This window comes from Protomyctophum parallelum (genome assembly GCF_964188405.1).
Source record: "Protomyctophum parallelum genome assembly, chromosome: 16".
Classification (NCBI taxonomy): domain Eukaryota; kingdom Metazoa; phylum Chordata; class Actinopteri; order Myctophiformes; family Myctophidae; genus Protomyctophum; species Protomyctophum parallelum.
The window spans coordinates 7,214,951-7,359,129 of record NC_139711.1 but is presented as its reverse complement, the minus strand read 5'-3'; the positions used below and the strand labels follow the sequence as shown (position 1 = coordinate 7,359,129).

At 40.7% G+C, this 144,179-nt stretch overlaps 9 protein-coding genes across 11 annotated transcripts in view; 5 read left to right on the top strand and 4 right to left on the bottom strand.

The window, feature by feature from the left end:
• efemp2a (EGF containing fibulin extracellular matrix protein 2a) overlaps positions 1-14,481 on the bottom strand; it is a 15,106-nt gene extending 625 nt beyond the window's left edge. Inside the window, exons 1-11 of the mRNA XM_083785299.1 lie at positions 14,277-14,481; positions 9,171-9,438; positions 8,408-8,456; positions 7,356-7,559; positions 6,229-6,351; positions 5,232-5,348; positions 4,724-4,843; positions 3,865-3,984; positions 3,482-3,608; positions 1,868-2,063; positions 1-1,174 (exon numbers count right to left, since the gene is read on the bottom strand). The exon at positions 1-1,174 is cut by the window's left edge and continues 625 nt beyond it. Coding sequence (XP_083641425.1) covers positions 1,010-1,174; positions 1,868-2,063; positions 3,482-3,608; positions 3,865-3,984; positions 4,724-4,843; positions 5,232-5,348; positions 6,229-6,351; positions 7,356-7,559; positions 8,408-8,456; positions 9,171-9,272 — 1,323 coding nt within the window. The 5' untranslated portion in view covers positions 9,273-9,438; positions 14,277-14,481 and the 3' untranslated portion in view covers positions 1-1,009. The remainder of the gene's footprint in view (positions 1,175-1,867; positions 2,064-3,481; positions 3,609-3,864; positions 3,985-4,723; positions 4,844-5,231; positions 5,349-6,228; positions 6,352-7,355; positions 7,560-8,407; positions 8,457-9,170; positions 9,439-14,276) is intronic.
• Positions 14,482-17,412: 2,931 nt separating this feature from the next.
• fibpa (fibroblast growth factor (acidic) intracellular binding protein a) lies at positions 17,413-26,529 on the bottom strand. The gene is made up of 11 exons (XM_083785999.1): positions 26,430-26,529; positions 25,950-26,034; positions 23,601-23,799; positions 23,191-23,317; positions 22,315-22,415; positions 21,883-22,016; positions 20,975-21,083; positions 20,714-20,777; positions 18,724-18,810; positions 18,467-18,564; positions 17,413-17,623 (listed from the first exon to the last, which is right to left on the bottom strand). Exons 2-11 carry the CDS (start codon positions 26,032-26,034, stop codon positions 17,554-17,556), a joined length of 1,074 nt encoding a protein of 357 aa, XP_083642125.1. The 5' UTR covers positions 26,430-26,529; the 3' UTR covers positions 17,413-17,553.
• A 7,989-nt stretch (positions 26,530-34,518) lies between these two features.
• On the top strand, positions 34,519-37,564 carry ccdc85b (coiled-coil domain containing 85B). The gene has a single exon (XM_083785981.1). The coding sequence runs from the start codon at positions 35,655-35,657 to the stop codon at positions 36,255-36,257; it is 603 nt and encodes a 200-aa protein (XP_083642107.1). The 5' UTR covers positions 34,519-35,654; the 3' UTR covers positions 36,258-37,564.
• A 1,808-nt stretch (positions 37,565-39,372) lies between these two features.
• On the bottom strand, positions 39,373-43,100 carry fosl1a (FOS like 1, AP-1 transcription factor subunit a). The gene is made up of 4 exons (XM_083785181.1): positions 42,688-43,100; positions 41,968-42,222; positions 40,406-40,513; positions 39,373-40,290 (listed from the first exon to the last, which is right to left on the bottom strand). The coding sequence occupies exons 1-4, from the start codon at positions 42,823-42,825 to the stop codon at positions 39,730-39,732; spliced, it is 1,062 nt and encodes a 353-aa protein (XP_083641307.1). The 5' UTR covers positions 42,826-43,100; the 3' UTR covers positions 39,373-39,729.
• A 2,925-nt stretch (positions 43,101-46,025) lies between these two features.
• yif1a (Yip1 interacting factor homolog A) lies at positions 46,026-55,064 on the top strand. 2 transcript variants are annotated; one of them, XM_083786188.1, is made up of 9 exons: positions 46,026-46,081; positions 46,536-46,592; positions 46,954-47,198; positions 48,910-49,014; positions 51,205-51,283; positions 51,375-51,432; positions 52,594-52,749; positions 53,637-53,730; positions 54,022-55,064. In XM_083786188.1, the coding sequence occupies exons 2-9, from the start codon at positions 46,562-46,564 to the stop codon at positions 54,178-54,180; spliced, it is 927 nt and encodes a 308-aa protein (XP_083642314.1). In that variant the 5' UTR covers positions 46,026-46,081; positions 46,536-46,561; the 3' UTR covers positions 54,181-55,064. The 2 variants fall into 2 exon arrangements, with proteins under 2 accessions (XP_083642314.1, XP_083642315.1); XM_083786189.1 differs by having other exon boundaries at positions 46,034-46,076.
• A 1,208-nt stretch (positions 55,065-56,272) lies between these two features.
• LOC310873509 (uncharacterized protein) lies at positions 56,273-61,470 on the top strand. Its single transcript, XM_083785928.1, has 5 exons — positions 56,273-56,480; positions 58,337-58,982; positions 59,173-59,294; positions 59,640-59,695; positions 60,160-61,470. Exons 2-5 carry the CDS (start codon positions 58,374-58,376, stop codon positions 60,507-60,509), a joined length of 1,137 nt encoding a protein of 378 aa, XP_083642054.1. The 5' UTR covers positions 56,273-56,480; positions 58,337-58,373; the 3' UTR covers positions 60,510-61,470.
• A 272-nt stretch (positions 61,471-61,742) lies between these two features.
• Positions 61,743-79,367, top strand: LOC310873514 (atlastin-3-like). Of its 2 annotated transcripts, none has more exons than XM_083785937.1 (14): positions 61,743-61,879; positions 63,756-63,977; positions 64,468-64,602; positions 67,885-67,989; positions 68,803-68,853; positions 69,505-69,561; positions 70,274-70,366; positions 72,886-73,024; positions 73,665-73,792; positions 74,083-74,139; positions 74,238-74,309; positions 75,785-75,976; positions 76,131-76,370; positions 77,938-79,367. In XM_083785937.1, the coding sequence occupies exons 2-14, from the start codon at positions 63,774-63,776 to the stop codon at positions 78,001-78,003; spliced, it is 1,539 nt and encodes a 512-aa protein (XP_083642063.1). In that variant the 5' UTR covers positions 61,743-61,879; positions 63,756-63,773; the 3' UTR covers positions 78,004-79,367. The 2 variants fall into 2 exon arrangements, with proteins under 2 accessions (XP_083642063.1, XP_083642062.1); XM_083785936.1 differs by lacking the exon at positions 61,743-61,879 and adding an exon at positions 61,933-62,176.
• Positions 79,368-81,444: 2,077 nt separating this feature from the next.
• cfl1 (cofilin 1) lies at positions 81,445-89,580 on the top strand. The gene is made up of 4 exons (XM_083786589.1): positions 81,445-81,579; positions 86,095-86,405; positions 87,054-87,130; positions 88,562-89,580. Exons 1-4 carry the CDS (start codon positions 81,577-81,579, stop codon positions 88,678-88,680), a joined length of 510 nt encoding a protein of 169 aa, XP_083642715.1. The 5' UTR covers positions 81,445-81,576; the 3' UTR covers positions 88,681-89,580.
• Positions 89,581-90,313: 733 nt separating this feature from the next.
• prss23 (serine protease 23) lies at positions 90,314-97,400 on the bottom strand. Its single transcript, XM_083785309.1, has 2 exons — positions 97,089-97,400; positions 90,314-93,203 (listed from the first exon to the last, which is right to left on the bottom strand). The coding sequence occupies exon 2, from the start codon at positions 93,184-93,186 to the stop codon at positions 92,047-92,049; it is 1,140 nt and encodes a 379-aa protein (XP_083641435.1). The 5' UTR covers positions 93,187-93,203; positions 97,089-97,400; the 3' UTR covers positions 90,314-92,046.
• Positions 97,401-144,179: the final 46,779 nt, after the last annotated feature.

Below are 144,179 nucleotides of genomic sequence, written 5' to 3'. Positions count from 1 at the left end.
TATTGGGTGAGAAAAGCAGTGAAGTGAATAAAGTTCTTCAGCATAGAAACCATTAGAAATGTATATCTTTAAAAAAAGTATAGCATATTGACCACAGAACAATGTTGTCACACAGATATACAGTAAACCATAATCTCAACCGTGAGCAGTTTAGAACGGAATCATAAGAAATGGGGAAGACAGCAGAGGGACAGGTTAAAAACACACTGCTAGTTATCAGTGAATCGCTTAAAACCCCAATTAGTTATCAGTGAATCACTGAAGACAGTTATTTATCAGTGAATCACTGAAGACAGTTAGTTATCAGTGAATCACTGAAGACAGTTAGTTATCAGTGAATCACTGAAGACAGTTAGTTATCAGTGAATCACTGAAGACAGTTAGTTATCAGTGAATCACTGAAGACTGTGAATCACTGAAGACAGTTAGTTATCAGTGAATCACTGAAGACAGTTAGTTATCAGTGAATCACTGAAGACAGTTAGTTATCAGTGAATCACTGAAGACAGTTAGTTATCAGTGAATCACTGAAGACTGTGAATCACTGAAGACAGTTAGTTATCAGTGAATCACTGAAGACAGTTAGTTATCAGTGAATCACTGAAGACAGTTAGTTATCAGTAAATCACTGAAGACTGTGAGTTATTAGTGAATCTTTTAAGACTGCAAGTCATCAGGGAATCACTTAAGACTGTTAGTTACTTAAGAGTCACTTAAGACTGCCTATTATAAGTGAGTCAGTACTGGCATGCTTCCCGACCTATGCTGTGTTGCGTAATCGCTGTATGCTCTTAACAACTCATAAATGGCCATCTGACAAATACGTAGGAGAAACCAGCAAAGATGCAACATCCGGTGAACTGGTGATAATGCATGGGTGAACTGCTTTGACCTCTTTGGATTTTGTACACTGGTTTACATCTTGTGTCATCTCTTTTTTTGATGTCTGTGTTTCTCTCCATCTCTCTCTCTCTCTCTCTCTCTCTCTCTCTGTAAGCCCAGGGACGTTCTAGAAGGCGTAGGGGCCGATGTAGATGGAGAGCCTGAGGGCGGAGCTTGTCTGGTAGCCTATCAGCAGGGGGTTGATGGACACCATCTCCAGATCCAGTGTGTACTCCCTAGGTCCTGTCACAGCACGGGCCAAAACCAGCATCGCGCTGACGTTGTTGATTTGCTGTAAGGAGGTGAGACGACAACAAGGAATGTAAATAATAATAATGATGTACCGTGTTTTACTGGTTTTCACTCCCAATTGCTTCTATGGAATTACAGTACATCTCCCAGATCTACTGTAATTAGTAATTAATTTACTGTAATTAACATTTTAGTTATCGTCACATCAGTGTTGTTTTCGTCGACTAAAACTAAGACGAAAAATGTTCGTCGACTACCTTTTTTTCACTGACTAAAACTAAATAAAAACTAAATAAAGACGAATCTATGATGACTAAAACTAGGACTAATATACTGACAATTTCGTCAACAAATAAAAACTAGACAAACCAGATCCAGTTTTATGCTGGGTTGCATGCTGAAAATAGCAGATATACAATCTCACAACACGTTGCAGCGCGACGCGTTGTGAGATTGTATATCTGCTATTTTCAGCATGCAACCAAAGTGTAAAATATGTCATTGCAACGACATCAAGGCCTGTCAAAACACATTTTAGTCGACTAAATCAACCGTAGATTTAGTCGACTAAAATCGTATGACATTTAGTCGACTAAAACTAGACTAAACACTAGAACATTCCAGGTGACTAAAATGTGACTAAAACTAAGTGAAAACTATTCAAAGAGACTATGACTAAAACTAAAATAGAAATTTGCTGCCAAAAACAACACGTCACATCCTTCGCCCTCACCCTGATGTAGAAGTCTCCACTGTCGTCTCCAGAGCGGATGCGGAAGGTGTTGTAGGCGCCCGGGGACACGCTGGTGGCCTGGATCTGGAAGATGTCCGAGGGGACGGAGCGCTCGGAGGTAATGCTCATGTAGCGATGGACGATGGAGAACGGCAGGTCTCGACACTCGGGCTTGTTCACGGGACACACACAGCGGCTAGACACATGCCGGCGGGGGGACAAGATCGAGAGATTGCAGATCAAAGGCATTGTGATTTTAGTAAAGGGACTAAATAAATCCTTTCAACTACACTACAATATAATAGGACCTTTTCATTGAAAAAGCTGCAGAGTACTATACGGTTAGTCAAGCAAAAACATGAAAGGTGCTGTAAGTGATCTTTTGGTTAACTTAAAACAAACAAAAAAATTGCTTAAAGAAAAAATGTTAAAGCTCTATATTGTATCTAGTGTATGTTCAGTAACAACAGAACCTGTCCCTCCAGCTCTCTGATAAACAGAACATGTCCACTAGTAACAACAGAACCTGTCCCTCCAGCTCTCTGATAAACAGAACATGTCCACTTTGGTTGCTTTCCTGTATGTAGTAAATAAGAGCGAATTAAATCACTGCTTCTGGAAGCAATACTGGAGATGATCGATGATCAGTGTCATGCGTGAGCTTGTAGATCTGCTTTTTTTATGTCTGACAATGTAATTCAGAATTTGTACTTTTGAATATTCCACATGAACGCAAAGTCAAAATCACTTTTGGTTTTTCAACAATATAGTTGAAAGACCCTTTTCTAGGGAACACTGGGTCAATCTATATGAACCACTTTTATCCTAAATACCTGTAAAATAAATGTCAAGATGGCCAACATGGTCAAGACGAGCCTTCAGTGATTAGTACATTCCAGTAGTTCATAATTCAGCCAACAGGGGGTGCAGTGTGATGTAAAGGGGAAGTACAACTGTCCTAAAAAGCTAAACTAAAATGATATTTGAACAGTAGCCATTTTCCCATCTGTTTTTCTAAAACACATTTATACCACAAAAGCAGCTTTGAAGTATTAACAACTCCCCCCCACACCTGCTACCAATCAACACTTGTTTCACCATCCTAATAGTTTTCTAATTGTACTGGAACACGTTCAACAGAGAAGGTCATGGAGTTGGACAGATATATGGAAAAAGTAATGGGAGTAATCTAGCGATGTGAGCCATGCTCCATACAGGGCCATTATATTTTGAGATGAGAGCCAGCACATATTTTTGTAATGGCTTAAAGGTGTTTGAGTGTGTGTGTATGTTTGGGGGACTGGGGTTTGGGAGGGTGGATGGAGGGGGAAAAAAAAGAAAGCATGGCTATGTTCAGACTGGCAGCCCAAATTCGGATTTTTGGCCTATCCAAATTGGTTTTTATCAAGTCAGAACAGCAAAAACGCATGGAAAGCAGATTTGAACCACATTCCTATAGGTGGTTTGAAATGCAATACAAATCTGATTTCTGAAGATGTGTCTGGGACACTGAAGCCTCACGTATGGACGATGGAAAATAGCCGATCTACAAGCCCACCACTCTCTGCAGTCTGAACAAAGCATAAGTAGCTTAAGCACGTTGTAATGACTCACTTATCAGACACTTGCACGTATGGGTCCTGACAGCGGTTGGTTTCCACACACTGATAGCGTCCATGGATATTCACACAGGTCTGAGACTCTGTGCACTGATGCTCTCCTGTTTCACACTCATTTATATCTGGAAAAGGAACGGAGAGGGGAGGAGAGGCGAGTTGAGTTGAGGTGAGGTGAGGTGATGTGCTGTAAACGTGTCAATCAGTTGTAGCATATAGTGCATGGCTGTTTTAAGTTAAGCATGACTCAAGGAAGGTTCTACAAGTACTTTCATTACCAGGTGCACAGCTTGGAAGAATTTATTCAAAACAGAGGAATCACCAGCACTCGGAGAATAGAGTCATGGTTGTTTAAGTCCAGACTGAATACGTTGTTCTTACCTTGGCACAGTCTGGTGCCCAACAGTTGATATCCCTCCGGACACATACAGGAAAACCTCCCTGGTTCATTCACACACTGGTACTGGCAGAGATAACTGGAATAGCTGCACTCATCGATGTCTGTGGAGACATGGGAGAACCCCGCGTTACTCGCAAACACAGCAGTGCACACACGCACCGTCGCACGCACATACCCAAATGCAGTAATTTGGCACAGTAAAATCCCCAATGTTAATTTATCTCTGAGGTTGTCAAATGGACCCAAGTAAGGGTCCATTTGGGTATATATTCCATTTGAAGCAGTAATGGAAATATGTTTTTTACTACTATTACTTCCAGTGTGCAGAAGACCTTCATTCATATTTACAGTATTTACCTAGGTATAGCGTCTGTCTGTCTGTCTGTCTGTCTGTCTGTCTGTCTGTCTGTCTGTCTGTTTATTTCTGTCTTTCTGTTTTATTACATTATGTTTACATTTTTAGCAGAATGTTTCATCCACAGCCACTTACAACAGGTGCAACCACAGAAGAGGCTTCAATTCATGGACTGCTTTGCTTGCATTTACAAGCAACTAATATTTTAAAAGTCTAAGGTCGAAGTCCATAAAGCTCAGAAAATGTTGCCATCTATTGAGGATCAGACCATGAGAACTTGGCAGACAACTACAGAAAAAAGATGGATGTTTGTGTTTGTTTGCTACTATGGCAAGTTTGAATATGCAGCATGATGCTTAGTCTGGTGATAACACAGAGGCACATTTCTACTTTAATGTGTTTTGTCTTTTTTTTCCATTATAAAGTTTAGTTTTGTTGTTTTTTTGACAGTGATGGATTATTACATTGATACATTGAAGTCCTACCGTTGCAGGCGAAGCCGTCTGGCCCCAGCTCATAGCCCTGGTCACATCGACAGAGGAAGGTGCCATATGTGTTGTAACAACGCTGAGAACAGGGTGCTCCCATCTCACATTCATTTACATCTGAAAAATGGAGGGGAAGATTAGATTTACAGTATATTTGTAAATTTGCTGTGTGTGTGTGTGTGTGTGTGTGTGTGTGTGTGTGTGTGTGTGTGTGTGTGTGTGTGTGTGTGTGTGTGTGTGTGTGTGTGTGTGTGTGTGTGTGTGTGTGTGTGTGTGTGTGTGTGTGTGTGTGTGTGTGTGTGTGTGTGTGTGTGTGTGTGTGTGTGTGTGTGTGTGTGTGTGTGTTGCGTGCGTGCGTGCGCGTTTGCGTGTATAGAAAGAGAAACCAAGAAAATCACTACATTTCCTTGGATGTGGATATACGATTCATATTCGAATTATTTTCCAAGTACGCAAGGTGTGGGGTTATGTTGTTCTGTTCAACAGCGAGGATGGTGGAACTCACCAATGCAGGAGCGGTTATTTCCTGCCAGCTGGAAGCCGGGCTCACACTGGCAGGAGAAGGAACCGGGAACGTTGACACAGCGATGCTGACAGTACCGATACCGACACTCGTCAATGTCTTTGAGAGAGACAAAAGACAGAAAGACAGACGGAGACACACACACAAAGAGCCAGGCAGAAGTCAGCATCGCCCTTCGTTCATTACGCTTGCATTTCATGACTCAGCTCCATCTGGCGTCTCATAGTTACGGCATGCGTCTTTCATAGATATACCATGAGTCAGCCAAACCAGAGTAGACCATACGAGTGTTACTAGATGCCATTGTCTACTGTCAACGTTGGCCACAGAGTTTATAAAAACCTAACCTTTTACCCCAAATTGCTTTATTTTTTTAGATATCACGTTACGGAATGCACCTGAATGGTTTTCGTCATTCGCTAAAATAAAGTAATCTTCAAGCTAAAAATTTGAGTTCTAGAAGCAGCACTTGTAAGGAACTACTTCAGTGGTATTCAAATCCAGCTCATGAACTGTATCGGAGCAATAAAGTAATTTTAGATAAAATAAATGGCATCGTGGTTTTCAAAAGAATGTATGACCTATACCTACAGTAGCAACATTTTCCACAGTTTCAACATGATTGGCAGTGAATGACATTTAGAAATGTACAATCTACTAAACAAGTCTAAACTCCATACCCTTAAGTAATATGTACACATTTGTTGAAGATAAAATCAACCCCTGTCATTGGTGAAAATACCCAAATCAGTTAATATAACATCGAAACCAGTTTAGCCTGTTTAACATTAACAACCCAAATCTCGTATGGGTACTGTACAAAGTCCCTGGCAGAAAATATTTTCAGATGGGGGGGGGGGGGGGGGGTTCCATGGTAAAAATACATATTCATTTGGGGGGGGGGGGGGGGGGTCCTTGAAATGAAAAGTTTGAGAACCACTGCTTTGAGTAGAAGGCAGATGAAAGGAGCTGAACGTACCGATGCACTCGGTGCCGACCTTGCGGTAACCGTGGGGACACTGGCAGGTGAAGGCTCCGGGTGTGTTGATGCACTGCTGGCTGGGCTGGCAGTCGTGGTCATCTCTTTCACACTCGTCCACATCTGCGCGACACCAACGGCCACAGCACACACACAGACAGATTGCAATTAAGACAGATTGCAATTAGCGCGACATAATCACAGCCGAGACCAGAGCACTAAACGCTACACATGCCCTTTGATTTGTGGTCGGCAGCTGAGAACGTCCCATAAATGTTGAGTCATTCTCGCTGTGTCACGCGTTCCAAATCAACACCTCCCAGCACAAGTAGCTCTTGGCCAGCACGAGTAGCCAGGCCAGCTGATAAAGCACAACGGCGGGTGAAATCTCTGAATTCCAACAGTGTGTCTGTCTGCAGACGCGCACATACACCCACACAGCTCACACCAGCAGCCGGCCCACACAGGCCAAACACCTGCTGTGGCCACCTGTCCCTTAAAATCTATGCTAGCTTCTGCAATACACGCACGCACACGCACACACACACACACACACACACACACTGCCCACTCATCCTGGCTGTGGCCACCTGTTCACCTCCAGCCCACTCCATCCCTCACCTCTAACACAGACACCCACCCAGTGGTGGAAAGTAACATTTACAGCGATATTTAAGTATTTTTGATTTATGAGGAGGTACTTTTTATTGTTACTAACATTAAATGCCATTCACAATGAATGGCCAGTTTTGAGTGTTTGTGCAAACACTAACATTGAATGTCATTGACAATGAATGGCCAGTCTTGAGTGTTTGTGTTTCTTCATGACCAAAATAGGGGTGCCAAGATTAGCCATTAGCAATTTTGGTGTTGGCATTATGTTATGCTTTAGCTATTGAAAAATAGCAGATCTACGAGCTCATAGAGCGCCACCGAGCGGCGCGCTACGAGCTTGTAGGTCTGCTATTTTTTTTAACTCGAAGAACGACTGACATAGAAACATAGCCTTTTCAGAAAACTGTCAGGATGTAGAAGACATTTATAGAATCTGATCTCGGGTCAAAATGGGTTAAGTGTACATTTGGCCTAAACAGCCTCCTCCACTTCTCCACCTGACAGGTACCCACCCACGCAGCTGTCTCCCTGGGGCTCGTAGCCCACAGGACAAGGGTTGAAGGGCTCGTGGTGGTGGTCGGCGGTCGGGGTGCTGGGAGACTCCGGAGCAGGGATGACGGAGGCGGACCGTGGGAGGCAGAGGTAACCTCCATAGTGGTTGAAACACTTCATCTCCCCTTTGCAGGCGTCTGGGATGGTCTCGCACTCATTTATGTCTGGCAGGAAAGACAGGAAAGTAGCCATTATTGTCTGCCATCATTATTATAATTCTGTGAGACGTTGGGTTCGTGCAAAAGGTTGAAATTGACCTTAAGGGAGGAGGAGTGAGATTCAGTACTAAGCTATTGTACAGTAAGTAAGGTATTATTTTACTCTGAAATGTAACACGACTGAGAGTCTAAAAGGGCACCAGTAGCAGCCCCTAGAGGCTCTGTGGCTACTTACACCCAACAGGACCAAAGTGGTTGGTTTCATTGAGCATAGAAAGAATAAAAGGAAAAATATAAGAATTATTCATCATGGCAGAAATTGATGGAGGACGGGGACGGGGGTCATATATTGTATACTTACTGAAGGAAGCATTATATGAAAGGTCATGGGGTCCCTCAAATGGTTAGCGTTCATCTATTCTATCACGTGCAACAAGTGCACTCAGCAAGTTTCGTGGCAATCATCTGACTATTTACATTTTGATATATCATGACTTATACTGGCCTAAGGGTGGCGCTACAGCAGGGGTTTTCAACTGATTGTAAACAAGGGACCATCACCCTGACTTAGAATCAACCCGGGGAGCACTGTTGTGTCGAGTGGGGAAGTGGGAAGTGGCTAAGATTTGTGCTTTTGTAACACTTGCTGCTATGCATCCCATTTGTATACATCAACCAATGGTCCATTGACCACTAATGATTTCCTAATGATAATGACTCAACCAGACATTCCGGTGCTGTGCACTTTCTTCCCCCTCTTGAGATTATAACTCTTGAATTCCTTGACCTCCAACTGTCAGTAAATGACTACATGGACGGTCATCATAGCATCATTAATAGGGTTTTCTGCGCACCTTTACAATGCTGAGTGTGGGAATCCCATTGATACCCATCTGTACATTCCTACAGAGGGAGAGAAATAGAGAGAGGGAGATTCATTTAGGAAGAGTGTTATAGTTACATAATCGTATCATCGCTGTCGAGTGGAAACTTTATGTCCAAACCGTTCCTTTATTACCGTTATTATAAAAAAACAAACTAAAAAAAGTTTTAAAATAGTGAAAATAGCTGATCTGTAATCTCAAAACAACACGTCACATCACAGCACCTTTTGAGCTTGTAGATCTGCTATTTTCACTACTTGTTTTGTGCGACTCTTGATTGATGAAGCAGGCTGTTAATGTAGACTACAAAAAAAGTTGAACAATACAATACAAGGTTTCTGCCCGACAGCGGCAATATGTATTCAATATGCATACACTTTTCATATGGTTGGAAATATATATCTAACTCTGGTCTAACTGTTTTATTCTAGAGTAGAATAAAACAGTTGTCAGAACAGTAATAAATTACGCAGATATACTAGAAATCTGCACTAACCCCCCCCCAAAAAATAGCTCCCACCAAAAACAGAGACAGATGTGAGACTATCTGCTACAACCACTATAAGATATTACCATGGTAACCACAGAACACAAGAGAAGATAAGAGAGCAGAGGTTCAGATTTGGAGAGAGGCCTACTAGAAAACATTGATATCAGCGAACAGAGGATGCAGAGGAACATCGAGAGTCAGATAGAGAGAGAGAGAGAGAGAGAGACCTTCATCCATCCTTACCGTGTAAGTGTCACTTTCAGTGGGCGGCTGTGAAATAACACTGCGGAGAAGCACGGACACACACACGCACACACACACGACTGACAGACTAATGCCCTGCATGCTCAGGCACTGGCTGGCGGGAGAAGGTGCAGGTAAACACACACACTGTCAAGCGCTCACACACACACACACACACACACACACACACAAACACACACAGACAACCGGGCCGACACAGGTAATGGATGGGGATGAGAGGGAGGAGGTTGGCTTCAAAGTGGAATACCTGAGAGAGAGAGAGACAGAGAGACAGAGATGGAGAGAGAGAGAATCAGGCGTTAGAAGTTTGGGGAATCAAAAATATTTAAAGTCATTCTTAACATACGCAAGTGCTCTTCAGGGTGTACACACACCCTGTGTGTGTGTGTGTGTGTGTGTGTGTGTGTGTGTGTGTGTGTGTGTGTGTGTGTGTGTGTGTGTGTGTGTGTGTGTGTGTGTGTGTGTGTGTGTGGGCGTGCGTGCGTGTGTTGTTCCTTTAACTGAAGTGGATGAATCAACTACAGTCGGGTTCTACAGTCAGAACACATACAGTAGCTATTTGTCAGCTAAAACAACTTCTCCCTTAATGCAGGGCAAAAATGAACGCATGAATTGTCCCCGCAGGTGAAAATGTAAATATAGTGACGTACTCTATATCCTTCAGCTGAAAATAACAGAGTCAACAGTACAGAAATACTTTCATGTTAGCTGGTCGCACACAGCCACCTCTGTGTCCGCAGTCTGGCACGCTGCAGCTCTCTGGAATGAAAGCAGTGGTGGAGCGTAACTAAGTACATTTACTCAAGTACTGTACTTAAGTACATTTTTGAGGTATCTGTAGGTGAATATTTAATAAGCTTTTAAGACACAAGCATTTATCCTGTGATCTTTGTATATAGTCAAACATTTCGCAGTATAGTCGGGGTCACATGAGTGGGTGACAGCTCCAAGTGTGAGTTTCTCTCTCCAAACATCTCACATGGTGTCTTTTAAAAAAAAGTTTAAATTATTAAACTATCGATTATTTCACTAACAGTTTAGTGCATCAGAACCGTGCTTAATCATCTCACAACCCCTGACTGTAAAGAAAGTAGTTCAAACAAGCTCCACATTCAGCAGCTCAACAGTGCCATGCTGCTCACCAGTATTAATATTAAAATGTCATATACAATACGGTAATACGTATGTCAGAGGAATCAAACGCGTACTTTTACTTTTAATACAAATCTATCTCTTTCTATACAGTACGTGTGTACTTTTAATTAAGTTAGTTTCTTTATAGTTTTATTGGTACTTTTACTTAAGTAATACAGATTCAAGTACTTCTTACAACTCTTGACGAAAGTGTTGCTGGAAGCTGCCTCTGGAGGCTGCTTGTACAGTGTGACAGTGGTGCCTGCCGTCTTGGGCTAATCATCTGCCCACTTTACAGCACACCGACTCCGGTGTCAACAACTCCGACACCAATTCAGCATCTCTTAAGAACAAACCCCCATTGTTTTCATTTGTCCCCCGACGACGTGGAAGGGAATCTCCTTTCTGGCCGCTGCCATTGTGTTTCTGGGTAATACAGCGTTTGTCTTAGTCATGCTGTGTTATTTAGTGGAGTATGGGGGAGGCATTATGCTCTTTGAGCCGAGCAGTATAACACAACTCTGGGCTCCGCTCCCAGTGTGCCTGTACTCATGTCTGCAGACATCTTTCATAATCTTCCTGGAAGGAGATCACCACTGTTTAAAAAGCACAGAGCCTGGATGTAGACAAATGTTCTACCCCAGCCTCTCCACCCCCCCACCCCAAACTGCAGAAAACAGGCCAAATTAAACAATAATAAAACATTCTCTTAGCAGCCGTTGTTTGCAGAGCCAGTCAGCTCCAGTCAAAATATATGAAAACGAAACGTATAATCATTGCCTGGCTGACGTGTCTACGTGCATACGCGCACGCGCACACACGCACATGCACACACACACACGCGTGCGCGCGCACACACACACACACACACACACACACACACACACACACACGCACACACACAAGCTCCACAGGCCACATTGAGCGGATTGCATATTGTTGTTGTGCCACAGAGCGATGTTCACAGACAACCATTTGACATCTGACATCACCTAAAAACCACTTCGTGATCCCGGTGTTGGGAAAGGCAGGAAAAACACGTCCTCGCCCCAACAGCGCCTGACGGTAACTCATCCCCCCATCATGCCTGGCAGTCAAGATGGCCACAATACGGAATACACTACTTACTCCAAGCGTCCGAATTGGCACTGTGGTCAAACTTAACGGCCGGCAAAAAAATGTGACCCAAAACCACCCCGAAAACAAACTCGACCGCCAAGTCCAGGGTCCAGTAGTCACCAGTCTGGGCTCCTGACCGCTGTGCGAGGGGGAGACATGGGAGCTGCCCTATAGCCCGTGCATGAATCCCAAGTGGCGGTGGACCTCTGGAATTCCCGTGGCGAGGATGTGGGTCCTGGAGCTAGCTAGGGTCCAGCTGGGATGCCCTGCTAGTGGCAGCCGTTCCCAGGGTGTCCGTTTTCCCGGGGATCCCCCCACCCCGGGGGTTTACCCCCCCGGGAGGACAGTTGGTCACCCAAACCTCTCGTCTCACTGCGTGGGGCGTATAGGTGAACGCCCAGAGGCCCCAGCCCATTCTGACCTGAGATCAGATTCTAAAAAATGTCTTCAGTTTTCTGAAAAAGCCACGTTTCTATGTCAGTCGCTCTTCGATTTTTCAAACATAGCAGACCTACAAGCTCGTAGCGCGCCACTCGGTGGCGCGCTATGAGCTTGTAGATCTGCTATTTTTCAATAGCTAAAGCATAGCATAATGCTAACACCAAAACGGGTCCCCCCCCCCAAAATGGGCTAGAGCAGTGCAGAAGTTCAGCCAGTTGCCCTTTGAGTGACCACTGAGGCCGGAGAATGTTATTGGACTACACTCTGGATTGTTCTTCCTCAAACACTGGCCAGTGTTCTCTTCAACGCTTTCTCTTCCAAGACTTTTTGGTGGTACGGCACCAGCAATCACACACCACAACATTATTATTTCATATTGTTTCTAACACCTTTTGGTGGATCAGTGTTCACGGCCCCTCTCGGTAACATCTGCAGTGCAACAGAAGGCTTGACCAACGCTTAAGTCAGCCACATTTAACGAGCAAAATGTCTGCAGGCTCGTAAAGGTCACCTCTCGGGGACCAGGAAAAACAGTCAAGAAGACCACACACACGCGCGCGCACGTGCGCACACACACACACACACACACGCGCGTTAATAAAAATACACACAGACACACAAGAGAGCAGGCTAAAAGACAGGTCATGTGTTGTAGTGTATATATCGTTCCGTTCCGCTCGGCGGTGCGTGGAGCATCTCTTCGGCGCGGGTTCTACAACACGTGGGCCCCAGCCAGGCAGGCTGCAAAAACCCCAAGGCCCTGAAGCCTTTCATCTCAGCCAGCATTGCTATACCGCTTGGGGGATAAATATATATATTTTAATTTTTTTACATTATATTCAGTGACGGGGAGAAATTGCTCCCAAAACACCCACACTGTAACATAATGGCTCCCTTCAGAGCTGTTTTCTCCTTGCTCTGTGCTGTAGTGTCTCGCTTGGCAGTGGCAGTAAAAGCACACTGAAAATGCACTGATATACTGCTATATTGCTATATTCTCCGAGACACAACTCTCCTCGCCGTCCCTCTCTGACCTCACCTGAATCGTACCAAGAAGGACCTGTCAAATGCTGGCAGCACTTTAAAGTATATGTAGTACATAATAACATGCTGCCTTTCTGTGGATTGTCGCAAAGGCAGTGTTGTCTACGACTCTACGTTGTGTATGTTTCTGTCCGTGAGAGTGTGATGATTGCACGTATAGCCTAGCATGATGGCACCTGCTCCTCCTGTTTGATGCGGCCGGCCACATGGCTGGCTCGGTCATAAAAGTGTTGTAATGCCGTGGCTCAATGATTCTGAAACTCGGGGTACGCAGACGACCCCCTGGGGTCTGTGAAGCATTGTTGAAATTGTGTTTTTCATAAATCATTTTCATATTTTGGAAGCGGCACTTCTTCACTAGCCAAATGACTGCACCTGATAAAAAACTTAAGCCTACACACACACAGCGACTCAATAACCAAGTGGTTATGTGGCTGTAATCACATGGGCCTTACAAATGCCTGACAGCGAGTCCCTGGTGGCTGGTTCGATCCCCCGGCCAGCTGGACCGTTGCGTCTACTCTACTCTTTCCAATAAAGGCTTAAAAAAGCCTACACACACACACACACACACACACACACACACACACACACTCCAGTGCAACAGATGTTAGTGGGTCATTTGGTGTCTTTGGTGTTATAATTCCAGCCTGGTTCAATTGAAACAAACGTCTACACTTCACATGATGGGGTGTTTATTGACCCCGTGTGACAGCAACAAACCAGTCAAGTTTCAATGTGACAGAGATAACGAGATAACTGCTGCCACAATTGGTGTTGGACAACCACATGCAAAGGGAGGGGGGGGGGGGGGGGGGGGGGGGGGGGGTCCAGAGAGAATACGGTTCTTTGCTAAAAGCATGGTCCATAACTCTGCCTTAGGTCCGTGGGAGGTATGAGTAAACTCTGATTGTGACATAGATGTCAGCTGTTGTGAAACCATATATACTGTGGCTGGGGAGGTAATTTTGCAATACATAATAACGCACCTACTCTTTGTTACTCACTGTGTGTGTGTGTGTGTGTACCCCTCTCCCCCCTCACTGTCTTACTCACACTGAAACACATGACACAACTAAAACACACACCATAGACCAGAGCAGAGGAGAGCAGAGCAGTGGAGCTGTGTGTGTGACGTGTAAGGCCTCCCAGCACCGGGAGTGAAAGTGAATGAAAGACTCCTCTTCCTCTCCTGTTGGTGACAGTCACTCGCCGATTAATTCATTCACCCACCCTTTTGATTTCCACAAACGTTCTCCCACATAGCAGAAACATAATGTCAAATGATCGACTGCACACACACACACACACACACACACACACACACACACACACACACAAACTCACAGACAAGCCTCTGTGAGTCCTCAGGTTCCAGTCTTCTTCTTGTCCTGCTTCTTGTCCAACGATGGTCTATTGCGTCCTCTCGGCGTGTTGCATCGGTTCCCTGGTGTGTTGGGAGTGTTCCTGCTGCCTCTGTGACCCTGAGTAGTGAGAAGAGAGACCGACAGCTGGAGAAGCTGAACGCATGTGAGGGAGGGAGAGAAAGAGAGAGAGGGAGAAAAGACAGAAGGAAAAAGAGAGAGGGAGGAGAGAAGGGACAGCCCATTCCTTACCCCCCCTCTGGCCCCCCTGCGCTGCCATCTTTTACTCTCCACCCCTCCCCACCCCCCAAACCCTACGCCACCCCCCCCCCCCCCCCTCTCTCTCTCTCTGACCCCCCAGGATGCAAATTCCTGGTCTGCGGCCCAAATTCCAAAATTCCAAATCTGTCCAAATCGCAGGCAGAACAACAACTCACACAGATTCTCACACACACACACACACTCCACCTCCCCCGGAATCGCCCACCCCCGCCCCAACCCCGGCTGCCCCCGTCCCCCTTGCCCACTGGTCACACAACACACCTGTTTTCATTTAAAATGCCCCCCCTCGAGAGAGCCCTGAGCCCTCCCTCCCTCCCTCAACCCCATGCTGCCTTTCTCCATTTTACCCCCCTTTCTCCATTTATCTATTCCTGACCCCCCTCGGTCGTTCTGTCTTTTGGAGTGCGTGGTTTTGTTCCTGTACTGGGCACAAAAGGCTGTTAACTCTGCCTCTCTCTCTCGTTCACTATATGACATGGGTGGATATTTATAACTCGAAAGAAGTTAGCGGAATGTGGATAAAAATTAGAGGAATAGAGAAGGAGGCAGAGACCGACAGACGGAATACACACAGACATGACCAAATTTGTTCCTGCTTTTCATGAAAACACGTATAAGCTGGAGGTTGTTTTTGGATCAAATGCAGGCAGGAGACCAGGAGTACATTCTGCTTTAACTGCACTCGTACTGTACATTCCCAATATATTACACACATTACAGCACCTAGTAGGATTTACAGTAGTATTTCATTTTACTCTCCAGTTTCATATGACAGGAGAAAAGTAGATTAAAGTGTTTTTGTCCTAAGCCCACATAGTTCCAAGCATACTTTTTAACTCTCCAAAGAACTTCCCACACTATAAATCCAATTGAAGAGTTTCATTCCCATGAGATTGCCCCAGTTTAAAAAACATAACGGCCATCTATTGACTATCAATGTTATTAGCTATTAACCTTTACCAAATAGCAGCTTTTCAGGGCACATACTGTATTCCTCTGTAGGGATAAGATTGACACCGTACGGATTTGCTTAACACTTTTCATCATGAAGCCTGTATTCATTTTCTTGTAATTGGGGGTCTTATGTGTCTTTTAAAATATAGAGCGATGAACATCAGGGAGCAATCTTATTTTCCAAAGTGGATAATACAGCAGTAGGGAATGTTACTCTTCAATTACCCCCAAACTGTTTGCGTGTATTGTGGTTCAGCTGGTGTAGGAGATGACAGCTGTCATTACAGGAGGGAACTCTTGTTAAAAATCGCACACTCAGTCACTCGACAACCCCCCGGCCTGACAAATTGTGCCCCTCGTGTTGGTCCCCTCTCCACCCGGCCACACACAGACACCCCACACATTACTCATTAGACTCAAAACAAGTTCAACAAGTTCTACAGGAATTCCAGTAGGATTATGCTATGTATTATATGAAATATTAAAGTTGTACATTAAAAGCTCCATTAACTTCCAAAGGTCCATCTTGCAAATGCTAATTATGTTATCCAGATAACATAATATTGTTCACATTGTTACTTGTTCACATATACTTTGTATTGTTAGATGAATGTATGCCGTTGGCTTGTTTGTTATGTATGTTATACAGTATAGGCTGCTTGTACAACCTTGTGCTACCAAACTGTCAATGTAAAAGCACTCTTAAGGCTAAGTAAACCATATGCCATGCCGTGTAACGAATTTCACAAGTTGTGGATTTGTTTCCATTATGCTACGGCTGGGTTTCAGATAAAGTTGTCAGACCCCAATTTGGGCCCTGCTCAGGAAGTAGTAATAATGCTGAATTCTGGGAACACATGGGTACATCATCTCTGCAGGTAAATCTACTATTTTTTAAACTTTCAGGAGTGGTACTGGTTATAATGGAAAAGTAAAAAAAAAAAAAACACAGAACTTCTTTATGAGTTTATGGCAGGTTCTGGGTTAGTAAAACAAAGGCTGTTAGACAACATGTCGTTTAGACAGATGCTAGATTGGACCTTTACTTGGTATCCTAGTTACCTTTGTGTCACCCATTGTTTTTCTTTGCGCTTTATTTACTTGACCACCTACCCTGTCGTGTTTTGTGTTGTTGCACCTTGTAAGTCACTCTGTGTAAGAATGTCTTAGTCTTAATGCCTAAAAATTGTTCAAATAGTAAATTGTCAGCTATGTTATATACAGTAGTGTACGAAATGGATCATTTTGAGGCACAAACTATATACACTATACTATACCGTATATGTGTATGTCGTACAGTAGTAGTAATCTCCAAGACAATTGTCTTGCTCATATAAAATATCTGCAAGGAACTGGACCCCTTTCATTTTCTAAAGGCTTACCTGCCTGGGACTCTACTATACAGTAGGTTGAAGACTTCATATAACTAGAACTAAGCTAACAGTTGTTGAGTTGATGAACTGAATTGCACCTAGTGTTGAAGTTTGATCCGAAGGGGTTTCTGTGTACATCTCCTGCCCTCTTCAGTTGTGTTGTATGTATTTCATCTCAGTTCCAACATAACAATCTCACCCATGTGAGATTGTGAGGGGCGCTCTTATCATTACACATCATCATACATCATGAACTGAATGTGATTGGTTTAGCAGATTTGCTTATCTACATATGACGTCAATTTTCCCTTCGTTGTCAATGGCATTTAATGTTTGTGTTGCCACAAATTTACGTCATATTTGGTGGACATTTGACCTAATTCCTCCTTTCATTGTCAATGGCAAATATGAGACGTGTGTGGACAAAAGCTGTATATAGGAGGGGCTAGCGCCCCTCAACAAAAGAAAGAAGCAAATGCGCAAGATCTGTAAAAGATTTATACTGTAAATAGGTTCATTTTTATTTACAAACTAATATACAGAACAGAATACAGAGACTTTGAGCAAAACATGGAGGAGGATGCAGAAAGAACAAATATAAAGCAGAGAGTTGGGAAATCCAAGAGGAGAGGAGCAGAGAGCAGGAACTTCTCAGTCGTGGTACATTTTCAAGACACAACTTTTGACAACACCCATGTATCTGTCCCATATAATCTGATGTCTGAGAGAGAGAGAGAGAGAGATGGAGAAAGGGATGGAGTGATGGAGAGAAAGAAGTGGAGAAAGGGATGGAGTGAGAAGTGGAGAAAGGGATAGAGGGAGGTTGGCGAAAGAGAGGGAAAGGGGGACAGATTTAAGAGCAGCAGAGAGGGGAGAAAAGAGAGAGTGGAGAGAGGGGGAAAATAGAGCGAGGGGAGAGAGAGAGAGATGTTAATAAATGCATCAAAACAACTGACGAAAGCAGGAGATGAACATTTCTTATGATGAAGGCGTGGCGACGGTCATAAAAATGAAGCAATCTGCTCATTGGTCATAATGGGGGGGGGGGGGGGGGGTGTTTGTGTGATGAATATGTCTTTGTTGAGCGTGTAGTGGTGCAGGGTTGTGTAAACCGTTAAGTACATTCCAGAGTGGCCAGCGAGAAACAAGGTAACTTCAGTTTAGCAAATCAAACGGGAGATAGGGTGACACCCACTGGCCAAAAGAGGCACATTATTGTCAGCTGGCATTAGCGAAAACCTGTCCTATTATTATGGAAGTTCTGGAGTCGGCAATTGGATATAACCTATTGTGTGCATTTCATTGTTATAGGTGAAGATTTACACATTTTCAAAAGTAAAAAAAAAATAAAAACAGCTGATCTAAAAGCTTGCACCGTGTTATCACCATGTGCTACATTGTGGGGCTTGTAGATCGGTTGTGTCAGCAATATTTCGAAATAAGGCTTAAGATCAAATGCTGACATTCTAGTGTATACATCAGGATATTTCCTTTGTACAAATGCACTGAATGGAAAGGGCCGGGGCAAGTATATATACATACATGATTATCTTTGAGAACTTACTTGAACGTGTCGAGTATGTGTGCAGAGTTGGTGTAGTGAGTGAGATACAGTTTCATGTCTGCGCCTGTCCATTTGTCCGAACGGCAAGGCTCAATAAACTGAGAGAGAGAGAGAGAGAGAGAGACATTACATCACACTGTCTCATGGGTGGCATTAAAGTCAGCAGACCTTGCAGCCATGTGGGGTGCAGGTCGGCTGGGCAGCTGAATGGTTGCTCTTGTTTGGGGGACCAGGGTTTTAAAAACAGACAAATGTACCTTTTCCACCAGGTCAATGAAGAAATCTCGGACATCCTTTGTGTTTGTTAACTTGGCAGCAATGTTGACGAGACCTCTGGAAAGATTCTGAGAGGACAATACAGCATTTGTAGCAAAGCATTAGAATGACGCTAGAGAAAAAATGAATCTGTATTCAGTACCATAATATTTACTACTAGTGAATGACAATAATTGTCAATTAAATTAAATGTAGTCTACTGGATTATCTATCTAAGACGGGCAAATTCAAATTGTTTCTCAAATCTTTAGTACTGACTTTTACTATGTGGTTTGCAAGTTGAAGTGATCAGATTGCTATAGCCTATAGGATATGTGAGGTTGTTGATCAGCTATTTTCGCATCGTCAGACGACAAACCATGAATCAGCCTTCAGTGTCTAAAGGGGCTCAGCTAGCTTTGTGACCACCTCCATCAGACTCTTGGACACCTAGGCTGACCCCCCCCCCCCTCCTCGTTGGAATACCTAACAAACAACCCCCCCTTTCCACCTGATGGACTATAGTGAACGCATAGGTTGCATACAGTAAATATTTAGATTTTTAATTATTAGTACTTATAGAACAGATTTTTTATATATTATGCTTTTAAATAGTTCCTCTTAAAAAGTCGTTTTTATGATCTTTTATATAGTAACTGTGTGTACTGTGATTTAAAGTTCTCAACGGGCCCAAAAATTATGGCCCGGCCCGACCCTACCCTAACTGGGTCGGCCCGAGGCTCGGCCCTACCCTAAAAATTGCCATAATGTAAAGCCCGAAGCCCGACAAAAGCCCGACAGAAAAAAGAGAAAAAAAAGCAGCACTAAATGGCAGCGCAGCGGCGCCGTGTTTCAGTGTGAAAGTGAGAACGGAGATAAACGGATTTTTCTAAATAAAGGATGTATGTAACTCACGTTAGAATAGGCTATTAATGTTCCATAACTTCCATTTCCAATCATTCTAATGGATTCCATACAGTGGTGGTGGTGACTGGTGAGTAAACACGAATAGCTGCTGCAGCTCCCTCCCTTAGTTTCCTCTGAAGTCAAGTTGCTTTACGTGTAGCTATAAGTTATATATCACTGGATCGTTTGGTGACGTTGATTAATAATTAGGTTTTATTCATCACAGCCAGCTGGGTTAACGAGACTCTCAGTGCAACATGACGAAAACCTGACGCTTCTTCAGCTGTGATAATCCGATTGATTTTATAAAATATTTAAGCATATGGCAACTTGGCAAGTTAACTGGTGGTTAGTAGCTCGTTTGGTGCGCAAACCAGAGGGAAACCAGCGGTAGCAAGGCACGCAAGTCTCTCACCGTTCACTGTTCTCTACTGCCTGCGCGCAGTGCAGGCTGCATGCTGCTCTGGCCTCGTACACACATGCTGGACTGACATGATCTGTTCTGTCTGTGTTTCATGGCCGCCTCATTCTCAATGCTTTTCCAATGGAAGTCACATGGTTTGACATGTGTGTACGAGGCCTCCGAGTCTGAAATGCCAGTGCGATGCGACCCCCGTCTCCAGTCCTCCTGTCACAAGTGAATCGCCTAGCGCAGCCCTCTTCATAATAAATACATACACGTATACACAATCACATTACACAAATAACAGAATTGCTATTTTTATTATAATAACACTTTAAAAAAAAAATCACAGAGCCCGAGGCTCGGCCCGGCCCGACTAATTAGCATATTTTTTGGGCCCGGCCGGGTCGGGCCTGGTCGGGTTCGGGCAGAGTTTGAGAACTTTACTGTGATTTCTGTTGTCTTTACCACTGCACAAAATACGTTTCCGAAAGGAAAAATAAAGTTCTTTGAAGTTGAAGTTGAAGTCTAGACGGAGACGTCTTTAGAAATCTGATTTGAAAGTGGTTCAAAACTGATTTGCAAAAATCTTTTGATAAATCCCATCCGATTCCTATTTGTATAGGTAAAACTAAAATCTGATTTGGACTGCTGGTTTGAACATAGGCTAAAATGTTTCTCACCTTAAAGTTTGCCTCCATCTCTGTAAAAGCTTTAGTCTTTCCTCTAAGGGCTGTACAAACAAGACTGAACAGACAGGAAATAATTTATTAGACTTCATAATCCAAAGCAACAATTCTGACAACAAATGTTAGAACTTCCATTACAAAAGAGAAAACTGATTTATAGCACCTTGCATGCTCAATAATAACATTAACAATTAACAATAACAATTTACATTTTCAGCATTAGATTTAGCATCAAAATGCATGAGCGTATGTCACCTTTTGTGCTGATCCAGTAGGTCCTTGTCTGTTATTAAGATTTTCAGCTCTTTCAGGTCATGTAAGAACTCCTTGTCCAGATCTACGTCCATGTCTTCCACCATGTTATCTGTCAAGAAAAACTCCAGTCAAACACTTAACGAGTTCAAATTCTTTGCAATATTATCTAAATGCACTACCATCAGTGCAACATTGTAGATACATTCTGTAGATTCTTAGATCTGTATATTACAGTTGTTATATATTGTCATACTGAAAAAGGACTTAACCAACTTGACAAGTTTAACTAATTCTACTTTACAGAACTGGTCTGGGGGACTGAGCTTCAGTTTACGATGCTTTTAAAACATGGGTGCCCTCCAAGCCATGCAAATCCTCATTAGAGACCCATTTGTTCAGGGACTGACAAAACAACCATTTATTGTTTTAAGAGAGCAGAATGTTATATTGCTGTCTGGAAGTGAGCTGGTGAAATGGAGAACATGTGTTGTTCAGAAATAGACTCGTACTCAATAAAAATTGTGACCTTGTATAAGTGTAATAGTATTAAATGAAGGCTTTTAACTACAGTAGTATACATACTGGGTAGCACAGAACTAATTGGTTTAATTTGCCTTCAGTGGACTTTGATATCCCTTAATACTTATTACTCATACTTATTAATGGCAATCTGAAATGAACTTGCCTCACCTACAATAGGACAAAAATAGACTTTACTGGAGACCAACACTAACTTTGCAGGAGCGTCCGTCTGCCCTTAAAGCCACTTACAGATACAGTACACCGTTCTAAAAAGGAGCTTCGTAACAGTTTACAGCAACCAATCATCATTGATTGGGAAATTCTATCCTCTTTCTCTGTGTTCTTAAGGAGCCGCAGATGGCCACAGTGTAGCGGAGAGGTCTCACCAACAGCTCCCACTGTCCAGTTGTTGATTAGCTGTCCAGCGCAGAAGGCAAAGTCCTGAAACGTGAGGTACTGGAGCTTCCGTTTCCCCGTCTCAAAGCGGTTGTTGGCAAAGAACACAATGGCCGCATAATCCCTGAAATAACATAATGATCTTAAATATCACATTTTAAAACTATTGATACAAAGTCTGTTATGACATTTTTGCTTATTCAAGAAATATATAGAATGAGCGAGCAAAAAACCCCAAAAGAAAACATGCATCAACAAAATATTTCAAACCAGGGGAATTTGATTAAATAAATTTGAGCAAAGAGGCTTCGTAGTTCTCAACTCTTGTTCCTGATTTAAAACTAGACCAGTCTCCTTCCCCAGGACAAGAGCAGATAACCAGTGTGTAAGTCCTACTACAGTGGGGAGTGGGGCATTATTACCTGGCCAGTTTGTCAGAAAGCAGAAAGTGATGACGGATGTTCTCCACCAGGGGTCCCTTCAGTTCCTCCACAACTTTAAACACACGCTTGAAGTTGTCAAACTGAAATTCAAGAGATAGAGAAATATAGTACAATCATGACTAGAGTTTAATATTGGATCTCAAAACTGAAACAAGGCCCTCCTGTATAAAAATACTGTAAACTTCTAAATTGATAAGACCAATCAACATTTAGCTTTATTACTCAGCTTTGTTGACTACAGATTGGTCAATCATGGCATTAATTCTGTTATTTCCGGTGTGCCATCTTCTTCCAATAATTGTATTGACATTGTCAACCAATGCACTCTTCTACGGTCCTACCCGACACCTCGGTCGAAATGTCTCAATGAAAGAGTAGGGACTGGGAGCCCACCTCCATGTCCTACTTTACCATACAGATTGGTTAAAATAATGTCTTATTCATTTAACAGTAAATAATGATGATAATAATAATGTAGTCCCCCTTAAGCTGTTGTTATCAGTATCACTACATTTGCAAATACATTAAATATGTCTTCTGTGGGGAAGTGCCATATGGCCCCTGGGGAGCAGTTCAAAGTCTTGCTCGGGGACACTTCGACACAGTCTGTACTAGCTTGAAATTAATGGTTGGTGTCAAATGATATATATTTTTGCTTCTATCTAGCCGTGTAACATGCAGGATGATGTATAGAGAAAAAAAATACCCCATCTTTTGGGGCGAAGCTGTCATGGTTTATTTCAGAATAATGGTCGGCCTCGTAGTACATTACCGGTAACACAATGACTGCCTCACTGTGCATGACCTCTTACACAATTACAGCCTCATTGTACATGACATGTTTCCAGGTGTTACCTGCCGCCTGCAACTTTTCAGCGTTATGCTCGTCTTCGCGCTGACATCATCCAAGTCTTTCTTAGTTCCTTTGGAGAGTTTTTTCCCCAGAACCTCACGGACAAATACATCATCAAATGCATAGTACCTATATTTAAAAAAAAAAAGTATAATAATTACAGCAGGGACAATTTAGGGTGGGTATATGTACAAATGACTGTATGAAGAAGCAAGCCCAAAGCGAATAGGAGAAAAGAATACAAATCACACATTACATTACTTGTAATGTTGTCTTGTAATCCCTTGTATTGTGTAGTGTTTTGTAATTGTGTTTTATAATAATACTGTATGTTTAGTGCATTGACAGTCATCACCATCAAATGCCAACAAATATAACATAACATGGGGAACAAAGTATGTTCAACACACACCTCTCTATGAGCATGGCCTGTCGATGAGGCGGAATCTGGAACAGCAGTTGGTTGGCCAGTTTGGTGGGGCTGTACAGGAGACGCTCACACATCTGGAAGGTTCTGTACTGGTCCATGGTGTCACTCAGCAGAACATCTGCACTCGCCTCCCAGTCCTCCAACACCCCACCCTCCATACGCACCTTCACTGCATCGTTCACTGAGACGAAACACACACTTGTTTACACATAGTAACTGACAAGAGTCTGACCACTCATTACTGTTAGATCCCATAATCAAATTGGACATGCATGTCTCTGGTGCTTTTCCACTGCATGGGGATACAGGAAAAGTGGGCACCAAGGAAGAGTGGACACCTCAATGTTAAATTAGCTTTTTTTTTTCTTCCAAAACGTAAAATAATTAAGAATTTTGATAACAGTCTTTTAAGTAATCAGACATGACTTGAACATGCACGGTACATTATCATAAGACCTAAATTCACGCTTACTGTTACTGCATGGTACCGGCTCTCTCGACTTAACTACTGGCTGTTGCTACCATGTACATTGTTTTCTACTCCAGACAGCCTGAAATGTAACTGATCTTCACAGCTACAACTTCAACTCCACCACTTTGCATAGGAGAGCACAAAAATAAATATAATGGTAACTTGTCTGGAGCACCACCGTTGCCCAGGTGGAGCCTGCGGAACCATTTGCGGCTAGGGATGCTCCGATCAGGTTTTTTGGGACCGATACCGATCACTGATTGTTTTTCTCATGATCGGCCGAAACCGATACTGATCTTGTGAAATGTTTCAAATATTAATATTTCCTCAAAACCTACGTCAAAACTGTTCCTGTGTGTGTAGGCATGTCACAAAAATTCAAAATGATATATCATTATATCTGATTGACATTTATACCACTTAAATGGTGTAAAAGATCAGTTTCTCCAGATAGGGTAAATTGCTGATCACAGACAGGGTAAATGCTGATTACCGATCAGAGTGAATATCGGTCGATATGGCCGATCACCGATCGCTGGCCAATTATCGGAGCATCTCTAATTGCGGCTCAAGAATGCACCACTCCTGAATGAAGTGTCAGGAGTGGACCTGGTGAGACGTAGGAGGGGCCGGACAGGACTCAACCCACAGGGCTTAGTCCTTCCACGCACCAGATTGATCTACCTCCCAGTCCCGGCCTAGGACAAATAAAGAGGATAGAGCACGGAGGCGCAGCCTAGGCTCCTGCGGGAGGTTTGCACATGTGCAGTGTAAACAGGAACTGCGATGGTGGAGTGTTCCAGCAGAGGTGCTAGATAGAAAGCTCATAACTTGTGATGTAAATAATGAGATCCAGAACAGTTGAGAATTAAACAGCAGTCACCCTTCCCTTTTCAAATGTTTTATATCATCCACAGCACTTGAATGAACAGTATCCATGTTCCTTTGTCATTTCACAAAAATAAAAGTTTGACACAAGAACATGGAAAATCCACAAAAACATTAACATTTAGTAAATTTGTCCTTTATCTTTCAGTCTGTTATACATACAAATTTTTCCACAGTTATGAAATTGATATACTTTTTAAAATAAAAACAAAATCAACTTTGTACTATTCTCTTTTTGTGATATCCTTTTTATTATTTCAGTTCAGGGTCAGCAACTCTCATGCCCCTCTAGCTGGAACACTCCATCATTGCAGTTCCTGTTTACACTGCACATGTGCAAACCTCCCGCAGGAGCCTAGGCTGTCGCCTCCTCTTTATTTGTCCTAGGACACCGGCAGAGTAGTTCCAGAGCAACGGATTGTGTGGCCCTGGTCTTTCTCTAATGGGGCTGACCAAGGGTAGCTATTGGGACGTAAGTCGAGACTTGATCACCCCGGCTGGGTCACCTGAGTGAGGGGTATGATTTTGCGAGACCCGAAACCCTGGTGACCTTGGGATACATCACTGATGTATCCCACTGTCCCAGGTGCATCCATGCAATGTTGGAATTTCACCTGTACAGTCCGTTAGTGGTAACCTATTCATGGGTGAGGAATGCCAAGGCGGTTGCAGTCAAAACACCATATCAATGAAGCATATGGTCCAATTGGAGGAGCTGTAATGTTATGAACCTGATAGTTATGAAGTCGTTTAACCTTGTAAAGTGGATGTTTTATTTTATTTTACCCTATATAGCCTACTTCATGATGTGATGAATAGCAAAGATTGTTTAACTTTTTCCCTTACTTTATGGCCAAATTGTATGTGTAGTGTTTAATTGGTATACATACAGCTCTTTTTGGGACAAGAGGACGAAATCCTACTGAGAAAGTATGCTGTGATCAGAAATCATTCATGTTCAGTTCATATACCTGTGTAACCATCCAACCACAGCCGATACACTTCTTCATCCATGATGGTGGTATTACCCACAAATACATCAAGCTCCACCGCCATCTATGAAGTTAGAAGGTAAATCATATTCATACTAGTGCAACAAACATCAGTGATATAATAATAACACTATTGGTAGTACTGCACTAGCCCTGGCCCCTAGTCCAGAACGTTAACGAGTTCTAGTACAGAAACCACGGCTAACGTGACTTGTTATTTGTCAGCGCTGTTCCAGATACAAAACAGGTAGGCTATAATACATAACCGAATGGCTAAAACGTTCACTTTATATTTCAGCTGAGTTCACTACATTATTCCCATGGCCACTTAATTAGCTGTTAGCTTACCTTCGTTAGCCTCTAAATAGCCAATGTCAACTGTAAAGAAATTAAAAGACAACCAATTAAAGCGTTAGCTAAGAGAAACCTAGTGCGATAAATCGACTATAGAATTGTTACCTTTTAAGAAACGTATAACCAACACACCACTACTGTGTAATGACTGTCTTGAATGAAATCACTCTAATGTAAACAACAGCAGCAGCCATGCACTTCCGGGTGTTACACCGACATTGGTGTCCTCCCGGCCAATCGAGGTTACTTTTACCAAAAAAGGCTGTATATATTTTTTGTAACTGGAAATAGAACATAATATTCTTCGGTATTCATGTTGTGCAATGACAATAAAACAACGATTTTACCAGTTTGTCGAACAAAAATCCAAATTGGCAGGATAATGTGTGTAAAAGTATAAATGTAAAAGACCCAATTCTATTTTGCATGCTTTCTCTGATGACTTTCATTCTTGCATACATAGCACACTAGCCTTAGATCAAGACTATCGTAGATCTTATTTTATCGATTATAGATCGAGATAAAAATTTCAAAGTTGATCAAATCCACGATAGGCTTGATCTAAGGCTACTTGCACACCATGTTTTTTAATAAAAATGTGCCCTTTTCTGGGCACATTTTTGAGGTGTGACAAATCCTCTCTGTCTGTCTGTCTGTGTCTATTATGCATTATGTAGGCTATTCTTGCCACAGCATCTTGTGTTGTAGAAGCCATTATGGATAGCAAAATGGCTGTAGGCTTAAATGTACATTGTTGTACACTGAATGTTAACAAGGCACCTGCACCTCATTGTTTAGTATGACAGTATGAATAATGAATGACTCTTTCCCAGACCCTGACAATATTGAAAAGTCTAGTTTAATTAGTGAAACTCTTGAAAAAGTTCACGATGCTCGGGATGTGTGCCAAGAAATCAGCAGCATGAGAGAGGCATCATTGGTCAGTCAACTCATCTGCAGGGCAAAAAGTCTCACTGCCAGTGTTTTGAGGTCACCGCCGGCACTGGGCATCACTAATTCAGGGGAGACGCATTGTGATAACGCCTCTGGCCCTCCACTCCACTAAGGCATCCCTGCTTGTTTGTGCTTGTTTGTTGGTTCTGCTTTGTGGTGGTGCAGGATCCAGGTTAAGGTCGAGGGTGGTCATTAGCCTCATGAGCCACATATGGGCCAGGTGTGGTAAATGATAAAAGCTCATCTCCTTTTCTCGTGGAGGCTCTCTCTCTTCCCATGGCCCCTCGCTGTTTTTGTCTCCACCAGGCCGACTTTTGAAAAACGTTTTGAATCCAAAAATAGTATATATTAATATCCAAAGATCCCGCAAATCGTTGCACTCTATAGTCATGTCGTCAAGATGGGTCTGTCCGATATTTCATATTCCATCCTAATTTTCTAACATTGGCTTTCAAAGTTTGGCCTGTTATAGCGCCACCAACAGGTGGATTTTTGCAAAACAAAAATTTGGAACAAAATGCCTCAAATCATCCAATCGCCATCCAAGGCGTAAGACGAAATGGCAGAAATGGAATATATCCCACCATTTTCACATTGGCCTATTATAACGCCAACAGGAGGCCACAACCTGACCTGCCCTGAGACCTGTGCCCCAAGGGTCACTTTATCTAGTTTTATTTTATTTCCTCATATTTCACACATAATTTATTATTTCACATCCGTAGAGGCGTAGACTTGTCTGGTCTCCCATTGTTGTCACACCCTACTACCCTAGTATCCGAGCTGTGACAAATGGAGGCTAAGCTTGTCTCATTCTTAGTGAACCTGTCAAGGTGTAGCATGGTACTATGTGCGTGCTGTTTTTGTGAATGGGGTGTGAAATATGTTGTTTGGAAGACAATTTAGAACGCTGACGAAGGCTATACGCCGAAACGCGTATGTGGTGCTGTTTGCTCTGCAGCATACTATGCAAATTATAAAAGAATAAAGTGCCTTATACTAAAGGACATTTCTGTGAGTGCTGGTATTCTCTTCTTAGAGATTTTATGGAAGACATTTAGGTCTATCTGTTTTTTTTCTCATTCAAAAAGTAAAACAGGCCCAGGCCGTAGCGTAACGGTCTGGGCACCGGACTGGTAATCCAGTCGCAGTGTGCCGCGGGTTCGACTCCCGGACCCGACACGGCCTTTACTGCATGTCATCCCCCATCTCTCTCCCGTTTCCTGTCAGCCTACTGTCTGTCACTTCAAAAAAATATCTTAAAAAAAAAAAAAAAAAAAAAAAAAAGTAAAACAACATAAAACATCATTTTCCAAGGAAATACACACACACGCACGTGCGTGTGTCCTCAAACTTTTACAGTTACAGTAAATGTTGTAGCACTTCTGACTTCTGTTGGTCTTGTCACGTCTGTAGTAAATTGCATTGTCATTGTTCTGCCCCTGTGCTGTCCACATACACCAAGCATGATAACTTCACTTTACATATATTGTTTTAAAAATCTTTCTAACTCAAGTGGATGGCACAGTCCACACCACCACATCATATAATATACAGAGTCAACTTGTTTTCATTTTGCACTATAATATAAAATACATATTGTTAACTTGCTTTGTGTGGAAGGCCGTTATAAGAGCGGGTTCCCTTTGGAATTTGTTTGGGAAGGTATACTATCCAGTATCCACCTGTTTCGGCGGGAATGTACTGGAGCTCTTTGGGTCTGGGCACACCTAAGATTCCATGCGCGGACAAAAGAAGCTGTCTTTTGCGTAATTTCCGGGTTTTTAGACAGCTGGTGGATGGAAAAGAAGCTGAATGCCATGACGGCCAGATTCCCGGAAAAGCTTGCGGCATTCTGTCGCGTGGGTGCTGGTGGAGCTTCATTTCCATCCACCAGCTGTCTAAAAACCCGGAAATTACGCAAAAGACAGCTTCCTTTGGCTGCGCATGGAAGTTCAAGTGTGCCCAGGCTGTCTGTGTGTGTGCTTAACTTCCTTCAGCCAGAGTTGCCATGTCTGCTTAAAAGCAACCTTTGCATGTTCTCCTCGTAGCCCCTAGGGTAGGTACCCTCACAAAAAACATGCAGTAATCCTGGTCTCTAAACTGCCTCACCTTGGCCAGCCGTTGTCGCCTGATGGAGGGGAAAGGAACTGGTTGGTATAACGTGTTCCTTCCACGCGCTACGTCCAACCAGGGAAACTCTCCCCTGTCAGGTGTAAAGGAGCAACTTGGACACTCGGGCATGAAGGCTCTCCCCATGTCCCTCATATATGGGGACTAGGTTGGCGGAGGGTGTGTAGAGCCCAGGATCACATTAGATAATTGACACAGGGGTGAAAAATGTGTTACAAAATCGTGGGATAAAAAATGCAACCTTTGGCTTTTTAAAGTTGCTTGTAAATATTGGTAGTTGTTGGTTGTGTTTTTTATATCTGCTATTTTCATGTGTGCTTGTCAGCATCGATGCTGACTTTGGCTGACTTTGGCAAAGAAGTTACCCACAGTTCATAGCGTAACCAGGGGAGACGGAATGGAAGGATAGGCTATATATTTAATAACAATAATAATAATAATAAGGGAAACATGATGAGAAATGATATGGAAATGCAATTTATAATGAATATTATTATATATGAAAATTACAACCCCTATCACACAGGAAAGTGTATTTATAAAACTAATAATAAAATGATCAGCTTAAATACTAAAATAGACATGATAGACATGTATAAATAGGCCATGCATGTAGGCACTGGCTTTGAATAAGGACAGTTTTTATAAAGTGATGCAAAGTGTCATGAATGGCGGACTCATCTTCAAGCTGTCCCATTCCTTTCACAACAATTTCGAGCCCTTGCAGCCTCTCACCCTCAAGCACTTACAGCTGACGTCACTAAAGTCAATGAGGGTTCAGGACTCAGGGCTTGAGGGAGGCAATTGGGATTGGGCCATAGGCTTTTGCGTGTTCAAGTCCTGTTCATGACGACCTTTGCTGATGATGTCTCTCCCCTTCTCTCTCCCTCTTTCCTGTCCATCTTCACTTGATACTATCAATAAAGAGAGAAAAGCCTAAAAAAGATCTTTTAAAAAAACTAAAAACTAAAAAACGCAAAGGCTTATGGGACACTGGAAACAGGTCAATACTAGTGGTGTATACGTGGCTTTAGAAGTTGTCTTAGGGGTACTGTATATGTATATCCAAAGCTGCAAGTTGGTAGCCATTTTATGGTTGTTTTACTGGGCTGTTGGGCTTCAATGCAGACCACCACAAATACCACCTGAAGGGGGGGAGTTTAGTTAATTTATGGATAGGCTAGACTCTATAGCCTCCCTCTATAAAATAGAGGGATGTGGTAGTGTTTTGGTTGTGAATTAGGACAGTTTGAGTTTGAGCTTATAATGCTACAGTTAGTAGTTTTAAAGGCCTGGTCAGGAGTCTGTCATTATAGTCTCATGAGCTACATGTGGGCCAAGTGTTGCCATTTTGTTTTGTTTTGTTTGCTGCAGACATGTCGCACATAATTACATTCAGCATGGCACCTCCTCTTGACCAGATTTCTGGACTACCTTTGCCAATTAGGGTTACATCTGAGACATATGTGAAATCTGTTGATGTCACAAGTCTCCTATAGGAGGGTACTGTCTGTCACCCGGTTCTCTCTAGTCACTATAACTCATGGAACTGAGTCAAAGGTGAACGTTAATTCAATAAATCAAAATGTTTCTCTTTCCAGAAATGTCTATGTTTGTCATCACTCTACTTCCGCCAATTTCCACCACAACATTCATGTAAACCAGCCATCGAACCCATGGCGCTTTCAAAATTCAAACTCCTTCAAAGCCTTTCACACCCATGCAGGCATAATAACCACCCACCCATGTTTTGTGTTATTTAATAATACATTTTTGCATGTGCACAAAATCTTGTGCACTTGTCACATCTCATGATAGAAACACACACAGCACTGCTGCTCAAACACCTATGTATTCCTTGAAGGAGAGATTGTAGTGCCAAATCCCTGAGGAAATTATGACCTCAATGCCACAGTTAATGCCACCAATGATAATGTATAGATCTACTTCTCAATATCCTATTCCACCCCCCCCCCCCCCCCCCCCCATGTGCCGATTATTTACAATGGCTGCTAAAATTCTGCCAAGGCAACAGCATGCTGCACAAACAGCCAGGCATGCACTCCCACACGGCTGATTGTCTAGTACAAAATGCTCACCACTCACTGTCTGGGGCATGCAATGACAATGTTTTGTGTTGTTTATGAATAATTATGAAGTCATGGGGCAAAGGAGGTATGGGGCAATGGAGGTGTGTGTGTCTGTGTGAGTGTGTGAGTGTGCGTGCGACTGTGCGTGCGACACGTGTGTGGTTCACCCACTACTCAGGTCCCTCATTGCTTGCATCATAGAACAGATCACTACACTGTCACACATCTTGAATGGCTGTTATGCATACAAAGGGATGTACATACAGTAGCACGCCATTATATAGTTGAACTCATAGCAAAGACATAAATAGACAAAATATCTTGCATCCTCAGTGAGCATGTACAAACAATTCCTGTGTCATTCCATCCATGTTTCATCTCTGTGATAACCCAGACATCTTTACATCTTTGACAGCCAATACACCAGATGTTGTGTAGTTGGCCCCCAGGGCCCAGGGATGTGTCTGTATTAGAGATAGCCTGCACCTTTGACCCTAGCCTAGAGGAAGCTTTTATGACCACAGTAATTAATTACTACATACCATCCAAGAGCGAGGCTATAAAGCTGTTGCAGACTATTCGTTTTTATGTTTCATGTTCTCCCCGTGTCCCCTAGGGTAGGTACCCTCACAAAAACATGCAGTAATCCTGGTCTCTAAACTACCTCCCCCTGGCCAGCCGGTGTGCCTGATGGAGGGGAAAGGAACTGGTCGGAATAATGTGTTCCTTCCACACACTACGTCTGGCCGGGGAAACTCTCCTCTGTCAGGTGAAAAGAAGCAGCTTGGACTCCTCATGCATAGAAGGAAGATCAGTCCGCTGCCCCCTCAGTTTGGCAGAGGAAGTGTAGCGACCAGGATTACATTAGATAATTGAAAAAATGGGTTACAAAATCGTGGGATTCTTTTTTTTTGGAAATGTCCACATTTCACCATGCTTAGTTTAAGTAGCATGTGACATGTGAAACTAGGGAGTTTTCATGATTCTGAATCCATTCCAAGCATTCGTTTTGCACGAAAAACACTCCTTGGCCTAAAAACGGCCATAGCCATCACAAATGTGTGGCTATGGCCGAATTTAGGACATGTTTAGGCCATGTTATCTGCTGGTGTTGGTCCACTGACAGTGAAACCTTAACAATGGTTTTAACACAGCCGTCTTTTTACAGTACATTGGAAGAAAATTAACTTTTACCATATTTCCATATTATCCCCAAAATAGAGTAAACATATGTCAGTCTACTCGTCAATAAATAAATAAATCAATCATTAATTCAATCAATTAATCAATCTTTATTCTTTACATTATCTTGCAGGTTCACCTCACCTCCCAGATCCAGGAGAAACTGTGTCCAGACGAACAGGCCCAATCGTGAGCGGCAGGTAATAAATAAAACCACCGTCATTATACTCCATAGTATGACAGTGTTGCTTGCCAAACATAACTGATAACGACATTCATTCAACCAACACATTCTTCACAATTGCCCATCTCTTAATTTATGCCATTCGAAGCTCCCTAGACTGTCAACCTCCCTGAGTCCCTGTTGACATCAGGTTATTTCCCTCCAGTTGTTCACTCAATGTGATGTGCTTTATGGCAGCATTTATTCTATTGTCTTTTTCAGCTTCAATGCTCTATATTTCTTTGGTATTTGAATGTGATCTTTTTTCTCTTGCAAGCACTTCAGAAGCCATTCAGAAGGTTTCTATGATAATTACTTGCATGAAGATCTAATAAACACAGCGTACTGTATTAATAGATATCTAGCCTAACCATGTTATTATATCCTACTGTATGTATGTATTTATAGCCTATATTATTCATAGATTATGAAGGCCCGTATTGCAGTTGATTAATGCTGCCTGCCCACTCTGGATGTTTAATTTGTGTGTGTGTGTGTGTGTGTGTGTGTGTGTGTGTGTGTGTGTGTGTGTGTGTGTGTGTGTGTGTGTGTGTGTGTGTGTGTGTGTGTGTGTGTGTGTGTGTGTGTGTGTGTGTGTGTGTGTGTGTGTGTGTGTGTGTGTGTGCGTGCGTGCGTGCGTGCGTGCGTGTGGGTGCGTATTTTGTGTGTGCGTGCATGTGTGTACACAGATTAAGCTGAATAAATCCCTCCAAATCCCCATGCTCACCCCTCCTCTTTCTCTGTATCTGCATGTGTCCTTCAAAGCCAACAAAAGGGGAAAAACGACTCAGTCAACTGTCTTTTTGTTGGACCTCTCAGTGCACAGTGCACACTATGTAGCCTCACAGCACCCTGTTCTGTTAACACCCTACATTGTTCAGTGCTTTCTGAAACAATAGAGTCGGGACCATGGTCGGGACAGAGGGCGGAAGGATGTAGCTCAATGCCTCGACTTAACACACTGCATGGAAAACACCACAGTCACACTTTCCGTCAGTGAACTTTGAAATAGAATCACTGGCAATGACCACGAGTAATATATATATATATATATATATATGTGACTGCAGAAAAACACGCACGCAAACGTCTGCACACACACACACACACACACACACACACACACACAACACAACATTGTCGTCACATGCCCTGGGAATGTAGGGGTGTGTGTGTGTGTGTGTGTGTATGTGTGTGTGTGTGTGTACATTTTAGTATTTGGCTAACATAAAATGTATATATATTTTTTTAAACGATAATAATATAATAATATTAATTCTTACAAAATATATCAGGCCATGCTTGTTAAATAATAATAATAGCATAAACAGCATATTTAATTCAGTTTAATTAATTAAATGAATTTAATTATTTTATTTTATTATTCCATTAATTTAATTATTCCAAAGCCATAAGTTACTGACACTGTACAACCAAACTGTTGAAGATGCTAACATAATAACTACAAAGACTGTGGTCACATGCCTTGGGTTTTCTGAGGATGTGAAGTCATCCCACTGGATACAGTTTACAGAACACGGCCAGCAGAGGGAACAGGGAAGGAAGTGCCACACCACACATCAGGCATTTTCCCATCCTTTCCATTCGAAGAACACCGTTGCTTGTTTTCTCAGAGATTTCCAAGCGCGTGTTCGATGTAAATTTAGTTTTTGTTTTTTAACTCAAGTTATTATTTTTGCTCTGGAATCCAAGGGTGGCAGTCTACAGACCTACGGTGCATGAACACATCCTATCCTATCGAGCTTTTTATTTTTTTATTTTTTTATGTATCCACCCCCCCTCTTAACACAGGGGGAACTGGTGGTGGTGGTCCAGTCAGCGGTCACAAAAGCCTGGATCGACTCCGTTTTGAACCCGCTGACATTTGTTTTAGAACCAGGTTATCGTCGACCACAGGACCGGAGTCCCGGACTAGCAACCAACCGTCACTGGATGAATTATTGCGAGGACGTGAAAGTGGGAGAGCCGAGGCGGACATTATGGGGATGAACAGAGCACGCACGCTGCACATATTTTGACCAGATAACGGCCGGGCAAGATGGGATATTTCTATTATATTTTTTAAAAGAATGACTCGTTGAAATCAAGCCATTTTGCCGCAAGGACGCATTCTTTGGAAATCAATTGAACCGAAGCGGACCGAGCGAGGCTCCTTTTCTTAGCACGTCCCATTTACGATGAGACGACATGATGCCAGCGACATAATACCATAACATCTGTACACTGTAGTACTGCTAGAGGCCCTATGATACAGGCCTGGTCTGTAGCCTATAAATAACACGCTGTGGACGACTAGCATCCTGATAAGAGACTGACAGAGGGGGGGGGCGGGGGTGGGGGGAATAAGGACATTATTTTTTTTCTGCGTAACGCACAGCCTGCTGTTAAGAGAGGATGCTAGATTGACAAACTGTTTTACTGCGTGTTGTATAGGGGTACCTAAGAATATTCAGAGAGAGAGAAGACACCGTGCGCAATAGCTTAAACTGGGTCTTGTATTTTGCCCAGAAGGGGGAAAATCAATTAAGGGCTTGCTCACATGCTTTGATTTTGCCTCAAGTAGCAGCTACTGTAACCCAAATGATTCCATACAAATCAGTAAACTGGATGAAGATATGGCGCTTTCGTTTTTAGCATCCAGCGTTACGCGTCCAGCCTTCTAAGTTGTTTACAGCTCACAGTGGAGCCGTCTCAGGTTTATCATCACCTGCCTAGTTTTGATAGAAAATGGGGAGCGACAGTGAGATCTTTAACCGAGAACTGTCAAAGATGTCTGACGACGACCTACTGGCTTGCTCCAAGGAGGAGCTGGTGGCTCGACTGCGTAAAGAGGAGTCGGATAAGATCTCGGCACTCATCCAGCGAGGGCGTCTGATAAAAGAGGTAAATAAACAGCTGCAAGGACACCTCCTTGAAATCCGCGAACTGAAGGTCATCAATCAACGTTTGCAAGAAGAGAACACAGAGTTGCGTGACCTGTGCTGTTTTCTAGACGACGACAGGCTCAAAGTGAAGAAGCTCGCCAGGGAATGGCAGTTGTTTGGGCACCACGCAGCCAAAGTGATGCGTGAAGACCTGGGGGGTTATTTGAAGAAACTGGCCGACCTGGAACGAATGCAGGACGGACTGGTGAAGGAGAACTTGGACCTGAAGGAACTGTGCTTGGTCCTTGAGGAGGAGTGTGTCAGTAGAAGCGACTCCAGCCCCGGCGGATCGACTGAGCTCAACATGCCATGTATGGTGGCCCGGGATCTGGGTGATGGAAGCTCCAGCACCGGCAGTGTTGGGAGTCCGGACCAACTCCACCTGGTGTGCTCTCCTGATGACTGATGACACGGCCACGTTTTGGTCCTAAACCAGGGCTACTGTGTAGGCTAGTGATTTGATTAAATTGAAGATAAAGATTTGGGGGAGTGGTGACATGGAGGAATATGTCTTATAGGCTGCAAATATAAATCTGGATAAGCTGGTACAAAAGCATATTGGTCTTTAATGCTGGAAGAATTGTCTGCCACTGTCTGTAAGTCCAAGGAAATGGAATAATCCCTTGACTTCACAAAGATTCTTGACTATTTACTATTGACTTTTATCAGGGACTGTAGGCCACAGAGACATTTAAAAGGCAAATTGCCTGGTGACACTATCTACATTTTGCATTGTTTCTTTATTTTTTTGTTGTTTTTCTAACAAAATCCTGTTTGAGAAAATGATGTGTTATTTTCAGTATACCCTATTGAAAAAAAAAGAATGAAATTGGAGCAAAAAAGTAGGTCGCATATAATTTCATCTCATGCACTGGACTACAGCCTACAGGGAGTAGACGTGTTATATTGCACTGGACAAAGCTAACATGATTCTTTAAAATGTGGATCCTAAGATTCACTTCAATCCAGTTTTGAGCCATATTAGTCTACTGAATTCAAATAGCACTGAAATAGCTGAAAAGAAAAAGAAAAAACACTTTGATATTGCTTTTGTTAGCAACCCGGTAACTATGTATAATAGATTATGCATTCTCTTCCTCAGGTCAGGATTGGAGTGCCAGGCGTGCATGATGATTATCACAGTCTGTGAAGGCATGTTGGCAGATCTCACTCTGAGGCCACTCAGGTTTATGGCAATGGTTGGTGTTTATGACAAAGAGCCATTCTATTTAGTTTAGGTCTTTGATACCGGTGGTCCTCACTCAGAGACGGTCTGCACATGTCTAGTTCTATACCAGACACTTTTGTATCAAACTGGAAACTCTTTGTATCAAACTGGAAGGTCTTTACATTATAATGGTTTATACTGTATGTAGACCTGGAAGGCAAGCGGTTGAAGTCACTTGTTTCCTTTTTTGTCATTACATTGTTGTTGAAGTCACAATTAGCATGTCACAGCTAATACACAATTAGTTTAATTTGGTAATCGTCAGCACTCCGATATAACTCATGCCTTGTGTTAATTCTGTAACATTACAGATATTCTCTTTTACATTTTACCTTGATTTATCAGTATTAGCTTACATTATTATCAAATGTGAATTTCAGTTTGAGTCGTATAGATAATGCACATGGATTGGGTAAGAATTGCTTTGATGTTGGCTGTTTTTGGTGGCTCTGCTGCATTGAAGAGCTTTAAATACAGTGGCTGTGACACTTTTCCTGTCTTCTGACATTTCTTTTTATAGTTTATTAAGCCTCTCAGGTGAAAAATGAAAATCAAGAAAGTCCACCGCATCAAAAGCATAAAATGCGGTAGACGTCACACAAAGGAAGGACCTTGTGTCTGACTTTGTGTATACATTGTTGCATGTACTTGACACCCATTGAAAGACTGATTTCTCTCCTTGTTTACTTCGACCTGTGTGTCCTAACTCCTAACATTGTGCAGTTGATTGATGCTTCTCTTTCTGTCAGACAGGCTGACTTAATGGGTGTTCAGTTTTATTTTTGGATTCCTGTTTGGAAAGCACAGGCATCTGGAGTGGACAGTAATGCTTTTACCCACTTAGTGACACACAGAAGTCCTTTGACTGAAGCAGACATTCTCTCGTCTCACTGCTGAGGAGAGAGAGAGAAGAGAGACATGATGTCTCTCCTCTTCCTCCCTATCTGACCTAAGTTTTATGATGAAGTCCTACGTACTATAAAGTAGAGCTTTCGTATGGAGCGATTAGTTTTGGATAGCTGGAGACAACAGAGAACACTGTTCAGACATGAGGGACCAGAGGGTTGTGACCTAGTTACTAAACCTTCTCCATACATTATTCTGTTCATTGCCCAATACAGTCAATGCTTATTTTCTATTGATGTACATCTTGATTACATCATCAAGATGTGATTCACCATGTTAATGATTTTTGTCAGACCTCCAGTTCTAGGAAACACAGAATGGGGGGGCTTTTTAAATTTTATTTCCACACAACAGCTCTAAGGTATATTAATGACATAGCAAAATGTTGAAAATTAGTGGAATGCCCCTTTAACCTGCCACATTCTAATCACCTAAGAGCTACTTTAGTGGTAGAACCCTGTTAGAATCTTGACTTGTACATACACTTAGTCATACAACCATTTAGCTAATCCAAAATCGGTTCCAGTAATTTAAAGCAGCACTATGTAACCTTTTCAATTAATACAATTAAATGTTGCCAAATAGTGTAATACAATATAACTTATACAATTCGGGTGGTTGTATTCTGTCCCTGTGCTGTTCTATTGAGACATTTCCATCTTGTCAATGGTCATGTTTCACCAGTCCTAGAGACACAGGATCTGACACAGATTTTGACCCTGATGGTCAATTTATCCCATGAGCAACTCAATGATACAAATGTCAGCAATGTCAAAACAGTGCATAACTCATTTAGTTGTCTTTCACCTTAAAAGCTTTAAACATATTATTATATGCAAACATAAAATAATCTTAAGAACAATATTCCAAAAACTCTTTTTATTGGTAAATGCTGGTTGCCTTGCAGAAACTCTAATTGCACACAGCTCTTCATGTTTGCATCTCCTTTATTCACTCGAAAATAGTACAGCTTAGACAAAGGTAAGGTCACAAACCAATTCATTAGACAAAGAAACAATATAAAAAATATATTAAACTCTTAAAATAAATATTCCATTACCGTTATCTATACTACTTTCTATGGTCCAGCCTTAGTAGATTCCTTACATTAGTATATTTAAAAGATTCATACAGTACAAACATGAGAACGTTTTATTTATATGTATTCTATCTTCTATTATAGTTCACATTGTTTGAGCATGTTAATGTGTACCATAATGTAACAAAGTAACAGTTTTCCCCTTTCATTAGTTTGGATTTTCACAATTGAATCCAAAGAGCTTATGTAATGGTCTAGGAAATATTTAACATGCACTGTCATAAAATATACCCATTACAAAATGACAAATATAGACTATGTATATTCTATTTTCATAGAAATTAATGCCATTAATCTCATATATAAATACTTTATCAACATTCTATAAAAGAAACTGAAATGTAGGAAGTGCACTTAGCTAGACGTTTGTCAACCCAATATGGATGTTAACAGTACAATCATCACTTTCATTATGGCGATGTTTGTTAAGACACTAAAGACAGTGTTGAATGTTAACATAACGGCGGGGCTCCACCGTGTGCGACGCGGGTCAAAAAACGAAGCGGGGCAATTTTAAAGCAGTCACCGAACGCAGCGCAACGCATCGTAGGCAGTGGAGCCACCCTTCATTGATTAAAAAGGGAACATCCCCTGACGGTGACGCAACGCTGACGCATCCAGCGGAGCCCCGGCGTAAGCTGTCACTCACAGTGTGAGGATAGTAGGGGAATGTAAAGAGTGATCCGATTGGTCCCCGCTGCTGCTGCTACGCCGATGAGCGATACCACAGGGCTGGGGGTTCCGAGGCTGCAAGCTGGTGGAGGACGCTGGGGCAGCCATGGGCAGGAGAGAAGCAGTGGTGTCCAGAGAGCCAGATGGGTAAGTGAAGATCATGCTGGCTGTGAATGGAGTGAGAGATGGAGTAGACATGAGGACCGGCGTGTGGAGGGCTTCGGATTCAGCTCCGACAGCAGCAGAGGCACTTGAGGTCACGGGTCTGACAGGGAGAGTGATTTTCGGTTTGGGCTTCCCTGGCTTTGTTTGAGATCTTTTCGAGGGCCCGGGTAGCTCGGCATCCTTTGGCTCCATCTTGACACCTCGCAGAGAGGGGAGCGCAGAGCTATAGTCGGAGTCTGAATCGGATTCCTCAATCTTGCAGATGGGCCGGTGAGCTTCCAGGATCAGCTGCAACTTGTCCTTCTGCTTCTCCAGTTCAGCAATTTCCTTCTGCAGAAGAGACTTCTCACCTTCCAAATCGTCAGTTTCCTGGGCGAGGAAAAATGTGAACAATACAATGATCATTGTGAATTATTTCACAACTAAATCTTAATATCACGCAACCGTCAAGGTTAACATTACAACATCTGTGACATTAACTCACAGCTTGCAGTGTATCCGTTAGCTCACGACGACGATTGCGGCATTTCGCTGCTGCCAACTTATTCCGTTCTCTCCTCACTTGGCGTCTCTCTAACTCTTCTGAGTTCAACTGGTGGAATGGAGAAATGGGAGTTTAGATGAAGAAAAATACTGTATGTGCACAGTGAAATAACAGGGTTACATGAAAATTGCCATATTATGTGACGACAAGACACCGTCTTTGCTTCAGGCCATCCTATACATTTCAAAGCCACTGCTGTGCAGAGAGAGAGAGACATGAAGTGACTAAACATGTCACGAGTGAAACACTACCCCCATGTGACTGCACTTAGTCATCACAGTTCAACAGCAATGGCGGCTCAGTGATCTAGAAATGTATGAGCCTTTGTACTGTTGTAACCCCTTGACTCTCATTACGTTCAACAAAAGTGTCCGGAACGCTTGATTCGGCCCATAGTTTCCCGCCCTTCTAGGATGATGAGTCACTCTCGGATCCAAGCTGTGACTCAGGTGTGAGTCATAGAAAGTGACTTGCCCTTATGAGTCACATGACACATTTCCTGTACCATGAAATTACAACTCCGAGAGAGAGAGAGAGAGAGAGAGAGAGAGAGTGAGAAATTCCATAGTTTCAGTGAAAGCAAGTGACATTTGTAAAAGCCTATGAAAGGTGTCTAAAACCTTAAGGTACGTAGAAAATCGAGACAAGCTGAAATTTAGAAGGCATCAGTATTGGTCATTTATACCAGGTTCAAGTTGAACAGTTTTGTGAGCTCTGTTATCTATATGTTTTGTTATACTTTCTGATACAAAATGTTTCTGTACTCGCAAAGGGGAAGTCCAAGCACATATGTCCACAAGTTCACTGTGTTCTCATGCTCCCAAAGTTAGTAAGGTCACATTTTGTCAATACTGTAAGACTGCCACTTTAAGTTTTGAGTGGTCATTTGAATGGCCATGCACATTCAGAGGAAATTGCGCAGCCATGTTAGACCATTACAGGATATTACACAGTATGACACATAGATGATCGTACGTGCCTCCACAGTGCGACCGGCTCACACCCAACCCGGTTCAATCCAATGATTAACTCTTTTCATATTTTGTGTTGTATGTAAAGTTCCCATGCCACCTCATGGCTGTTCAAAAGGTCATCTCACAGAGTGCACAAATGGACCCTAAACCATTTGTAACTTAGAGAGAGTGTGCAAATGGAAGCAATGGAAGCCTTACTTACAGTCCAAATGCTTCCATTTGTACACTGTCAGAGTTAAAGGTATATTCAGTGATTTCACTCAAAAAACCTTAGGTTTCGTTTTTGCCTTGGGACCCAAACTTTCGTCCAATCAGGAGTCAAAAACGAAACCTAAGGTTTTTTGACCCCCAGGGGTTAACTGGGGACAGGGAGGAACTCCTTATATGGTCAGCACACTCTATAGTAGAGAGGATTATCACAACAAAACAAAAAAATAAGTGATATTTGAATTAAGTGAAATCACTGAATATACCTTTAAATTAACACTCAAGATGTTACTATGTGTCATGTTATCACAATTCCCTTACATGCTCATCGTTCCTGCGTCTGGTTGACCCCATTGAATGTGAAGCCGCTCTTATGACGCCTGGCCGGAAGAGGTGTGCCTGCGAGGGGCCATGTATCAGAGGACGGGCCCCTGGAAGAGTTGGGTAATGCGGCCGAGGAGACTGCGAAGGGCCTGGAGGAGGAACCAATGGTTGCACCAACCACTGGAGGTCCTGGTTGGTTGTAATGGCGTTGAGACTTGGTACAAACTGACTGCTGCCTGCCATGGTAAATTTCTGTAAAACAGTTAAAAAGTTGGTGTTGATTGTGGATAAATGAAGAGGGTAAAAAAGCAATAGATCTAAAATGTACAGAAATGGGGATGCATAGAAGCATAGTGATATATCACCTTTACACAACTAGATATTAAAAGGCGTTTAAGGCAATAATAATATCACCTTTATAAAGGTAATATTATATCACCTTTTTGAAGGTGATATTATATCACCATCACCTTTACACAACTAGATATTAAAAGGCGATAATAATATCACCTTTATAAAGGTAATATTGTATCACCATCACATTTACACAACTAGATATTGAAAGGTGACATTATATCACCTTTATACAACTAGATATTGGTTGGGTCAAACTTAATTTTCTTGAAGCAATTTTACAGTTTTTCAAGTTTTCTCAATAAGCTACATTGTATTTACATACAGCTATACTGATGTAACTATACATCGGTGTTGACCTACCTGTTCCTGTTGTGTGGTTTGGGTGCTGATGGTAGACAGTAAGGATGCAGGATTAGATGATCCGGTGTGCGGTGACCCTGTCTCTCTGTTGGGGTACGGTGGGTTGCCTCTCCCTTGGTTTCCAAAGTTCCGATACATCTTTATGGTTCAAGTAATGTTCCGGTGTAAGAAAATGTATCCAATGAATGTGTCCGGTAGCTACAATATTCAGGATAGCGTCTAAACCGCTTTCGATTCTCGTTAATAATTTCAAACGTGGGACAAACCCACCTTGCTGTTGTAATGTGGCAGAGTCCAAAGCCGTGCCTCTTCAAGGGGAATAAGGAAGAAGAAATGTCCAAACGTCTTCTAAAATAATTCCAAATCCTTCGCAAGTGACATTCAATTCACCTTACGGTGTTTGGTTATGTGTGTTGGAGTGGGCAGCTGGGAGTGATTTTAAGTTTATAAACTATTGGAATATAACTAGCGCTTGCCACGCCCCCCTGCAGTTACGGGAAATAGTGTTGTCTTTTATTTCGCACGAAACTTACCACGTGCGATGACGTATATGACCATATATGGTGAGAGTTTCCTCCAGAGAGTATCCCGGGATTCCTTTGACACAATTGACAGTAGGACGGCGGGGCAGAGGCAGTCTGCTTGTATGATGTTATCCTGTTGGTCTACTAAACTAGACTGTTGCTCTCAAAATAATATCATGACATTTTAAGACAATAATATAAGAGAAAATAGAAAGTCATTATAACAATCATAACACGAATGTTAGTGACTGAAAGTTGCAAAAAGTAGGCTATACTGAAGTGTAAGTCAACGTTTTGTGGCTGTGTCTAATTGTGTTGAGGTTTGGCAGGCACTTTTACTACAAACAAACCACATCAATTGGTGCAAGCCTGTGGAGATGAGTCAGCCTATAGACAAATAATACCATTGAATAATTTCACCATCCTTTTCAACTATTCCTTTGTGCACCAGATCAATATAGAAATAAATGAGGGAACTTATGGCAGATATAGTGAGTTGGATCTGTCACAACAGCTGCTGATCTTGCACTCCCAAAGGACACAGTTCCCGGCACAAAATGATTCGTCCTTGCTGCTGACTGGTGCACCTCTGTGTCACACTACTCCTGATTCCTCCCTTGAGGATCAGAGACATATGGGTGTCAAATTGATTTCCAAGTAATACAAACAGTATATAGAATTACAGGAATCGTACGTAGTACAGTGTATGTTTATATAGCCTATTTATATTTATTTACTTACTTGTGTATTTCTTTATTTTTGAGGGGCGCTAGCCCCTCCTATATACAGGTTTAATGTTTGTGTTTAGGTCAATGTTTGACTGTTTTAAAAACGCCATTGACAATGAAGAGAAATTCAGTTTGTTTTGACACCGTTTGTTTGTTTTACATTACATCACCTAATCATATACCAAACCAAACTCCCTCCTCGATGATGTAAGATGACAAGAGTGCCCCTCACTTCACACAGGTGTGATGTTTTATATATAAACATTCTTTTTCTTTGTAAAAAATAAGCCATAGGCCTATATATGGACAGAGGAGATTGAATTTCACTGCCATTGTTTAAACCACTTTGCTCTTATCAGCAATACCAGAAACATGAAATATTTTAGGAATGCAGCCCTCACAATGTCCCTGTTTCCATCCGAGTTATAGTTGTTATTTCAAAAGTCATATGACATGAATGAAATGTGAGACTGAGCGGAGACCAGGCATTACTGTGTAACCTATTACATTTCCAGCTACATTGTGTCAGATGTAAACCCTATCCTCCTAACCCTCAGCCATAATAAGTAAGGAAACACATCATGTAGGTTCTCCTATACCTCAGGCATGATTATTTCTTATCTGTGAATGTGGGGTAAAGGTGAATAGTCTACAGCTGTGAATAAGGACTGTGGAATGTAAAGATGACACACCCACTGTTGCTCTGATGGCATGTCACGGCATGTTGTCTGTCTTTGTCATTGCAGGCATCAGCTGGTTCTAAAGTGACAATTTAAGACCTTTTTAATACCTCTAAAATGAGTCTAATCTACAAACTATGCATAAAATATGGCCAAACTTTTTTTTATTTTTATATTACCTATAAGAAAGCAACATTTGTTTTGGTGGGTCACAGCATGAAATGTGAGAACGGCTGTTTTAATAGATGCATTACATTTCTTGAAATGAAATAAGGGAAGATGGATAATTTGTTTTTCTCTATATTTCCCCTAAAAGTTCCAATTATCCTGAGGAGGCCTTTTATAGGCTAATCTGTGGATTCACTGGGATGCCTTTACACGGTACTCACCCAAATGTCACCACATGCAAGCCACCCACACATCTCACCCACACACATCATACCCACACACAAGCGCACAGCCACACACACACACACAGACACTGTGACGCGCGCACAAACACACACACACACACACGCGTACGCACACACTCACACGCACACACACACACCCACACACTGACACACACACACGCACACACACACACACACACACACACACACACACACACACACACACACACACACACGTACGTACACGCACACTAGTCAGCCACACTACTACTGGAATTATAGTGGCCGGAATCCTGCTACCACTTTCACAATGATTTCTTTTGCCATAGCTGGGTAGCTTGACAAAAATAATCACTACATTGTACACTCAATGACAGGGTTCCTACGCAAGTATGGAAATTATGGAAAAGTATGGAAAAATATTTATGCTTCCAGACTATTACTGACAGCTGTTTTGTTTTCCCGGGCAGGCGACTTGGGGTTAGGCCCCTGGTCCGTCCCTGCCTGGTCTGTGATTCCAGCTTGTGCTGTCACTTTAGGTGCCTGGGGGTGCCATGTTTTGAAAAGCGCTATACAAATAAAGTTCATATCATAATCATATCATATCCTCCATATATATTTTATACCTTTTGATAGGACAGTAGACTGAGAACCAATAGGATCCACCGCCATGATCCCAGTGGATTTATTTGTAATTGTTATAATATAGATAACAAGTATTATATTCTGTTATTGTTCCATTCCCTGTGTGTGTTGTGTTTGTGGAGGGTAGAGAGCGCATAAGATCCGGGGTCGGTTTGATGTTTCCCATCCTGTGTTTGTGAATAGGGCAGTGTGCTGTGTAAAGCTGACCCTGCGTCAGCCACAAGGGCAGCATCCCCCAGTGGATGTTGCGTCGTTTTCTGCCACGCAGGCACAGCCTAGACATCCAACCAGTGTGGATCTCGGGCAACCAATCAGAATTGAACGGGCCCCGAACAACTAATCAGATCGAAGGGGCGGGGCCCACCACCAGCGCAGTCGGATATCCACGTAGGAAGCTACTACTAGCAACGTTAGCTCATAGGTAGGTGAGTTTCAATGTTTATATCTGTGTAACACATTGTATTCTATCGATATGTTTATTCACGTTGCTCCAGTCATTTCCGTTCTGTCCGTGTTCTGTTAATTCCATTATATTATTTGTAGTTTATGTTAGGGTTAATAGCAGAAGGTGTGCACATTACTGCTAACCCACTGGGCTGTTACACTTGTGGTTGGCTTGCTAGCTGAAGTTGAACAATAGCATAACGATAACTTATTATCAAGTGATCAAACGTGTGATCGATAGAACTTACATAACGATCCATTGATTGAAGTATTTATTAACAGTTTGGAGAATTACAGTACATTTCTGAAGCACAACTCAATACAACAACTTAACTGTGGACGACATCATAAAGCATAAAGCATTACACTTAGCGTTAGGTAGGACATTATGTGCATGTGCAATGCATTGACTGTTTCTCTATTGTTTTGTTAAAGCTGACGTTAACAGCAGTGCACGTACAATGGACCTGCCACATCATGGATATCGGGCAAGTAAGTACACAGAATAGTTTTGACAAAGTAGCTCCTGCATGCATGATTTGCCACCACCACCACTAGGAAAGTTTAGTCACAGTTCATATTCACTATTTTGTTTTGGAATTGTTCAATGCAAATTTGTGCAATGTATTTAAGTCTGCAGATCTGCATTTGGGAATGAATTTTGCATGCATGTTCCCTGCCAAATCTATTGGATTAACTAATGCATCGAATACGATTGGTTGTCACTTAAACCAAATACCATCAGTTGTCTTGCACCCTGTTCCATAAATCACAGAAATACAGAACAGTCATGTTGCCTAAACACAACATTCACTGCACCTCATTTAGTCTTTAATGTTGACTCCCTTCCTAGCAAAGCCAAGAGCTCGTGCGGCCCCACCAACAGCAGACCCCCTTCTGTTTGAAGACACCAGCTCCACAGCACCACCAATGAACAGCCAGGGCTTCTACACGCCTGCATACAATATGGCTGGGCCTGCCGGTGCTCCCCAGGGAGATGCAGGGATGAACAACCTGTTTGCTGACCCTATGGCCAGTGCTGCAGTGATGTATGGCTCCTCTCTGGCCAACCAGGGAAAGGACATGGTAAACAAAGAGGTGAGTCCTGCAAAAAAGTACACACTATATTTTGCCATGTGACAAATAGCGATCTGATCTGCTATTTGTTAAAATCGCTCATCAATCCATATGATATCTCACATGAATGCAAAAACGTAAACAGCTATGCATTGATTTGCTAGCCCAGCTATGGGCACCGGCACACTGTCGCTTCAGAAAACACCTTGAGCAGGCGTCTTTTGCAGGGTTTTAAACTTGCAGTGTCGGCATAAAAACTGAAAAGCTTGCTGACGCTACAAGCGTAAGCCGCGCACTATCGTCATTTCCATCCACCAGCTGTCTAAAAACCAGGAAGAGACGCCTGCTCTAGGCGTTTTCTTGCCACCTCTTCACGACAGTGTGCCTTCGACCTAACACCTCTAGGTCATATTTCTTATTTGTTCATGATGATGTAGTCCTACAATTAGAAATTCCCATATAGTTTGTGAATGACTGTAGGGGGGATTGCACATGATTATTAGTACTACACTACATCATCACACCATGTCGTCCATGTATCACAGGTGGGTTTAGAGAGCAGTCCCCCTAATACTGTAATTCAGTGTGTAATGTGAAAGTAAATGTAAGTTCAGCCCTGCTAGTAGCTACACAGTTAATCACTATACCACTTAAAGCTACAATCTAGGGTTTTCTTTAACAAATAAAACATTAATACAATATATACAGCACATCTGCAGATGTTGTAGGTGTCTCTATATTTTTCCATTGAGAAATGGAGGATAGGATAGGATGCCGACTGGTTGACGATGTCAAGTTTGTTTGTTGTTGAGCTAATGGCAGGTATTATGGTCTACTATTTCAAATCACAACTAGATATCAGTCAAAAACACCATCAAATAAAAAGCAAGTTACACTTTCTATCGTTTCAGGAAATATACTCATACATAATACTTTTGCATTCAGCTCAAATTAATTCTCACTAGCAGTCTCTGACTCATCCAGGGCCTCTCGTCATTGTATATTCCTTGAGCTGTATTGTAATATGACTCCTGCGTGTATTGCTGCACAGTCTGGAGATTTTCAGGGGAACTACTTGCCATCAGAATTACGTCAGCGCCGCGGTACCTGGAACTAAGTAGGTCAAGTCCCTGCAGCAATTCTGTGTTGTTTGCTCTTCCTACAGTAAATAAATGGGATATGGTCCTTCACATTAGTTGTTCCTCTTCCACAGCCCCGCATGCAGTTGACAACTGCCGTCTTCTAGTGTTATCATAATTAGTCATTTAGCTTATCCAACATTACATTACATAAAATTTAATTATTCCAATTTACAACATTATAGTGATATATGTTTAAAACTTTAAATTCCGTATGCCAACAACAAACCGATCTACAAGCTAACAACGCGTAGTAACGAATTGATTTTTGGAGTGAAGTAAGAGCCCCCTAATTCTGACCTTCTTAAATATTACCCCTGACAAAATCCAAACTGAATTAAAAAATAATATATATATACAATAAAAAACTAAAGTGAAACTTGCAAACCAATGGAAATACAAAACTATAATAAAGTGTTACAATTACAAGAGTCTACAGAATACACTAATAACATTGGCATGGACCACATGCTCCTTGTTAATGCAAGGACTCCTGTAATGTCTTGCAACTCTCCCAGTCCCTTCTCTCTGACCTCAGCTTCTTGTCTGTACAGTGTACATGTACATGCTAATTCTTGCTTTGATTCTTTCAGATCAGCAGATTTATGTCTATAAACAAGCTGAAGCATTTCTTTGCTGTTGACACCAAATACGTCGTGAAGAAACTCATGCTGCTTATGTTCCCGTACACTCATCAGGTAAACAAGTGATTTGTTTTTTTAAATATGATGTGTCAAATCACTGTACTAGTGCATGCAGGACCACTAGCCACTCAAAGAATATAATCATCCCTTTAATCACATCTTCAGTATGAGTACGAGTTTTATTTATAAACATGCTGGCGAGGGCTGACACTGGACATAAGCACTTTGTACTCGACTAAGTCTCACTCTATACTTTGAGATGATAAGATATGCCAACACTGTATGACTGTAACATTTTGTGCCTTCATTCTGTTTGCCCTGCAGTACCTACACTATGTTAGAACTATATATCTATCTGACACCCCAGTATCATTTAGAACTGATTTATATCTGTCTTATTATGCCGGGAGGTGCAGGATAGTGTGATAGACTAGTACAACCAGCCTTGTGGTTAGAGTGTCTGCCCTGAAACTGGGAGGTTGGGGGTTCGATCCCTGGCCGGGTCATACCAAAGACTGTAAAAATGGGACCCAATGCCTCCCTGCTTGGCACTCAGCACCAATGGGTTGGATTGGGGGTCAAATCAACTAATGATTCCCGAGCGAGGCGTATGCTGCGGCTCACAGAGATGGGTCAAATGCGGAGAACAAATTTGACTTTTGACTAGACTCAAAAATAATGATTCCCGTAGAAAAAGAACAGACCGAGAAGTACATTTTTTATTTCACCATTTATTTAAGGACAGAATGCTGGAAACGCTTCAGCAAACTTTGTTGAAATCTTTTTCTTTTTTAAGTATCATTGATTCAAGTCAGGTTGAAACCTTGTTTTATTACATTTCCTGCAACAATGTGTGGCAGGGCATTGTAAAACAATGGGTGCACAAACAAAATTACTTGAGAATAGATGGGAAGATTTTGATGAAATCTTCGGTTTCATTAAAATCACAGACAGTCATGCTCAAAATCAAGAACTGATGGGTGGATTTTTATGAAACTTGGAGGGATTATCTGTAGGTTGCCTCAAAGAGATGGTTAAAGTTTGCATAAAAAATGCAGACAAATTTTATTAAACTAGGTGTCAGTAGCTGCACCTGAAGAGATAATGAAAGGGTCAAAGTGGCCAGTAAGATTTCTGGGAGAACCCAAGCCCAACTCGAAGACCTGTACAAGAGGCAGATGTTTAAGAGAGCCTCCTCCCTCCTGGAGATCTCGGATCACTATACTGTTGCCCTCAGGTCGTCGACTGAGGGTGCCCACTACAAAGGAATACGAGACTGCTCGCCCCTTTACCAACTCGCCCCGGGCGTACTGCCGGCGGAACAGCGCGGCCTGGTATTCCTAAAGTAATCTAAGTACTGAGAACATTAGCTGTTTCAACATGGCCAGGGATTTATTCACATGCTGTCACACGCATGTGGAAATTAATTGGTATTAATACTTACATTTTGAGCTTATAGTGTCCTCAAGTGGTGGAAAGATATACGGTCTATTATGAAATGATACTAAGAGCATCACCTGCACCAACACATCATCACATTGGTCCTAAAGTAATCTAAGCAAATTATGCTTAAACGGTTAGGTAAACCTAACCTTATTCCTAACCTCAACCTCAGTAAAACAATGCCTAAACCTAACCCTATTCCTAAACTTAACCCCAGTAAAACTATGCCTAACCCTAAACTTATTTCTAACCTTATTCTCAGTAAAAACAAAATAAAGAATACAAGAACCGCCGCACCGAGCTGTCGGCGTGAGGTCGGCGGAAAAAAGCTGGGGCGAGTTGGCAAAGGGGCGAGATGACCTGTTGCCTACAAAGACTATCAAACTATCCTTTGTCCCGGCTGTTATTCAGCTGCTGAACAGCACTTTATTCTTGCCTCTTTGCACATATTGCACACTAATGCACTTTTGGTGACTCTGCTACTTTTGAATGTCATGAATTCTCTGTCTCTAGTGCCCTGTTCTTAGATTTAGTCTTCTACAATTAGTGTTTTGAATGTTGTTTGTTATGTGTATTTTTGGGGTGCATACTTAGTTTAGACTAGTCATTGGTTAGACATGGGTTAAGGTTAGGTTTAGGTGTGCTGCCCCGTGGGAGGTTAGGTTTAGGGTGAGGGTTTGACTTTGAGATAGGTTGTAGTTGTAGGACTAATGACTGTTGTTGGTGTGGGCAGGTGTTTGGACCACCAGGTGCATTTGTTTAATTTTATTAATGTGATTATTTCTATGCTCATTTTTCCAGGATTGGGAAGTTCGTTACCACAGAGACACTCCACTAACACCAAGACACGATGTGAATGCCCCTGATCTTTACATACCCAGTAAGTTAATCTGTGGCGTGCAGACTTTTAAAAAATCTATTAACACAGTTAACTATAAGTTTAACTCAGCAGCACTTTTATTATCTTTCAGCAATGGCTTTCATCACCTACATTCTGCTGGCGGGGATGGCTCTTGGCATTCAGAAAAGGTGAAAATGTTTTCCTGTTAAAACAAAATAATAATAATGCTAAAGTAGAATCCATAGCAAACTAATACACTGGAGCACAGAACTGACTGACACAGTGAATAGCAGGCAGGCTGACAGTGAAGTAGTATAACGGCAAAAAGCCAAAGAGGCAATGCAATTCAGTGTGTCTGGATTTATTTGAGACAATGTCGCACAGTTGATGGTCAGTGTCCGTGCGCGCCAGCCATCAAGCACACCGTCATCAGGAGGATTAAAGTGTGTTATGCAAGTGTACCCGGGTGCGTTGTTGAATCTCGGGCAATGTGAATCATGGCCATCGGGGACCAGGCAACCGTATTCGGAAACGGTTCCAATGAAACGGATTCAGTCCGTCTCAGTGTGAATCCCCTATAAGAGTCTCTGAATGTGTTCTTAACAAACCATAGTCCACTCAGTGTATTCACTTTTAAGTGTAAATACGGTTCTTCTTTACTAAGTGACCGGTATTATTTAGTGATATGATGATGTATTTATGTATGTATTGTAATATATTGTAATTGTAATGTATGTACATACATTATGTACCGTATGTATTCTATGATGTAGACTGAAAGAAAAATACATTAGGCTAATTTTAGTGTCAACACCTCACAAAATTATGTCAAAACAGCAACAACTTTTTGTGGAGGACCTTTTCCGACAGTCGACAGTACCTCAGGAAAAATGAAAGGTTGCAGACACTTAATAAAATTAGCAAACTCTGATTGGTTGGTGCTGTCAACAAGTCAGACGGTATGAATGTTTAAAACTCAGAACGGTGTGAATCACGTAGTGTGAATCAATATAAAACACAGGCAAAAGTGGCCATGAATGAACATTCATACTGTCTACGGTTTAGTTCTCTGTTCAGTTTTTATATTGATATTTATTTAACCATGGTAATTCCACAGTGAATGAAGAATATATTCTTTTTTTGTTGGTTTCAGTTTGAGTTGATGCTGAGCCATTCAGGTTGAATGCCAAACAGCTGCAATGATGACGTTTGCTCAGTGGATAGCATCATTGTACTCAATGAATGTTCGAGAGTACGGTGTGCAATGTTTGATTGCATATAAAATGTGTACAAATTCATAACGCCTCCAGTAAATGGTTTGAATGAGGCCGTTCTGTGTTCCCTCCCAGGTTCAGTCCTGAGGTTCTTGGACTGTGCGCCAGCACTGCTCTGGTGTGGCTCATCATTGAGGTGTTGGCCATGTTGCTGAGTCTGTACCTGCTCACCGTGCACACAGACCTGTCCACCTTCGACCTCATCGCATACAGTGGATACAAATATGTTGGGTAAGAGCTGCATCATACAGTATGCCATACAGTATGCCTAGGCTGTCATTCTGGTCATGTCAGCATCTTTGTCTTCAAAGCAGATACTTTGAACATGCTTTGTCCCGGTCAGAGACGAAATGTTTTTTATAATCGTCATGGGCCCCCCCCCCCCCCTACCCCACGCCACAGCGCGGGGAAAAAGTTGTTGTTTTTCGTTTCACACTAAACCCAAGTGTTTAGGTTCTAAACACTTCTTTGTAACACTTTTTAAACGTGTCACACTACAGAAACAGGAGATAGGCTCCTGCCCTATGGGCCTCATAGCTCGGCAAGGCTACTTGGTGTTTAGATTATAAACCAAAGAGCTGGAGCATGTTTAAATGCCATGATTGCACTGAGTCATCTTCCTTCTGAGTCATCTTCCTTCCTTGTCCACAATGACAAGGAATACCTTGTCATTGTGGACAAGGAAGTAGCCTAAGCACAGTAGTATGAATACCCTACCTGGCAGGTGAAAACAAGATTAGCATTTGAATGCCTGATCTGCATGTGTACAAGCGGACAGGCAACTTGTTTGCTCCAGCTAACAATTGTTTCCGGATCTTGTCACATTGGTATAGTTTACTTAAGATCGCAAGTGCAGAGCCTTCCCAGCCAGTTTTGAGGTGCTGTTTTGGACCACGGTCAATCCACATTGCACTTCATCTTTCCTCTTCCTCTCCCTTGTTACTTGACTTCTGTCACAAAAAGAGAAAAACAGTGCAATATCAACTGAGTATGTAGTGTAGTATAAATTAGGCATTGCAAGGGAGAGTCCTCCCTAATTCCCAAAATATCAGGTCCATCTTTATGCTTCTTCTTTCATAGTGCTGTGTGGTTTACTTTACTGTGTTCTTGTGTGGTAGGATGATCTTCACGGTGCTGTGTGGCTTACTGTTTGGTAGTGATGGTTACTACGTGGCCCTTGCCTGGTCCTCCTGTGCTCTAATGTTCTTTATTGTAAGTATTTGAGAAAGAAAATCATCGTCTACTGCATTTTCTGTCTGGTGTGATATGATTCGTTATCAATTGTTTCTAAATCATTCTGGCATATTGTTAAACTGTACTAAAGAAACCGGCTTTAAATGTTTTATGTATACGTTGACTGCCACTCCCGACTCAAGTTTCCAATTTGTAGGTTTAAAAAGTGTGGTTAATCTTTTGTATTTGAAACTATTGTACAACTAGTTATTTATTTTATTATAACCTGCTAGTAAGTAGTAAACAATATTACATTGATTGTCTCTGTAGGTTCGTTCTTTGAAGATGAAGATTCTCTCCTCTCTCTCCTCTGACTCCATGGGGGCCGGGGCAAGTGCCAAACCTCGGTTGCGCCTTTATATCACCGTGGCCACCGCTGTCTTTCAGCCAATCATAATCTACTGGCTCACCTCTCACCTGGTCAGGTGACCGGGAAGTGTGTATTTTACCGGCAGTCCATTTGAAATGGACCCACCTCCACCAAAACAAAATCTCTGTTGATGATGCTCACCTACACATGTGGTCGTTGAGTGCAACTGTTTCTATACCTGCCTTTCTGTTCCGGAGTCAGTCAGCTCAGTGCATACACAGTGAAGGATGAGCTGTCATTATTTGTGTTGAACTCATGTTGTGGAAGTGTTGAAAATGTTCACACCAGCACAGTGAATGAGATTTTGTTCAAGAATAGATGTCTCACGGCATGGCTCATGTGTGTAATTCAGATAATGCTTTTTTCTTTTGGCCACTTAACTTTAAGGACAAGGGCTTTCATTGTAAAAAGCATAGACTTGTTTGATTACAATTGTACTGGGTACTTGTTACAAAATGGATCTCTTTTTATAATACCTTAACTTTAAATTAATGTTCATTAATCATCAACACACACACAAATCCAGAGTAGACCTATACAGATTCTGTCTTTGATGTTGGTACATTATTGCCTAATTTATACTTGATTGTACGACAGTGTCCTACTCCAAACATAGCAGATTTAACAAGCATACAGCACGTCGCATTGTGGTTGCGATGCATTGTAAGCTTGTAGATGTAGATTGGCTATTTTGCCGGCCCCATTAAACAACTATACCGTATGTATAAATCAGCCTTACCAGTTTCATCTCTATTTATCTTCAGTTGACAGCATGACAGTTTTTTTCTCTCTTTTGTAGAAAAAATAAATATATTTAGCTTTGTGTATTTAAACCATGCCTTTTGCTTTTGTTGTGAAAACTGATTTCATTGGAATGTATTCATGTTTTGCTTAACAAGAGCTCTCGCGTGCCGGCCCAGGGGTGGTCGAATCATGTCTTTATTTGGTCGTACTCGGGACAGTGCACATGAACACAATGAACACAGTGTAGCCTGTCCTAAATATGCTGGATTTTGCTAAACCTAGGCTACAAAACAATCTAGAAATAAAGACATTACAGTACAACACAACATAAGTTAACAAAACACTTATGGGATCGGTAGGCTATATCAACAAAGATGATAGGCTTTATCTAATTGTCTCCACCAGGCCGAAGGCATGGGGAGAAAGTATATTTTTGTCCGTGTGTGCGTGCGTGTGTCCGTCCGTCCGTCCTTCCGTCCGTCCGTTACCAGCTAATCTCCGGCACCGTTGGCCCGATCCATGCCAAACTTTGCACACACACTCCCTGGATGCCAACGACGAACCTCTGCCCCAAATATTCCTCAACGACCTGTTATAGTGCCACCATGAGGCCGATTTAGGCAAAACACATTTCTGTTTATTACTGTACACATTTTATCCATACATCACACAATTCGGTATACACTATCTCCATAGTCATGTGATCAACACGGATCTGCACCATTTCCCATCTTCCATCCCGATTGGCTAAGATTGGCTTCCAAAGCTCACATGATTGGTCCGTTTCGAACAAAATGCTACAAATCACAAACGCAGTGTGCAATTTCTGTGAAATTATGCACGCACATTTCCACTAGGCCGAGGATGACATACATGCCACTCATTTTCTCCCCCAAATCAGCCTCATGGTGGCGCTATAACAGGGCAATTCCTGTTTTTACCTATAACTGCATCGATCTGTATACAACTTATGTATGCACTCCCTAGAGGCCATGGAAAAACATTTTCCCTGCATCCCTCCACATCTGCCGGTTATAGCGCCACCATGAGGCCGATTTCTGGAAAACACATTGTTTATGTTAATTGCACAGATTTCATCCAAATCTCACGCAAATCGGTACACATGATCTTTGTAGTCATGTGATCAAGACGAGTCTGTTGGATTTCTCAGATTCTACACTGATTGGCTAAGTATACCTTCCACTATAAACTTTTTCTAGTTTATAGTGGGCCTCTATAAGGAAAGGGGGTGCCATTTGGTGAATGCCTTCTGCTGCTTTTGGTATGAATTAAACTAATCTGCGTTATATGTAATGATAACAATATCCTGAGCTGACATCTATTTATTTTTAACATAAATGGTGAACTTACTTTGTCATTTCGATAGGTCACCAATTGCTTTCATCACGGGGCGGGAACGCGCTTGGGGCGCGTAATGGCTAAAGCGTCCTTTTGGTCACTATGGAAACGCTTGTCTGGGATAGAACGCGGAGAGTCTCCGGAATCTGTCTACAGAATGCTTTAGAATTTTACCTTTAACTTTTGAATGACCAGAGTTTTTGTAGCCTACTGCAAGAACGATCGAACACAGACATAACCTCGGCACCGTCATTTGGTAAGCAACTAATGCACGCTATTCTACCGTGAGACTCAAGGCTTGATCACGTTTATCTACATCACCACAGAGGTTATGTTACCTCGCAAAACCAAAAGGCATGTCTGTAACTTAATATTTCTGCGCCATTTTCCCATTGAGGTGTATAGAGCCATGCGGCATTGTGTTCAGACAGAGCAGGTATAGGTATAGGTTCAGGCTGATAAGGCTAACTCACATTAATTTAACATATATAGCATATGCTGTCTATTTGGGACGTATAGGCTATTTGCAAATAAAGGTCGATTTCAGTTCATTGTTTATTTAGCTTACACCTTGCCAATGTGCCACTAATAAGAAAACGGTGAGTGAATCAAACTTTTCCATGATGATCTATACCATCTGTTCAGACACCTGCAGCAGTAGTCTATATTAGCATGGTACAAAATGAGAGACAGGTCGGTATAGTTGAAGGTGTATGCATGCCTGCAGTGGACTTTGAAACTATTTTGTGAATGCTCATCATGGGGGGAAAATTGTGGACAACATTTAACTCTGAATCAAGGTTGGGTTAATGTTTTCTATTATTTTTTATAGATCAGCACCAAAAACAACTTTGAAATGGATCTGGAAATCTTCACCCTGCCCTATAGCTGGCCTAATTATAGTTATACCAGGTGTAAACTAAACATATGTTTATTGATTTTTCTTTACAACATAGTAGTTTCAAAGCAATTTTTCACATATATCCCCCCCCCCACAACCCCATGGCATCACAAATACTAAACAAAATCTTTGAAGAAACATCAGGAAATGTCCATAAATACAGAACAAATTAAAAAATAATAATAGGGTGTAAACTATTAATGACAGCTTAAATACACTAATCTCCAGAGCACATTTCTTGTTGTTTATTTCGGTTTCACATGGCAGTTTACAAAACTGAAATAAATACATAATAATATAATATAATAAAAAAAATATATATATAGGCTATATATATATATATATATCCCCCCAAAATACACATAAAAAACCTAAAGACATGCATGAGTATTCTAAACAAGGGATTAAATACATTTAGCTCCTATATGACACTAAAATGGGACGCCCTACCAACAGCCATTAAGACATGTGAGTCCTTTGACTCCTTCAAAACCTCTCTCAAAGAGCACCTACGGACGGCTGCAATTCGAAACTGGCCCCCGTAAATAAAGTCTGAGTCCCCCCACACCCCTTTTCCCCCATACATTACATGTTTTCCCTTTTTGACTTTCTTCCCTGTTTTTGAGGGGCGCTAGCCCCTCCTATATATACACGGCTTTTGTCCCCACACGTCTCATATTTGCCATTGACAATGAAAGGAGAAATTAGGTCATCTGTGCCTCAAATATGACATAAAAATTAAATGCCATTGACAATGAAGGGAAAATTTACGTCATATGTAGACGAGCAAATCGGCTAACCAATCACATAAATGCAGTTCATGAGATGATGTATGATGATGTATAATGATAAGAGTGCCCCTCACTTCCCACAGGTGTGATTATTTTTAATTATAGAAGTGTATTATTTATGTTCTGATGAATTGAAAATGGTGGACCCTGATGTAAACAAGCTGTGTGCTTTTCATGGTGTTGTCCACAAAGTCACAGTTTTAGTATTGACTTGTGCTTTCGTTTGAAATGTACCCATTCAAATACAAATTTCAATCAATCAATAAAAAAATAAAACACCATTTAACTAATAAAACATTTAAAAGTATGATAAAACAAACACCTTTTGTATAGATCAAGCTCATGCAGCGGCTCTTAGAAGCACCACCTATAGAGCTCCATATCATTCATCTGTTTTATTTGTTGCTTCTCCTCCAACAGATCTCCAACTTAATGAAGCTGGGCCTCTGGAGAACAGATGGAGAGTAGCTCTCACCCACTGCCATCCCTCCCTCTGCCTTCTTCCTGGCATAACAACCTACTGGGAGGATGTCTGCCTTTGTCTTCCACTCCTGTGCATACCTCAAACACCCCCATATCGTTCCCACTTTCTCCTCTTTCCTCCCCTTCGTCTCCTACGTGTCTTTCCCCTACAGCCTTAGAGTCCATTCACTACTCCTCTCTCCCTCTCTCCCCTCTCTCACACTGCCTCAATGAGCCAAACACACACTGCCTCGGCTCAGCGAACGCCTCCGACCAGGACGACTTGACCTGCCTCAGCTGGCTGCACCAGAGGTCCAACTTATTGCCACTGCAGCCCATCCACAAAATTACACCACTGCCCCTGCTGGAGGCACAGTCCACAGCAGCTTCCCCTTCATCCAAGCCCCCATATTCCTTCAGCAGTCTAATCTTCATGGCAATAGAGGATTCGCCAAGCAAGAGTCTTCCGGTGAAAGGCATCTACGAGTGGATTGTGAACAACTTCCCATACTACAGGACGGCTTCGGGAGGCTGGAGGAACTCTGTTCGACACAACCTGTCTCTGAGCAAAAGTTTCCGTCGCATTAACAGAGACAAGAGCCAGGTGGGCTCATTCTATCAAATGAATTATGTTTGCTTTCTTCATTACACATTACACATGAGAGGGTAATGTGTAATGAAGAAATCGAACATAATTAGTACACAGCATTGAGATATTGTGTCTGATATTTCATCTAAAACGGATGGTGAGATGTTGTTTTAATGTATTTCTCATGGTGCTTGATGTGTTTCAGTCTGTAGGGAAGGGGTCACTGTGGTGTGTGTGTCCAGAATATCGGCCAGCTCTCCTTGAGGTCCTCAGGAAGACACACTTTTACCACAGCACTAACAGTAACCTGTTGAACAAGCCTACACTGTAAGTATGAACAACACCCACAGTAACCAGTATATGTAATGTCAAATATTAACCTTTCCAGAAGTCCTGCTGTTTTGTCTGGATGGTCACTGGGAATGGTAATACGATTACACATTTCTGGGCCGCTGTCCAGTTAAAACAAAAACATGAGGTAGTTTGCTCCATTACCCTCTGAATATTTCTGCTGCCTGCACATGTGTACCCTGTGAATGATTTTTATATTTTTAGCATCCCTCTAAATATTTATGACAATCTGATATTGACTGTATTTAATTAAACCACCCTGTCAACTTCTGACCAAACCTTGAATCTAACCTTTTTGTGCTGTGTTTATTTGTGGAGCAGGTTGGAGGGAGCTGATTATGGACTGGATATGGCTTGTGATTCTTCAGAAATCTCAGGTTGGTAGTAGGGTCACTATTAGGGTGTACTATTTACTACAATATTATACTAGAATATACTAGCAGTATATATAATCTTTACAAATGTCTTTTCACCCTCCACAAAAATGTACTTGCTGGTGTAAACGTTATGTTTGCACCTTTATTACCGGCTTCTTCATTCCTCACCCTGGCTCTCAGCATGCAACATTGTTCCTGTGTTTGTGATCCGTTGCCATGATAACATCCTTCGATTACCATGACAACCCATAGTCCCTGCAATAGGCTGTCTCCTTTAGGTTCTGTCAATTTATTTCTGGGCGAATATATGTGCTATATTTGTGATAGAACAAATAACAAGCAGGTTGCCTTGAATGTAAATTTTGTCTTACATACCGTGCGCTACATAACCACCCCAAAAAAAGAATAAGAAAAAGAAAGAAAAAAAGAACTTCCAATTCTAGTTTTTGTGTTCTGTGGAACAGATTCCCTGGCACACCTCCTGGCAACGAATCCCTCACCTCACGTCCTGACTTCAGACAACCCGACTTTCTCAGAAAACCCAAGTTGCCCTTTAACCCCTGACCACGAGGAGCTTGTCACCATGGAGAATGTGGAATACCAGGACGACATAGGAGGCGGGGACATGGAGAAAGACCCCCTATCAGACAGCGGCTACATCGAGTTACACTACTACCAGTATGACCAGTACCAGTACCTGGTTCTCCCCGGGGAGACTGAACTGGATCTAGAGACGGTGGAGATCCTTCAGCTTGACGCCGAGGCCCAAGAGGCCGCTGGTTCACTGCTGGACCTGGCAGGCAGCGGACATTAACTGATATGAGCTGATTTATACAACCTTGTACAAAACTTGTCTGATGGTGCGGTGAAGTGTGTGCATAATGGTCCTCCACAGATGTACAATAGGCCCAGATTTGTGATCTGGTATGGTCCTTTAAATTGATCAGAGGTGGACTGATGAGATTTTACAATTATGCTGCTATGTTATGCTATGTTGACAGACACTGCCCTGAGATGTTTATGTTGGTATGAGATTATTTTAATAACCTTTATCTGAAGCACTAACATGACTGTAAATCACATTCCTTCCCATTTACTCACTTCTGGTATTTGATATATCACAGATATTGTTTTTTATTATCATTTCTCTTTCTTGTGTAGCCTTCCCTGCAGCTCAACTCGGGCATATCTGAAAATGTAATATTACATCATAGGTTACATAAGAAAGAAAAACAAAAAAAAAACAAGTAGGCCTATGTTCTTTGACTTCTTTGAACTGAGTGTTTATATATTTCACAGTGAGGGTTTGTTAAAGGTGCAGTAAGTTATTTCCTTTCGTGAAAACAAGTGTTAAATGGCTCTTCTGATAGCAATGATTGCTACAGTGTTTGGCCAGTCACCCTTCCAAGTCATAGTAGGCTAAGTGATGATACAAAGATCTGAGAGCAGACACATTTAAATTGATGATCTCTCCTGACTGGATGAAATTGACAACCCCTCTGAAAATGCATTTTTTGTTTATTTAAAATATGGAGTGATGGGGAGGCCCTCTCACTCTATCAATGATTATTACCTGAATGTTACTGTGAATATAGAGCATTAACCTTCTCACAAAAACATTTGTTTAAACCGAAAATATCACTTACACTACCTTCACAAAATGTATTGTTTAGTCTATGTCATGTTCTGAATCTGTAGCTTATCCGATTTAAACAGATAGCTGAAAAGACTGCTGAAAGACCATGCTGCAGGCCCGCACAGCATCACAAGTTGCTTGCAGCATCCTTTTAATTCAAATTGGAGAGATAATGTAATAATGAAGTCACTGCCATGCCACCTCGATCCAATTAAGAGTAGAAGGGATTTATGTCTGAACACTTTTGTCAGAGAAACTTTTCACTTTTCTTGAATAAAAACGTTAGTTTTGGCACATTTTCACGTTTGCTTTTGCACTAATATGCACTTGTATTTGTCACCACAGTCACTAGAGGGCGTACAAACCAAATGTGCAAATCATCATAGTCTATGGTCGAGGGTTGAGTGCAGTGCATTTTGTTCTGCGTGCCGTGCAGCTGACCCTACACTTTGCGAGGCAAAACGTCGATTTCTCGCCCTCAGATCTGCACATCGTGGGCCTACGTCTTATATACTCTAAGGCCTACGTACATCTATTCTAGACAAAACGTAAGATAATCCGCTCAGTCGTGGTTTCTCTTGGAAGTTCCGTATTCGTAGCCCAACCCTACAGCTCCAATATCTACTTTGGAAAATGTAGTTCAGACAACGATCAAAATAACCGGGGGTGACTGACTCTAAAACTACAATTCCCATACGCCACCTAGCGTGCAGAAAGCGGAAGCGTTTAAAAAAATGTGGAAAAAACTTTTCATATTTGTTTTCATGCCAGCAGCCACAGCAGCAGGATTTTGTCGGACTTGTGTGCACTCCTGTTGCAATAATCTGTGTTAGGATACACCACAGGTAATATTGACAACACGTGTTTAAAATAAATAAGTAATAACATATGTTTTAAACCACAACCCCGATCCGGGGACCGGGATGAAGATTGTAAATACTGTTTGATTGATACATTATGTTTGGCTATTCGGGATGAAGGATATTGGCAATCCTGTTTGATTGTTACATTATGTTTGGCTAACGTGTTAGCTTTTGGTTCAATGCACGTGAATTAACCTTCAATGTAGACGCAATCTTTATAAATTAACGTTAACAATCGCGCCCACTGCATCTATTTTAAGATTTAAACTCTCGCTAGATTCTCTACGAGATTATTCTCGTAGAGCACATTGTCAGTGACTATAGGGAGAGATTCCATCCATGATCTATATGGGGCTGCTACATTGTCATTATTGCCCCTTTCGGTAGCCTTGTTTACCTTTTCTGTATTTGGGACGTCGACCAGAAAAGGTAAACAAGCCTCCCGAAAGGGGCTACTACTACTTATTTTCTTGGTTTTAAAACGTTACATAACGTTAATCAAGCAACTGCTAAGACTGTACTTCTTGTTGCGACCCATGGGCCCATTTGGTATTAGGTATTTGACCTGTTGATTTTGAAAGCATGCAAGCAGCAGGCATGTGTATCTTAAAAGTTGTTCTGCATGGTTGTAAAAGTAAAGTATAGTCTGCTGCTATTTCATACAACGAGAAAGATAATTTGTACTCTCTGACTGACTTAAGTACAGAGTTGTCTCCTGCAGTAAAGGTGTGTTAGAACAACACCAGGTCATAAGTGGCATGCCATGCATGCCTCTTATGACCTGGTGTTGTTCTAACACTGACCTGGTTCTGACACACCTTACTGCAGGACACTAACTGATGGGCGTCATTGCCTTTGTTGTGGTTTTTAGGAGGGTAGTGCTTTTGCTGTAGGTTAGGCCTATTATGGACCTACCCCTCCTTTCCCGTCACACACGCACGCACACGCCACTCCCTATCTCACTCACCATGGGCAGGGTTAGCTTCCCAGACAGCAACAATGACGTCCATTCAAAAAGCTAAAAGGAATCTGTGTGGTTGAGAGCATGCTGTACCCAGAGGGCCCATCGGAGCAACCTAAAGTCAGCCTCACACAGAGCTAAACATTGTCTCTGATTTCTGTTCATGAGCACTCATAGTCAAAGCTATCTATCAGCTTCATGCATGTGTTAAGGTGATTCATTCATAGTCAAAGGTCATCCCGCCCACTTTCATGACGACGGCAGACCCAGGAACTAATTCCCCATTCATTTTCTCCATAGACATTTCAATTTCAATTTATTTATAGATCTGTAAGCCTCGGATTGTGACAAATCATGACAACAAACACAAGTTTTTGGGCCGAACACATAATTAAAAAGAAGAAAAGGGCAGGTTGTTTTTCTTCTGTTTGTTTGACCCAGTTTGTTATGATTTGTCATGATCCGAGTCGGCTTTGTTAGAGGCTTTAAAAGTCTTTATATACCGTAAATACTTTTTGGGACTGCAACATTCTATAAGCTGTGGTGAGTGGTCTGGCCTTTACGTTAACCTTTCACATGCTTAATTTATCATCTCTGCAGGGAACCGTAACTTTAGTCATGGAGGGTGACCCACATCCAGTCCAAATTGTTTCGGTGAGCAAGGAGGATCATTCCTTCACTCTGGATACAGAGGCTTTGGGTCGGGTTCTGTTGGCCCCTGAGGTGCGAGACAAGCCTGTAGTGGTCCTGTCAGTAGCTGGAGCCTTCCGCAAGGGAAAGAGCTTCTTGCTTGATTTCATGCTACGCTACATGTACAGGAAGGTGAGTTGTAATGTGATGATTGTCCACACCTCCCCTCTCTCTCCCGCTCTCACTAACACTTTTTCCACACCATACTGTATATATTGGCCTCCATTTCCCTCCCCAAACTTTGATGTTATGACACGCGTGAATCTATTTTGCGTCCGAGCATAGACATGGTAACGCCCCGCCTGCCTCTGATTGGCCTACCGACGTTGCCTATGCACGGACGCAAAATAGATTAACGCTTATGACACTTAACTGCAAATGAATTGCATTCAGATTACATACAGTAGTTGCTCTAAATGCTAAAACATAGTACCATGTTGGTGTTGGCAGAAATTGTTGCTATTTTGTAAAATGTGTAATTTTTATTAAGGCATTGTTACAAATTTCTATTCATAAGGTGCTGCATGAACTTGATAGTTTGTGCATATAATAACATCATGCATTTATGGATTCCAGGTTGAAAGTGTGTACAGTCTTCTAAATGTACTTTGTGTTTGGTCAGGATGATGACAACTGGTTGGGTGTAGATGATGAGATCCTGACAGGGTTTAAGTGGAGGGGCGGTTCAGAACCGGAGACCACAGGTATCCAGCTGTGGAGCAAGGTTTTCCTTGTAGCAAAGGGTGACGGAACAGAGGTACACACGCACACGCACACGCACACGCGCACGCACACACCCTCTGCTGGCTGCTATGCTATCAACCCCTCAAACAAGCTGTTTAATTTGAATGACAGTTTTTGAAAGCCAGCCTGGATATTACCTCTGTTATGGTTTTCTACTGCAAATTTCCAATGGAATTTCTGCATTGAATGTTTGATAAATTACGACAGTAAGCACCATAGCAAACAGGCTTACCGGTATGATATTCACAGTGCGCACACATTCTTCAACTTCAACAATTTTGAACCACATTAAAAGTGCATAAACACCACTTGAAAACAATAAACTTAGAGCTGCCATTAATGTTTATTTTTTATTTTTTTAAACATATGTTTATTGATTTACAAAGAAGTATTTTCAGAACAATTTACATATATTCCCCCCCCCACATCCCCATGGCAGCACAAATACAAACAAAATGATTTGACAATAAATACAGAACAAAAATAATGACAAAACTAAAAATAAAACGAAAATAAAATTACATACAGTTAAACAAAACACATTACATACAGTTAAACAAACAAATGCAAAGTTCCCTACCCCCACCCCACAGCTGACTACTCCAATTAACCACTATACATCCAAAGCCTCTTCAATATCACCTCGCTTAATGAAGTCCAAGAACTTCTCCCATATCTTATAGAATACTGCAGGTTTCTTCCTAATTACATATGTTAGTTTTTCATGTGCCAAACTGGTTGTTAAGTTCCTCAGCCAAAAGCCGATCGTAGGGGCATTGACATTCTTCCAACATAGCGCAATTGAGCGTCTGGCCTGTAACAGGCAAAGGTCGGTCATTATTTTTTCATTACTATTTAGTGTGCAATTTAATGGATAAATACTGAGTATACATAATTTAGGACAAAGAGGAACTGGACCTGATGTAATCTGAGAGACATAATGGACCACAGACCTCCAGAATGTTTTAATCTCCTCACATTCCCATAAGCAGTGGAACAGTGTACCTTTATGTTCCCCACATTTATAACATAAATCAGGAATGTTTGGATCAAATTTATTTACTTTCTCCGGAGTTATGTAAGTTCTCATTATCCAATTATACTGAATTAGTCTTAATCTAGTATTGATAGTTTGTGTTTGTGCCTTGGAACATATTAAACCCCAATCAATTTCTGAGATTTCCTCTTGAAGGTCCTGTGTCCATTTTTGTCTTATTTTCTCCGAGTCATCTTTATGAAACCCTTCTAGTATACCATACATTTGTGAGACCAACCCCTTTCTTAAACAATCCTGTTTGGAAAACCTCTCAAGCACTGTTAAAGGAGGTTGTTTTGTATTTTTGACACATGTAATAATAAAGTTTCTGATTTGCAAGTATTTAAAGAAGTGGTTTTGCGGTACGTCATATCTCCTCCTCAGCCCCTCAAAAGACATTAGATTGCCATTCTCATATAGATCCACCACTTTCTTTAAGCCTTTATTGAACCATAATTTAAATCCCAGATCCCTTCTAGCTGGAATAAAAAAAAAAAATCCCCAAATCGGTGCAAAGCAGGACAGCTCTGGGGTGTTTCCCATGAATTTATGGATTTCAAACCATATATTTATAGTATTGATTAGTGATGCACCGAATATTCGGCCGCAGAAAATATTCGGCAGAAAATGGCTAAATATGCATTTTCGGCCTATTCGGTTTCGGCCCAAATAGGCAGAAAATATATCACCGAATAGTGTATGCAATTAATGCATTCAAAGAGCTGAATAAATGTTTTATGGATCCATAATAGTGATTATTATTTAAGTTAAGTTTTGCCATAACCATAACATAACATTTGTAGAATCAAACTCAGGTTAATGGGTTAAGTGAGGATACTAAAACAGCGATATTCAGTTACACTTCATACCAATGATACTGTGCGGGTGTAGGTATGTTAAGTGATAACCACTTTCAACATGGCATTATAGGCAAAAGCTTTCTAAATCTTTCACATTTTCCAAACATCTACAAGCTTGTAGGTCAACATTTTTTTCTATTTGTTGTACAACAAAGTATATAGTGCTTAAGTGGCATTCTGGACTAGACCTGTATGGCTGGAAACATTGTGGTTGCAAGGACTGCATTTCTGACCTTTCAGATACAGGACTGTGTCACAGTCATTACCCGGTGATTGAGAGATTATTTATTCTGTACTTACTCTGTATAAACATACTATTTTAACTAGTGATGCCCCGAATATTCAGCCGCAGAAAATGTTCGGTTTCGGCCCGAATAGGCAGAAAATATATCACTGAATAGTGTATGCAATTAATGCATTCAAAAGAGCTGAATAAATGTTTTATGGACCCATAATAGTGATTATTATTTAAGTTAAGTTTTGCCATAATAATTTATTTTAAATAAATCAGGTAGCTTTAAGGTACGGCCATGACAGCAATGGTAGGAAAAAAGATGTATAATATGAATCATATTCGGATATTCGGTATTCGGTTTTCGGCCAACTGTTTCCTATATTCGGTATTCGGTTTCGGCCAAGAATTTCAATTTCGGTGCATCCCTAGTATTGATAGCTGCCATTAATGTTGAATCCTCTTGCCATTATTGTGGGTTCTCTGTATAACATATCTTGAGGCTTATGTTAACCCATTTTGGTGTTTTAAACATTATGTTATAATTTAGCTATTGAAAAATAGCAGATCTACAAGCTCATAGCGCGCCACCGAGTGGCGTTGTCTGCTATGTTTTTAAATATTTCAGAAAACTGGAGGATTTAGAAGAACCTTTTTAAATTTTGAGGTCAGGCCTAAATGGGTTAACCACAGTGACGAAACATTTTGCTTACTCACTTCCTACCAACTGTCTGTCTCACTGTAGCAAAAGTCACACTAAACTCAACATAAACATCTTTAGAAGTAAAGTTACAAATGAGCAATACTACAGGCAGCCTAGAAGCATGTTATGTTCCCTTTGGTTTTCACATGCCATAGTCTGAGTAAATAGAAGAACATTTTTATTATTATTATTATATTATATTGTATTGTTATGTTTCTTTATTCTTTCAAAACTGTAAAACAATTTTGTAAAACTTTACATTAACCACTTAAACCCTATATACTTCATTATAAGTCAAAATAGCCAATCGGCAAGCCCACAGCACGTCGCAAGCTTGTAGATCAGCTATTTTCAGCTATAATGTTTGTTTGCCTATTATGACATGCCAAGAATAGCTTGAAACCGTAAGTAAAGCATTGTGAAAGTTGATTGCGGCCCCATGTGTTCTCATGTGTTCCTTCCAGGTGGCAGTTGTGCTGATGGACACTCAGGGAGCGTTCGACAACCAGTCCACTGTGAAGGACTGTGCCACCATCTTTGCCCTCAGCACCATGACCAGCTCCATGCTGGTGGGTGCTCTTCCTCTGCTGCTGTTAAGGGCTTGATACACTTGGTTCTACGTTGGTCTCGCACACCGAAAATAGCAGATCTACAAGCGGTGTGAGCTGTAGATCTGGCTGTTTTTGGTGAGCGATACTGCCGTGCAACTAAGTATAAATCCGGCTTTAGTGGTTCTTAACATGGCTTTGAAAGCTGCAGCTAAGGATTATAGCTGCAGATAATTGTCTAATCTCTTCGATAATATTTTTTGATTAACCGAATAATCAGTGTGATTAATTTAGACCAAACCTGTGAAATGACAGCGTAATAAGGTACAGTAATGAAGTGCAAATTGCTCATCTTGACACGGCTTAATATTTAATTTTCCCCGGTAGACAAAAACATTAGTTTTCACGACACAGGGAAGGGGCCAGCTGTCTTGAACATGGCTTGTCTGTATCTCACTGTATGCTTTTTACAACTTCAACAAAATGTAAATGCTTCTTTTTCACATATAAAGTTATAGAAAATATATTTTTGTGTTGGTGCGTTCAGATAAATGGTGATGAACATTTACGTAATTTAATGTATCATCTTATTTGACCATCATTTTATGGTCTAAAGTATTTGCATAGATTAATTCAATATTTGAAAAATGTTTTAGCAGATGAATGAGTCATGAAAATAACCGTTGCCACCCTAGTGTTGAATGATTTAAGGAATTTCCTGTCTGACGAATCATCAGTGTCGTATAGGAAAGGAATTCCTTATTGCACAATGAAACGTAAGCCTGTTGTGTGATTGTATTTAATTCATATATATTCCTTTTGTATTTCTTGTAGATCTATAATCTCTCACAGAACATTCAGGAGGACGATCTGCAGCAGCTACAGGTTTGTACAGGTTCAGTGGGACTAGAAAAGAGCTTTGGGGCAAGGACTATTTATATTGGAGAGCATTCAGATTTAGGCAAATAGTTTGGTTTGGTTGAACATGCGTCACAAATAAGAAGCTGGGAACCCAGACACGTTCTCACCCATTATTGTTTATTTGAAGCAATATAATGTTTCATGCCACTGAGTTCTTCATCAGGTTGTTGCCATTATTGTTTCAAAAAAACAGTACCATGTGAGAGTGTGACTTATCCTGACTAGTGAAAGCTCATGCAATGTAGAAGACCTAGTCATACATGAGTCATACTGAGGACCTAGTCCTGATTGGCTGCCACACACGCTGCTGTCATGTATTGGTTACTCGGGTCACATGACCAGGAAACGGGTAACAGGAAGCAGGTAACGGAAATCTTTAGAGACTTTCTTATCTTTATGTAACGTAATGTTATGATTGCGTTTGTTACTAAATAAAGAAACCTTCACCTGAAAAATATCACTATGTAGTAGGTCTTGTTTTCTACTGAATTGTTTTGTTTTTTGTTTAAGGGGGGGGGGGGGGGGGGTGATGTTTACATTTTATGTGTAATGTAGCAGCTGCTAACTATTGTTTTATAAGCTGCTTAATGACTAGATTTGTGTACATTCTTACAGCTGTTTACAGAGTATGGGCGTCTTGCCATGGATGAAATCTTCCTCAAACCATTTCAGGTAGGGATGCATCCATATGGAGGTTCTGGGCAAATATGATAGCTGGTTTTTCAAAAATCACAATATTGACCGATATGATCTTCTACTTTATTTATTCACCTGTTTGTGCCCTGGTAAAGAAACAAACCCTACCTACTCTTTCTACGAACATATAGTAGTAACATAATCAGTGGATTTTTATTATATTCAAAATTATTGGCCACTGTCCTATGTGAAATTAATCGGCTGATGTGGCAATTGGACTCACGTTTGCATTGCAGTGCGAACTAAGCCTTGACTATGTGTGTACAATTTACATGGACCATGTAGAACGAGAATCATCAGTGGAAAAACATTTAATTTAACACACTTGTACAGGATATGTACGATATGTGCTGGATATTTGCAATATACGGTATGTAAACAATTAAATACATAATGTGTGTAGTGTACAGCATTGCATCATACAGATTGGGCCTGGGTGACATTTTACGATATGTTTGATCAAATATTGTTCTATTGTGGCGATGACTTGTATTGGTGCTGTGTAATTCCTGTGTAATTAGTAAGTCGATAGAGATAAATAACCGGAATGTTATACCGTATAGCACATACTGTACCAATAAATGATTCTTATTTATAGTGTTCAAATGTATCATGCATCTGTCTTGTATTGTGCAGCAAAACTATTCGGTGACACTTAATGTCCTCCCTCTCCTGTTATCCTACACAGTCTCTGATGTTCCTAATCCGAGACTGGAGCTTTCCATATGAATACACCTACGGATTTAAAGGAGGTAATGACTTCTTGGATAAGCGATTACAGGTAAGCAGGTTTTGTGGTTGTGGTTTTTTATCATGTCTTAACCCTTCATGTCCATTATCTCCTTCTTAGCACTGTCACAATTATGAAATTTTACATGACGATTGCGACCATAGGTTGCATTTACTATGAAAACCTGCACCTCCTGTCCGTCAGTTAGTCACCCCACACCTCCATATATGGTCACGCCTCGTGACATCACACCTCCATATATGGTCACACCTCGTGACATCATTCCTCCATATATGGTCACGCCTCGTGATACGTCACGCCACCATAGCCATCTCCATATATGAAGATCACGACACTGACCTCGGCGAACCACTGGATAACCATACATGGAGAAGACTGGATCATCACCTAGATTTGTATATATATATATATATATATATATATATATATATATATATTTTTTTTTTTTTATTATTATTTATTTACCCAGGGAAGTAGCTGAGCACAGGTGCTCATTTTCAGCAACGCCCTGCACATAGAAACACACAGACAGCCACACACATTAAAACCTGGGAGCTGACCAGTACAACCACAGTCTCATACTGTTGTGAGTGATAATTGTGATTATCTCAAATTATTGTGATGAGGCGATAATGTAATAATTGGGACATGCCTACTCCTGCTGGTGGAGAGAGTTAATTGCAACTATTTACAAACTAGAGTAAAGATGGCAGCGCATGTAAAACAAAACGCTTGTCTGCTTCAAATAACTTTATTAACCAGTGGGATCCGCACGTAATTCCAACGGAGCATTAGTCCAACATGCTGGAACCGCTCGAACATGCGCTGCTCCTTGCGGTCCAACACCAGGGTCTAAATTTGACAATGGAAGAGTAGGGAGACCAGACCACAAACTACCCGAGATGTGGATTTTATATTGTATTAACATCATTTTTTTCCTTTCGGCTTTTCCCTTCTGCGGTCACCACAGCGAATCATCTGCCTCCATTTCACCCTGTCCTCTGCCTCCACTTCTCTCACACCTGTGTCCTCTTTCACTACATCCATACATCTTCTCTTTGGTCTTCCTCTAGGCCTGGCAGTACCAACCACAACATCCTTCTACCGATATACTCACTCGCTGTGCATGTGTCCAAACCATCTCAGTCTGGCCTCTCTGGCTTTATCTCCTAAACGTCTGATATGCGCTGTCCCTCTGATGTACTCGGTCCTGATCCTATCCATCCTTGTTATATTTCATTTACATTTAGAACTAGCCCAATTCTAAAAAGGCCTTCTAAATACTGAACTAAGTTTTCTGGGGGGGAAAAAATCCTATTAATTCAAAAATTACAAAAATTTTATGCTGCTAATATACTGTACGTAGCAACAAGAACCCCAAAAGGGGTTCCCGTCCTAAAGGGGTAAAACACCAAAAGGGGTTCCCGACTTCCCGTCCTGATTCCTGAATGGGGTTTTTTTTTTTTTAAGTACATTTTATTCAAAGAGTTTGACATCATATGCAGTTTTCACAGAAAGAGAATACGACTCTTCGTTTTTTACATTTTCTCCCACAATTCCTGAATGGGTTTTTAACATACTTTACCATAAATGTTCTTTGTTAAGCCCTAACCACACCAAAGGGTCAAGACGGTTTTTGCGGTGTGATATGTCTTGGAATTCAATGACCCAAACCACACCAAAGGGTCGAGACTCCTTGCAACCATTTGGACCCAAGGAGTTGCATGGTGACCCTTTGGTGTGGTTAGGGTGACATTTTATTCATTAATATAGTAGATCAGCTTTTTGTTACCAATGCAATCTGACTGGTGCAATATCTTCTTGGACCAATAACATTTAAAGATGTGATGGGTCGCAATCAGAGTGACAAGAGTGAGTTAACTGATTTAATTTCTTCATGTCTTTACAATAAAGGACAAACGTTTCGGATATAGCCTACAGAAACCGAGGGTACGCCTCTCTCGACATCCAACAACACTCTTGGGCACGATCTGAGTGCAATCAGCGCAGACTCAGAAACTGCCTCTATGAAAATAAAATATTTCACAAGTTGTCTCAAAGACATCAGTAGGCTGCGTTTCGAACGTTGCAGAGTTCGGTAGAGCCCACTCAGCCCCGTTCGAGTTGCCATATACATACATATATCGACAGAATATGTCCCCGCAATGCAAACACTGAGCAGTGTCACCAGATTATCCACCTCACTCGGGGAGGCAGAGCGCGGGGGAGCACACGGGAACTGGCACGAGTCGCTTCAGGATGTTTTGGGAGCAAAATCACACAGAAGGAAGGAGGATTGCCAACAAAATGAATACGGACACATTATTGGAAACGTACCTAAGTAACTAACTACTAAATTGCAAAACTAACTCGCTAGGTTACTCTGTTACCCAAAAATGTATTCGCGTTCTATAACGCTGTTATTTATTACGCCTTTACACCGAACACTGCACAGATCGTAACTTTAAGGACAGAATGTGTCAAATCCATTTGGTGTATAAATAGTGTGGGCATTCTGATGGAGATTGTACACATTGTTGTTTCTAAAGGTTAAGGAGAGTCAACACGAGGAGCTGCAGACGGTCAGGGAGCACATTCACTCCTGTTTCACTTCCATCTCCTGCTTCTTATTGCCCCATCCTGGACTGAAGGTTGCCACCAGCCCTGGCTTCCAGGGTCAGCTTAGAGGTGAGGCTTCCAGTTTGATCGCGCGGCATTACCTGATTACCTAGCCTGGGCACCATTCCATTTCGGGTTTATGATCCGGTCGGGAGCGGATGATATCGCTACGTCATGTTGTAGTATTGTTTTGTGGTCATCAATCTTCCGGAACTTCCTTTTCCCTCAAACCGATTTTTCTCAATAAAAGCTACAGGCTACGTGAGCTTTTATTGTTATTATTCCGGTTTGATGGAAAAGGAAGTTCCGTTTGATTGTTCCTGCCTGTCGACTACAAAACAATACTACAACATGACGTAACTATATCATCTGTTCCAGACAGGTTCACACTGCACTTTTGGAACAGTGGTCTCTGTTCCAGAGACCACTGTTCCGGCTTTCCTCCGAGGTGGAAAGCCTGGTGAGGCGAGGTTATTGGTTACCTAGTCCTGGTTACCTAGTGGGCTTCACGTCTTTTCTCAAAATTATGTCAAATCAAGGTGCCTAACTAGGTAGCCAGATTTCACAAAGATGCTACCTACTTATATGGCTACTTAACTAGATGGATATCTAAAATGGACACCTACTGTAGTTCTAGATGGCACCATTGTCATCTGCCTCTGTGTATTTCTTTTGCTAAGGTGTCTGTCTGTCTCTGTCTCTGTCTCAGAGGTGGCCCCAGAGTTTAAAGAGGGGCTCCAAAACTTGATCCCCATCCTGCTGCACCCAGACAGACTGGCAGAGAAAGAAATTAACGGGGACACTGTGACCTGCAGGGGCCTGTTGGAGTACTTTAAGGTAATGTCCTCTTCATACAAGACTGCTAGTGACAATTTCAGAATGTAGCCTAACCACTTTAAACCTGCATTTCATTATAGACAAATATTTTCTACAACCTTGTAGATCAGCTATTTCTGCCGCACAGCACCATTCTACAATGAAGAATATAATCCTGTTAATTTATAGCCCATCGCATGACGCCGTTGTTTGCTTGCGGATCAGTTCTTGTCCGCAAGCACCACTGTTGTACTACTAAGTATGAATTAAACTTGAGTCATCCCTGCCTACTGCTCTTCTTGTGGAAACAGGCCTACATCAAGATTTACCAAGGAGAAGATTTGCCACACCCAAAATCCATGCTGCTGGTGAGTTTGAACAAGCCACAACCATTCATCGAGTCTGATGAGATGTTTTGACATATTTTGTATTTACCCAGTTGGTCTTGGTCTCTCTCTCTCACAAGGCAACAGCAGAAGCCAATAACCTAGCAGCAGTGGCAGCAGCTAAAGACCAGTATTACAAGAACATGGAAAAGGTGGGTGCATGAGTGCAATTGTGGTATGTGTTTATTTAAACATCGAGGTCAGTGGATTAATGGTATCTTCCTGGTTTGACGCCCATAACCACTAGATTTACCATTCATTGCTGTCTGGCAGAAACCTTGCATGTCCATATTCATAAATACATTAAAGGCAAGCCTAAATTAATGACCTATTTCATACTTAAAGGGCCACTTCACCCCTTTTGCAACCAGAGCTCATTTTAATGATGTTTAGGAAACAGTTTTCTGGGGTTTTTATGTGTGTAATTGTTTTTGTTGTTGTTGATATTTTAGTCATGACACCATGTTCATGACCAAAAACCTGTCATGAAAATGTGGTCTCACTACAAAGTCACACCTCCATGCAGTCTTCCCCCCTCCTCACAAGGAGTTGAAGCACACTAAAGACTGAAGCATTATGGGCATTGTAGGAATTAAGCAAACTATTTTTGCGAATATATTGCAAAATATAATGTCACGCCAGTGTTTCAATTATTTTCCTTTTTAGTTGTATATAAAAGCCCTTACAAGATTACAACATCACTTCCATTGCTTTCAGAACAGTGGTTTTAAAACAATCACAAGAACTTCCAACAACGGTCAGGGATAACCACACGTAATAGTCCTATCCTATAGAAAGAAATGCTGGATGTACAGTATGTTTATGAATACTGTTGATGATTATTGGAATAAACTAAATGTTATTTCACTTAAATTGTCTTATCAGAATAATGCTAGGCCAACTACCTGCATTTATACAGTGTAACCGAGGACTGGGGACGTATTTCTGCAGAATGAGCGTAGGGACTGAGGGAACGTATCGGGGCTAAGGACGTAGTGAGAACTTTCTCGCGTAATGTTATGCAAAGCTAACAAAGCAGCGAGGTAGACGGCACGCGTCACCGCTTTATTTGATCGCGCCCATCAATGTGCATTGTGCACATGAATTGCATGTGTGGGGGGGGGGGGGGGGGGGGGGAGGGCGTGCGTGCAGCTTCTGAACTACCGGAACTACTGCCTGCTCAACACTGCCTGTAATGACATGTCCAAAATGAGGTTGAAAGAGGTAAATAACTATTCTAAGGTGCAGTTCAATTTATCTTGCTTTAATGTAAAAAATCACACCCGTGTGAACTGAGTATCTGCGTTTGTTCGGAGCGGGACTGGCTCATACGATGGAGGATGGACCCTTGAGTCTCGACACTGCACTTCCTTGGATATCCGGCAGTGCAAACTATATGTACAATTGATATACATACTGTATATTCCCGGAATATGTAGATACACTGTAGAAACGGAATGAAAATAATGTATAGCCGCACACTCGTAGCTACCAATGTCACACGTTTATTGAGGACACAGAGAATCACAGACACCGTAGAAACAAACATCTTTATTTAATGCCAGCACCGCTGTGCTCGTTTAACCATGTTTTTGTGAATTGAAATGTGCCAACATGTCTGTTTCAGAGTTGCGGAGGAGATCTCCCTTATGTAGCCCCCAACTCTCTGGAGGAGAAACACAACTTTAATTTCCGGGATGCTGTCCATTTGTTTTCATCCACTAAGAAGATGGGGGGGCAGGAGTTTTGTGATCGTTACCAAACTCAGCTGGAGACGGAGCTTGGAGAGATGTGGCTGTCTTTCATGAAACACAATCAGGTAAGAAATCACAGGTTCATATTTCTTTAACTTAGATTATTTGTAGAACTACTTAAAAATCTGAAAAGAACCCTATGCACACAATTACCAATTTAATTTAATCAATTTTAACGCGTTTAATTGAAATATCTGTTCCTTGTTTCTCCACATAAAGTCAAAGAACGTCTTCAGTGCATTCCGGACCCCTGCTGTGCTGTTTGTCCTCGTGTGCTTCCTGTACGTGCTGTCGGGCATCTTGCTCTTCATTGGTCTGACGAGCTTCGCACTGGCATGTGACTGCGTCATGGGCGTGGCCATGGTGGCAATGCTTACATGGGCGTTCATCCGCTACTCCGGTCGCTACCGGGGAGTGGGCGGCGCCATCGACCAGGCGGCAGGTGTCGTCCTGGAGCAGGTGAGAAAGGACATAACGGATGATGAGTTTGCTGAGTGGATTTTCAGGTGGAATGAAAGATTTCAAAATCTGATCTCTTGAGCTGTCTAGGAGAAGCAGAGCCTGGAGTCATTTAGCAGTAGGGTAGTGTGCAGGTTTGCAGCAGCTTTTTCCTTATATTTACATTTTAGGAATTGGTCTGACAACCATACCGTAGTTCTGAGCTACTAGCGCCAATGTTTGAATGATTCGAAAAAATATATGTTTTTTGCATTTTGGGAGATAAGGCTCAGGCCTCAGGCTAATTGTCAAGTGCCTAGGGTGGGGTTTGCTCTACCAAAGGAGGATCTACGATGGAAAGAAGTTATGACTAAGCAGATTGATGGTGCTACTGTAATTTGGGCAGAATATATGGTTTTACGCAGCAAAACCATGACTAAGTTCAAGCCTGAGAGTGTAGAAATGAATCAAATTGACTCTAGGTGCTCATGATTTTACTGTGGTGATGCGGGTGGCTAAATTATGGTTGGAACGGAGAATGGTGCAATTATCTCTGTAATGTTGAAACCCTGCACCTGCATTTTGTTCTGATTATTACTGCTGGAGCCACTAGAGGGCGCGACTGATTTAGGTTATGGAAGGAGTTGAATAGGCACAAGGCAAGAAAAGTCATTTTGTTGGCCAAACGCGCGTCCATAACCCTATGGGCCAACCTGGAAGGCCATGGGTTTCTTCCTATGACGATGTTGTGGACTAAATTAAGAGAAGAAGCTCTGTAGTAAATTAGCCCTTATGGTCTTCTCCTTTCACACCAACTAACTGCATGTCCTCTTTCACTACATCCATAAATCTCCTTTTTGGTCTTCCTCTAGGCTTCCTGCCTGGCAGTTCCAACCTCAGCATCCTTCTACCTATATTCTCACTGATTTTTTTTAATCATACCTTATTACCTTGGACATGTACAGAAGAGGGACATACTAAACAAGTTAAATGAATACATTCTGAACATCCTTGTCCTTCCTGCTTTTAGGACTAAAAACTGTAATACTGGACTGGATGGCGGATGCTATGAGCAAGCAGTTGAATGAAAGGGCTTGTTATTCTGTCAAGGTTCAATTAATGCATTAGCGTGCAGTGGGGCCTAGATTAGATGTACATTCTAGTCAGACTTTGGGGGGTCGGTCAGTATTGTGCCACCAGGGTGGTGGAGTGGAGTGATATTTGCATCGTCAGGATTTTCTTGAAATCTAAAAATGATGAACACAGGCCTTATCTATCGAATCTATTGGTCATCCCTATCCAATACAAATGGATAATGTGTGTATGAGTGTACTGCATACATTTGCTGCTTCTCACTGCCTAGAACATTCCTGACCACAAACAATTGTAACAATACTGGAATCAGTAGAGAAAAATGTTTGTGGTCCAGGGTCTGAACCCTAGTAGATGCCAGTAGAAAAAGGGAACCTCTCCATGCAACAACCTCCTGCAAGAATATGAACTACATCTGCAATTTGTCAGGGCATGGAACATTGCACGATGGAGTGTTTTTAGCAGACTGAACATTTACTTTTCTCCTGCTTTTCAGGCCACTGTGGTGTTGAACAAGTCGAGAGGGCCAGCTGCCGCTGCTGAACAGAAGAAATCCAGTTAGAGGACCTCTGAACCCTCGTAATCTCAATGCAATGCACAACCAGCACACAACACAAGCACACATTCAGCACTAAAGCCTTATCATTCTACCCCTTGGAACAAACACACACCAAAACGCTACACAGGACTATGGCATCCTTTGATATGCCGAAAATCCTTTGCCTGTCAGAGCCCAGGCTTATGAGAAGGTGATTGGACCTGGTCCTTCCCAACACTTATGAACGCTTTCTGTTATTTGACACTGCCATTCTTGTATACATTTCCCTTTTGGTGTAATGACAAACCAATGTTGTTTACCAAGAAATGTAATGTTGGTTTTTGGAACTTTGTTCTAATGACAAACCATTGATGTTTACCAAGAAATGTTTTTAGAACTTCATCCTTTTTAACGACCGCTGTTGAGTTGGGGTGTATTCCAGTTGTATAAAGCTTTAGCAGCATATCTCTCAATGGTTTACTCCTAAAATGATAGCGCTAATGCATATACATGTATACATCTTTCCATTGTGGATACATCATTACCACTCTGGGGCCTTAAATACATTCCATTGTCTTTATGTTACAATATGTTTGTTATGAACCAGTGTTTCCAGCAAGTGAAACGAAACGTTAACAGGTAAAACGGTTATCCATGTTTTAAGGAGAACTGTTTTCATGTTGTGTGGCGGGACAGGAGGCTGTGTTGTGCATTTCAAATGCTTTGCTGCTTGTTACATATAGATGGACACTCTGTCGAGGATAATTACCATGTTACCTTTAAACTCCAAAGAATTAACTACTATCGGAAGAAAACTGGTGACCAGTCAGCCCAAAGATAGGAAAAACTGTAAGTGCTTGGATAGTGACATGTTTGTAAATTATTTTATTTGATCTTTCAAATTTTGAGTTTATATGAACGAGGTGTTTTCATCCCTGTTCAATGTCATTAATCAGGATTCAGGAGTACTACTTTACTGGGCAGCAGTAGTACTTGAATAAGTAGTATGTTATTGAACCCACAATGGGGAATATAGGTCTAAATGTACTGTATGTGTGCTCACATCTGTCATTTAGATTAAAGGGTATACCAAACCTGAATTCTCAAGGGGCCACTTGCCAAAGAGAACTGATGCAACTCGTCAGTTTTAAGATCAGTTCTTGTCTGAATGAAAAGCACTGTGATTTGTAACTATGGCTTGGGCGAAAAATCATACATACCGGTATATGCACTTGATGAAATATTAATTGAATCTCAGAATTATGAACATGAAAATCTAATAATGATTAGTGCAACATTCAAACGGATGGCGCACACACAGTCAAATCCTTATAAATGTTCTGGGTTTTTACTGTGTGCCATCAAGACTAAAATACATGGAATAAAATGTTACTCCAGCCAACTTTGGCCTGGATCTGCTATAAGAGGTGATTAATCAAAGCTTTAATATTTACTTGATTTTTTTCCCTTGAGTTTGTGCAAATACGGTAAATACCCTCTGGTCTGCAATTCAAGCCTACAAACATTATCACATATGTTATCCAAAAATCATACGAAGAGCAGAGTGTGAGGCGTGAGCAGTCCCAAATGCGTAACTTGACTATGAGTTATCACTATGAAAGACAATTGCATCTTTGAGAAATGTTACATCCATTGTCTTACTTTGATTTAGCACTTTCCATTTCTGTTCCTTTCCATGGAAGGAAACTTTGACATGTTTTTCAAAGCATTTAATATTGCACACTCCCTCCTTTTTGTGCTTTCCACAACTCATTCCAGTAAAGTAAAAGTGATGCATGAAGTAATGTGTTTACTGCTTATTGAAATTGTCTTTTGCAGGAGTGCAGCAGACTTGATTTGATCCTGTTTTGTAAAGAATAAACAAAAGCTCGGTGAGTAAACCATGAATAATAGCCTACTGTGGTGATGGTTTATTGAGGTACACAGGTGACTCCACCTGTCACGAGACCAGTGTGGTGCAGAGGAGGAACATGGAGCCCTCCACTGTAGCCTAATAGGAATAGAATAATCACAATGAATAACGGCAGAATGAGGCATCCATCTATTTATCCTCCATTCATGGATGAATAGACCAGTAGGTGTATGCCCATCCCTGTTTGATGTGACGTTCTTGACCCTTCCTCCCCTCCCGCTGCCTATAGATGCTGGCTCATTCTCTCTGCGTCTCTTGTAGTGAAATCTGCTTTAGAGAAATTCGTGTCCCCTTGTTTCCTTATATGGTGATCGGCGTCGCGTTCCGCCTTGTTGTAAGCGAGGCGCGTTCACGTCCGCCGCTACCATTCACTTCCATATTTGGAAGCGAGTTCAACAAACCCCGAGGAAGGGAGGGAAGGGGAGGGGTTGAGAGAGAGGTGGTTGTTGGAGTGGAGAGAGGAGGGAGGGGGAGCTAGAGAGGAAGAACGACAGAGAATTTCAACCCCATCATGAAAACTGGTTTTGCGCTTGCCTGCAGAATGTCTGTCAAAAAAGACGTACATGAATATAGGCGACAGCAGCCCCCCCCCCTCCAAAAAAATGTTGAATACCGGTATGCACTTACAAGTAACGGTCCGCTCACGATTAGACCGTTACAGGCTACAATCACGTTCTAACTTCTGACTTGCAGACCGTGCCACGGGTCTACACCATAGACTGTAAAAGGTCTACACTTATTTGGTTGAATATTTATTTTAGCCCAACTTGAAAAATGCTCATCCGAATAGTTGCTATATTATTCAATTAAGACTTTGCAGCGTGCAAATTGGTTACGCACTCGTACTACACTGATGGATACATTTCGCTCGAGAACAAAATGTCTCTCGAATAAATTCCGTTCGTAAGTCGAAGTCGGTAAATAGATGGTACAGGGTCGTGCAGGTATGATAATTTTATTAATTATTAAATGGTAATAAAAACACATTGTCCCATGATGCTCTCCCTCCATGCACGCGACCATTTGGGTGCGTTTGTTTTCTACGCCGACATTGTCCGTCATAACAGATTAGTTGAATTTACCACAAAGAACAATTTCCACAATCTGATGATAATGATTTTAATTGTTGATACATATAGCCTATAATAAGGTTGAAAAAGATACAGCAAAACTAATAATAAAGCTTATTTCCATTGTGGCATGTAGGCTATAGCTAGTTACACTCAAGGGGTCAAATTGACCTACATATAAATATCGCAACGACGTGTGTGTGTGTGTGTGTGTGTACACCGCACCGCACGTCTCAAAACAAATGAATTACACAATAAAATGAATGTAAATGTGCACACACATGAAGTAAACCCCAATATTATATATCTATCATATATTATATAAATAAATAAAGGGGACATGATGCAATAAATGAATGCAAAAAAGCAGAAGAAGAAGTGTGAACTGAAGTGACTAATCGGGCGACCCAGTAGTATACGCGGCGGCGCGCCTTGCAGATTTCATGCTCGTACCCGTACGACGTGCACGTCGGGCGCGACGGCACGCAGAGAGGCGCGCCCACGTGATGTATCCACCGCGAGACCGCTGGTTCATCATCACAGCCTCATTCAATTTCCACCCAGAGACGACCACCAATACACAGCAACAGCAATATGGTACGTTTGACACTAGATTCCACCGTTATTAGCATTTACAATGGTTCTTGTTGTTGCACTTCACTGTAGATTCAGAGGTTGGACAGTTGGAGTCCTCTATAATGTTTTTGGACTGATGGTTTTAATAAAGAATAGAGGTGAATCTGGTTCTCCTCAAAATGGCCAAGTCGGTGCCACTGTGCTTCGTGAGTCGACATAAATGTCGTTGACATTGAAAATGGTATTTTTCCATTTTTTTTATTTTAACAGTTCGGAGGGACATTTTTTTGTAGAACTTGCATCATTTGTCAAGAGAAGCTCAAAGTCTCTATTCATTGCCTTGAACTCAATGAACTGGCTGCTAGCCGGTTAGCATTTTTGGGGGAGGCTTAGACGAGCCATTATATATTAAGCTTGAATATTTTATTTAAGAAGAGAGCTGGTTTCTTTATCGACCCTTTGGTAAACAGTCCGTAAAGGTTCAAAGATGCAGAGAAATGACTAACGGGCCCAAAACAACTGGCGCCATTTCCTTCCTCTCCTCTCGACAAAAAGGGGCCTCGTCTGTGTCGTTAAAGTGAGCCCTTAATAATGTCAAATAAAATCAATACATGAAACATTCATGTTCAGTTTGCTTTTTGCCGGCGGTGTGTCGGCTGGAGACGCCGGGCTGGAGTAGCGGTGTGACGGCAGGTGCATCGTCGTAGCCCCGGGCTACATTGTGTGTGCAGCTAACTGTATTGTTAGGTTAGCGGTGCCGCTGCTAGCGGAGACGGGAGGAGGCATAAAATGGTAGAGCTGTACCTCCCATAGCCCGTAAGGGACGGGCGCGCTGTGATTGGTTGGTTGGGTTGTCAGCGGATACAATTTTGTCCAAACGCGAGTAAATGTATTCAATACGAGCGGGGCTTTTTTTGGCATGGATGGACAAAACAACGCATTACATTTTATATTGCCAAAGCAAGTGTGAAATAAAAACAAAGTCTGAAATGTATGTATAATTACAATATGGGCCGCCTACTGTCTTTATTCTAGGAGGCTCCTAGAATAAAGACACGTGAATTGAATATAACTAAGTGGAACAATAGTGCTAATCAATTTTAACACCACAGTAACTGTATTATGGACAAAACAATTTAATGGCTACCTTTTTGAAGAGATTCCAGAAATCCATACATAACTAGACTGTCTAGTCTAAACAGACCTGTCGCATCAGAATAATTATATTAGACACAAATACAATTGTCTGTTGTTCTGACAACCGACGAGCCAATCAACAGCGTGCCGCGCGGCCCATTCTTCCTGGCTATGGGAGGTTTGACACATACTACATACATAATGACAGGCAGTATGGCTGACGTTAGCTGCTGTGATTTCCTTGTTCTTTGTTTGTACTCGGCTAACATCGTTCCAGTTCAACCCTCCTCCCTGTGTGCGCTGCTGCTAGCTACAGCTAGTTTAGACTACGAACAGCTAGGACTCGATGCAGAACTCGAGGGGTTAAAACCGCAGAGAAACAAAAGAATGGGTGAAATTGACAGACTTGAATAGTTTCAGAGCAGGGTTTTGCCTTATATAGCAGCGAAGCTAGCGCACATGTGCTGCCGCTTGCTGCATTCAATGGCCCCACCCTGAATTTGGTGCAAAGACCATTTTTTTGTCTTGGTCGTTGTTGTTATTAATGCCATTTTATTATTTTGAATCTGTTTAAATTCTCAGCCGGTGCCTGTATCACGCACGCTCTGTTTTCATTTATTTATTTATTTGGGTTAGGAGGGGTGCGAGGAATATTTTCGAGAGGATGTCACCGTTATGTAAGGTTATAACTTTAGCTGTATGCCGGTTAGCCAGCAGATGCTAAACGGGCCTCTTCTTGTTCTTCCTGATTGGAGCTACGCATCTAATTTGTCCACCGGATGACTTGAAACAGACTGTGGATTTAGAGAAATCAGCTCCAATGAATAGCTAGCTAACTTCTCTTTTTTTCCACCCCATCGTCGAGTCGAATGTTGCAAACATTTGTGAGACAATAATTAGTATACTCTTAGTTAGTACTCTACATCTAGTTATTCAAATAATTCATGGCCCATTATATTACATTGACTTGAGACCACTCACATAATTTATTTAGATTTAAGGGATGCAATCATGCACCGAATATTCTACCGAATAGTGGCCAAAATGCATATTCGGTTCAGTTATTTTTTATAGCGAAACCGAATAGTCAATGAATCGGGGTACCTTTAATTCGTAACCTACTGTTTTGTTGTGATGAAAATGTAATCATGTATTTGCCATTATCATGTAGCTCTACACAACAAGGGTATGACGGCAATGGTACAAAAACTGGTCAAATGTATAAATTATAATAATCATATTCAGCTATTCTGTTTTCAGCCCACTGTTTCCTATATTCGGTTTTAGCCAAGACTTTCCCATTCGGTGCATATCTAGATTTAATTTATCAATCTTAATTCTCTTCCTAGTATTTAATTTGTGCTATCTAAATCTGAGTTTCTAAACATTCCCTAATGTTGAGGGTCAACAAATAAACATTTGAAAGTAATATTTTAAAACTATATTATTTATGGCTTGGGCTGCCTGGTGTGGTGTCACTGTCAACTTGTCTAAACGGACAGGTACATTTTCAACAACTCTTCTAGATATTTTATTTTATGCTGATGTAGCAATATTGTCCACTAGTTCTATTTAGTTGGTCAAGGTAAAGAAACGTACTGTTGGGTTATTTGATTGATGGTCAAGTAACTTGGGTTTCTATTAAAATTAAGTAACTTGAACCCAGACTTGAAACACCGCTTGGTGTTTTATGACAGGAAGAGGAGGAGGCTGTCTGTGGGGATGTGAGTGTTCTTCTTTTCTCTGAATGGACTGACCAAAAGCAGGTAGTAATCAGCACGGGCCCTTGGGTCTATCTGAAAAGGAGGGGAAAAGTTAAATAAGCTTGCAATTCTATTGTAATCTGCACTTTTCTTTTTTTGACAATGACAGTCAGAAGAATTGGGTATCTCCCAGACCCAGATCATGTGAACTTGATGTCTGCAGTTTAATTTGTATGCATCTTGTCAGAAATCTATACCGTATTTTAAGATTGTTCTTTTGCCTGTTCTCACCAATAAACCAAGTAGCAGAGCAAACCTACTACACCCTCTTCTGCACAATTCCCTCTAAATGTGGGTCACCTATTGCTTGCATGTCACTGGATGACGAGCAAGTATTTTGTGTTAGGATATTATTTAGGGATATTGCCGTGGAATTTTAAAACGCAAAAACACTTTTCCTTGGCCGGGGTCAACCTATTTGCAGGTGTGGTTATGGTTAACATCCTCTACCGTGTCTTCCTGACACTGATGTGATTCCGGTGGTGCACTGGCCTAAACAAAATCAGAAGACCTGAGTTGAGTTTATGGGGCAGCTGTGACTCAGGGATGTCACTTGTTTGTATTCCAACAGAAGACCCATTGTCTGTGGCAGAGCCTTGCAGTCTAACCCCCTTAATTCCTGTTTCCACCCCTTTGCTCCTACACAGCCCTTCCTGCCATCAAGCTACATGGTGAAACCGTGTCATGTCATGAGGCTGTAAACAGCCCAGCAACATGTCTTATGTAATGGCAACTTAAGGTTATTGCTCATGGTCTAAGACTATTCAGATATGTATGAAACACACCTGTTGTACCACACCTTAGTGCTCTTCCAGTCCCGATTGTGGATTTTGAACTTTGTCACTGATAAGCACCTGTCCGGCTACAATGGGACTATATCTTAATTCTTCACTTCCTCTAAAGTTTCAATAACTAGAACTTGTTTATAGCAAGTGGAATAGTACTCATTGAAGCCCAGATGGTGACTTTGTTTTAGCCATTGTTGTGAAGGTTGACCAGTATATAATTTATTTCTTCAGTCTTCTTCACTACCACCGTTTGTAACAAGGGACCACACCTTAAATATCGGTTCTCTTTATCAGCTGCTCTTTTAAGGAGTGTTGTGCTCGGGGTGATAAGTCACATGTAGCCCTCTTGGGTCATTCTCCAGTTTCTCTGGTGTCAATGTTTTCTGTTCCTTAAACTTCCTTTAAGCTCAACTCCTAGCAAACTTAACATGATAGCCATTAGCCAATTTCTCTCTCTCCTCAGACCAGGCTACTTGTATTTAAGTATCAACATGCATGGGTGAAATTTAGTTAAATAATTTAATGGACAATAGAGTATTTCAAACATAGCTCAACTTATAACTGTTATTCCCTGAGAGTTTGAGATCTCTTTTTTATGGTTTTCATAGGATGTAATTGAAAACTTATGAATGCTAGGACTGGCTTAGGTTGTGTTCAGCTTTAAATATATATATTTAAAAGAATGGCCAACAATGTAATGTAAGACAGCAGGGTATTGACTTGAAATGGCAAATGCATTTGTGTTGACACAGTATGTCATAATTCTCAAAACATCTTGCAGCAAAAGTATGCTTTGTCAAATTGGAAATGTACTTGAAGATGAATCTAACAGAGCCTTTTGTGTGCAGGCCTCCGGAATCAAAGTGACAGATGAAGTGGTTGCAGTTTTCAACGACATGAAAGTGCGTAAAGCTCAGGCCAACGAGGAAGAGAAGAAGAGGAGGAAGAAGGCTGTGATGTTCTGCCTGAGCAAGGACAACCAGAACATAGTCCTTGAAGACGGCAAAGAGATCCTGCTGGGAGACCTAGGAACCACCATCCAGGACCCCTACCAACACTTTGTAAAGATGCTGCCTGCAGATGACTGCCGCTACGCTCTGTATGATGCCACCTACGAAACAAAGGAGACAAAGAAGGAAGACCTGGTCTTCATCTTCTGGTGAGTACCCAGACAGACCCATCAACAGTCCAGTTAGTCCGGTTGCAATATACAAAACGAAATGCTTCACAGTGGTGGCAGATCTAGAAACGGACCAGTAGGATAACGGCAATATCCTGAGTGTTGGTGTAAATTAAAGACTAAGGGTACAATCACACCTCTGTGTCGGATGTTTTGTAGCCAACACAAGCCAACTTAGCCAAGGCTTCAGATGTGCCACTTTGCCATGTTGTCTTGTGGGTGACTGAAAGAAAACTACAAGCTAGTTTACTTTTGGTAGACACCCAGTCAAAGTTTTCCCAATAGAGGGGAAGTTGACGCTAAGCTGACACTATGATCCTGCCCTAATGAAAAGTCAATATTTGTTGAGCTATGTTAAACATGGTACAAATGCCTAATTCATGATTCATTGCCAATAATATAATAAAACTGAAAACATAAAGTGTAGTGCCATCTGTAGGGCCAGGCTGAATATTTCACCTTGCCACAGCTTCCTCTTTCCCCACCTAAAAACATGACTTCAACTCTACTTTCTCTTGATGCAAATTTCAGTCCATATATTATAAAGCAACTGGTAAAGTATTTCCTTCTTGGCCAGAAACATTTTGAACATAGATAAATTGGTTTAATTGTCTTCATTCCACACAGGGCTCCAGACAGTGCACCCCTGAAAAGTAAGATGATTTACGCCAGCTCAAAAGACGCCATTAAGAAGAAATTCACAGGTGAGATATCAATTGGTTGTATTCTAGTTTAGAATTATGTTTGCCAGTTAATGTGTTATTAGATCAATCAATTTGTAATGGGTGATTGATTTTGTGTCTAGCTTCAAGCTAACGATGTGTCACGTCATTGTTTAGCATGGAAATCTGTTCTTTTCGGCAAGCAACACTGCGGTGGAGTACCACTTTTACCCTGGCGCCCCTATTTTGGGCACATCAGAGCAGAAATGTTCAAAATGTTTATTTCTTTACTTTCAAACATGGCAAATGGCAGATCTACAAGCTCACAGCTCATTGCATCATGAGCTTGGAGATCTCGTAAGGCTTAGCCTGCACCCAGAAATAGGCTTGATGTAACCAGCTCTAGTTCAGATGGCGTCAGTAATGGAATGCTGATCTCTAACTAGAAATGAGAGGACAAGGATAAAATGACATAACCAAATTAGATGGGCCACATAGTGGGCTACACTAATAAAATGCAGATAGTGCCTTTAAAAATAGTCCTCAAAGGAGTAGTTCACCCAAAAAATGACTTATTTTCATACACACCCAATGAAGCCTTATTCATGGAGATTGTTTTTGTTTCTGTCGCATTCCTAAACCAATAATTTGATGACCGTCTGAGTCTCCTTTTCAGTGTCCAATAGACCGATGACCCGGTCATCAAATTATTGTCTCAGAAATGGCACAATCTCCATGAATTCAAAGGTTTATGGCTTGCGTAATTGATAGAATTTAAGTAATTTTTTTGGGTGAACTACTTTTTAAAGAAGGGACAATAACCATAGTATTTGTCCTACTTTAACATGCTTTGTATTCCTTCCTACTGTAAATCAAGCCATAACAAGCCCACATGACTAAAGTTCACATGATCAAATTCCTCTCAAACTGAATGACACAAAAATGCACTGTGACAGACAGAACCTCATCAGTCACAGAAACACTAAAGCAGTCCTTGATTCAAGCTGAAGGGAGTTGCTTTCCTCAGCGTCTCATGCATTCACGTCTTCACAGACGTGAACAAGATCGCTCACCAGCCAGACACATGAACTACAAGGTTTATTTATACTGATCAGGTTGCTAGCGGTTTTGTCTCAGGTATCAGCAAAATTGCAGCAATGGACGATCAGTAGACATTATGTCCTATTGCTCATTATTGGCACCTCGACTATTTCAAGTTTCAATTGGATCAAATGGATTGATTCACTTTATAATATCTTGTAGAGTAAATTTGTGATGCCACCACAGAGAAAGACAAACGTCAATTACACAAAGATTGGGACAACAATGGCAAGACTTTTGTGAACTGGAAGCAAGCTATATAATACCAAATTATACAATAGAAATAGAGGTGTGGCTGGAGAAATAGAAATGAACATTAGTTTTTTGAGCAATTAAAAAAATGCTTTTCTTTTTTTCCCTATTTATTCTTAGGTATCAAACATGAGTGGCAGGTGAACGGTTTGGAAGACATCAAAGATCGGCGTACTCTCGCTGAAAAGCTTGGTGGTGCATCGGTAATCTCTCTGGAAGGAACCCCTCTTAATCTATAAATCAAGCCCCAGGCTTCAATCGAGGCCTACCAGACACATCTGATGGGTTCAGCCGTTCATTCCAATTTGGTGTGGAGGGAAGGGCAGAGGCAGAACCGGGATCATTTGTGGCACTTCTGGGGGAGGGATATCGTGGGTGGGAGGGAGGGTGGGTGTGGGTAAAGTGACAGTATCAAAATTCCACAACTGCAGACTGTCATTCCAGTTCACACACATGAAGATGAACAAAACACAAAGGAAAACAAAATAAATACAACCGATGATGAAGAACGAAGACTTTAAAAACTAAAAACACTTAATGTAAATGTATGAAGGACAGGGTTTTGTTCTCTTGGGTTCCATTTGAATGATTGCAGAGAAAGGGACAGGCAACAACTGATAGGATTACAACATATTGAATCCTCAAAATATATATATATATATATAATTGTTCCAACTACCTTTTTTTTTGCCAAACTTCGAGTTAAAGTTTTTTTTTAAGTGTGTAGTTGAGACTAGGTGTTAGTTCAAACCAAGTTACTTAATTGCACAAGATGTTATCAAAAGCTTCTCTGGTTGGGAAACACGGTTGAAATGAAGATCATTTAATTTTTGTTTGGTTTTTTGTTTTGTTTCTGTTTTGAACATGCAAATTCCAAAACTTTACTGAATTCCATTTTTATTTCCTGTTCTCAATGAAAAATGAAGAAAAACGACAATGGCATTGATGTTCTAAAGATCACATTCCTCGTTACTTGTTCAAACAAGGATCCGGTGGGTTAGAAGTCTAGATCGTGTTCTTGAAGGGTTCAGATGAGGAGCGATGATGGATTTGAAGCCTGTGTTCAGTATTTAGACTGATTCTTGAATGGTGGATGTTTTGTATCGTCTCCTTATCTCTAATAAAAGGCACTAAACTACTGACTTGGTCTGACTTGATGTTTTTCCACCAATTATTCTGCTTTGTATCCAAACCCACATAAAAAAAATAAAGCATTAATTCATAGCTTGTGTTCCAGTGAGTTATCCTGTAAGTGTAATGGGAACGCCTTCCAAGCTGAACCTTTATCTCCTGGGATTCTCTCACACTCATGGTAGAACAAACTTCTGCTCTCATAAGAGCCTGCTTTTGTCAGGTGTAATTATTGGAATTAAAATGTGTTAAATTAAATTTGTTAGCTCGGTTTTTGGTTGGCTTGTAGGCATTACAGAATGCGCATACCCTCTTGTTGACGAAAGCTAGCATGAACCTTGGTGTCTGTTAGTTACCTCAGTCACCTGTAATCTTTAAGTTCCATACCCATCAAGTTACAGTTTAGGGGCAGCGGTGGCCGAACGGTTTGCGGAGCGGTCTTGATATCGGAAGGTCGCAAGTTCGTGTCCCCGGACCGGCACGTTAAAATTACAACCGCTCAAGTGCCCTTGGACAAGGCATTGAACCCTTACCATGAAATGTTCTATGAGCAGGGCCTGGCTGTAAACAAGTTATTGAGCTTAGTCCAGTTACCCTGGGTAAACAGTACCTTTCCTTTACATACAATTAAATACCAGCTAAAGACCCTAGTGCAGGTGCTCTACCTAATAAGACCACAAGAGGGCGCCCCAGCCCAGCTCCACTCCAATCCTTGGTACAAAAAACATGACAGCATTGTTAGAAATCTGTTTATTAAAATATATCTGTAAGCATTTTTTTTCTCAAATAAAATTAACATTCTGATCGACCATACAACCCACACTGAGCAATGTGTGTCCTATGCAGCAACTTTAGAGCAAAACATTTCAGTGGCATTCACAATTTCATTGATTTGTTCATTCAGCAGTCTAATTTTCTGATGTGCTTTGAGACCTCAAAATGTTATGTTTGTGGAACTGTACAGCTCCATAAAAAAAAAATGAATATTGTGTAAAAGTTCATTTTTTCCCTAATATAATTCAAAAAGTGAAAATGTCATATATTCAATTCAAGTATTTAAAACCTTTTTTGTTTTATTTTTCCTTTCTTGATGATTATGGTCTACAGCTCATGAAAATCTAAAAATCCTATCTCAAAATATTAGAATATTGTACGAGACCACAGACCACTAAAACAAAAAAAACAACGAGAAATGTTGACCAACTGAAAAGTATATTAATGTATGCAGTCAATACTTGGTCTGGGCTACTTTTGAACATTATTTCATCAATGGGGCGTGGCATGGAGGTGATCAGCCTTTGTCACTGTTGAGGTGTTATGGAATAAATACTTCACTTTATGCACAATGAATTGGGAATATATGAAAGTTTCACTTTCATATTACGGAAGAAAATGAACTTTTACACAATATTCTATTTTTTTTAGATGGAGCTGTATTAAATAAGCATCTATGTCGGTGTCATTGTGCAGCTTCTCGGGAGAAACTTCAGCAATTTCAGCATTATTTGTTGAGGCCTGTCCTTCCCCATGGCTCAGTCTTGACATTTGTACTGTTTGTACAATGTAATGCAGGAAGTGAATAAAAGCAAACAACAGAAGGAGTGAACATGATTTAAAGATTGGTACCAAATGGTATCAACTGTTGAATGAAAACTCTACTGTTCATACAGCCAGTGTGAGATGGTATTCATTAGATTTAGTTCTTCTGTCAAACTGGCATCCATATTTTGGGCACGTCATTTTAAGCAAACATTTTATCAAATTTTTAAATACATTTAAAAAAGAGTGAATAGAGCATAATTCTAATCTCACAATGTGCCAGCTGGTCATGATGCAATGTGAGTTAGTATATCTGCTATTTAAAACCTTTCACTTCTGGATGTGCTGCCTGCCACTACACACACATACAGACACACACGTGTCTTTATACGCACACTAGCGCGCGCGCGCGCGCGCGCGCACACACACACACACACACACACACACACACACACACACACACACACACACACACACACACACACACACACACACAGTGTCAGTGTTATTCTTTCCTCTCTTGTTAAAAGTGGCTTGCTTTTAAAAGGTGGAAATACTGACAACGTTATGAATCCAACTGAGAGGAAAAGTGCATTAAAAGCTGCTGTGATGATGATATCACTGGCAGACATGTTTTATGAAGCCAAAGGTCTCCAGAAGCAAATTGTAGACAGGAGTGAAATGACTCAATGAGGGAATTGGACTACGAAGGAACATTCCTGAATTTTCAGGGTGGAATATAGAAGGTGTGATTTCTTATGCACCTTCATATTTGAATTGGATTAAATTCTGTCTCACCTGTTTTACTAGCAGCAATAAGGCACTTTACCCCCATTTTTTGTGAACCATTATGTGCTTTCTTTTACCCTTCATCCAACATTTAAACATCCGTCCTTGTTTGATCCGACTCAACCACAGTCCTGTGCCTGTCTATCTCAGTTTAAACTGCATTCTTCTTGATTCCCATGCAACCAATAACAGATCTGAGCAAACTTCAGCGGCGTGAAGCGTACAGCCACGTTGTAATCCCGGTTCTCTCCGTTTATTTCCAACCACTGATGTCCAGAGAAGACCCCGATGACCTTCCTCTCCCATCGCTCCAGAGATTTGTCCCACACTCGCCCGTAAACCCCCGAGCCGCTGGCCCCGGGCCTGGCGTCACAGTGCTGATAGATGAGATCGTTGGACTCGTCCTCCACGGGGCAGAACCGGTACACCAGCTCCCCGGGCCTGTCACTGTCGAATCCAGAGAAGTGGATGCGCTTTCCGGCCAGGTCCTCGGAGGACGGGGTCACGGCCAGGCGCATGAAGGGCCTGCGATGAGGCCAGCGTAACTCCAGCAGCGCATAATCAAAGTCCATGCTGACCTCCTGGGGGCCCTGAATCCAGCCTTTTGGCACTCGGGTACGTTTGACTCGAACCCAGCGTACCAGAGGCTTCCAAGAGGAGGTGCCATTGATGGAAGGAGGGCTAAGGAACCCCACCCGGAGCTTTCGTGCCCCCTTGACATAATCCTTCCCGTCGTGTACGCAGTGGGCGGCTGTGAGGACATGTCGCTGAGACACCAGAACCCCAGTGCAGCCGGTGGAGATCCGCACCGCTGTGGAGAAAGGATAGTCCAACAGGAAATGGTCCCCGCGGATGTTAAAGCGTCCATCAGCCCCGTAGATCTGCCTTTTAACACGTTTGCGTCTAAAGGTGACTCTTGGCACTCTCCTCTGTGGCGGTGGGGTGTGAGAGACGAAGGCGGCGTCCTCCTCTTCGCTCTCCACGTCCACGGTGGTGAGGGTTCGAGAGCCGTCGGCATACAGGGTCTCAAAGGACAGTTTATCCTTGAGTTGTTCTCCTCGGTGGAAGCAGCTGGAGTTACAGTGCGTGGTGAAGTCCAGCTGAGTGTGCGCGCTGAACTGGGAGCGGGTGAGACGTTGGGGGGCGTGAGGCGTCAGCGAGGGCAAATGTGCAGCGAGGTGGTGATGAGTTGTTGGAAGCGACGACAGAGAGAGGGGCAGGAAGAACTGAAGCACCAGGAGCGTGGTGGAGAGATGAACCAGGAGGGAGTTGTGATGTGGTGTCATGTTGGTGATGGAAAATACTGAAACGAGAGACAGAGAGAGAGAGAGAGAGAGAGTGAGAGAGAGAGAGATTAAAGAACTACACAAGAGCAAATAGCTTGTGATGTTTTCCAGGAATGTCATAAAGTCCTTCCAAAAACAAGCAATGTGGAAACAAGGAAAACGGGAAGCTATTTGAAACTATGGAGCTCATTGGCAAGTAGTTGAGTGATCTTGCTAACACACAAACTATATAATCAGCATGAAATCTGGACTCTCACATTGACAGAAGGATTGGAAATCTTAGTGCCTATAGGCCAATGAGATCAGCTTACACAAACAAGCCAATGCTGTAATGTAGGACGTAAACATCATCTATTAACAAGGCACCTCCTGTTCCGGTATTATGGATTATTCAGGAAATCGGATTTCAATGCCACAGTCAACAACATGCATTTCTCTGTCTGTTTTATCAGTTCACAGGCATCTTTTGTTAGCTAAGGGCTGAACGGACAAAACCCGAGAGGGTTGGCTATAATGGTCATGTTAATGAATTTACGGTAATAACAATTACAAAATAGCATATATAAATATAATACAGCATGACCAAGAAGTTTGAGTTTACTACTTATTGTACTACTTCAGATTATTCACAAGATGCTTGAATTTCTTTATAACAGCGGACGGTGGCTGAAGGAATTGTTGAGAAATAAAGTTAAAGCTGTCAAATTGAATGCATATATAGTTTGGGGACAAGCAGTTATTTTCCGTAAAACATTAACTACTCCGCGGTGCATGTGAACTGTAGGTCCATTAGCCAGGACAAAGGGATACTTGATCCCTCCTGAGACTATGGACCCTCAGGCACTCATGGAACGAAGAGAGCAGGTGTCTGAAAGTGAAAAGAGACAAGTTTAGGCATGGCAGCCGAATGGAGACGCATATACAAAAGGTGCAGGGTGGGGCCTGTCCACACAACTACATTATATACCTGTACTATCCTCTATCTGTCTATCAAACCATAAAGAGATAGAATCACTCTAGAGGGCCTCTGTAAAATGAATGAGTGTTTGTCATGGCAAATGGCACAAAAAACATCCTGTTCCTTTGTTTCGTGCAAAGTAAAAGCTCTATTGATCGTTTGAAAGGCTCTGTTACAATATTATGCAGGTCCGTAAAAACATCCGTATAAACATAAACATTGCTGTAAACAAGCTAGCTAGCAAAGCCTGTCCTTGAATATTGGGACTTGACTTCATATTGTTACCATTGTGTCTTGGCCTTTGAATCTTAATCATGGAAACGTCAGGGCATTCAACATTGAACAGAGAAACAGCAGCAGAGAAACAGCATTCTGCAGCCTGCTACAGCAATTTCAGCTGATCAGAAGCATTGGTAGAAATGTATTAGCTGGTAATTACGCTGTAATTTTGTCCAATAACCACAACATAACAACTGTCAAGTTCATGAACCCAACGTCATTTCTTCCGTCAGGGCAGCAGCTTGGAGTTCTAGAGATCACAAGACAACATATCATATTGCATCCTCATTATTGCAGGAAAAATATCAGTATAAACCACAGGACCTTTGTGGGCCCCTGGAATCTCTGTCTTCCTTTGAGATACTCTGAGTGACAAAGTAGATGTAGCATCACAATCTCTCTCTCTCTCTCTCTCTCTCTCTCTCTCTCTCTCTCTCTCTCTCTCTCTCTCTCTCTCTCTCTCTCTCTCTCTCTCTCTCTCTCTCTCTCTCTCTCTCTCTCTCTCTCTCTCTCACACACACACACACACACACACACACACACACACACACACACACACACACACACACACACACACACACACACACACACACACACGTATTGAGTTGTGCTTGACATGTACTGTAATTCTGCAAACTGTTAATAAATACTTTAATCAATCAATAAAACACACACACGCCCACACACACACGTATTCAAGCTCAACTCGAGTTGTGCTTGAAATGTACTGTAATTCTGCAAACTGTTAAATACTTCAATCAATCAATAAATCAATCAATCAATAAAACACACACACACACACACACACAATACGTGTTTCAGCGTGGGGTCGACCTACATCATTTGACTCTGAGCTGACACAGCAGGTCCCTAGCCAAAAAAACACCACAACCCTTGGAAAACTATGCAGGCTCCTCCTATTGAATTCCATAGGAAAATGATACAAGAAAAATCCCATATTGACATCAGCTAAAGTTGATGTATGTTTTTTTTTTTTTTTAAGATATTTTTTTGCGGCTTACGCCTTTTATTGATTTTTGAAGGGACAGACAGTAGGCTGACAGGAAACGGGAGAGAGATGGGGGATGACATGCAGTAAGGGCCGTGTCGGGTCCGGGAGTCGAACCCGCGGCACACCGCGACTGGATCACCAGTCCGGTGCCCAGACCGTTACGCTACGGCCTGGGCCCAAGTTGATGTATGTTAATGGAGGGCAATAGGGCATATTGCTTTGGGGTTGGTGTACTACGACTGCACACTAGCTGATTGCATTTTGAAAGGGCCAGGTTAGTCAGGCATTTAAAGACCATCAGTGTAGCCTTGTATGCCAAAACCTTAACTTTTGTAAACTAATGTTTAGGCTATACATTTTATAAACACACACACACACACACACACACGTATTGAGTTGTGCTTGACATGTACTGTAATTCTGCAAACTGTTAATAAATACTTTAATCAATCAATAAAACACACACACGCCCACACACACACGTATTCAAGCACAACTCGAGTTGTGCTTGAAATGTACTGTAATTCTGCAAACTGTTAAATACTTCAATCAATCAATAAATCAATCAATAAAACACACACACACACACACACACACACACACACACACACACACAATACGTGTTTCAGCGTGGGGTCGACCTACATCATTTGACTCTGAGCTGACACAGCAGGTCCCTAGCCAAAAAAACACCACAACCCTTGGAAAACTATGCAGGCTCCTCCTATTGAATTCCATAGGAAAATGATACAAGAAAAATCCCATATTGACATCAGCTAAAGTTGATGTATGTTAATGGAGGGCAATAGGGCATATTGCTTTGGGGTTGGTGTAGGTACTATGACTGCACACTAGCTGATTGCATTTTGAAAGGGCCAGGTTAGTCAGGCATTTAAAGACCATCAGTATAGCCTTGTATGCCAAAACCTTAACTTTTGTAAACTAATGTTTAGGCTATACATTTTATAAACATGTCACACACACACACACACACACACACACACACACACACACACACACACACACACACACACACACACACACATGATCATCGTCATCATCATTTGCAATTTGTTGCACATCATGCACACAGTAAAAAGTAAAATCAATTTCAGGCAACAAAGTTGAACAACATGCGTTGTTCAACTTTGAATTGAACTTGTGACAAGGAAATGCACGTTTTACAACACCATTACCATTAGACTCCCAGCCCAAAGCTACACCTGAACCCTTGGCCACTACACATTCTTCATGTCATCTTTGACCCCATAGCGAAGCTCCTGCAGGAATTATGGGACGATCTGATTCCAAAGTGAACCTTTCCCAAGTAACTTACTGAAGCGTTATCATTCTATAGGCTACCCTTTTTAAACCAACGGCGTGTGAAAGTTACACTGTTGTATCTCTGAGTGCTGTTATTGGACCCCAAAGACAACAAACTCTGTTGACTTATTCCTGTCTATTGTAGAGGCTAAAGATAACAGTGCTACTGGTCAAATGGGGGCACGGGGGGATTTCTTTTTAAAATACAGATGGAATGTGAAATGTGCTTATAAATTGCATGACACAAATAACGAAATAATGAAAATATGCATCTAAGATATCTATTCCATTATGATAACAGACACAGGTAGGCTACAAAGTTAACGTTACCTCCTAAACTGCGATTAAAATCCGTAATTAGGCTACATCCCAGTCACGTTTCTCTCTCCATCAAAAGTTCTGTTCATTGTAATATTCCAGCTCTTCATGTTATAGGCTATTTGTGACAGACAATCCTGCAGTGTAGTTTATGGACTTGTCCGGCGGAACGCGTATCCTTATAACGTGCGCAAATTATAGCCTACAAAATGCCACGATTTTGTATATGACCAGCGTGCTGCGTGCGCCTTATGAATTACTCGGTCCAGTTTTGAAACCTCCTCCGAAAACCGGCTCGCTCAAATAAATGTCTGTGAGAAGAATTTGTGCAGCTGCTCGATCCCTCCTTCCTTCATGGTCCTCCTGCCCCGCCTATGCGCACCACTGGAAATATGGGACAGTTTTAATTGTCACCCTGGTGCCAGTAGAAGGTAGGTGGGGTGCATGTAGGCTACTGGCTACTGTATAATAACCAAAACGCTTTCTAAATGTGTGTGGTGGGGCATAGCCTATGATATCATGGACCAAAGAAAAACACTTTTATTTGCTTCATGTGATGATTTCCTCACTCTCCCGACTTTCCAGTCTCTCTATTAACTGTCCTTTTCAGATAGATTTTATGTCAAACACACACACTCACACACACACACACACACACACACACACACACACACACACACACACACACACACACACACACACACACACACACACACACACACACACACACACACACACACACACACCCTCACACACACACACACACACACACACACACACACACACACACACATGATCATCGTCATCATCATTTGCAATTTGTTGCACATCATGCACACAGTAAAAAGTAAAATCAATTTCAGGCAACAAAGTTGAACAACATGCGTTGTTCAACTTTGAATTGAACTTGTGACAAGGAAATGCACGTTTTACAACACCATTACCATTAGACTCCCAGCCCAAAGCTACACCTGAACCCTTGGCCACTACACATTCTTCATGTCATCTTTGACCCCATAGCGAAGCTCCTGCAGGAATTATGGGACGATCTGATTCCAAAGTGAACCTTTCCCAAGTAACTTACTGAAGCGTTATCATTCTATAGGCTACCCTTTTTAAACCAACGGCGTGTGAAAGTTACACTGTTGTATCTCTGAGTGCTGTTATTGGACCCCAAAGACAACAAACTCTGTTGACTTATTCCTGTCTATTGTAGAGGCTAAAGATAACAGTGCTACTGGTCAAATGGGGGCACGGGGGGATTTCTTTTTAAAATACAGATGGAATGTGAAATGTGCTTATAAATTGCATGACACAAATAACGAAATAATGAAAATATGCATCTAAGATATCTATTCCATTATGATAACAGACACAGGTAGGCTACAAAGTTAACGTTACCTCCTAAACTGCGATTAAAATCCGTAATTAGGCTACATCCCAGTCACGTTTCTCTCTCCATCAAAAGTTCTGTTCATTGTAATATTCCAGCTCTTCATGTTATAGGCTATTTGTGACAGACAATCCTGCAGTGTAGTTTATGGACTTGTCCGGCGGAACGCGTATCCTTATAACGTGCGCAAATTATAGCCTACAAAATGCCACGATTTTGTATATGACCAGCGTGCTGCGTGCGCCTTATGAATTACTCGGTCCAGTTTTGAAACCTCCTCCGAAAACCGGCTCGCTCAAATAAATGTCTGTGAGAAGAATTTGTGCAGCTGCTCGATCCCTCCTTCCTTCATGGTCCTCCTGCCCCGCCTATGCGCACCACTGGAAATATGGGACAGTTTTAATTGTCACCCTGGTGCCAGTAGAAGGTAGGTGGGGTGCATGTAGGCTACTGGCTACTGTATAATAACCAAAACGCTTTCTAAATGTGTGTGGTGGGGCATAGCCTATGATATCATGGACCAAAGAAAAACACTTTTATTTGCTTCATGTGATGATTTCCTCACTCTCCCGACTTTCCAGTCTCTCTATTAACTGTCCTTTTCAGATAGATTTTATGTCAAACACACACACTCACACACACACACACACACACACACACACACACACACACACACACACACACACACACACACACACACACACACACACACACACACACACACACACACACACACACACACCCTCACACACACACACACACACACACACACACACACACACACACACACACACACACACACACACACACACACACACACACACACACACACACACACACACACACACACACACACACTGTATAGCATCTTTATTCAATCTTTTTGGGGGTTTATCATGTAAAATCTGGCACAAGTCGTTGCATGTCTTATCTCCTGAAGCCTCCCATATACACTACAAGAGTTTTGACAAGAATTTGGAAAGATTTTTAAAAGACTAAATTAGACTAGAATGTTCAATGTAGTCTTTAAAAAAATCTTTCCAAAATCTTGTCACGACTCTTATGTATGGGAGGCATTAGCCTCTTTGTTAATAGCTGATGGTTGTGTTTGCCAAAACTAAGAAACTTGTCTTTTTAAACACATCTCTATTTGCATCAGCATGTTAGGTGCTTTGTCAACTCAGTAGCTGGCAGCAAGAAAGGTCTTTGCCATGGTTGTATTCCAGCACAGCTATCTATGCCAAAAATCTATCAGAGTTGTACCTGATGAAGAAAACAAATTAATTCACGTAAGATCATAGCCGTCAGGCAGAGGATTCCACAGGTGTTGAGGCATGTTGGCTGAAGCGTTCATCCTGTGTAAGTTGTCACGTCTGGCTTCGCTGCCTGGATCTCTGACCTTGATCTCCAAGAGGTCTTTCAAAATCTCGCAGGAGCTTCTTTAACCTGTGGAATTTGTGAAGTCTCACTCCTGCTGTCTCTCAGAGAGCAGTTTCAGATGTGAGACAGAGCTCTTATAGTCACAGGAATGCTGTGGAATCTCCCAGCGAGTACACAAGACAAGCTCTCCACACAATGTGTCCGCTGTTGCTCTCGCTGTGTGACTGTCACACCAAAGGGAACACCTTCCAAATCCAGCCCCTGTCCCCTTGGCAACCCTGCGTTGGCTGTTGATAAAAGAAGCCTGTGCTAATTCAACTCTGGCACCATGAATAACATGTTGTTTACAGATGGCTCCGCTGAGCCTAAGGTATGTTTCCCATAGCTATGTTTCCCTTTCACAATCACATTGGAAACATGAGGTAGAAGGCAAAAGGCCAGAGATGTGTAAATGTGCAAAGCTGTAAGCATATGATATCAATCTTTAGATAAACAGAAGCGCTGTGTCACAGCAAGCAAGAGCCAGAGAGATTCCCTCTGGTTCTCTCGCTCTTTCCGTGTTTCTTTTTCTCTTCATTCCTCCTGATCCAGTTTCTATTCGTAATTATTCATAAATATACCACAGTGTTTTTGTTTACCATCACACAGGATGTGACGCAAGTATCTCTTGTGCTATTTATACAGTTAAAGCCAACATAACTCTTCACATTCACACAGATTGTATTTTTCATCCAAGCAACTCATTTTGGAACGCAAACACTTCGAGGCATGTTATCACAGTATCTCCAGTGTGATCCTGTAAATTCAGGGTGATGGTTAAGGAATCTTGTTAATAACCAGAATCTGCCCTCTCTCCTGTCAACAGTAGGCTACAGGCTGGTACAGTGGATCAGTTGTTCCTTGCGTGACCTGGGAGTCATGGCTCCCACAGATTCAGGGGAACGTACTGTAAATAGACAAAGGTACTGTATAGGGCTGCGGGATAGTATGTTAAGGTAGATGCATGCTGGGACACAGAGGCCTGTTTATTGTGCTGAAAGAATTAATGAAATGCCACCCTTTTTTCTAAGGCAGAGACTCTTTTTTATGACTATTTTTATGACCAAAATGAATGGTTCCAGATAGACTTGAATTCATAGACTTGGATCAAGTCAGTTGTCTTTATATATTGTATATATTATTTCAACTGTTAACGAGATTACACAAAACGGAGGGTGAAGGCGAGATTTATTGCAGACAGATTGATTACAGTATGGAGCTGGGATTGAGTGAATGGACAGAACAGGTGACTGATGCACGATAAACAGAATGATGAGGAGGAGACATGGTGAAGGAGCTTTGGCGTGAGCCCCCGTGGGGACGGGCCGGAGCCTCGGCTCGGATCCTGCCTGGCGAAGGCAGGGGGGCTCTAAGCCTGCCCCCCTGGGGCCAATCTGGTGGAGCCTGCTGCTGGGCGGTGGCGGGGAGGTGGCGGGTACCTGAACGGATAGCAGAAGTGAGACAAGGAAGAAGAGGCGCCCTTATAAAGGGGCGCAGACAGACAACAGAAGGTAACGTTGATCTGATTGGTGCCGTTGAATGATGCATAGTTCCATCTCTCGGTTGAAATTACGTTTACAACTATCACTATAGAGCACCGAAGTCTGACGTCACTTTCAGTAGAGGGCGTCAGTACCCAGGTTCATGTATTTGTTTAGTTGCATTGAAATCCCCATTGAGGCGATTTTAGATCGCCTCATATAAGAACTGTGTTTGAAAAATAAACATGTCACCCCGGCCGCTTCACTCATATGGATATGAAGAATCAACTTACTGAGAGAAAACGCTAATGTTACTGCTGCTGAATTAGTTAGATTTTCGCTAGAAGCAAACTGTATCATATATGAGTGACTGACTGTTGCAAACGATACAGAGACACCTCCCTGACAATAACGCCGAGACAGCTTGTTTATTTTTGGACCACAACGCTTATAGTAGACGATATTAAGATCACCCCATGTTATTCTCCATAGAGAAATTACTTCCGCGAACCAGGGGAATGGTCGGGATGAGCGAGTTGCGTCAGGACTTCGGTGCTCTATTACCAAGTGGGTCACAACCCAGGGCACGGAAGGACACGACACAGGCAGTTGATCCTTGAATTTGTCTTTATTCCTTTCATGTGCAGGGAATTACACACAATAATATCCTTTTACACAGGAGAGGTGATCTCCCCACTGTCCGGACAGAGGATATCTTCTGAGTGTTTGTGGAGATGACTGATTTATCCTGTTGTGCCTTAATCAAGTCCATGCACAACAGGTGCGCAGCCACACCCAGCTCTGAGTCCAGTTCTAGTTTGACTCAGACCAGGTGTGACTGCTTAACTCAGTCATCCTCCTTCCCACAGTTATATTTAAACAAAAAACTGATATGCCCTCAGTTTTAAATGTTTCAAACAAGAGCTCCTTTCTCCTGTTTTTAAATCACAGGTTCTGATGGTCTGTGACCACGCACCGCCTACCACCACTCATGCTGGCAAAGCTCACTCTTTCCTACATGATTCATTTAAGTAAACAAATAGTAGCACAGAGAACCCATTTCCCCTGAGGAGGCGAGTGTCATTATCATTATGTACAACTATGTTAGTAGTCTGTCAAGTTGTGTCAACCTATGTTGGGAGGAGAGAAAATAAATGACCCCAACAGAACACCAAAAGTGTGGCAACTGCAATGGGCACCTTGTAGGGTGAGATGTCCCCCTTTGCGTGGGACAATCCCTCATTTCAATACTTTTTCAGGTGACCCACAAATTGAAACCCTGTCTCACATTGTGACTGATCAAATGCCTAATAGTTAGTCCCCTAAAGTTGGCTTTCTATTGTAAAGCTCTCCTTGTATCTTTTACTTGTGTTTTTAAACCCATTAAAATACAACTTTCAAGGATTAAGAAAAAACTAGTGGCATCAAAATATCCACTCCAAAGAGTTTGTGAAAAGAGAAGCATGATCTGAACGTTTTCTAACGATTTTCTTTGCAGTTTTTGTCCTGCAAATTGTAATAGAGTAAAGATGCGCTTGAATCTTAATAATATCCACTTTAATTAATTCCTTGGGTCACTTAAATTATACTATTAGCATGTTTTGTGTTTTTGGTATAAGCTTTACGGCATTTGTTGTTCTGGATAAGCTTTTTTTTAAATGCCTTTTTTAATTCTTCATTTTACTTTGCAATAAGTTAATAATGCCCACGATATACAGTAGCCTAATACAGCATGCATATTATTGAAGACACGAGTCCATGTAGCAGTTAGGCAATCTCATCGTAGCATATTGCCTCTCCTCTGGGCAACGATACAAGTTTTGAAATATCACTCTTTCTGCTGCCTGTAAATTTCCCAAATGGTTTGTAGTTTCTGAGTTATTTAACTTAAACGCCACATGCATTCTCTATGGCAATAGCACAAAATTTGGCATGCTACTAGTCCTACATACTTAAACCTACCAACCCCATTCCAGCCTACTTAGGTTCATCTTACGGTTACATGTTTGCCTGAAAAGGAATCTTTGAAAGGTGTCATAGTTTTAGAAATATAGTGCTTTCAAATTTGAGACATTTAACATGGGGCTCAATGGCAGCTCTATAGGCACGTCAAAAGTCACTTTCACCTAGAAACTCCATTCACACTTTTTATTATTCAGCTTACTGTGGAGACACATGCTGGAACTTTTTTTTATTTTTTATGTTTTGTAGTTTATGAGTTATTTAACTTAAACGCCCAATGCATTCTCTATGGCAATAGCACAAGATTTGGCATGCTACTAGTCCTACATACTTACACCTAGCAACCCCATTCTAGCCTACTTACGTTCATCTTACGGTGGACATGTTTGCCTGAAAAGGAATCTTTGAAATGTTTCATAGTTTTAGAAATATAGAAAAACGAGGATAAAAACGAGGATAAAAAAAGAAAATCAAAATTCTTTTTTATTTTTATTTTATTTATTTTTTTCAAATCCTCAAAAATGATGAAAAACGGCGTGCTATAGTATGCCGTACGATATGGGCTATAGCCCATGGTCCAAAATGATGAAAAACGAGGATTAAAAAAAAATTCAAAAAACGATGGGCTATAACCCATCGTTTTTTTCATTTTTTTCAAATCCTCAAAAATGATGAAAAACGGCGTGCTATAGTATGCCGTACGATATGGGCTATAGCCCATGGTCCAAAATGATGAAAAACGAGGATAAAAAAATCAAATCAAAATTCAAAAAACGATGGGCTATAACCCATCGTTTTTTTTAATTTTTTAATTTTTTCCAAATCCTCAAAAATGATGAAAAACGGCGTGCTACAGTATAGTATGCCGTACGATATGGGCTATAGCCCATATCCTCGTGGTGTATAGCGGTGTATGAGAATGGGTGTTGCGGAGGATGAGAGCATTCCTCTCATCCTCCGCAACACAATGCATTCTCTATGGCAATAGCACAAACTTTAGCATGCTACTAGTCCTACATACTTACACCTAGCAACCCCATTCTAGCCTACTTAGGTTCATCTTACGGTGGACATGTTTGCCTGAAAAGGAATCTTTGAAATGTTTCATAGTTTTAGAAATATAGTGCTTTCAAATTTGAGACATTTAACATGGGGCTCAATGGCAGCTCTATAGGCACGTCAAAAGTCACTTTCACCTAGAAACTCCATTCACACTTTTTATTATTCAGCTTACTGTGGAGACACATGCTGGAACTTTTTTTTATTTTTATGTTTTGTAGTTTATGAGTTATTTAACTTAAACGCCCAATGCATTCTCTATGGCAATAGCACAAAATGTGGCATGCTACTAGTCCTACATACTTACACCTAGCAACCCCATTCTAGCCTACTTAGGTTCATCTTACGGTGGACATGTTTGCCTGAAAAGGAATCTTTGAAATGTTTCATAGTTTTAGAAATATAGTGCTTTCAAATTTGAGACATTTAACATGGGGCTCAATGGCAGCTCTATAGGCACGTCAAAAGTCACTTTCACCTAGAAACTCCATTCACACTTTTTATTATTCAGCTTACTGTGGAGACACATACTGGAACTTTTTTCTATTTTTATGTTTTGTAGTTTATGAGTTATTTAACTTAAACGCCCAATGCATTCTCTATGGCAATAGCACAAAATTTGGCATGCTACTAGTCCTACATACTTACACCTAGCAACCCCATTCTAGCCTACTTACGTTCATCTTACGGTGGACATGTTTGCCTGAAAAGGAATCTTTGAAATGTTTCATAGTTTTAGAAATATAGAAAAACGAGGATAAAAACGAGGATAAAAAAAGTAAATCAAAATTCTTTTTTATTTTTATTATTTTTTTCAAATCCTCAAAAATGATGAAAAACGGCGTGCTATAGTATGCCGTACGATATGGGCTATAGCCCATGTTCCAAAATGATGAAAAACGAGGATAAAAAAAAAAAATCAAAAATTCAAAAAACGATGGGCTATAACCCATCGTTTTTTTTATTTTTTTCAAATCCTCAAAAATGTAGTAAAACGGCGTGCTATAGTATGCCGTATGATATGGGCTATAGCCCATGGTCCAAAATGATGAAAAGCGAGGATAAAAAAATAAAAATTCAAATTCAAAAAACGATGGGATATAACCCATCGTTTTTTTTTTCATTTTTTCATTTTTTTCAAATCCTCAAAAATGATGAAAAACGGCGTGCTATAGTATGCCGTACGATATGGGCTATAGCCCATGGTCCAAAATGATGAAAAGCGAGGATATTATTTTTTTCAAAAATTCAAAAAACGATGGGCTATAACCCATCGTTTTTTTTTTTTCATTTTTTCATTTTTTTCAAATCCTCAAAAATGATGAAAAACTGCGTGCTATAGTATGCCGTACGATATGGGCTATAGCCCATGGTCCAAAATGATGAAAAGCGAGGATTAAAAAAAAAAATCAAAAATTCAAAAAACGATGGGCTATAACCCATCGTTTTTTTATTTTTTTCAAATCCTCAAAAATGTAGTAAAACGGCGTGCTATAGTATGCCGTATGATATGGGCTATAGCCCATGGTCCAAAATGATGAAAAGCGAGGATAAAAAAAAAAAAAAAAAAATCAAAAAACGATGGGATATAACCCATCGTTTTTTTTTTAATTTTTTCATTTTTTTCAAATCCTCAAAAATGATGAAAAACGGCGTGCTATAGTATGCCGTACGATATGGGCTATAGCCCATGGTCCAAAATGATGAAAAGCGAGGATATTATTTTTTTCAAAAATTCAAAAAACGATGGGCTATAACCCATCGGTTTTTTTTTTTTCATTTTTTCATTTTTTTCAAATCCTCAAAAATGATGAAAAACTGCGTGCTATAGTATGCCGTACGATATGGGCTATAGCCCATGGTCCAAAATGATGAAAAGCGAGGATTTTTTTTTTTTTTTTTAACAAAACAATGGGCTATAACCCATCGTTTTTTTAATTTTTTAATTTTTTCCAAATCCTCAAAAATGATGAAAAACGGCGTGCTACAGTATAGTATGCCGTACGATATGGGCTATAGCCCATATCCTCGCGGTGTATAGCGGTGTATGAGAATGGGTGTTGCGGAGGATGAGAGCATTCCTCTCATCCTCCGCAACACAATGCATTCTCTATGGCAATAGCACAAACTTTGGCATGCTACTAGTCCTACATACTTACACCTAGCAACCCCATTCTAGCCTACTTAGGTTCATCTTACGGTGGACATGTTTGCCTGAAAAGGAATCTTTGAAATGTTTCATAGTTTTAGAAATATAGTGCTTTCAAATTTGAGACATTTAACATGGGGCTCAATGGCAGCTCTATAGGCACGTCAAAAGTCACTTTCACCTAGAAACTCCATTCACACTTTTTATTATTCAGCTTACTGTGGAGACACATGCTGGAACTTTTTTTTATTTTTATGTTTTGTAGTTTATGAGTTATTTAACTTAAACGCCCAATGCATTCTCTATGGCAATAGCACAAAATTTGGCATGCTACTAGTCCTACATACTTACACCTAGCAACCCCATTCTAGCCTACTTAGGTTCATCTTACGGTGGACATGTTTGCCTGAAAAGGAATCTTTGAAATGTTTCATAGTTTTAGAAATATAGTGCTTTCAAATTTGAGACATTTAACATGGGGCTCAATGGCAGCTCTATAGGCACGTCAAAAGTCACTTTCACCTAGAAACTCCATTCACACTTTTTATTATTCAGCTTACTGTGGAGACACATGCTGGAACTTTTTTTTATTTTTATGTTTTGTAGTTTATGAGTTATTTAACTTAAACGCCCAATGCATTCTCTATGGCAATAGCACAAAATTTGGCATGCTACTAGTCCTACATACTTACACCTAGCAACCCCATTCTAGCCTACTTAGGTTCATCTTACGGTGGACATGTTTGCCTGAAAAGGAATCTTTGAAATGTTTCATAGTTTTAGAAATATAGTGCTTTCAAATTTGAGACATTTAACATGGGGCTCAATGGCAGCTCTATAGGCACGTCAAAAGTCACTTTCACCGAGAAACTCCATTCACACTTTTTATTATTCAGCTTACTGTGGAGACACATGCTGGAACTTTTTTTTATTTTTATGTTTTGTAGTTTATGAGTTATTTAACTTAAACGCCCAATGCATTCTCTATGGCAATAGCACAAAATGTGGCATGCTACTAGTCCTACATACTTACACCTAGCAACCCCATTCTAGCCTACTTAGGTTCATCTTACGGTGGACATGTTTGCCTGAAAAGGAATCTTTGAAATGTTTCATAGTTTTAGAAATATAGTGCTTTCAAATTTGAGACATTTAACATGGGGCTCAATGGCAGCTCTATAGGCACGTCAAAAGTCACTTTCACCTAGAAACTCCATTCACACTTTTTATTATTCAGCTTACTGTGGAGACACATGCTGGAACTTTTTTTTATTTTTATGTTTTGTAGTTTATGAGTTATTTAACTTAAACGCCCAATGCATTCTCTATGGCAATAGCACAAAATGTGGCATGCTACTAGTCCTACATACTTACACCTAGCAACCCCATTCTAGCCTACTTAGGTTCATCTTACGGTGGACATGTTTGCCTGAAAAGGAATCTTTGAAATGTTTCATAGTTTTAGAAATATAGTGCTTTCAAATTTGAGACATTTAACATGGGGCTCAATGGCAGCTCTATAGGCACGTCAAAAGTCACTTTCACCTAGAAACTCCATTCACACTTTTTATTATTCAGCTTACTGTGGAGACACATACTGGAACTTTTTTCTATTTTTATGTTTTGTAGTTTATGAGTTATTTAACTTAAACGCCCAATGCATTCTCTATGGCAATAGCACAAAATTTGGCATGCTACTAGTCCTACATACTTACACCTAGCAACCCCATTCTAGCCTACTTACGTTCATCTTACGGTGGACATGTTTGCCTGAAAAGGAATCTTTGAAATGTTTCATAGTTTTAGAAATATAGAAAAACGAGGATAAAAACGAGGATAAAAAAAGTAAATCAAAATTCTTTTTTATTTTTATTATTTTTTTCAAATCCTCAAAAATGATGAAAAACGGCGTGCTATAGTATGCCGTACGATATGGGCTATAGCCCATGTTCCAAAATGATGAAAAACGAGGATAAAAAAAAAAAATCAAAAATTCAAAAAACGATGGGCTATAACCCATCGTTTTTTTTATTTTTTTCAAATCCTCAAAAATGTAGTAAAACGGCGTGCTATAGTATGCCGTATGATATGGGCTATAGCCCATGGTCCAAAATGATGAAAAGCGAGGATAAAAAAATAAAAATTCAAATTCAAAAAACGATGGGATATAACCCATCGTTTTTTTTTTCATTTTTTCATTTTTTTCAAATCCTCAAAAATGATGAAAAACGGCGTGCTATAGTATGCCGTACGATATGGGCTATAGCCCATGGTCCAAAATGATGAAAAGCGAGGATATTATTTTTTTCAAAAATTCAAAAAACGATGGGCTATAACCCATCGTTTTTTTTTTTTCATTTTTTCATTTTTTTCAAATCCTCAAAAATGATGAAAAACTGCGTGCTATAGTATGCCGTACGATATGGGCTATAGCCCATGGTCCAAAATGATGAAAAGCGAGGATTAAAAAAAAAAATCAAAAATTCAAAAAACGATGGGCTATAACCCATCGTTTTTTTATTTTTTTCAAATCCTCAAAAATGTAGTAAAACGGCGTGCTATAGTATGCCGTATGATATGGGCTATAGCCCATGGTCCAAAATGATGAAAAGCGAGGATAAAAAAAAAAAAAAAAAAATCAAAAAACGATGGGATATAACCCATCGTTTTTTTTTTCATTTTTTCATTTTTTTCAAATCCTCAAAAATGATGAAAAACGGCGTGCTATAGTATGCCGTACGATATGGGCTATAGCCCATGGTCCAAAATGATGAAAAGCGAGGATATTATTTTTTTCAAAAATTCAAAAAACGATGGGCTATAACCCATCGTTTTTTTTTTTTTCATTTTTTCATTTTTTTCAAATCCTCAAAAATGATGAAAAACTGCGTGCTATAGTATGCCGTACGATATGGGCTATAGCCCATGGTCCAAAATGATGAAAAGCGAGGATTTTTTTTTTTTTTTTTAACAAAACAATGGGCTATAACCCATCGTTTTTTTAATTTTTAAATTTTTTCCAAATCCTCAAAAATGATGAAAAACGGCGTGCTACAGTATAGTATGCCGTACGATATGGGCTATAGCCCATATCCTCGCGGTGTATAGCGGTGTATGAGAATGGGTGTTGCGGAGGATGAGAGCATTCCTCTCATCCTCCGCAACACAATGCATTCTCTATGGCAATAGCACAAACTTTGGCATGCTACTAGTCCTACATACTTACACCTAGCAACCCCATTCTAGCCTACTTAGGTTCATCTTACGGTGGACATGTTTGCCTGAAAAGGAATCTTTGAAATGTTTCATAGTTTTAGAAATATAGTGCTTTCAAATTTGAGACATTTAACATGGGGCTCAATGGCAGCTCTATAGGCACGTCAAAAGTCACTTTCACCTAGAAACTCCATTCACACTTTTTATTATTCAGCTTACTGTGGAGACACATGCTGGAACTTTTTTTTATTTTTATGTTTTGTAGTTTATGAGTTATTTAACTTAAACGCCCAATGCATTCTCTATGGCAATAGCACAAAATTTGGCATGCTACTAGTCCTACATACTTACACCTAGCAACCCCATTCTAGCCTACTTAGGTTCATCTTACGGTGGACATGTTTGCCTGAAAAGGAATCTTTGAAATGTTTCATAGTTTTAGAAATATAGTGCTTTCAAATTTGAGACATTTAACATGGGGCTCAATGGCAGCTCTATAGGCACGTCAAAAGTCACTTTCACCTAGAAACTCCATTCACACTTTTTATTATTCAGCTTACTGTGGAGACACATGCTGGAACTTTTTTTTATTTTTATGTTTTGTAGTTTATGAGTTATTTAACTTAAACGCCCAATGCATTCTCTATGGCAATAGCACAAAATTTGGCATGCTACTAGTCCTACATACTTACACCTAGCAACCCCATTCTAGCCTACTTAGGTTCATCTTACGGTGGACATGTTTGCCTGAAAAGGAATCTTTGAAATGTTTCATAGTTTTAGAAATATAGTGCTTTCAAATTTGAGACATTTAACATGGGGCTCAATGGCAGCTCTATAGGCACGTCAAAAGTCACTTTCACCGAGAAACTCCATTCACACTTTTTATTATTCAGCTTACTGTGGAGACACATGCTGGAACTTTTTTTTATTTTTATGTTTTGTAGTTTATGAGTTATTTAACTTAAACGCCCAATGCATTCTCTATGGCAATAGCACAAAATTTGGCATGCTACTAGTCCTACATACTTACACCTAGCAACCCCATTCTAGCCTACTTAGGTTCATCTTACGGTGGACATGTTTGCCTGAAAAGGAATCTTTGAAATGTTTCATAGTTTTAGAAATATAGTGCTTTCAAATTTGAGACATTTAACATGGGGCTCAATGGCAGCTCTATAGGCACGTGAAAAGTCACTTTCACCTAGAAACTCCATTCACACTTTTTATTATTCAGCTTACTGTGGAGACACATGCTGGAACTTTTTTTTATTTTTATGTTTTGTAGTTTATGAGTTATTTAACTTAAACGCCCAATGCATTCTCTATGGCAATAGCACAAAATTTGGCATGCTACTAGTCCTACATACTTACACCTAGCAACCCCATTCTAGCCTACTTAGGTTCATCTTACGGTGGACATGTTTGCCTGAAAAGGAATCTTTGAAATTTTTCATAGTTTTAGAAATATAGTGCTTTCAAATTTGAGACATTTAACATGGGGCTCAATGGCAGCTCTATAGGCACGTCAAAAGTCACTTTCACCTAGAAACTCCATTCACACTTTTTATTATTCAGCTTACTGTGGAGACACATGCTGGAACTTTTTTTTATTTTTATGTTTTGTAGTTTATGAGTTATTTAACTTAAACGCCCAATGCATTCTCTATGGCAATAGCACAAAATTTGGCATGCTACTAGTCCTACATACTTACACCTAGCAACCCCATTCTAGCCTACTTAGGTTCATCTTACGGTGGACATGTTTGCCTGAAAAGGAATCTTTGAAATGTTTCATCGTTTTAGAAATATAGTGCTTTCAAATTTGAGACATTTAACATGGGGCTCAATGGCAGCTCTATAGGCACGTCAAAAGTCACTTTCACCTAGAAACTCCATTCACACTTTTTATTATTCAGCTTACTGTGGAGACACATGCTGGAACTTTTTTTTATTTTTATGTTTTGTAGTTTATGAGTTATTTAACTTAAACGCCCAATGCATTCTCTATGGCAATAGCACAAAATTTGGAATGCTACTAGTCCTACATACTTACACCTAGCAACCCCATTCTAGCCTACTTAGGTTCATCTTACGGTGGACATGTTTGCCTGAAAAGGAATCTTTGAAATGTTTCATAGTTTTAGAAATATAGTGCTTTCAAATTTGAGACGTTTAACATGGGGCTCAATGGCAGCTCTATAGGCACGTCAAAAGTCACTTTCACCTAGAAACTCCATTCACACTTTTTATTATTCAGCTTACTGTGGAGACACATGCTGGAACTTTATTTTATTTTTATGTTTTGTAGTTTATGAGTTATTTAACTTAAACGCCCAATGCATTCTCTATGGCAATAGCACAAAATTTGGCATGCTACTAGTCCTACATACTTACACCTAGCAACCCCATTCTAGCCTACTTAGGTTCATCTTACGGTGGACATGTTTGCCTGAAAAGGAATCTTTGAAATGTTTCATAGTTTTAGAAATATAGTGCTTTCAAATTTGAGACATTTAACATGGGGCTCAATGGCAGCTCTATAGGCACGTCAAAAGTCACTTTCACCTAGAAACTCCATTCACACTTTTTATTATTCAGCTTACTGTGGAGACACATGCTGGAACTTTTTTTTATTTTTATGTTTTGTAGTTTATGAGTTATTAAACTTAAACGCCCAATGCATTCTCTATGGCAATAGCACAAGATTTGGCATGCTACTAGTCCTACATACTTACACCTAGCAACCCCATTCTAGCCTACTTAGGTTCATCTTACGGTGGACATGTTTGCCTGAAAAGGAATCTTTGAAATGTTTCATAGTTTTAGAAATATAGTGCTTTCAAATTTGAGACATTTAACATGGGGCTCAATGGCAGCTCTATAGGCACGTCAAAAGTCACTTTCACCTAGAAACTCCATTCACACTTTTTATTATTCAGCTTACTGTGGAGACACATGCTGGAACTTTTTTTTATTTTTATGTTTTGTAGTTTATGAGTTATTAAACTTAAACGCCCAATGCATTCTCTATGGCAATAGCACAAAATTTGGCATGCTACTAGTCCTACATACTTACACCTAGCAACCCCATTCTAGCCTACTTAGGTTCATCTTACGGTGGACATGTTTGCCTGAAAAGGAATCTTTGAAATGTTTCATAGTTTTAGAAATATAGTGCTTTCAAATTTGAGACATTTAACATGGGGCTCAATGGCAGCTCTATAGGCACGTCAAAAGTCACTTTCACCTAGAAACTCCATTCACACTTTTTATTATTCAGCTTACTGTGGAGACACATGCTGGAACTTTTTTTTATTTTTATGTTTTGTAGTTTATGAGTTATTAAACTTAAACGCCCAATGCATTCTCTATGGCAATAGCACAAAATTTGGCATGCTACTAGTCCTACATACTTACACCTAGCAACCCCATTCTAGCCTACTTAGGTTCATCTTACGGTGGACATGTTTGCCTGAAAAGGAATCTTTGAAATGTTTCATAGTTTTAGAAATATAGTGCTTTCAAATTTGAGACATTTAACATGGGGCTCAATGGCAGCTCTATAGGCACGTCAAAAGTCACTTTCACCTAGAAACTCCATTCACACTTTTTATTATTCAGCTTACTGTGGAGACACATGCTGGAACTTTTTTTTATTTTTATGTTTTGTAGTTTATGAGTTATTAAACTTAAACGCCCAATGCATTCTCTATGGCAATAGCACAAAATTTGGCATGCTACTAGTCCTACATACTTACACCTAGCAACCCCATTCTAGCCTACTTAGGTTCATCTTACGGTGGACATGTTTGCCTGAAAAGGAATCTTTGAAATGTTTCATAGTTTTAGAAATATAGTGCTTTCAAATTTGAGACATTTAACATGGGGCTCAATGGCAGCTCTATAGGCACGTCAAAAGTCACTTTCACCTAGAAACTCCATTCACACTTTTTATTATTCAGCTTACTGTGGAGACACATGCTGGAACTTTTTTTTATTTTTATGTTTTGTAGTTTATGAGTTATTTAACTTAAACGCCCAATGCATTCTCTATGGCAATAGCACAAAATTTGGCATGCTACTAGTCCTACATACTTACACCTAGCAACCCCATTCTAGCCTACTTAGGTTCATCTTACGGTGGACATGTTTGCCTGAAAAGGAATCTTTGAAATGTTTCATAGTTTTAGAAATATAGTGCTTTCAAATTTGAGACATTTAACATGGGGCTCAATGGCAGCTCTATAGGCACGTCAAAAGTCACTTTCACCTAGAAACTCCATTCACACTTTTTATTATTCAGCTTACTGTGGAGACACATGCTGGAACTTTTTTTTATTTTTATGTTTTGTAGTTTATGAGTTATTTAACTTAAACGCCCAATGCATTCTCTATGGCAATAGCACAAAATTTGGCATGCTACTAGTCCTACATACTTACACCTAGCAACCCCATTCTAGCCTACTTAGGTTCATCTTACGGTGGACATGTTTGCCTGAAAAGGAATCTTTGAAATGTTTCATAGTTTTAGAAATATAGTGCTTTCAAATTTGAGACATTTAACATGGGGCTCAATGGCAGCTCTATAGGCACGTCAAAAGTCACTTTCACCGAGAAACTCCATTCACACTTTTTATTATTCAGCTTACTGTGGAGACACATGCTGGAACTTTTTTTTATTTTTATGTTTTGTAGTTTATGAGTTATTTAACTTAAACGCCCAATGCATTCTCTATGGCAATAGCACAAAATTTGGCATGCTACTAGTCCTACATACTTACACCTAGCAACCCCATTCTAGCCTACTTAGGTTCATCTTACGGTGGACATGTTTGCCTGAAAAGGAATCTTTGAAATGTTTCATAGTTTTAGAAATATAGTGCTTTCAAATTTGAGACATTTAACATGGGGCTCAATGGCAGCTCTATAGGCACGTGAAAAGTCACTTTCACCTAGAAACTCCATTCACACTTTTTATTATTCAGCTTACTGTGGAGACACATGCTGGAACTTTTTTTTATTTTTATGTTTTGTAGTTTATGAGTTATTAAACTTAAACGCCCAATGCATTCTCTATGGCAATAGCACAAAATTTGGCATGCTACTAGTCCTACATACTTACACCTAGCAACCCCATTCTAGCCTACTTAGGTTCATCTTACGGTGGACATGTTTGCCTGAAAAGGAATCTTTGAAATGTTTCATAGTTTTAGAAATATAGTGCTTTCAAATTTGAGACGTTTAACATGGGGCTCAATGGCAGCTCTATAGGCACGTCAAAAGTCACTTTCACCTAGAAACTCCATTCACACTTTTTATTATTCAGCTTACTGTGGAGACACATGCTGGAACTTTATTTTATTTTTATGTTTTGTAGTTTATGAGTTATTTAACTTAAACGCCCAATGCATTCTCTATGGCAATAGCACAAAATTTGGCATGCTACTAGTCCTACATACTTACACCTAGCAACCCCATTCTAGCCTACTTAGGTTCATCTTACGGTGGACATGTTTGCCTGAAAAGGAATCTTTGAAATGTTTCATAGTTTTAGAAATATAGTGCTTTCAAATTTGAGACATTTAACATGGGGCTCAATGGCAGCTCTATAGGCACGTCAAAAGTCACTTTCACCTAGAAACTCCATTCACACTTTTTATTATTCAGCTTACTGTGGAGACACATGCTGGAACTTTTTTTTATTTTTATGTTTTGTAGTTTATGAGTTATTAAACTTAAACGCCCAATGCATTCTCTATGGCAATAGCACAAGATTTGGCATGCTACTAGTCCTACATACTTACACCTAGCAACCCCATTCTAGCCTACTTAGGTTCATCTTACGGTGGACATGTTTGCCTGAAAAGGAATCTTTGAAATGTTTCATAGTTTTAGAAATATAGTGCTTTCAAATTTGAGACATTTAACATGGGGCTCAATGGCAGCTCTATAGGCACGTCAAAAGTCACTTTCACCTAGAAACTCCATTCACACTTTTTATTATTCAGCTTACTGTGGAGACACATGCTGGAACTTTTTTTTATTTTTATGTTTTGTAGTTTATGAGTTATTAAACTTAAACGCCCAATGCATTCTCTATGGCAATAGCACAAAATTTGGCATGCTACTAGTCCTACATACTTACACCTAGCAACCCCATTCTAGCCTACTTAGGTTCATCTTACGGTGGACATGTTTGCCTGAAAAGGAATCTTTGAAATGTTTCATAGTTTTAGAAATATAGTGCTTTCAAATTTGAGACATTTAACATGGGGCTCAATGGCAGCTCTATAGGCACGTCAAAAGTCACTTTCACCTAGAAACTCCATTCACACTTTTTATTATTCAGCTTACTGTGGAGACACATGCTGGAACTTTTTTTTATTTTTATGTTTTGTAGTTTATGAGTTATTAAACTTAAACGCCCAATGCATTCTCTATGGCAATAGCACAAAATTTGGCATGCTACTAGTCCTACATACTTACACCTAGCAACCCCATTCTAGCCTACTTAGGTTCATCTTACGGTGGACATGTTTGCCTGAAAAGGAATCTTTGAAATGTTTCATAGTTTTAGAAATATAGTGCTTTCAAATTTGAGACATTTAACATGGGGCTCAATGGCAGCTCTATAGGCACGTCAAAAGTCACTTTCACCTAGAAACTCCATTCACACTTTTTATTATTCAGCTTACTGTGGAGACACATGCTGGAACTTTTTTTTATTTTTATGTTTTGTAGTTTATGAGTTATTAAACTTAAACGCCCAATGCATTCTCTATGGCAATAGCACAAAATTTGGCATGCTACTAGTCCTACATACTTACACCTAGCAACCCCATTCTAGCCTACTTAGGTTCATCTTACGGTGGACATGTTTGCCTGAAAAGGAATCTTTGAAATGTTTCATAGTTTTAGAAATATAGTGCTTTCAAATTTGAGACATTTAACATGGGGCTCAATGGCAGCTCTATAGGCACGTCAAAAGTCACTTTCACCTAGAAACTCCATTCACACTTTTTATTATTCAGCTTACTGTGGAGACACATGCTGGAACTTTTTTTTATTTTTATGTTTTGTAGTTTATGAGTTATTTAACTTAAACGCCCAATGCATTCTCTATGGCAATAGCACAAAATTTGGCATGCTACTAGTCCTACATACTTACACCTAGCAACCCCATTCTAGCCTACTTAGGTTCATCTTACGGTGGACATGTTTGCCTGAAAAGGAATCTTTGAAATGTTTCATAGTTTTAGAAATATAGTGCTTTCAAATTTGAGACATTTAACATGGGGCTCAATGGCAGCTCTATAGGCACGTCAAAAGTCACTTTCACCTAGAAACTCCATTCACACTTTTTATTATTCAGCTTACTGTGGAGACACATGCTGGAACTTTTTTTTATTTTTATGTTTTGTAGTTTATGAGTTATTTAACTTAAACGCCCAATGCATTCTCTATGGCAATAGCACAAAATTTGGCATGCTACTAGTCCTACATACTTACACCTAGCAACCCCATTCTAGCCTACTTAGGTTCATCTTACGGTGGACATGTTTGCCTGAAAAGGAATCTTTGAAATGTTTCATAGTTTTAGAAATATAGTGCTTTCAAATTTGAGACATTTAACATGGGGCTCAATGGCAGCTCTATAGGCACGTCAAAAGTCACTTTCACCGAGAAACTCCATTCACACTTTTTATTATTCAGCTTACTGTGGAGACACATGCTGGAACTTTTTTTTATTTTTATGTTTTGTAGTTTATGAGTTATTTAACTTAAACGCCCAATGCATTCTCTATGGCAATAGCACAAAATTTGGCATGCTACTAGTCCTACATACTTACACCTAGCAACCCCATTCTAGCCTACTTAGGTTCATCTTACGGTGGACATGTTTGCCTGAAAAGGAATCTTTGAAATGTTTCATAGTTTTAGAAATATAGTGCTTTCAAATTTGAGACATTTAACATGGGGCTCAATGGCAGCTCTATAGGCACGTGAAAAGTCACTTTCACCTAGAAACTCCATTCACACTTTTTATTATTCAGCTTACTGTGGAGACACATGCTGGAACTTTTTTTTATTTTTATGTTTTGTAGTTTATGAGTTATTAAACTTAAACGCCCAATGCATTCTCTATGGCAATAGCACAAAATTTGGCATGCTACTAGTCCTACATACTTACACCTAGCAACCCCATTCTAGCCTACTTAGGTTCATCTTACGGTGGACATGTTTGCCTGAAAAGGAATCTTTGAAATGTTTCATAGTTTTAGAAATATAGTGCTTTCAAATTTGAGACATTTAACATGGGGCTCAATGGCAGCTCTATAGGCACGTCAAAAGTCACTTTCACCTAGAAACTCCATTCACACTTTTTATTATTCAGCTTACTGTGGAGACACATGCTGGAACTTTTTTTTATTTTTATGTTTTGTAGTTTATGAGTTATTAAACTTAAACGCCCAATGCATTCTCTATGGCAATAGCACAAAATTTGGCATGCTACTAGTCCTACATACTTACACCTAGCAACCCCATTCTAGCCTACTTAGGTTCATCTTACGGTGGACATGTTTGCCTGAAAAGGAATCTTTGAAATGTTTCATAGTTTTAGAAATATAGTGCTTTCAAATTTGAGACATTTAACATGGGGCTCAATGGCAGCTCTATAGGCACGTCAAAAGTCACTTTCACCTAGAAACTCCATTCACACTTTTTATTATTCAGCTTACTGTGGAGACACATGCTGGAACTTTTTTTTATTTTTATGTTTTGTAGTTTATGAGTTATTAAACTTAAACGCCCAATGCATTCTCTATGGCAATAGCACAAAATTTGGCATGCTACTAGTCCTACATACTTACACCTAGCAACCCCATTCTAGCCTACTTAGGTTCATCTTACGGTGGACATGTTTGCCTGAAAAGGAATCTTTGAAATGTTTCATAGTTTTAGAAATATAGTGCTTTCAAATTTGAGACATTTAACATGGGGCTCAATGGCAGCTCTATAGGCACGTCAAAAGTCACTTTCACCTAGAAACTCCATTCACACTTTTTATTATTCAGCTTACTGTGGAGACACATGCTGGAACTTTTTTTTATTTTTATGTTTTGTAGTTTATGAGTTATTTAACTTAAACGCCCAATGCATTCTCTATGGCAATAGCACAAAATTTGGCATGCTACTAGTCCTGCATACTTACACCTAGCAACCCCATTCTAGCCTACTTAGGTTCATCTTACGGTGGACATGTTTGCCTGAAAAGGAATCTTTGAAATGTTTCATCGTTTTAGAAATATAGTGCTTTCAAATTTGAGACATTTAACATGGGGCTCAATGGCAGCTCTATAGGCACGTCAAAAGTCACTTTCACCTAGAAACTCCATTCACACTTTTTATTATTCAGCTTACTGTGGAGACACATGCTGGAACTTTTTTTTATTTTTATGTTTTGTAGTTTATGAGTTATTTAACTTAAACGCCCAATGCATTCTCTATGGCAATAGCACAAAATTTGGCATGCTACTAGTCCTACATACTTACACCTAGCAACCCCATTCTAGCCTACTTAGGTTCATCTTACGGTGGACATGTTTGCCTGAAAAGGAATCTTTGAAATGTTTCATCGTTTTAGAAATATAGTGCTTTCAAATTTGAGACATTTAACATGGGGCTCAATGGCAGCTCTATAGGCACGTCAAAAGTCACTTTCACCTAGAAACTCCATTCACACTTTTTATTATTCAGCTTACTGTGGAGACACATGCTGGAACTTTTTTTTTTTTTTATGTTTTGTAGTTTATGAGTTATTTAACTTAAACGCCCAATGCATTCTCTATGGCAATAGCACAAAATTTGGCATGCTACTAGTCCTACATACTTACACCTAGCAACCCCATTCTAGCCTACTTAGGTTCATCTTACGGTGGACATGTTTGCCTGAAAAGGAATCTTTGAAATGTTTCATAGTTTTAGAAATATAGTGCTTTCAAATTTGAGACATTTAACATGGGGCTCAATGGCAGCTCTATAGGCACGTCAAAAGTCACTTTCACCTAGAAACTCCATTCACACTTTTTATTATTCAGCTTACTGTGGAGACACATGCTGGAACTTTTTTTTATTTTTATGTTTTGTAGTTTATGAGTTATTAAACTTAAACGCCCAATGCATTCTCTATGGCAATAGCACAAAATTTGGCATGCTACTAGTCCTACATACTTACACCTAGCAACCCCATTCTAGCCTACTTAGGTTCATCTTACGGTGGACATGTTTGCCTGAAAAGGAATCTTTGAAATGTTTCATAGTTTTAGAAATATAGTGCTTTCAAATTTGAGACATTTAACATGGGGCTCAATGGCAGCTCTATAGGCACGTCAAAAGTCACTTTCACCTAGAAACTCCATTCACACTTTTTATTATTCAGCTTACTGTGGAGACACATGCTGGAACTTTTTTTTATTTTTATGTTTTGTAGTTTATGAGTTATTAAACTTAAACGCCCAATGCATTCTCTATGGCAATAGCACAAAATTTGGCATGCTACTAGTCCTACATACTTACACCTAGCAACCCCATTCTAGCCTACTTAGGTTCATCTTACGGTGGACATGTTTGCCTGAAAAGGAATCTTTGAAATGTTTCATAGTTTTAGAAATATAGTGCTTTCAAATTTGAGACATTTAACATGGGGCTCAATGGCAGCTCTATAGGCACGTCAAAAGTCACTTTCACCTAGAAACTCCATTCACACTTTTTATTATTCAGCTTACTGTGGAGACACATGCTGGAACTTTTTTTTATTTTTATGTTTTGTAGTTTATGAGTTATTTAACTTAAACGCCCAATGCATTCTCTATGGCAATAGCACAAAATTTGGCATGCTACTAGTCCTGCATACTTACACCTAGCAACCCCATTCTAGCCTACTTAGGTTCATCTTACGGTGGACATGTTTGCCTGAAAAGGAATCTTTGAAATGTTTCATCGTTTTAGAAATATAGTGCTTTCAAATTTGAGACATTTAACATGGGGCTCAATGGCAGCTCTATAGGCACGTCAAAAGTCACTTTCACCTAGAAACTCCATTCACACTTTTTATTATTCAGCTTACTGTGGAGACACATGCTGGAACTTTTTTTTATTTTTATGTTTTGTAGTTTATGAGTTATTTAACTTAAACGCCCAATGCATTCTCTATGGCAATAGCACAAAATTTGGCATGCTACTAGTCCTACATACTTACACCTAGCAACCCCATTCTAGCCTACTTAGGTTCATCTTACGGTGGACATGTTTGCCTGAAAAGGAATCTTTGAAATGTTTCATAGTTTTAGAAATATAGTGCTTTCAAATTTGAGACATTTAACATGGGGCTCAATGGCAGCTCTATAGGCACGTCAAAAGTCACTTTCACCTAGAAACTCCATTCACACTTTTTATTATTCAGCTTACTGTGGAGACACATGCTGGAACTTTTTTTTATTTTTATGTTTTGTAGTTTATGAGTTATTAAACTTAAACGCCCAATGCATTCTCTATGGCAATAGCACAAAATTTGGCATGCTACTAGTCCTACATACTTACACCTAGCAACCCCATTCTAGCCTACTTAGGTTCATCTTACGGTGGACATGTTTGCCTGAAAAGGAATCTTTGAAATGTTTCATAGTTTTAGAAATATAGTGCTTTCAAATTTGAGACATTTAACATGGGGCTCAATGGCAGCTCTATAGGCACGTCAAAAGTCACTTTCACCTAGAAACTCCATTCACACTTTTTATTATTCAGCTTACTGTGGAGACACATGCTGGAACTTTTTTTTATTTTTATGTTTTGTAGTTTATGAGTTATTTAACTTAAACGCCCAATGCATTCTCTATGGCAATAGCACAAAATTTGGCATGCTACTAGTCCTACATACTTACACCTAGCAACCCCATTCTAGCCTACTTAGGTTCATCTTACGGTGGACATGTTTGCCTGAAAAGGAATCTTTGAAATGTTTCATCGTTTTAGAAATATAGTGCTTTCAAATTTGAGACATTTAACATGGGGCTCAATGGCAGCTCTATAGGCACGTCAAAAGTCACTTTCACCTAGAAACTCCATTCACACTTTTTATTATTCAGCTTACTGTGGAGACACATGCTGGAACTTTTTTTTATTTTTATGTTTTGTAGTTTATGAGTTATTAAACTTAAACGCCCAATGCATTCTCTATGGCAATAGCACAAAATTTGGCATGCTACTAGTCCTACATACTTACACCTAGCAACCCCATTCTAGCCTACTTAGGTTCATCTTACGGTGGACATGTTTGCCTGAAAAGGAATCTTTGAAATGTTTCATAGTTTTAGAAATATAGTGCTTTCAAATTTGAGACATTTAACATGGGGCTCAATGGCAGCTCTATAGGCACGTCAAAAGTCACTTTCACCTAGAAACTCCATTCACACTTTTTATTATTCAGCTTACTGTGGAGACACATGCTGGAACTTTTTTTTATTTTTATGTTTTGTAGTTTATGAGTTATTAAACTTAAACGCCCAATGCATTCTCTATGGCAATAGCACAAAATTTGGCATGCTACTAGTCCTACATACTTACACCTAGCAACCCCATTCTAGCCTACTTAGGTTCATCTTACGGTGGACATGTTTGCCTGAAAAGGAATCTTTGAAATGTTTCATAGTTTTAGAAATATAGTGCTTTCAAATTTGAGACATTTAACATGGGGCTCAATGGCAGCTCTATAGGCACGTCAAAAGTCACTTTCACCTAGAAACTCCATTCACACTTTTTATTATTCAGCTTACTGTGGAGACACATGCTGGAACTTTTTTTTATTTTTATGTTTTGTAGTTTATGAGTTATTAAACTTAAACGCCCAATGCATTCTCTATGGCAATAGCACAAAATTTGGCATGCTACTAGTCCTACATACTTACACCTAGCAACCCCATTCTAGCCTACTTAGGTTCATCTTACGGTGGACATGTTTGCCTGAAAAGGAATCTTTGAAATGTTTCATAGTTTTAGAAATATAGTGCTTTCAAATTTGAGACATTTAACATGGGGCTCAATGGCAGCTCTATAGGCACGTCAAAAGTCACTTTCACCTAGAAACTCCATTCACACTTTTTATTATTCAGCTTACTGTGGAGACACATGCTGGAACTTTTTTTTATTTTTATGTTTTGTAGTTTATGAGTTATTTAACTTAAACGCCCAATGCATTCTCTATGGCAATAGCACAAAATTTGGCATGCTACTAGTCCTACATACTTACACCTAGCAACCCCATTCTAGCCTACTTAGGTTCATCTTACGGTGGACATGTTTGCCTGAAAAGGAATCTTTGAAATGTTTCATAGTTTTAGAAATATAGTGCTTTCAAATTTGAGACATTTAACATGGGGCTCAATGGCAGCTCTATAGGCACGTCAAAAGTCACTTTCACCTAGAAACTCCATTCACACTTTTTATTATTCAGCTTACTGTGGAGACACATGCTGGAACTTTTTTTTATTTTTATGTTTTGTAGTTTATGAGTTATTTAACTTAAACGCCCAATGCATTCTCTATGGCAATAGCACAAAATTTGGCATGCTACTAGTCCTACATACTTACACCTAGCAACCCCATTCTAGCCTACTTAGGTTCATCTTACGGTGGACATGTTTGCCTGAAAAGGAATCTTTGAAATGTTTCATAGTTTTAGAAATATAGTGCTTTCAAATTTGAGACATTTAACATGGGGCTCAATGGCAGCTCTATAGGCACGTCAAAAGTCACTTTCACCGAGAAACTCCATTCACACTTTTTATTATTCAGCTTACTGTGGAGACACATGCTGGAACTTTTTTTTATTTTTATGTTTTGTAGTTTATGAGTTATTTAACTTAAACGCCCAATGCATTCTCTATGGCAATAGCACAAAATTTGGCATGCTACTAGTCCTACATACTTACACCTAGCAACCCCATTCTAGCCTACTTAGGTTCATCTTACGGTGGACATGTTTGCCTGAAAAGGAATCTTTGAAATGTTTCATAGTTTTAGAAATATAGTGCTTTCAAATTTGAGACATTTAACATGGGGCTCAATGGCAGCTCTATAGGCACGTGAAAAGTCACTTTCACCTAGAAACTCCATTCACACTTTTTATTATTCAGCTTACTGTGGAGACACATGCTGGAACTTTTTTTTATTTTTATGTTTTGTAGTTTATGAGTTATTAAACTTAAACGCCCAATGCATTCTCTATGGCAATAGCACAAAATTTGGCATGCTACTAGTCCTACATACTTACACCTAGCAACCCCATTCTAGCCTACTTAGGTTCATCTTACGGTGGACATGTTTGCCTGAAAAGGAATCTTTGAAATGTTTCATAGTTTTAGAAATATAGTGCTTTCAAATTTGAGACATTTAACATGGGGCTCAATGGCAGCTCTATAGGCACGTCAAAAGTCACTTTCACCTAGAAACTCCATTCACACTTTTTATTATTCAGCTTACTGTGGAGACACATGCTGGAACTTTTTTTTATTTTTATGTTTTGTAGTTTATGAGTTATTAAACTTAAACGCCCAATGCATTCTCTATGGCAATAGCACAAAATTTGGCATGCTACTAGTCCTACATACTTACACCTAGCAACCCCATTCTAGCCTACTTAGGTTCATCTTACGGTGGACATGTTTGCCTGAAAAGGAATCTTTGAAATGTTTCATAGTTTTAGAAATATAGTGCTTTCAAATTTGAGACATTTAACATGGGGCTCAATGGCAGCTCTATAGGCACGTCAAAAGTCACTTTCACCTAGAAACTCCATTCACACTTTTTATTATTCAGCTTACTGTGGAGACACATGCTGGAACTTTTTTTTATTTTTATGTTTTGTAGTTTATGAGTTATTAAACTTAAACGCCCAATGCATTCTCTATGGCAATAGCACAAAATTTGGCATGCTACTAGTCCTACATACTTACACCTAGCAACCCCATTCTAGCCTACTTAGGTTCATCTTACGGTGGACATGTTTGCCTGAAAAGGAATCTTTGAAATGTTTCATAGTTTTAGAAATATAGTGCTTTCAAATTTGAGACATTTAACATGGGGCTCAATGGCAGCTCTATAGGCACGTCAAAAGTCACTTTCACCTAGAAACTCCATTCACACTTTTTATTATTCAGCTTACTGTGGAGACACATGCTGGAACTTTTTTTTATTTTTATGTTTTGTAGTTTATGAGTTATTAAACTTAAACGCCCAATGCATTCTCTATGGCAATAGCACAAAATTTGGCATGCTACTAGTCCTACATACTTACACCTAGCAACCCCATTCTAGCCTACTTAGGTTCATCTTACGGTGGACATGTTTGCCTGAAAAGGAATCTTTGAAATGTTTCATAGTTTTAGAAATATAGTGCTTTCAAATTTGAGACATTTAACATGGGGCTCAATGGCAGCTCTATAGGCACGTCAAAAGTCACTTTCACCTAGAAACTCCATTCACACTTTTTATTATTCAGCTTACTGTGGAGACACATGCTGGAACTTTTTTTTATTTTTATGTTTTGTAGTTTATGAGTTATTTAACTTAAACGCCCAATGCATTCTCTATGGCAATAGCACAAAATTTGGCATGCTACTAGTCCTACATACTTACACCTAGCAACCCCATTCTAGCCTACTTAGGTTCATCTTACGGTGGACATGTTTGCCTGAAAAGGAATCTTTGAAATGTTTCATAGTTTTAGAAATATAGTGCTTTCAAATTTGAGACATTTAACATGGGGCTCAATGGCAGCTCTATAGGCACGTGAAAAGTCACTTTCACCTAGAAACTCCATTCACACTTTTTATTATTCAGCTTACTGTGGAGACACATGCTGGAACTTTTTTTTATTTTTATGTTTTGTAGTTTATGAGTTATTAAACTTAAACGCCCAATGCATTCTCTATGGCAATAGCACAAAATTTGGCATGCTACTAGTCCTACATACTTACACCTAGCAACCCCATTCTAGCCTACTTAGGTTCATCTTACGGTGGACATGTTTGCCTGAAAAGGAATCTTTGAAATGTTTCATAGTTTTAGAAATATAGTGCTTTCAAATTTGAGACATTTAACATGGGGCTCAATGGCAGCTCTATAGGCACGTCAAAAGTCACTTTCACCTAGAAACTCCATTCACACTTTTTATTATTCAGCTTACTGTGGAGACACATGCTGGAACTTTTTTTTATTTTTATGTTTTGTAGTTTATGAGTTATTAAACTTAAACGCCCAATGCATTCTCTATGGCAATAGCACAAAATTTGGCATGCTACTAGTCCTACATACTTACACCTAGCAACCCCATTCTAGCCTACTTAGGTTCATCTTACGGTGGACATGTTTGCCTGAAAAGGAATCTTTGAAATGTTTCATAGTTTTAGAAATATAGTGCTTTCAAATTTGAGACATTTAACATGGGGCTCAATGGCAGCTCTATAGGCACGTCAAAAGTCACTTTCACCTAGAAACTCCATTCACACTTTTTATTATTCAGCTTACTGTGGAGACACATGCTGGAACTTTTTTTTATTTTTATGTTTTGTAGTTTATGAGTTATTAAACTTAAACGCCCAATGCATTCTCTATGGCAATAGCACAAAATTTGGCATGCTACTAGTCCTACATACTTACACCTAGCAACCCCATTCTAGCCTACTTAGGTTCATCTTACGGTGGACATGTTTGCCTGAAAAGGAATCTTTGAAATGTTTCATAGTTTTAGAAATATAGTGCTTTCAAATTTGAGACATTTAACATGGGGCTCAATGGCAGCTCTATAGGCACGTCAAAAGTCACTTTCACCTAGAAACTCCATTCACACTTTTTATTATTCAGCTTACTGTGGAGACACATGCTGGAACTTTTTTTTATTTTTATGTTTTGTAGTTTATGAGTTATTAAACTTAAACGCCCAATGCATTCTCTATGGCAATAGCACAAAATTTGGCATGCTACTAGTCCTACATACTTACACCTAGCAACCCCATTCTAGCCTACTTAGGTTCATCTTACGGTGGACATGTTTGCCTGAAAAGGAATCTTTGAAATGTTTCATAGTTTTAGAAATATAGTGCTTTCAAATTTGAGACATTTAACATGGGGCTCAATGGCAGCTCTATAGGCACGTCAAAAGTCACTTTCACCTAGAAACTCCATTCACACTTTTTATTATTCAGCTTACTGTGGAGACACATGCTGGAACTTTTTTTTATTTTTATGTTTTGTAGTTTATGAGTTATTTAACTTAAACGCCCAATGCATTCTCTATGGCAATAGCACAAAATTTGGCATGCTACTAGTCCTACATACTTACACCTAGCAACCCCATTCTAGCCTACTTAGGTTCATCTTACGGTGGACATGTTTGCCTGAAAAGGAATCTTTGAAATGTTTCATAGTTTTAGAAATATAGTGCTTTCAAATTTGAGACATTTAACATGGGGCTCAATGGCAGCTCTATAGGCACGTCAAAAGTCACTTTCACCTAGAAACTCCATTCACACTTTTTATTATTCAGCTTACTGTGGAGACACATGCTGGAACTTTTTTTATTTTTATGTTTTGTAGTTTATGAGTTATTAAACTTAAACGCCCAATGCATTCTCTATGGCAATAGCACAAAATTTGGCATGCTACTAGTCCTACATACTTACACCTAGCAACCCCATTCTAGCCTACTTAGGTTCATCTTACGGTGGACATGTTTGCCTGAAAAGGAATCTTTGAAATGTTTCATAGTTTTAGAAATATAGTGCTTTCAAATTTGAGACATTTAACATGGGGCTCAATGGCAGCTCTATAGGCACGTCAAAAGTCACTTTCACCTAGAAACTCCATTCACACTTTTTATTATTCAGCTTACTGTGGAGACACATGCTGGAACTTTTTTTTATTTTTTATGTTTTGTAGTTTATGAGTTATTTAACTTAAACGCCCAATGCATTCTCTATGGCAATAGCACAAAATTTGGCATGCTACTAGTCCTACATACTTACACCTAGCAACCCCATTCTAGCCTACTTAGGTTCATCTTACGGTGGACATGTTTGCCTGAAAAGGAATCTTTGAAATGTTTCATCGTTTTAGAAATATAGTGCTTTCAAATTTGAGACATTTAACATGGGGCTCAATGGCAGCTCTATAGGCACGTCAAAAGTCACTTTCACCTAGAAACTCCATTCACACTTTTTATTATTCAGCTTACTGTGGAGACACATGCTGGAACTTTATTTTATTTTTATGTTTTGTAGTTTATGAGTTATTTAACTTAAACGCCCAATGCATTCTCTATGGCAATAGCACAAAATTTGGCATGCTACTAGTCCTACATACTTACACCTAGCAACCCCATTCTAGCCTACTTAGGTTCATCTTACGGTGGACATGTTTGCCTGAAAAGGAATCTTTGAAATGTTTCATAGTTTTAGAAATATAGTGCTTTCAAATTTGAGACATTTAACATGGGGCTCAATGGCAGCTCTATAGGCACGTCAAAAGTCACTTTCACCTAGAAACTCCATTCACACTTTTTATTATTCAGCTTACTGTGGAGACACATGCTGGAACTTTTTTTTATTTTTATGTTTTGTAGTTTATGAGTTATTTAACTTAAACGCCCAATGCATTCTCTATGGCAATAGCACAAAATTTGGCATGCTACTAGTCCTACATACTTACACCTAGCAACCCCATTCTAGCCTACTTAGGTTCATCTTACGGTGGACATGTTTGCCTGAAAAGGAATCTTTGAAATGTTTCATAGTTTTAGAAATATAGTGCTTTCAAATTTGAGACATTTAACATGGGGCTCAATGGCAGCTCTATAGGCACGTCAAAAGTCACTTTCACCTAGAAACTCCATTCACACTTTTTATTATTCAGCTTACTGTGGAGACACATGCTGGAACTTTATTTTATTTTTATGTTTTGTAGTTTATGAGTTATTTAACTTAAACGCCCAATGCATTCTCTATGGCAATAGCACAAAATTTGGCATGCTACTAGTCCTACATACTTACACCTAGCAACCCCATTCTAGCCTACTTAGGTTCATCTTACGGTGGACATGTTTGCCTGAAAAGGAATCTTTGAAATGTTTCATAGTTTTAGAAATATAGTGCTTTCAAATTTGAGACATTTAACATGGGGCTCAATGGCAGCTCTATAGGCACGTCAAAAGTCACTTTCACCTAGAAACTCCATTCACACTTTTTATTATTCAGCTTACTGTGGAGACACATGCTGGAACTTTATTTTATTTTTATGTTTTGTAGTTTATGAGTTATTTAACTTAAACGCCCAATGCATTCTCTATGGCAATAGCACAAAATTTGGCATGCTACTAGTCCTACATACTTACACCTAGCAACCCCATTCTAGCCTACTTAGGTTCATCTTACGGTGGACATGTTTGCCTGAAAAGGAATCTTTGAAATGTTTCATAGTTTTAGAAATATAGTGCTTTCAAATTTGAGACATTTAACATGGGGCTCAATGGCAGCTCTATAGGCACGTCAAAAGTCACTTTCACCTAGAAACTCCATTCACACTTTTTATTATTCAGCTTACTGTGGAGACACATGCTGGAACTTTTTTTTATTTTTATGTTTTGTAGTTTATGAGTTATTTAACTTAAACGCCCAATGCATTCTCTATGGCAATAGCACAAAATTTGGCATGCTACTAGTCCTACATACTTACACCTAGCAACCCCATTCTAGCCTACTTAGGTTCATCTTACGGTGGACATGTTTGCCTGAAAAGGAATCTTTGAAATGTTTCATAGTTTTAGAAATATAGTGCTTTCAAATTTGGGAAATTTACAATGGGGCTCAATGGCAGACATTGGCACGTCAAAAAAGCACTTTCACCTAGAAACTCCATTCACACTTTTTATTATTTCAGCTTACTGTGGAGACACATGCTGGAACTTTTTACTTTGAAATGTTTTATAGTTTATGAGTTATTTAACTTAAACGCCCAATGCATTCTCTATAGTCTACTCTATGGTCTCGGACCACATGCATACTATAGTGTGACATTTTTCATGATTTTGGAGGATTTGAAAAAAGTCACAGAAAAGCGACAGGCTATATACTGTATAGTCCACGGTCTCGGACAGCATACTATAGTGTGCCATTTTTCATGATTTTTGAGGATTTGAAAAATATATGAAAATCACGGAAAGCGACAGGCTATAATCCATGGTCTCGGACCGCATACTACTGTGTGCCATTTTTCATGATTTCGGACGATTAAAAAAAAAAATCACAGAAAAGCGACAGGCTATAGTCCATAGTGGGCCATTTTTCATGATTTCGAAGCACATTTTTGTGATTTTCATCTTTTCTCATGTAAATACAACAATTGAGCAGGGCACTGCAGGGAGTTGAACCCTGTTCCGGAAAACCAGGAGTACCACACCAGTGCCATAGTTTTTGTTTTGTTGTAGTTTACAGGTCCAAAAACAATCACATTCACTTACATTTCATCAGTAAAGTCAGTTCACAATATATACATTCCAATTCCATTTTTCCCTCTGTTTCCCATTCCAAGTGTGTTTGTCTTGAAAAAAAAGATGAAAATCACGGAAAAGCAACAGGCTATAGTCCATGGTCTCGGACCGCATACTATAGTGTGCCATTTTTCATGATTTTTGAGGATTTGAAAAGATTGCCTCCCCAGTGTCCGCCCAGTCAGTGTTCCTCCCATTGCCTCCCCAGTGTCCCCCCAGTGCCTCCCCAGTGCCTCCACAGTGCCTCCCCAGTGCCTCCCCAGTGTCCCCCCAGTGCCTCCCCAGTGTCCCCCCAGTCAGGCAACATGTGTTTCTTTTACTTGTTTTCCATATGGGTGAGCCAAAGGCCTGGAGTCATAGTCAAGAGGAGACATTGCAAGACTCTTTTACACCAGTGGTTCCTAAACATTTCAGTTTAGGACCCAAAGTAAATTGGGTTTGGACCCAAACATACAAAAATACATTGTGACTCACCCCTATTTTGTTGCGTATCTCCATATTCTAACATTGTGTTATTTTGTGTGTGTGTGTGTGTGTGTGTGTGTGTGTGTGTGTGTGTGTGTGTGTGTGTGTGTGTGTGTGTGTGTGTGTGTGTGTGTGTGTGTAAATCAATGCCCTCCTTGATCATACTACACACATGTCACAGAGCTGTGCCTGAAAAGTAACACTTTTGGACATATATGAGGTTTCCACCCAACATAGACGGTATGTGTGATTGTTGTCCGTGACAAAGATGGCCGATCTACAGCACAAGTTCACAATTGTGTATGCATTGTGATCATGATCGCAATACCACGCTTGTGAGCTTGTAGATCACCCGACAATACCACGCTTGTGAGCTTGTAGATCACCCGACAGAGACGATTGAATGATGAAAATAGCCACAAGCTCACAATGGCATTGTGAAATTTGCCTACATGCAAAGAATTCTGACAACAGTCTGAAAGTGACACTAAACCCAGGCATTGCTAAGACAGAGCAATTGTTATTCAGGGTTTGATTGAAAAAACTTGTATATTTTCAACCCCTTATATACACTACAGGACCTGTGCTCTAACACAGAGGGGTAAACATTTTGGCTGCCTGCTCCATGAAAAGCACAGTGCTTGTATGATTATTGATCAATCTACTCTTAGAAAATCTGAATTTGGTCATTTAGAAAACAGAAAAGGGACAATAGTATGGAAACATACCTATTTTCCCATGCTTGCTTAATTTTCCATACTCTCCCTTTCCATAAGCTACTTGTGTAGGAACCATGAACAACCCTAACCTCTACCATATAGACCAACACAAACACAAATGTTCACATAATAAAAAAACGCATGTGTGTGTGCGTGTTCGTGTGTGCGTGCGTGAGTGCCTGTGTGCGTGCGTGCGATCGTGTGTGTGTGTGTGTGTGTGTGTGTGTGTGTGTGTGTGTGTGTGTGTGTGTGTGTGTGTGTGCGTGCGTGCGTGCGATCGTGTGTGTGTGTGTGTGTGTGTGTGTGTGTGTGTGTGTGTGTGTGTGTGTGTGTGTGTGTGTGTCAGCCACTGAGGTGGCTCAGAGGATCACTCAGCTGACATGTAGACAGTTTTCCAAGCAAACAGGGATTATTAACAGGATCACAGGGGTTTCCCCTGTACTGTTTAATCCTGTAATTGGCTCCAGATTCAAGCCAGTGATCTGGGCCTCACAACACATAGAACAAATCTTTCATAACAAAAGCAGGGCTCTTGACCCCCTTGCATGTTGTCACTCAGTAACCCCTGGATCCCCTGCAGAATCTGAAGACTCTGAAGTCATTCTTTACAGCGAGGAGCCGAGAACACAAAGAATGTCCCCGTTCCTTCTACTCTCCTGCAAGCACAACACTACTTTATGTCTCCTTTTTTTTATCGGCTAGTTATTTATTACTCCTCTCCATGCCCTCCCTTAATCTGTCTGCTTCTTTCACTCCCTCACTCTCTGTCTCCTCAGATTCTCTCTTCAGGAAGTTCTTCTACACCGTTTTTAAGTTGTTGAATCCGTATGTTGTGACTTTAGGGTGGATAAATATCAAAGTTTACTACTATACCTCACCTGTGCCTATGCACTGTATTGATGTCCAAGCTGTTTCTCTGCAAAGAGAACAAGGAGAGGTGCTCATTGCGAACAGAACCAGGAGAGGTGCTCATTGCGAACAGAACCAGGAGAGGTGCTCATTGCGAACAGAACAAGGAGAGGTGCTCATTGCGAGGTGAGGTTCGGGTCCAAGAGAAAAAGTCCAAAACACTCAATCTCCAGCGAGTTTTAAAAAGCCAATTTGTTTTGGCTGTACCTGATCTTAGGAAAGTTGGCCAAGATAGGTATACAGCTAAAAGAATAGAGGCTTTTCAAAACTTGGAACCACTCTTTGTGTTCACCCTGCCATTGAGGGACATCCCCCCCCCCCACCCTGCCAACCCTCACCCTTCCTGCCATGGGTCCCTGGATCTCCTGCAAGGCCGTGGGTATACGCACACAGGGCCTACCGCCGCTCTGCATGATGTCATCTCCCTTTGGCAGTGTGAACTGCAGGAAGAAAGGAGGGAGGGAGAAAAGTGAAAACATAGTTAGCAGAGACGGCAACGAAGAATGCAAACTCGCTTGCCTCCGATCTGAGCCATGAAGACATGTAGGAGGGAATGGTTGTCCTGATAAACCCAGCCAGGACCGGCAGCGTTAGGGTGTGTGTGAGGGATTACGCTAGGATGACAGGAACCTGTCCAAAGCTGTCTAAGGATCTGTATAGTCTTCCATGACATATTTGAAATATCCTGCCTTGGGGGCAGTAGCACCAGTAGATGCATGACCTGATATAGTGCATCAACAGAGTAAACAGAGACCTGTGTGTTACGCACGTGTGCGCGCACACACACACACACACACACACACACACACCCACACACACTTTATCTCTGCGAGGCCACAAGATCGGGAAGCAGCAAATATGTTTTCACCCCTGTGTGTGTGTGTGTGTGTGTGTGTGTGTGTGTGTGTGTGTGTGTGTGTGTGTGCAGCTAATCTCTGTCGTAGATTATTTAGAACTCACATCAGAGTCTTTAAGAAATAGAGTGGACTGAAACAATGATACTTTTATTACAAGGGTGGTCTGTACCAGCCCAGGGAGGAGCACGTATGCAAGCCTCCTCAGCCCTTTACATTTCTCTCTCTTATACACAAATGAGAGCAGAGAATACATTGGAGGTGTCAGTAGTGGTCAAACATGGGTCTCATGTAAGAGTAGGTCCTCTGACAGACAACCAACAGGTGGATAGTATTTTCATCTTAAAACTCCTATTACATCTCACAAACTGATGGACCAATCTGTGGAACCTTTCATGCATAGTATCAAGGAATACACTCCCTGCATATTTGATGCAAGCATCAGCGCTGCCCAGTGCCCACCGCCGTCACGCCTCCCTATGTACCCACTTGAGGCATCCTGGTGCTGATAACACCAAACCACATGAATTCCTCCCTGTTTTCGCCTTCCTGTCTCCCTTCACTGTGTTTTCTACCCAGCCGGAAGGCTTCAAAATAATCTTTATAAAACAGAAATGAAAAGAAAACTTCCCGTTTGGCCTGGTGGAAACATAAAGATGATTGGTCAGCCAAGTCAAGTGATGGAAGTTTACACATGATGGCAGCATCCCTGCAAACACCCTGCAGTCCAGTTTTCCATATTAAGTCACAGAGTTATTATGATGACATTCATGAGCTTATAAATCACGCCGGTACAATGTTACTAACATAAAAAAAAAGTATTCTGTTAATAACATAACTGTAGTACTACTGTCTATTAGTTCTTCTTTAATGTAACATTTACAGATATTTTATATTGGTTTTAAATACCATACCCATGCGAAATCAGGAAAGAGAAAGGGTATTTTTCAAGGAACGTGAAGAGAAATTTGGTCAGATGTCATGTCTGTACATATCAAACAATAACAACATCTGTTATATGTAAAACAATGGAAAAATTAATTAGGACACACATTGTAGATCATATGAAGTCCAACAAGCTCTTTAGTAACAGCCAGTACGGCTTTATGTCTGGAAGATCAACCACACTTCAACTTCTTACGGTTCTTGATAAATGGTCAGCATCCTTAGATAGAGGACAGTCGGTTGACTGCATTTATATGGATTTTCAAAAAGCTTTTGATAAGGTTCCCCATAAGAGAGTTAAGGTCTTACTGTATAGACAAAAGAGTTATAGGTTGGGTACAGGACTTTCTCAGTAACAGGAAACAGAAGGTGTTGGTTAATGGAGCCACTTCAGATTGGAAGTCAGTGACCTCTGGAGTCCCACAGGGATCTGTATTAGGACCAGTACCTTTTGTTATTTATATAAATGATCTACCAAGGGAGATACAATCCGATGTCTACCTTTTTGCGGACGACACAAAGATATTTAGAACTATAAACAATGATACGGACACAGCACAACTCCAAGCAGACCTCCAGAGCACCAGTAATTGGTGTGACAAGTGGTTACTGAAATTAAACCCAGACAAATGTAAACAGCTGCACATTGGGGAAAAAACTGACACCTTGGCTAATTATACAGTTGGAGATCTAGTGATTCAAGAAGAAAAAGATATAGGGGTGGTGGTTGATAATTCACTAGAATTTGAAATGCACATCTCTGAAAAAGTAAAAAAGGCAAACTCCATGTTGGCGATAATAAGAAGAACCTTTTTAAATTTACGAAAATAACTATTTATTCCGTTATTCAAATCCTTGGTGAGATCACAACTTGAATTTGCAAGCTCAGTCTGGTGCCCCTACAAAATCAAATACATAGAGAAAATAGAGAAGGTTCAGAGAAGAGCTACTAAACTAATACCAGGGTTGAAAGAAAGGTCTTATGAAGAAAGGTTAAGACACTTACAGTTACCAACGTTAGTTTATAGGAGGCACAGAGGGGATATGATCGAGGTATATAAACTTGTTCACCAGATATATGACGAGCCTGTTCTTGGGACAGCAGGTATGAGTTGAGAGGGAATTCTCTTAAACTCTTACCACTAAATTGTCAGTCAGAAAAGAGAAAGAATTTCTTTACACTCAGAGCTGTCAGAGCATGGAATAAACTTCCAGAGGAAGTGGTCCAGGCTCCTTCAGTTAATACTTTTAAGAATAGGCTTGACAAATTTTGGTCAACAAAAGGTTTTTTGTATAACTATAGGGCTGGCTTGTAAGGTTATAGACTGGTAAATACGGGACTTTAAAGTGTATTATGTATAAGATATAAGAAAAAAACCAAAGAGGGCGGGTCCACATGAACGTATTTATGTCTGTTGTGAGTCTGGCGTAGAGGATTTCATCCTGTGCTGGAAATCTTTTCAATAAATTTCAATAAATGTCAATAAATAAATATCTATCTAACTACTAAATTGATCCAGAGTGGTCTTTCCAAAAAAACAAGTTACGAAATGCTTCACACAGCATAAAAGATTTAAAAGAGTTAACATTGTGCAAGAAACATAATAAAATAGCATAAAAGGATAAATAGTGCATGTGCAGAAACTTAATGAAAGAGCATAAAAAGATAAGAACACAAAAACAGACTATAATGAGGTAGTAAAAGCTTTAAAAGCGACCAGCAGCTCTCAGCAGCCAAGAGGACACAGATCGGTTTTCATCTCCCTGCCAGCCAACCTGCCAGTCCCCCTGTGAGACAGAAGGACAAACGCCAGTCCCCCTGAGGGACAGAAGGACAAAAGCAATACTGCCTCATCAAAGTTGGTGTTGTGACTTATTGTCAATTACTTCCATGAGGTGGGGAGAGGTGGTGAAGTTAGCTGCTGTAGCAGACAGTTTGAGGGTCCAATGCAGTTAAGAGGTTTTGTCGCAAGCGCTTTTTACTACTTTTCATTGGTTCAATATTTCTTTAAACAACAAACAGACATAAAGGGTGTTCATTTCTCAATTTTTTAGGTTTTAGAAATGGAGTTAGGTGGTTTCCTCCCAACAGCAACGATATTGTACTTATGTCAGAGACAAATATGGTACTTTTTACTCCACTACAATTATTTGACAATTTGAGTTACTGTTGGAAAGAATATACATTCACTAACCAATTAAGCTCAATTATACTTTGGTTCTACAAGCTCACAACGTGTTGCAATGTGACATGTTGTGAGCTTGTAGATCTGTTGTTTTCAAATCATTCAATGAAACGGTACATGATCTGCATTCAGAATTTTACATTTGTATAGGCCTATTTTGATGCTGATACTTTTGTACTTTACTTTTAAATACTTTAGTAAAATGTTGAGTAGCCTATACTCTACCACTTGCTACTTTTACTTAAGTGAAAAATCGGAGTACATTTTCCACCACTGTCTATACGGCGTCCATACGGAGAAGTCATCACATGAACTCTGATTGGAATTCAAGGAACAAGCTGTTTTCCATAGGAGAGAGAGAAACATGTCTAATGTTATAGTCCATCACAGTGTAGCGCACCGAAAACAGCAGATCTACAAAAGTGTGTGGCATCGCGATTATGATCACAATGCACACACAATTGGGAGCCTGTACTAATGCAGATCGGCCATCTTTGGCTCCGACACCAATCACACCGTCTCGGTCAGGTGGAAACCTCATTTTATCCAAAACTATTACTTTTCATTTTCAAGATTCAAATTAAAAAATAGCAAAAGTAGAAGATCTACAAGCTCAAAACGTCGAGCTTGTGGATCTGCTACCTTTGCCGCTTGTGTGACGCTGCAGTATGATCGTATGGCATTAATCTACGAAAAAACAACACAACAAGTATGGAGATAAGACTACAGGTTTCTCCCCGACAGCAATATACGACAAAGGAAAAGTCAAGCTTCAGCGGGCAGAGGAAGTGCTCTGCTGTAAAAGACCTCAGTAAACAGTCCCCTGATATTTACAGCAGACCTCCGGCTCCACATTCCTGCGTGGCTCTGACCTCAGCGGAGAGATTTAATAGCGACAGGTGAGTCGTGTTCAGCGGAGTGCTGCTGATGAGAGGTTATATTTAAACTCCCTCCTGTTTGAGATCCCCAGTATGTGGTGATAACTATGTGAGTCGGAGTCCCGGGCCTGAGTCACTGGGTGTCCAGGCTGCACTATATAGTCTTGCGTAGCCAGACAACTATGCCACAATCTCAGAATGCTATAGAGTCTGTAAAAACTGTTTGAGTCAACAGTCTGAACTGGATGGATGGGTGTGGTTGTTTGATTACTTCTCCTCCCTCAATGACCTTCAGACAGAATTCACCTGTTCTCTAACACACACACACACACACACACACACACACACACACACACACACACACACACACACGCGCGCGCGCGCACGCACGCGCGCGAGAGAGAGTTTCAAGTCTCTCTGAGAGGCTGAGGGGACACCTGAGTCCAGACTGGAATGCTCTGGAATTTTATCGCCCACGGTTTCCCAAAGGCACTCCCACGGGAACAATGACGTTGCTAGGCAACCAAGCACCTTGATAACAGTGACGCTAGTCGGGTCAAGTGACCCAACACTGAAATTGAAACAAGTTCCAGTGTGTGTGCGTGCATGTGTGCGTGCGTGTCCCTTATCGGTTCAAAACACGAATTAAATCAGACATAGTTTTGCAGAAAAGGTTACACATCGTCCATACCAAAAAACAATTGATTTGATGAACCTGAAAAACACCATGCAAACGGTATAACTCATGAGTTTTGTACCACATATCTGGAACAAACTTCCAGAAAACTGTGGATCTGCTGACTACAACATTAATTTTATTTATTTATAAATATTTATATATTATTATATATTTATTATTATTATTCAATTTATTGAGGTTTTTGATTCATTCGTGTGCTGCACTGTATTCTCTAGTTAGCTTATTGATTTTTATTTTACATAACTCTCTAATAACTTTTTAATCGTATTCAAGAGTCCTTTTATAATGTCTCTTTCATACTTTGTCTTAATGCTCTTAATGTTTCGTGTGAAGCACTATGACTTGCCCTATTGTTCAAATGTGCTAAACAAATGAACTTGCCTTGCGAGCTCATTAAGAAGCTAGTGGAGCAGCGCCAGGCTCAAGCAGCCTCCACAAGCAGGCCTCCAGATGCCAGAACTCTATGATACGGTATGGTTTGATCTTCACTGTTGCATATTAAGTTAATTAATGGACATCAATCACAGAGTGTCGCTTGTTAACAAGACATTTCCTATGCAACTGCTGCTGGCCCGGGAATAAAGAACGACTTAAGCCTCTCATTTCCCGGTCAATACAGATCTATTGACCCCTCGTTTGACACACCCATGCACCAAGAAACCGAGAAAACGTCCTAGAGTAACAATGGATATATTATCAGTGGAGGAATGCATCTGTTGAGCTTATTGCATTCTCGCATTGAAGCGGAGCAGTTTCCAGAGTGGCTCTGCATCTGCCAGATATCCACTATAGGGATTTTATGACTGTGTTCCTGCCAAGGAGGACTGCTCAACTGAACGACGAGCGGTGGGAGCCAACGGGGTGCAAGATGGGAGGTTTTTAGTGGGTTTGAAAAAGAAAAAGAGAAAACAAGTAGAAAGGAAGGGAACGTGGCTTCTCGCTGCATTCTTTCCATCAATCAGGAATTCAACTGAGGTTTGGAGCGAGAGGTTTCCAACCGGCCCCTTCTTCTCCTCTTCTCTTGGGAGCTGGACCGGTCGGCCAATTCCCTTTGCCCGGCAGGCATCAGAACAGAGGAAATCTAGAGTGTGCTGCGCAGTTCAAAGTGAGACCTTACTCGGTGTCTAATGACAGACACCACGTTATATCAAACACAAACAAATAGTGCCTCGCTCCTGCTGTCAGGAACGGACCGCTTTAATGTCACTTTCCGACAAGTGCTGAAAGCATTGAGCTTTGAGTTTTACTGAGAATAATACTCTCAATGCAGATCCAACACAGTCCGGGGTTCAGGGCTTTTCATTTCTCTCTTATGAAACCCCTGGCAGACATACTGACACAAGGATGAGGCAATGCCACTCACTAATTGGATTCCGACTGGCTGATTCCTGTTTTAAACTAATCTGTGGCTGATTGTTTCCTATAAATCCAAACAACAGGGAGATGTCTGGGAGATTTACAACTCGCAACACATTGTCATACTTCTGACGACAAAACATTCCATGGGGCAACTGTTTAATTGAAAACTGATCTATAACGGGTGTGCAGCCAGAAACAAACCCAGCAGAATACCAGTGAATAGCACACCAGTGCCCTGTCAGACTGGGCTAAACTCTGTTCATAATATTCACCAGTATCCCAAATAGCACATAGACAGCCTAATACTTAATTTAGACGTCATCACATATATAGTATAAATCAGGCTTAATAGAAAGCCAGAGAAAACACCAGCCTCGGCTCTGACACCAGGAATCCATATGGAGGAAGCTTAGGAAAACACAGCCAGTCATTATAGAGAGAGTTTGGGGGAGAGAGGTCTCTACCAACAACAGGAGAAAGCTCACAGCTTCCATGTGTCAATGAGCTCCATGCCAAGCTCCATGCCAAATTGACCCTAATAGGCTAGGTATTTCCAGAGTCAACTGAATACACGTGGATTTTGCTATGTATGTGTGTGCCAGTGTACAGATATCCATGCTATTTGGCATAATGACAACACAGCACAACAACACAACACAGCACTCCCAAATGTTAATTCTCCATCATATTTCTCCTCTGGTCCCCTTTCTTCCTGACAGAATGTCTTTCAGTTGGAGGAGAAAGCGGGAGGGGCGCAGGGGCTTTTCAGTCAGACAGAATTTCTTGGCACTGCATTTTGGCCATGCACATTCACCTCTGTTTTTCACTCTCTCCAACACCTCCTCTCCCCTTCTCCCCAGCTCATACATCAGAGCGCCTGACTGCCTTCAGATCTGATTCACCTAATCCTAATGAAAGAATAACAGCCCTCTGCCGCTGTGGCAAAACAACAGGTGTATGTTCAAACTGTCATCGCGTTGGATATCTGTCTTAACTGCGGCTTCAACATGGCAGGGGCAGATGCAATACATTACACAGATGCCTAGTTTCGCTTCCCATTTTGATTTCCGGCCTCGTTTCCCTTCGCCGCAGCACGTCCTAAATCTGGTGGGTTCAGTTGACATGTCGGTGACACCACTTTGCGGCTACTATTCCACATGGGCAGGCAAGCCACCGATGGTGGAGGTCCATGCCTGAGCAGAGCTGAACTGCAGCCCAACCACAGGCTGGGCTGCAGCTGTCTACTCCTATCCGAGCCCTTGGCTGATCTAACAATGCTATTATTCAACAGAGACCTGCCCCAACTGTCTCCTGGAAAGAAATGCACTTGTCTTGGATGTACACAAAATTCCAGTCTCTCTTTGTTCTTCTCTTTAGAAGGAAAGAAGGTGTTTGTGTACTATTACAGTATTGTTATTGTTGTAAAAATATAGAAGGGAGAAACTGCATTTATTCTTTGTAGTGTGTGACATGACATGGTCATTCCACAAAAGGTCTCCATTATCGCGTTGTGGTTCTGCAGCATAAAGTTCTCCTCCACTGTTATTAAAGCTCTTTACTCCCAAAACACTCATTTTCCTTGACCTGAGAACGATCAAATCACAACCAGCTGCCTTCATGCAAAACGTACTGCTTTACGTTTCACGGAAATCAATTTAGTCTCATTCATCTGTCTTAGCTACCATTTTTATTTTCCTCTCTGGAACGACATTCTTACCAGTTCCTTTCCCCTCCATCAAGCGCATCAGTGGACCAGGGGGAGGCAGTATAGAGACGAGGATTAGAATGTTTTTGTGAGGGTACCTAGTACCTACCCTATAGGACACACACAAAGGCCCTTTCAACAACCCAACCTAGGGTATGGGCGCTGATGACGTGGAGGAGAGAAAACGCTGCGCAGTGCCCACAGCGTCCCCGGCAGGATTCGAATCCGGGACCTTCTAGCTGTGAGGCGACAGTGCTACCGACTGCGCTCTCGAGTGTGAATTTTAATAATAAAACTTTTACTTTCAAGCTTTTGGGGCTCTAGGATAGCAATGCCAGTGGGTTCAAACAAGTTGTGTACCGGTATATCATTATGAGGTCATTTTCATTCTGCCTGGCTTCTGTGCCACGGCACGTATGAATGTGTTGCTTTCTTCCTCTGTGCATTTCTTCATAACACTCTGGGGCCATGGAGCCACGAGGTGCTGCTGAGTTATGATTGTGTGACTTGGCAGGGTGTTGACAGACTGTCGGCTTTAAGCTCCGATTTATACTTAGTTTTACGACAACATCGCACATCGAAAATGGGCCAATCGATAGGGGTTTTGTCCACCGCCATTTAGTTGAAGAAATTGCCTTTTCTTTTGGTGCGACACCATTATACAGTGGAACATAAATAAAGCGTTAGAGGTTTACCAATCACCAATACAACCATAGCGGACAGTTGAACTGGTGTCTGATGCCCCCTCATCCCCACCAAACCCACAAGAGACTTAACTCAAGCCACACTGTAATTCTTTCTTGTTTTTTTTACTTGGAACAAATTGAGAGCAGAACAAGCAGAGGTGAAGGTTTGGCTTGAGGAAAGCCAAGCAATGTAGCAAGATATTTTCTGATCCCTGCCTACAGTGCATTTAAAGTAAATAGATATGTAGGGCACTGGTAGATAAACGGTCTGCATTTCTATAGTGCCTTTATCTACACTAGAGTATATAGTATATGACGATGGAGGAAGCCATGCAAGGTTAGAGGTTCAGGGCTGTATTTTGCGTGTCTTAAGTACCAGGTCTTATTCCCTAACTTGAGTAAACTAAAGACCTGGAGGCGTGATCAATGCTCTTTGGCCACTCAGAATAGCCAAATGGCATTGATCACGCCTCCAGGTCTTTAGTTTACTCAAGTTAGGGAATAAGACCTGGTACTTAAGACACGCAAAATACAGCCCTCAGTGTCTTGCTCAAGGAAACTGCAACGATGCCAACGGAGGCCATTTTCCTAGCATGGTTCGGACCAACTTGTCCAGTTGAAGGGAATAGGGAAGGGTCATCAACTCACCTTTATCCAATATGATGAAACATTTCCATTGGCAACATTTGGGACGGGCCACAGCGACTCGCTCGCACCATGTCTGCGGCTGTAGCACCTACTGGCTCGTGCGACATATGTCCTGTACGTCCCGTCAGGACACAACCAACCTGAGATAACTGAGATCAGACAAAAACAATTAATTATTAGCCTACTTTTTCCATTTAAAGAATTGTTTGTAGAACAGCCACCTCACATTGTCTGGTTTATCACATGCGACTGTTGTAAAAGTTGTAAATAAAAGATGGGCTAGAAGCAAACATTGAACAACTGCTTTTGATAACAGGGGGACAAAACCATAACTTAAGAAGTAAACAGGATGTGAAGTGAACACAATGGATGTGCAGTGCCTGCATGGTTTCTTTCTGGAGTGTCATTTATTGTTATTGTCACCATGTGACAGGCAGATGGGGCTCATCAGCTATGGAAAGATACATCTTGATTTATCACGACACACACACACACACACACACACACACACACACACACACACACACACACACACACACACACACACACACACACACACACACACACACACACACACACACACACACACACACACACACACCCTCACACACACACACACACACACACACACACACACACACACACACACACACACACACACACACACACACACACACACACACACACACACACACACACACACACACACACACTTTTCTATTACTCAAGATTCACGATTTATTTGTCATGCCACATGCGCTCATACAAGTATGTGCGGTGAAATGTTGCTTTCCAGACTATGCCAATAATGTCAAGCATAATAAAAACATAAATGTATGATATTGCTTGTGTTACATGGTTCATATTCTGTCCAAGAGGTTTGTTTATTCCTGATTAATATTCTTTATAGTTTGTATTTGTTACAAAAACGTTATTGTGAGTAAAACGTAGCAGCAATAAGTAATAGTGTATTTAAGTGTGTGTACAGTGTGTTAAGTGTAGAAAAAGTATCAATAAACACTAACACACAATTTTGAAGTGGAAATTCAATCCCCTTGGTTACAGATATAGGATCTATAACTACAGTATGTGCTGCAGTCAGAGAACAATATACAGGAAAAGATATATTACAGAATATAAATGGAAGAATGGTTTAGCAGTCGGTATATACAGAATAGAATATACATGCAGCAGAATGATGGCAAAGGTTTCTACATAGTGTAAAGGCTGTAAATATAATGTGCTGAACTATTGCTCTGAGGTAAATTCAGTCCTTACTTAGCATGCTGTCCCAACCTAATCCTAACCTTGACCTCAAAATATGTAACCCTTTACCCTACTGTATCTCCTAAATGCCTCATCTCTAAGCCCGGCCTGAATGTTTTAATAACCTTAGCCCCAACACTTTACGCAAGTAAAGTAAAGAATACCTCAAAATTGTAAGTAGATGTAAGTACAGTACTTAAGTAGATGTTACTTTACACCACTGCTCACCACAGCCCCAAATCCATCCATCCTGTCTCTGTGAAACACACACAAAGACAAGTGGGTCTTTATTCCAATATCCATCTCAAATCATTATATTTCCTCCAAGTTAAGTTCTGCTCTCTTTCCTCCACTTTGGTTGCAATGCTGGGAAACCCGGGGCTGGATCCAACAATGCCGTTCAGGATCTCAGTGGAGCGTGGACAATGTCAGGAACATTCAAGCTCTGGTCCATAGCTCTAATGCCTTTGCATTAGAGCTATGCTACTTTTCCCTTCCTGCG

Bases quoted from the DNA above. Each gene is read 5' to 3' on its own strand.
- prss23 (XM_083785309.1), bottom strand. From the start codon at position 93,186: ATGACACCACATCACAACTCCCTCCTGGTTCATCTCTCCACCACGCTC.
- ccdc85b (XM_083785981.1), top strand. From the start codon at position 35,655: ATGGGGAGCGACAGTGAGATCTTTAACCGAGAACTGTCAAAGATGTCT.
- fosl1a (XM_083785181.1), bottom strand. From the start codon at position 42,825: ATGTATCGGAACTTTGGAAACCAAGGGAGAGGCAACCCACCGTACCCC. The intron at 40,514-41,967 runs GTAAGGGAATTG...CCATTCCACCAG, and splicing joins GACGCAGGAACGATGAGCAT to TTGAACTCAGAAGAGTTAGA. The intron at 40,291-40,405 runs GTGAGTTAATGT...TTCCTCGCCCAG, and splicing joins TAACGGATACACTGCAAGCT to GAAACTGACGATTTGGAAGG.
- yif1a (XM_083786188.1), top strand. From the start codon at position 46,562: ATGGACCTGCCACATCATGGATATCGGGCAA. The intron at 47,199-48,909 runs GTGAGTCCTGCA...TGATTCTTTCAG, and splicing joins AGGACATGGTAAACAAAGAG to ATCAGCAGATTTATGTCTAT. The intron at 49,015-51,204 runs GTAAACAAGTGA...TCATTTTTCCAG, and splicing joins TGTTCCCGTACACTCATCAG to GATTGGGAAGTTCGTTACCA.
- fibpa (XM_083785999.1), bottom strand. From the start codon at position 26,034: ATGGCGGTGGAGCTTGATGTATTTGTGGGTAATACCACCATCATGGAT. The intron at 22,017-22,314 runs GTAATAATGCCC...ATGTTATTTCAG, and splicing joins CTTTCTGACAAACTGGCCAG to GGATTATGCGGCCATTGTGT. The intron at 18,565-18,723 runs GTACATTTGTCT...TCTCTCTCTCAG, and splicing joins TCATTGACCTGGTGGAAAAG to TTTATTGAGCCTTGCCGTTC.
- cfl1 (XM_083786589.1), top strand. The intron at 86,406-87,053 runs GTGAGTACCCAG...CATTCCACACAG, and splicing joins GACCTGGTCTTCATCTTCTG to GGCTCCAGACAGTGCACCCC. The intron at 87,131-88,561 runs GTGAGATATCAA...ATTTATTCTTAG, and splicing joins CATTAAGAAGAAATTCACAG to GTATCAAACATGAGTGGCAG.
- LOC310873509 (XM_083785928.1), top strand. From the start codon at position 58,374: ATGGAGAGTAGCTCTCACCCACTGCCATCCCTCCCTCTGCCTTCTTCC. The intron at 59,295-59,639 runs GTAAGTATGAAC...TTTGTGGAGCAG, and splicing joins CTGTTGAACAAGCCTACACT to GTTGGAGGGAGCTGATTATG. The intron at 59,696-60,159 runs GTTGGTAGTAGG...TCTGTGGAACAG, and splicing joins TGATTCTTCAGAAATCTCAG to ATTCCCTGGCACACCTCCTG.
- LOC310873514 (XM_083785937.1), top strand. From the start codon at position 63,774: ATGGAGGGTGACCCACATCCAGTCCAAATTGTTTCGGTGAGCAAGGAG. The intron at 74,310-75,784 runs GTGGGTGCATGA...TGTCTGTTTCAG, and splicing joins ATTACAAGAACATGGAAAAG to AGTTGCGGAGGAGATCTCCC. The intron at 76,371-77,937 runs GTGAGAAAGGAC...CCTGCTTTTCAG, and splicing joins CAGGTGTCGTCCTGGAGCAG to GCCACTGTGGTGTTGAACAA.